The sequence below is a fragment of the Pan troglodytes genome, chromosome 15 (genome assembly GCF_028858775.2).
Source record: "Pan troglodytes isolate AG18354 chromosome 15, NHGRI_mPanTro3-v2.0_pri, whole genome shotgun sequence".
NCBI lineage: Eukaryota > Metazoa > Chordata > Mammalia > Primates > Hominidae > Pan > Pan troglodytes.
The window spans coordinates 83,502,762-83,646,940 of NC_072413.2; the positions used below are offsets into that span (position 1 = coordinate 83,502,762).

The window sequence follows — 144,179 nt, forward strand, 5'->3', positions numbered from 1 at the left end:
GCTAAGAAAAAGAAGGGTGAAAGAAAATTGGCTAAGCCATTATATGAATTTTAAAATAATACATGTAGTGAAAAGGCAAGCTTAGAATTCCCTGGTTTGAGGAAGTTTATTTCTAGGGTAGGTCAAGTTTATTTCTAGGGTAGCAAATGGTGACACCTGAAAGCACTGCAGAGTTAACTGTGCAGGAATTAAGCAGCTCTACACCTTTGAAGCTCTCAGAGGTTATATGGAACAAAGGTACCAGCAAAGCAGGAAGTAGCAATGCAATTAAAACTCCATGAAGTGGCTGAAGGTTAGATGGACTAAAATATATCTCACACTAAATTGTGTTCACGTTAATTATATAAATTATGTTTATATAATTTATATTATTTAATTATATAAATTATATACATATATACATTATATATATTTATATATTATATAAACACTTTAATTATATAAATAATGACAGCTTATTTTTATTTTGAGTTTTGAAACATCTCACTTTACTTGATCTTTTCATACCTACCCTGAAAGATGATCTTTATTATACTTTTTTTATTTGATAGAAGGGATGCTGAGGCTCAGAGCAGTTACGTGATTTCCCTGGTAAGATGGAGACATGAAGTAAGATCTTCCAAGACCAAGCTCAGACCTTTTTCTAACTGCATAAAGTTTGAGTGCAAATATTCATTTATTTCTTTGAATAAGCAATCTTGAAAATTGCCCCTGTCCTTCCAAAGAAGGCAATTTTATTTTTCTAGCACGTTGATAGTGAGAGAAAATACATATGAATTTTAATTCAGAATCTCATTTACATGTTTGATTAAGTGTGTTTTCCCAAATTAAAACATCACTTCCCTCTTTATCAGAACTATAGTTAGATATAGGTAGACTTGGTAACATTTTGTACAATGGTAGCATCTAGGTTTGAATAAGTCGCTAGGTAGATCTTTTATCTCTTTGTATGCCCTTCTTAAAAAGGTGTTACCTTCACTTATTCCTCCCAGTGCAGTTGGAGAATGTTTGTATCAAGTTTTTGCCAGCTTCCCTGTGGAACAGAGAGCAACTGCTTAACAAATGGCAGGTTTATGTAAGAGGAAATCTCCATGGTTTAACGTGCTTTTGTTTCCTGCCAATATGTACCTTCTGTTTTTGTTCACGCATAATCATCTTGTAACCTGCACAGAAAGGCAAAGAAACCACGGCCTGAGGAAATGGATATTCAAGCAATTACTTCCACGCTGATTTTCCAATTCTTGGCCCAAAGGACTTTCCTCGAGACTGGGGACTCCAGTAGCTGGGGCTGCTGTATGCAGAATGCTGGATATAAAATAATGCTACGAAGTCCCTGGTAAAATCAGTACGTTGTCAAAAAAGCCTCATCATCATTTGAACGAGGTCTTTTCTCTAGAGAGAACCTGTTTCAGGGCACAAAAGTACTTTGTATATATCTAAATTGTTATATTTCCCTAAAGAGAGGATAATTATTTTTCTATGGGTCTCCTCTAGACTTTGAGGTTTGACAGATAGGGACTGAATCTATTCATCAAGGGCCTGCTACATGTTTTGTGTTTTCTACAGATGTGTGTTGAAAACACATCTGTTTTTCAACAGTAAATGGATGAGCCATTTACTGTAGAGTAGTGTTTCAAAATCAGAAGGTATGCATTTCAATGTCACAGATTCACATGAATCAAGTCACACTCACTAAAGGATGTCATAGATTGAGTACTTTATATTCATGAGAGAAAAGAAAACCCACTTCTCCATAGTGTGGTAGGCATGGGTTTCCTTACACTGGTCCACATCTTGGAGAAAAAGATGCTCTCTACCTGACAGGGGAGCTTATTTGTGAATTCAGCAACCATGTTTTGAGCATCAATCAGGTGAAAGTTCTATACTGGACACTAAGAGAATGGAAAAGTGAAACCAACTTAACTCTTGGAGTCAATAAGATCTAGACATGAGATTAAACATGTAGATTGCTAATATTACTTTAAGGGAGAATGAAATGAGTACCATAATGGTGGAAAAATGTAAGAGAGAAGTGTAGGACATAATGGATATTATCTTTTCATAGAGAAGTTGGAATTTTGAACCATCCGGAAATGTGGCAATGGGACTGGAAGAAAGGGAGAATTAAAAAACAAACAAACAAACAAAAAACTTTACCAAGATTTGGAGAATGACAGGGTTTGGGAATTGTAAAACACAGACTAACTGAAAATTGCTTCAAAATACATAGCCAGAGGAGATTGTTGAGCACTTTCCTTTTTCCTTTTTCTTTTTCTTTCTTTTCTTTCTTTTTTTTTTTTTTTTTGAGACAGAGTCTCACCCTGTTGCCCAGGAGGGAGTGCAATGGCACGATCTCAGCTCACTGCAACCTCCGCCTCCCGGGTTCAAGCAATTCTCCTGCCTCAGCCTCCAGAGTAGCTGGGACTACAGATGTGCATAATCATGCCTGGCTAATTTTTTGTATCTTTAGTAGAGACAGGGTTTCACCATCTTGGCCAGGCTGGTCTCGAACTCCTGACTTCGTTATCCACCTGCCCCGGCCTCCCAAAGTGCTGGGATTACAGGCATGAGCCACTGCACCCGGCCTGTTCAGCACTTTCCTAAGGAAATACAGGAGGACTTCTCTAAACTGCATACAGGAAAAATTTCGTGAGAGATTATTCCTGAGTAAATTTGATATTTGAGATGTTTACAAGTCATAAATGCTTATTTTGCTCATTTAAAATTTCTAAATTCCTAAGGGTAGGCCAGATTTAGTGACTCACTTTCAAAGAACAGAGTATTGAAAGGGTAAATAACTTTACAGTAGAGAACGCTGGTATGAAATATCTTGGAGAATGTTAATGTCATCAGTGGCATCATGCTGATATCATGTGCCAGCTGACATGATGTGATCAGTAAGGCATTCCACCTCTGATGCTTTTTACCAAGAACTATAGCTAGAATCTAATCATGAGAAAACTTCAGATGAACCAAAAGTGGTAGATAGTCTACAAAATACCTGACTATCACTTCTCAAAACTTACAGGATCATACGAAACAAGAAAAGACTGAAGAACTATACAGAATACAGGAGACAGGATATTTAAAGTCATTGTGGTATCCTAGATGAGATCCTGAAACAGGAAAAAGACTTAGTGGAAAAACTGATGAAATATGAGTAAAGTTTAAGGTTTAGTTAATAGCAATGTAGCTGGTTTCTTAGTTTTTATAAATGTTCTAAGGTAATATAAGATGATAACATCAGGGCAGACTGACAATGTTTACACTAATATAATTTGTCAATATTTTGAAGGCTGATACGGTGTGATGTAATGATAATATCATTAGTAGTAACAACAAGTCAAATTTCTAAAGCACTTTCACATATGCTGACTCATGGTGGGACAATGTTATAAGGCTGGCAGAACAGGGATTTTTTTAATGTCCATTTTAAAAAATGAAGAGGCACCTCAGAGTTGAATTTACCCAAGATCAAAACTGAGCTCAAATCATGATCTTATTATACTGTGTTATTTTTACTTTCACAAAGTATTAGAAAAGAAAGACCAAGGTACCTATGTGTGTATAGACGGGGAATGATGTAAGAAACACGCGGGTGGGGGGGTTAAAGAATTTGAGATGACAATCAATTTCAATTGAAAGGAAAACTATTGAGGACTGAAGTCTTAAGAATAGTGGGCTGACCCTCTGTTTTTTGAAGCTTGCAGATTTGCTTTTTGTTTTTCTTTCACCCACTTCTCTTATGGATCAGTGAGTTTCCTAATAAAAATAAAGTAACCTAATTGTTATAGTTTTCTAAGTCTGCAAAATTATTGCTCTTTGGAGCCCCTGAGCCACATTTCCTATTCGTTTGCTTCCTCTGGCCCCATCATCACACATTTCTAAAGCTGACTCATAGGTCATGTGCATAAGAAATTTGTTACAACGATTCTGCTTGTACTTTGGCGTGATGTTTTTTCTTACTTAATTTTCCTTGTCGTGATTACAATAGATGCAACCAATAGCTTTTAATAGGTGGCACATACTCATAACGTGGTTTGCTCTTGGTTTAGAAACACCAATAATTTAAAATATGAATTCTGTAAATCTGCAACAACCCCCTCCCCCATTTTCAATCTCATTCATTTTCTAGCAGCATAAATCAGAAAGCAAAACCTTTGTTGCTTTAAAGATCCTGCTTTGCCTTTTTAAAATGTGTTCTTAAAGATGAAATAATTATGCTGCTTTCCTGGATCAAGATTTCAAAGGAAGAACCTCCTGCGGATACTTATGTACACTTACATACGAAAATGGATGTTTAAATGCAGGTAGATGAGTATTTGTCCTAAAATGTGGTCTTCCTTGTTGATGCTGGAGCTTGAGGAGCTATCCCTATGCTCTGCTGCCACCTTGGAAACTCAAAAGGATTTACAACGGAGTTCTGCACAGGGGAAGCTGGAAGCAGCATTCCCACAGCCTCTTCTGGGGCTGGCAAGGCTCAGAGAGGCATTCGAAATGGCTATTATTGACACCCATAGACTTGGGTATGTTTCAGAGAGAAATTATAACATCTATCTCATGGGAAAACACACTTTCTCTGTTTTTAAATAACTCCGTTTCAGCAAAATCCATGTGTGTAGCCTCTGAATACTCTATAAAGGCTCCGTATTTCTCTCTTTCTTTTCTTAGTCCGGAATGGAGACAGAAGAAGGATTCGGTTGAAGATGTCCCTGTGTGGATCTCAGTTTGCGCTCTGAGCGACGTCCTGGCTCATTTGGGTGTGACGGTGAGAGCAGAGGCGCTCGGCTGACAGTTTTTTCTTGTCTAAGCTTCCATTCCGCATCCACAATATGACTCGCCTTCCACTCCAGTTAACTTCTTGGAAGTCCAGAGCACTTAGTCAAAGCTGTTTACAAAATGCAAAGCATCTGGGCGGCCAAGGCAGAGGCTCCTGTATTCTCTATGTAACCGCCTCCAAAAAAGCTGGGAAATTTCGCGGATCAAAATGTAGGCGCTTAAAGCTGACCCGCTGCTGTCAATGTTGGGACTTAGATACATTTTTTGCATCGTCATTCTTGTGTGTGTTTCCCGTTTATTCCATTCTAAGGCTCAGGCTCGCGCTGTCTCTCGCGCGCGCGCTCTCCCCTCTCTCCATTTCCCATTCACACATCAAACTCCGTCCTCCGCACCCCTATCTTCCCGTGTCTTCTTAGTTATGTGAATGTGTGTCATTAGGCTTACTCGGACACTGGATGGGTGAGTGGGAGGCAGCTTTTCTTGCGGTTTCATTTACACTTGTCATGGGTGGGTGGGTGCCCTCCACAATTCGTCTCGCACACGGAACACAGTTAAAATCTGTAGCTAGAACGAGTGAAAAGTTCCGAATCTTTAAAGCGCAGCTAGGACAGGAAATAATACAGGGTTGGGGGATGTGGACGGGGGCGGAGAGCAGAGAAGTAAAGGAATAAAACCAACTTCGCTGGCAACTTCAATAAATCCGGTAACTGGAGGCAAAAAATAGACTCCGAGGGCTGGGTCTGGTCCGGATGAAACGCTAGGGCTCCTTCCCATCCTTGAATCTGGGCGCTGGAAGCCAGCCACAGGCGTCTTGCCACGCGAGTGCCCCTAGACAGCAACACACCCACTGGAAACGCACGTGAACAAAGCTCTCGCCCTCGGGAGCCGCTGCCTGCGGTTTCGTAGTCGATCCCAGCTTCTCTAGGGAGTGTCAGGCGCACACAGGGTTAAGTTAGTTCCCTCCCTGGTAGGAGGGAGAGGAGGAGGAGGGGAAAAGCAGCATACTGTCTCAGGCTGGGTACCTTGTAGTTAGTTGTACGTTCGAAACCTGTCGCCGTCACTTGCGCGTTTGGCATTATCCATTGTCACCGCGGAGGAACGAGCGCTCGAGATATCATCAGTGCCCGCAAATCTCCGCGCCAAGGCGCTGCGCTACTCCTTTCCGAGGTGCGCCTCTGGTCCTCCGTCCCGGGTGCCCAGCAGCGGCGAGGCGGCATCTCCGCTCCCGCCGCCGTGTCCACCGAGCCCTGGGATCAGGGTGGCAGTTCTCAACGATGGGCAGGAGGGACCTCGGCGGCGACCCCTAAAACAATACCATGCCCCGGGATCCCCGCTGCTGCCGCGCCAGCGTCTTCCCTTTCCACCTCCCTGACCCTGTCGGATTCGGATGAGCCCATTGCAAGGAGAAGACGCAGCCGTCAGGTAAAAGGGGCTGCGTTGCCAGGTGAAGTTTCCAGTAACCGGCCGAGCTGCTGCTACGCTGGCACCACGCTGTCTCTTCGGGGGATTTTTTTTTTTTTTTGAAAGAGCTGGGGGTGGTCATCTTAAGTGGGGTGCTCTAGGCTTTGTCTTTCACCTGGAGAGAAAATAGGCAGCTTAGCTCTCTCTCGACTTTGGGGACATCTGTCTGCTGGTCGAATCCACCTCCTCTACGGAGCATCATGACTGAGTTCTGGGTCAAAACGCAAATTTTCTTGCCTGGTAGATGCATCGATGCTAAATTGGGGTTCTCAGTGCCCCTAACCTTGTCAGAGTTCAGTCTCCTACTTCCCTAGATTGAATCTCTTAACTTTCACCAGTAACAACCCTCTCCCCTCCACAAGCTGTTGTTAATGTCACCAGCGTTATTATCAGGCTGTTGTATCTAAAGACACCAACCTACTACCCGCCCGTAATCTGGGATCTATTAGCAGTTAAACAGATGCGGTGGATACTAATTCCTTTTCCTTCCAGTTGGTGGGGGCGGGTGGGGCTTTTTCCAAAACCAAGTCCCTTCCAGCCCTGCTTGTCCTCTTCGGGCTGGCGAGCACTGAGCTGGGGCCATCACGCCTTTCTAGAGCGCCTGCGGAGGTGGCAAAGGCTTGGAGAGCATACGAGGCGGAATCGGGATCGAGTTCCTTGAGCCGCTTGCGTGGGACGCAGGGAGAGGGCGAATAACGCCCTCAGGCGCTGAATGCAGGGGCAAGGAGCCAGCGAGGGTGGCTGGAGCAGGCCTTGCCAGCTGTTACCAAGTCTCTCCACAGGCTTGGGGGCTTGGGGCCTCCTGGAAAGATCCCTCCGCCGCGCTGACCAGTACGGGGCTCGCTCCCGCACTTTGAGGGCTGCCGCGGTCTTTCCTCATTTATAATCAAGCCCAAGATCAAGGTTGCAAGCTGAGGTCGGGGTACTGACAACGGGAATGAAGCCATAGGGGAAGAGGATGACTGGGACGGGCTGGACCCATACTTGATACCCGGGAAACTCCTAGAGCGTGTGGTGCTTCTGCCAGCGGCAGTTACTGGTGGAGCTGAGGCCACCGCTACTGTCGTCGTTGGCGCTTTGCTTCTGGAACCTCCCAGCAAGATGGCACTCACTGTCTGTTCCCTTCCGATTAGCACCCCCAGCCGCGCCCCCTCCTCCCCGGGATACGTATTAGTCACATACTGTGGGGAGAAGATGGGCTATGTAAATGTAAGTCAACGCGCTTTCCTAGCCACCTTTGCATAATGCAACAGGAACAGCGACCCGCGCGCACGAACCGGGTAGTGTGCGCGTGTGTGTGCGCGCGTGTGTGAGCGCGTGTGCCAGCGTGCGTCTCCGCGCGGGCGTGCGTCTGGGTGGATCCTTGCGTGGCTTGGGAGGCAAATCGGGCGTTTCTCCAAGTCGTCTTAACATGATTTAGGCTCTCAAATACGTGAAGGCGGTAGACACAACAGGGATGCGAAGGAAATAAAAAACAATTGGGGAAGTGGTGCCAAGTCACTCAGGCTTTGAACTGAGGACGAGTAGTGCGGTCGCGCCTGGGGCGCGTCCGGAAATCATCCTCAGCCTGTGGCGGCCACTGCCCCACTTAAACTCTTCTGCGGGGAGAGTTGAGCGGATCCCTGGGGGGTTGGTCCTGGGCTAGATTTAAACTCTCCGGTTGCATCTCGCGTGGCCCCACCGACGGCGCGTCTCGGCGTAGCTCTTGGCGCGGGCTCGTTCTCCCTCTTCTGTTCAGATTCAGCCTCACCGGACTTGTTACAACATGACAGCAACTTACTGGAGGCAGGAAGAGCAGCACGAAATAAGATGAGAAAACCAAAAACATCTCCTCCTTCCTAAATAGAGACGTGCACCTAGTTTTTTTTTACTTGTTTGTTTTGTACATTACCCTTTAACCTTTGGAAAGAGACTGCGAAGTGGAAACGTTGCCTGTACAGAAATCAGGCTTCTTAGCTGTCAAGACTGTTTCCTAATCTTTAGGCTGAATCTTTCTTTGTCCGCTGCAATCTATGGGGAAATTTAACAACGCTCTTGCCAGAAGCAGCCAGGTTGAAGGAAGAAAGTGGGGGTGTTTAAATTAATCCTATTAAATTTTGGATTACTCCCCCAGTTAAAATCATTTAAGGTGGTCCAGGATGAGGGAACTAGTGATGGGGTGAGGAGTGGGGGGCACATCACCAAGGTTGCCTGCATTTGAAATAACGCCATTTTGGTTGAGAGGTTTGCTGTATTTTACCCTCTAATCTCACATTTCGATCATTTCTCAGTGTCTAAGTAATAGATCCTCCCTCTTGGCAGTACACCATTAAGCAGGTATGGGGAAAATCTCCTTTCAGGGTTCAGATGGTGACATTATCCCTAAGGGCTGGTGGTAGGAACGGCATGTGCCGGGTACATAGAGAGAAGGTCAGGGTGGCATCTGCCGGGTTAGCCAGGCGCTCTGCAACTCTTTTCAGAGAGGACAGGGTTAAAAGCCAAGTCTGACTTTGCCTCTTGGAAATCACTGGGTAGCAGCCGTTCCTCCCAAGCATTCTTTAAACCAGGAAAGTAGGAGGGACTCCGGGAGAGAGGGAGGGAATGAGGGAGGGAGAGAAAGAGGGCTCCAGGAGCGGAGCGCGCCAGAGCGCGAGGGACGGAGGGAGAGGAGGAGCGCGGGAGCTGCGGAGGCGATCCCGCGAATTCATTACTGTAAACATATCCGGGGGTGTCAGGAGGGGTGGGGGTGGGGGCCGCGGCGCCTACATTAGCCCGGCCGCGTCGGATTGAGGCAGTAGTGTGGTCTGAGCAGCCTCCAGACCCACGCCGGGCGGGCGCAGCACTTGGAGCGAGCCCTGCGCCCGCCCCCGCGCAGCGCCGCACGCCCGGCTCCGAGCTGTCCGCACACACGCGTCGGAGGAGAGCCCGCCTAGCTCTCCCGCCGAGTCCCGGGATCCTCCAAATCCGAGGAGCTCCGGCGCCGCGGGGCAGCTTTCCGCCGCCTTCCCCGCTCGCTGTACTTCTTTTGGGGTTCGTTGGCTTGGCGAAGCGGAGAGGGGGAGGCGGAGGAGGAGAGAAGGCGGGGGCCGCGGCGGCCGAAGCCAAGAGAAAGTGGCATGCCCGAACCCTGGAGACGGTGGTGGCGGAGGACGGGGGAAGACGATGCCGCAGCTCCGTAGGGGACGTAGGCGAGAGCAAGCGAGGCGAGCTGGGCGCCCGGGCCCCGGCCCGCTGCGGGGAGGCGCGCGCCGCTCTGAGGCTCCGGCCTCCGCACCCCCGCGCCCCGACGCTGCGGACGACAGGGCTTGGCTCCAGCAGCCGCCGCCGTCGCCGCCGCCGCCACCCGGAGGACCCAGCAAAAGTTTGGATCTGGGGGAGGGCGCGGCGCTGAGCGGGATTACCACCAGGGCTGGAAGGAGACCTCGAGAACCTTTGCAGGTAACGCGCGCCCCCAACCCTCTTCTTCCATGCCCCGCCGCTGCGCTCCCGCTTCCTCCCATAGCCTTTCCTGGCCCTCGCGGGTCTGGCAGAAAGTAAGAGGGAGGCGAAGTTCAAGATCCCGGGGATGAGCACCGAGCGCTGGCAGATCACTAGTCACGTTAGAGGGGCAGCTGTGCTGAGAGGCAAATCCCCCCAGGAATGGGTGAGAACCCTCAGCCCCAGCTGGTGCCTCATCTTGTAGCTCTTTGGAAATTTGGAACGTGAATCCAGGGGCTTTTAGTATTCTTCAGTCCAGAGAAATGGTTCATGGATTTCACTTACCGCACGCTCCCCCCTTCACACTCTCACCCGTTTAGCATTTTTAAAAAATGATTTGAGCCCACTCCCTACTCTCCTGCTTCGTTTAGCTGGACAGCAAATTTCAGGGGTGAACTATTGCAAGCAAAGAGGAAAAAATATCCTTTCGCCTTTTGACATCCCTGGAATTCTCCTTCCCTCCCCTTCACCTTCTGGCATCATAAAATAGGAACTTTAGAAATTACATTTTCAGGGGTGAGGTGAAACGTGTTAGCTATTGGTGATGTGAATTTGCCACGACTGTCCGTATGTGTGTTTGTGTGTGTGCGTGTGTTTGGGGGAGGGGGTTAGTGGTGTTGCAGAGAGGCGGAATTTTTCTCGGTGGCCTGACGCGCAGTGGTCCTAAGGTAGTGAGTGGCCGCGTGTGCGCATTGAGGCGGCGGCAGCGGAGAGAAGACGGTCACGTTTCCCGAACGGCAGCCTTACTTAGGCTAAGAAAATAGCTGCAGCTCACTCCAAAAGCAAAAAGATTCCAGCCCCAACTCCCCGACGCCCCCTTTCCCCCAACTGAGTTTTTAGTTTCAAAGCAGCTCAGCGTTTGCTGCTGCTATCTTTATTACGATCATTATTTATTCGCCTGGAAACTCATCCTGTCTTCTCCTGTGAATGGGAATCAGTCTTCAAGAGCTTTTGATTAATTTTAGTAAGAGAATCTCTTGTAAAGCTTACAGTTAGCTAACCAAGTGCAAGGCACAAATCCGTGTAAACGCTCGCTCAAGAGTGCAAGGTGCTGATTAGATTTCTTTACATGCTGCATTTGCTATGCAAAGCCTCTTCTAAATGGGAGCTATTGCTCCCCACTCAGCTGGGAGGCTCTTTAATCACACAGGGTTTCAGGGCGCTTTGGAGCATGTCCACTCGCTCACAGACTTATTGCTAAATTTATTATGTCTAACTTCTCACAACCAAAAGCTAATCTGAAGGCTAGCTTCCATATCGGACCGATATTATCTGTAGACTTAACCGGTATGACCTTAATAAATATCCAATGAAAAGCCCCCTCCCCCCCCAAAAAAAAACATTTTGAGGTAAATAGAATGCAGATTGGCATTTGTCCAGGGATATATTAGGTTGTTCAGTGTGAATGTAAAATTTTAGGTCCGTATTTCAAGTGTTAGAACTAGATTCTCACTTGTTTTCATTACTGAACAACATGGGCCAGCTACTTATGACGGGCAAGCCACCAGCCACCATATTAGCAGAGAATCAGTCTGTAGGTAATACGCATACCATGAAAAGTTGCTTCTTTCTCCACAGCGTTATTGCGTCTGAGGATACTACTTCTCTTCCTCCCCTCCTTGAAAGCCCGAAACAGGATAGGGTTAAACCATTTAGGGATTTTTAATAATCACTGAAGACAGTGCAACACCATACTGTCAAGTTGAGTTGCAAATATCTTTGACTGGAGGAGGTTGGAAGATGAAATTTCAAACATTATTCCATGTCTCTGCCAGTAGATACAAGAAATTGTAAAAAGAATTGGGCTAGCTGTACTGTAGCAGAACCTATTACAAACCTAGCATGGAAGGAATGCTGTTTTTTTGTTTTGTTTTGTTTTGTTTTTTAAAGCCCATGTCTTAACACTTCAGTAGTTTCATTGCAATTTTAGAAATTCCAGGGGATGCTTTTAGCAGAAGAAAGTAGATTCCCAAATGACACCATGCTGGGCTACCCTGGAGTACCCAAAGCAGTCCTGGCTTTTCCTGTATGTTAGGTTTCAGATGATGTGATCATATACGAGTTTGACTTTGACCGGCTGGATCTAATTTGAACCTTCTCTGATGCCCGTTACATTTATATTCTGGCCTGCTGGAGAGTTTGATTTAGGATTTAGACAACTTTATATTTTCCCAGTTTGAAGCTGTGGTTTTAAGAAAGGCTCAAGTATGTACAAGTCCAGAAGCTTTATTCTGTAGAGACCCAGTGTGAACATCTGATCTAGTTTGACTCTTGAGCTTTGTACTTTACAAGGAAGAATTCCTGCTTCTGGGATCTGAAGCGTCTGAAGTTAAAAAACAGCAAGGGTGCCGAGCGGCTTTTGGTTTTGCTCTCAGTTTAGAAGATTCAAAAAAGGTCAAGGTGATGTAATATTTGTATTCAGGTCAGACTTTTCTGGATAATCATCTTTTGATATCTTTAATTTCAATTCGAGTTCCTTTTTCACTAGATTACTTTAATAACTTTGTGATTTCTGCTACAGTGATTCAAATTCAGTCCATTAGTGACCTCTATCTGTGAGAAGTGAATACTCATGTTTTTTTTTTTCCTTCTCATCAAAGTCTGAAGATGATGTCGGGGTGCTGGGGGTGAATCCCAACAGTTCTGTAGTTCTTTCTGGATATTTCAGTTTACCTAATTTGATTTTTCTAATACAGAGTTCAATATGGATAATGACATTTAATTACAGTAATAAAAATGTTATGGACTAATAGAGAGGCAACTAAATGGTTATTCCATATAGCATTGACAGTGTGATCAACATAAATAAAACACCAGAGCTATCCACTGCCAATGAAGGGATTGTACAGTCAGGCTGACTATTGTTTTGGGACTCACAATGCTGCTGAATGTAAGTGAAATTTTATTGCTCCTAAGTGCTTACATAACAAGGGAAACTTGAGACGAGCTCAGAATATGTATGTGGTAACTAGACTTCATGGTAGCTGTGTGTATATGTCTTTAAATTCTGCTGTGCTTCTACTGTGAACTTATGGTACAGATCAAAGAGTGTGAGAAGAGTATTTATAAACAGATGGTCCTTTTAAGGAGACTTTAAAAATCTGATTCCTAATCCAGGTTTGTCTTGTGAGGGTTTTCAGATAGAAATTTCAATTTTAGCCGATTATTTCAAATGCTAATTGAAGACAAAGTTTACTGAATTTCTTAGGTGGGTGGATACCATTATCTGACATTTTCCAGATGGTTTTTGATCTAGTGGTATTTGGGGATATGGAATTTTTAGGAGGTTTTCTTTCTTTGCCCTTGGGCAATTTTTACACAAAAGACTTTTTTAAGACTAGCTATTATTATTATTATTAAAGTTAAACAACCATTATCTTACTTCAGACAACTTTCTTACTTTTTCTACCCTCCAAATTGCTTTTGTGCAATTATATCTTTCTTCTAAAACTACATGTCGCGCATTGACGTATCAGTATACTTTTACTCCTTTCAGTAATAAAGGACCTCCAATTACGTATCTGTTTATAGTAAAACACACACACACACACACACACATACATCAAGAACCATTTTAAGACAGAGATTCTTTTCAAGGTTTAAGTATGTTCTTTTTTAAAGGCTATGACACAAATATTGTAATAAAAATATCCTGTGTTCTGATGAATACAGAGACTTATTTCATTCTCATGGAACAGTAAAACACTGTACTAGTAAAATAATCAGTGGTATTTTGAGTACATGGTCAAAATCTGTTAGAACCTTCATGTTTTTTTTTTTTTTTTCTTCCTTAGCGAATTTCACATCTACTGGTGTTTTTGGTTCTCTTTGATTCCTTCTACTGTGGCTCTTTGAAGTGATTCAGAATTAAACAGTAGCTACTTTTTCAGGGAAATTCATCATGTTGTGTTCAGGATTCCAGAAGAGTTAATGATGCAGAAAAAGTTCTGTAAAACATCTTTCTAAAAGAAGTCCTTCTCTTGCAAGCCTCCCACTTACTGGCCTCCTGTACCATTTGCAGTGAATTGGAACTCCGTTATTTATTTATTTTTCAAATACCACCTCTAACTTAATTTAATGTAGGATGTGTTCCTGCAAAAGTGTGCAGTGCCATGTGCCTTGAGTCACCCAAACAAAGCAGTGTCATTGTTACATCCGGATCTGTTAATCAGGGAAGGTCAAAGAAAATATTCTTATATAATTTGGAAAGTCGAAAGGACACGTTGATGATTCTCAAACACTGGTCAGTTATTCTGCTGATACTTACTAAGGACATACTTTTTCTGGCAGTTTAATGGTTAAAGACTTCAGCCATTTTTGAAGCATTCACAAAGTAACTCTCTGGAGCTACTAAGCATTAGATAGATGCTCATTAGAACTGAGCAGTTTTTCCCCCCGCTTTGTTCCCAGGTTACTTTTAAGGGAATGTGCAAGAAACTTGGAAAAAGGTCTTCTGCTCCCTTCGGTTCACATGTCATAGTGTTATATTTCAGTTCGCTTTATTAGAGCTTTCAAGACACAGATAAAAGAATCTTCCATCTGAACCCCTTAAGAACCTGAGGTCTTTTGGATTTCAACCCACTGAAAAAATATCAGGTCCCAAAGTTTATAGATGATATTAGGCCTCAGAACAATTGAAACCACCTTCAGCAGGGAGCAAAAGAACAGTGGCTCCTAAAATTGGTTCACAAATATACTGTCCATTGAAGTCAACAGAGGTCATGTGGCTGAATGGAAAACATTAGACGCATATCAGTCCTGAAATAGGTTCACATGCTGGTGTCACTCTTAGCCCCAGCTGCCTCTACATGTCACGTTCATCAGAATCTAGCATCTAAACAGCCTCTGTAATGATTTCCTCTCCCACTTTGCTCCCAAAATTGGACTCAAGTACTTAGACAAAGCAAATAATGCAAGGAATTGTAATATTCATCATATCTAATAGACAAAGTGGAGGTAAGAGGTTTGTTTGCATGCATATGGGCCATAGAGGTTCCAGGAATCTCTTTTTAAGATTGATTTTGAGAGCACATTCGTATCCACCCTCATCACTCCGGGACCTTACATTTTCCAGTTCTCACATCCAGGATTTCATTTATTTCTCACAACGGCCTCTGAATTTATACAGGAAAGTCCTACCTGCCTCACTTCTGATTGGGTAACTGGAGCCAGAAAGAAGTTAAGGGCTACTAAGGCTGGGCATTTTACATTTTATCATATAGATGTAGAATTCTGCAGATAGAATTGAGAAGTTCCATTCTTTATGAAACCACCCAAAATGATGAGAGTTGTTTGTTTTAGTCGGAACAGTAAAAAAAATCAGAAGCCTAGAGATATTTCGATTTAAAATAATAGCATTTCACTCTTCAGCATTAGATTAGATGACAAGTTTGCCTGTTCTGAATGAGTATAATCCTATGATGTACGTATTTGGCTCTTTGCGGTGGGGAGTGAGAAATAAATGAGATTGCTTTGGGGGAAGGAAAAGAAAACCTACATTCTCATGTCAGCATACTTCTTTCTATATTCAGCCTTGTATGAATTACTTAATCTCCTGGAGACTTAATTTCCTCTCTACAGAGTTCAACAGAGTTGTTGAGAGGTCACATAAGATTAATGTGTGTGAAAATACCTTGATAACAATACAGTGTTATATTCCTATAAAGAGGCATTATTCAAATTGATAACATTTATCACTGCATGCCTGTCTTGTGCTATGATAGACTAGGTTTTATATAAATAAAATGGTAACCAAGACAGAGTCCTGCCTTTCAGGAGCTTTCGCTCTTATGGGCTCAAGGGATATCATCTAACCAATACACTGGCTGGTAGCCCCTGCATCATTTCTTCCATTCAGTTAATAATGGATTATCTCCTTTTCTGAGTTTGCGCTATTTTGATGAAAGTATCCATTTTAAGGATAAACGATAATTAGGGTGAGTTGGGTTCGAGGGTCAAACTTTTCTTTTGATTTTGGAAAGAGAATTTTGAGGATTTTTTTTTGGAAAAATAAATCATCAATGTTTTCTGAAATGAGGTTGTTTCTCTTTTTGACTGGATTTACAGTTTAACTATCCAGGTTACCTTTTGCAAACACAGACCAATAGAAATACAATGATTTTTTAAAATTTTGTTTTGCAAAATAAGGCAGGCTAGTGCACAAGAGAAATTTTGTAGTTTGGCAAACCTCCTCAACCCATTAACAGTGAATAGAAAGACAATTTATTATGAAGCCAACGTGTATTCCAAAGCTTGGCTTTATTTTGATGTTAGTGTCATTAAACCCTGTGGAACAGTTCTTTACAGTGTATTTCTGCATGTTTTGTTCAGTTCTGTTTTTACTATTGTCAAATCTGAGACTCTTAATTTTAAAGGTTCCAAGAGTGAGCATGTTTATTTCTCTTTGCTAAATTGTTTACATTTAGACCTTTGTAAAGGTTAATTCTTAATTGTTTTTCTGTTGCATAGTTGAAGGCTTCAGAAAACAAATGCCTTGGTGAAATCTATATTTATAAAATACATGGTTGGATCCTGATTCTTGGCCAAAATGAGTATTTCTTTCGGTGATTTGAGGTATGAAGTCTGTATCCAACAACATTCTTTTCAATCTATGATTTGCTATTGTCGGAGTTCTGACACTTGCTTTTTTAATGTTTTTTTTTTTTAAGTTGTACTTTAGCAGTACATTGTAAAGTATGTGGCCACAGAACTGTATTTTAACATGGAAAATTACTTGCATAGTTCGGCAAACTTAATCTGAATACCTTTTGTACTGGCAGTGTTGAATGATATAATATTTGAAGAGAGAAAATATTTGCTACTACTTTAAAGAGGTCTACTAATAAAATGAGAATCATCTGTAGGTATATATGTGGGGAGTTAGTACGTGTTTATATCTCTGAAATGCATCAACAAATATAAGTCTTATGTACTATGGGGAGGAAGTATGGTTATACCCTGAAGCTAGGTAGTGCCAGTTTAGCACATATGTCCTTAACATGATAAAAATAATGATATAACCCAAATAGTTTTTAATTGGTGATTTTCTTTTTCCAAATAGGTCTTAGGGAAACTGTAAATGAAGAAAAGTACAAAATGCAATCAGAAAATATATTTAAGTCTGACTGGCCTGATCTTCATGAAGGAGATATTCTTATGGAGGTTTCACCAAATGAAGAAAGCTTGCTCATTCAGGAGATGATTTTTAGCACTATCCATGAACTGGGCATAGAGTAAGATGGGACAGGCCAAAAGTAGGTAAGGCATGATCCCTCCACTTGAGGCCAGCTAGTCTAGTGAGCAGAGAGGTAGACACAAAACCTAATTGCATTGCAGTTTTATACAAGATTGAAGGGAGTGCAGTCAACACTAAGTATGCCAGAAACTCATAGTGTTAGTGAAAAGAGCTCTTCATTTGGAGATGGACAGTCTTACTCTTTGTCTCCTTAAGTAGAAAATGGAGGAAAATGGAGGAGTAGCTCTTTCTACTCCTAGAGCTATTAATTTTAGGATTGAGATAATTCTTTAAAATGTCTACCTGTTCTGGCACATAGGAGAGGCCTAATGAATGCCGACTGTAGGTCCTTCTGTCTCCAAAATGATAATGATTTCATTGTGTTACCCTTACCTTCTACTGACTTGTCTCAGTTTGGGGAATGAACTGGGTCCTAACTTGGACTTTATTTGTTCATTGAAAGCATAGCCTTTGTGGCAATTAATGGGTTTATACCCACCCCTATGCCTTCTACCTCACAGCCATGTGTCCTTCTACCGATGACACCAGTGCCTGCAGCTTCCAAGGAGTTCCATGTCTAGACTATGACACTGAGCTCAGTGAGCCATGGTTATGTCCTTGCCAAAGTACAAAGATTTTTATCAAAATGAATTTTAACAACTTTCCTCACACAATTCACTTTATACATGACTCTTGGCAGAGTCATGAAAATATTTTATTGTAGAAGATTAGCATGTAAATTATCGTTATGCTTGCTTAAGGCTTATTCTATCCTTATAGAATGATTATACCTTGCTGTGTACATTGGAATCAGAATGATACTCTTGGGCTATGAGTTCAGTGTGGAACTATTTCTTTCAGAAGATAATTTTCAATTAAGTAAAGGAACTTCTTACTGTTTCTACTGCAGATACTTCTGAACAAATAGCAGTGTTCAGATGTCCTGGTAAAAATACATGGTACTGGGGTTATTTTTCATTTATCATTATAATTGCATGTATGTATAGTATAATTTCTGTGTTCCATTCAACATTTGAGATTTGCCCCTGTTTTTTTCAACACTGTGAATCCGTAAATTTATTGATGTAGGAAAGCTATATTTAACAAGATGTTAGGCATGCCCCAGACCTCCAAGCTAGGAAACACATAGGCTTTTTCTGTTAAGATCACATAATATATAATGTAATATATACATATAATTAATCAAATTGGACCTGAGAGAAGCAGGCACTAGAGTGTATTTTGTAAGCTGTTAACATCTTAGTAAGTAGCTTCTGAACCAACATTCAACCCAGCATAAAACAAAAAGACCTTGTTTTGCTACTTTAGGAAATGTAAGAGAGATTAAAATTCTTTGGGAAATGGTTTTAAAAAGTAGTTTTGTACTCAGATAGGTAAAGAACAAGTCCAGTGGTGATGACAGCAGTGGAATTTAAAACTTGATTCTAATAATCTCTGAGTCCCAAAGGAATGCCACGCAGACATCCGTTTGAGTCACGAGCTTGTAACTGAGGATTTGACAAAGATTGAGTCCTCACTGTGTGCCAGGCACCATGCTAAATTTTGTGCTAGGCACTTGGGATACTCTTTCAGACAAGACTTTGTCCCTGCTCACAGAGAAATCTGATAGGTTGGCCTATAGTCACTCTTTTCTAAACTTGACCTATCTACCTGAATTAACTGAAGGAGCTGGTTAGAAATACAGATTCCTGGGCCAAGAAGAAGAACCTAAAGTCCAACTTCCTGTAACCATCAACACATTTAACCCTGTAAGTTTAGAGTTTATTGTAACCTTCTCATGCCCTTTGCTGTACTCAGTGTGCAAATCATGAAGACTAAGGTGGATCCTGTTTTGGTGGAGATTCTGATGTGTTAAGTCTGTGATGAAACCTGGGAATGTGAGTTCTTGAAAGCTCCCATTATTGGAAATCACTGAGCTAGATAGTTTTTAGAATTTTTTTTCTGACCGGAGAATCAGTGCTTTTTATAGTTGTCTGACTTGTAGTCACTTGTGACTTTCTGAAAGTTTTTCTGTGTATTTTGCCACATAGAAAATATTGCTCAATTTAACTCCATCTGCTAGAAAAGTACCTTCAGAGAGGCTAGATATCAGGGCTGGCTTCTCTCTTGGTAGCGGCAGTCTTCTGTCTGTTCTCCCCACCATCAGTATCCCCTAAACCACTGTACTGTTTTTGGTGTCCCCAGAATTAATTTTCTAAAAAAAAAATAAAGAAATCACATCATATTCCTTTAGAAACCTATACCTTTGGATAAAGCCCATCAAAACTTGTTATCATGCCATGCAAGATCCGTGACAATCTAGATCTCAAACCACTCCTCAGACCTCATTGTTCAGCACCCATTCCCTGTACCCTCAGGCCAAACATGGTGAGGCATGGCCCTCTTGATACTTTGCCTTTCCCATGCTGTTTACCATTTACCTAGAACATTATCGCATACTCTCCATTTGGCAAACTCTTCCTTTAAGAGGCACGTGGATGACATTTTCCCTCCTGGTTACTCCTTTCTCTGGGCTTCTACAGAGTTTTGTTTGAACCTTGATTGGTTCTCTGTTTATATTGTATTATAAAATGTGTCTGCTTACATGTCTATCTCTCTCATTAGACTTTAGGAACTTTGGCCCATTCATTTCATCTCTGTGATGCTAACAGAGTTGCCCAGTGTACCACATTCTGCAAAAATGTAATTGAGTTAGTAAATGGAATAGCACTGACCAGACCTGGAACACAAGAAGATCTTCATAATCCAGTGAGAAGGACTGCTTCCTCAGAAGTATTTTTTTATTCCCATAGATTGATTACCCAGTGGAGGGGGAAATACAACCACCACCTTTCTGCCTTACTCTGAGCAGGTTTGTCAGACAAATATTGGCTGGTAAACCCAACCTTGATCAGCAGCAAGCTTTCCAAACCACACATGAGGCAATTCATATGCCACACTGGATAGGTCTGTTTAAAGAATAATAATTTCGCTTGATGATACACCTTTCTTGGCACTGAGTAAAACTATCGGTTACATAGATGTTCACACAGATGTGGTTTTCCACAGAATGAGAAATTTAACTCATAGCATTAACTTTGTGTATCTGTCTTGGCATAATTAACAAGAGCAAAGCAAAGGTCTTGTGAAATTTTGTGCATTTGCTCTCTTCTTTATTTTTTGCTTGTTATTATTTTGTTTATTTCATCCTAGGCCCATTATTTCCTGATAGAGGCCTCTGAGGACCCAGGGCTCTCCAGAGAAGGGAAAAGAAGACTAGAAATCACAACGCCTTAATTTGGCTCCACAAAATAAGATCCATCTTTAGTCTTCATGATTTGCACATTGAGTACAGCACAAAGCTTGGGAAGGTTACAATAAATTCTAAATTTATATGGTTTAATGTGTTGATGGTTACAGGAAGTTGGACTTTAGGTTCTTCTTGTTGGCCAAAAGAAAATTCAAACAATACTTTGTTAAGTTTCGCGGTAGATTGCCATTTGATGGACAAAGTTGACTTGCATGCAAGTGGTGTATTTGCAAACACACATTAAACACACTTCAATCCCTTCCTCCCCTTTTTTCAGCAAAACTTTTCAGTGGCTGAAAAGAGTAGAAGAGGATAGAGCATAGTTTGATATGCCCCTTCCTAGCCTTTGGTTTCATCTGGGCTGTCTGCATGTTGGGAATACTTCCCAAGCCAGTGGGAAACACGTGAAAAAACACATGAGATGATTTTTGATCAGACACTACCCCTTAATACTGGAGGCTTATAACACCACCCCAGATCTTTTCATGTTAATTTATGAGACTGTTTAGAAACAATGTGCTCTCCTGATTTCTTGAATTACAAAGAGTATTGGCAGGGCCAACTTCTTATCCAGAAGTCCAGTAATAACAACAGTAACAACAATATTAATAATGATATTGATCGTAAGGTTTATTTAGAGTGCTGTTTATGCAGTTCATGTATATTATCTCATCTAAACCTTATACAGTAGGTTCTGTTGATTAAAGTTGTGAATAGCCCTATTTTACACAAAGGGAAACTGAAGTAGAGAGAGTTGCCTCAGATTGCTTATTTTACTTTAGAGTTATTATTAATTGTCTTAAAAGGGTAGATGGACACTGGATAATTTCCAAAATCAACTCAAAATTTATTTGTCCATGGCTTAAAAATCAAATTCAGAGGTGATTACTCACTGTCCAGTAGGTATAAATGATGAGCTGCTAACCAGTGGTCCAACTTTCTATATTTGTCTTTTCGAGTAGATAACTGCCTAAGAAATCATTAGTTAGTCTGCCACTTTTGGGTGAAAGAGATTCATGAGTCTCTCAATGTATTTCTGTAACATGGAAATAGTGAAGAATCATTAATTTGAAAACAAAGCATGACAACTTCTAGCACATTTTCAGTACTAAGGAAAGCTTGTGGATACATGCCTAATGATTAGGGGCTATATTTATTGTAGAGAACACTCTCCATTTTTTCCCCTTACCCTTTTACCAGCACTGCTAAATGGATTGATTTGAGATTCACCTCTTTTTCCCTGTGGAGGTGATAATGGACAACGGAATGACCAGAGGGAAGATAATAGCATAAAGTGTGTGGCCTCTGAGAGGGCCTGGGAAAAATGGAGAATTGACTGTGTTATTAATAGGTCAGCTTCACTGGTTTTCGAAATCTATGTAATTGCTCAGGCGGTAAACTTTTATTGGGTGAAAAAATGACGAGAGATGGGCTCGGAAAGGCTTGTTCCACATTGATGAATGGAAAATAAGCACAGTATGTGCTTGCAAATCTTTACACTATTGAATTAGATTTTTGACCATCCCTCGCTTTTTGCACTTTCTGTGGTTGCACTCATCTCTACATGTATGAAAGTTGTGTTTTTTGAATTCTAGGGTTGTAATTAAGACCCTTCAGTTATTTGTCCATGGTATTTCTATGTAAATATTATTAATACTGTCGAAATTATGTGATCCATTCCTTAATTCCTTCACTTCCCTTTAAGTAGCTAGACTGTGGCTTCTGTCACTTCTGTGTTCTTTTGTCACCATCTGCTCATTATCTGTCAAGAGGGGACTGTGAATTATTTCTGCCCTGGGCCAGTCTAATGGAATCCTTGGTGGGGCTGTTTAGGGAAGTAGGTACTGCTTAGGTGTGGTAGCAGTTAGGTGAATGGCTCCACAGCCAGCCAGCTCCATTACCACATGAAAGCACCAGCAGCATTTGGCTTCCTGGTGAATTCTGTGGTGTTTCTTCTGTCTATGGAAGTGCAAATTTAGCTGAATTGGGTAGAACGGAAACCCTTGCCCTCTGCAATTTGCTCCTGAAAAATGATCAGGCCCTATAAAGGAAACCTTAACATACCAATGTCTCTGCTGCTAGAAATGGCTTCCTTGTTTGTCTGGACTACATGCATCCGTCAAGAATCAGCCTATGGCATGGTGTCCCTCTTCCTTCCCTCCAAGTGCTGACCTCACTTGGGTTTTCCACTGGACTTCAGTGTCAGTGTGTTTTAGAATGAACTAAACATTCCCAATAAAGTCCTACTTGTGCTGAATTAACATTTCTTTATTAAACAAAATATGCTGCCTAGAATCAGTAGTTTGAGTCTTTTTGATTACTGTCTTTTATTCATCGTCACGTGTTCTGTCACTAGTCTTAGGCACTTAAAACAAATTTCTGTTTTGATTATCCTGGGGTCATTGTAATTAAGCCCATATTTCTCCTTCCCTTTCATCTTTCCTTTCCTGACCTGCACACCAATTACATTACTCTTCCTCATTCTTGTGCTGACAATATTACTCTCCATTGTTTAGAGGATCAAGTCTAAACTCCCCAGTTTGACTTTCAAGGTCCCTCTTTCTCAAACTTTCCCTAATCTTTCCAAAGAAAGTTATTCTTCCCTTCTGACCTAAATTTAGGATGTGTCCCCATTTTTATCTGCATAGTAGCCCCAATGTGATGTAAAATTTCACCAAATACTTTGTCTTTCTTTTCTTTCTTTCTTTTCTTTTTTTTTTTTTGAGATGGACTTTCGCTCTTTCGCCCAGGCTGGAGTGCAGTGGCGTGATCTTGGGCTCACTACATCCTCTGCCTTCCAGTTTCAAGCGATTCCCCTGCCTCAGCTTCCCGAGTAGCTGGGATTACAGGTGCCTGCCACCACACCCGGCTAACTTTTGTATTTTTAGTAGAGATGGGGTTTCACCACGTTGGCCAGGCTGGTCTCGAACTCCTGACATTGTGATCTGCCCGCCTTGACCTCCCAAAGTGCTGGGATTATAGGCTTGAGCCACCTTGCTCGGCCGCTTTGTCTTTATTTTCTGAGGGTAAGCTCATCTAGGGTATGAACCCCACAAGTCTGAGACAGGTCTCAAGTAATTTAGAAAGTTTATTTTGCCAGGGTTGAGGATGTGCACCCATGACACAGCCTCAGGAGGTCCTGAGGACATGTGCCAGGGTAATAGGGGCACAGCTTGGTTTGTGTACATTTTAGGGAGACATAAGACATCAGTCAATATGTGTAAGATGTACATTGGTTCAGTCCAGAAAGGTGGGGCAACTTGAAGCAGGGAGGGGGCTTTCAGATCATAGGTAGATGAGAGGAAAATAGTTGCATTCTTTTGAGTTTCTGATTAGCTTCTCCAAATGAAGCAATCAGATTTGCATTTATCTCAGTGAGCAGAGTGGTGACTGAATAGAATGAGAGCCAAGTTTGCCCAAGCAGTTCCTAGCTGGACTTTTCCCTTTAGCTTAGGGATTTTGGGGCCCCAGGATTTATTTTCCTTTCACAAGGGTGAAGATAATGCTGAATAAATGTTTGAGGCATTGAATTGAACTCAGGTGTGTGGCCTCAACCTACTTCTGTGAAACTTCCATAGGGTACCACTCTGTCTACCTCATGTATGCTACTTCCCATTAGATTTAAATATTGGATAAATTAATATTTACCAAGTTTGCACAAATAACTCTGATATATATGAATTTTAAAATTATCTCATAGAAGAAGCTTCCTTTGTTCTCTCCATGGAATCTTTTCCAAAGCAGTGCAGCCTCTTGCTTTGAAAACAGGAAGGTAGAATATTCCAAATGCATCATAAGTCCTCTGTTTATATTTTTAAAACCTGTACTCTTTCCAAGCCTCTAGGCAAGAACAAATAGAAATAATCAGAGGCCTTAGAACTTGATTATGTTGAATTGAATTATTAAGCTCAGGCTTGATAGCCAAATTAATTGTGCTATAGTTTATATTGAAGAGATGCTTGTGATATTGCAAAACCATAGACTAGCTTGCTGGAATCTTCGAAGACATCTGGATATTTTGGAAAATACAACAATCACATGCTTTTTATTATCTCCATAATTGTATTCTTTTTAAAAAGGAGCTGTGTAAATGATACAAACAGGAAGCAGGGAAATACTGGGTAGAAGAAGGTGGTCCCTGGCGAGAGCCACACCCTCAAGCCTGGACCCATGGCCCAAAGTGAGAACATGCATTTCTGTTTTCCCCACCCGAATGTTGCCTTTTCCAAAACCATACTGGCCTGCCCTGTCCCCCATCCTGTGCCCATAAAAACCACAGGCCCCACCAGCAGAGCAGCAGAGCAGCTGAGAAAGACAGAAGAGAAGAAGTAGCTGGACGTTGGAGAAAAGCAGCTTGACTTCAGAGGGACAGCTTGACAGTGGGACCTTGGAGAAGAGTTTGACCAGGGATGGCCAAACTCCAGGGGAAGCCCACCTTCCCACTCCATCTCCTTTCCAGCTCCTCATTTCACTGAGATCCACTTCCATCAGCAATAAAATCCTCTGGGTTTACCATCTTCAATTCATTTGTGTGACCTGATTCCTCCTGGATGCCAGACAATGACCCAGGTACGGGTGCAAGAGACTGTCACACTGACCCTCCACTGAGCTGTCTAACACTTAAGCCATCCATGGATGGCAAAACTAAAAGAGTACACTGTAACACAGGGCCTCTGGGACTCTGGGGGCTTGTGGGCAACCCCTAGATGCTGCCATGGGCCTGCACGGAGTTTTACTTCTGCCCAGTTGCCCAGAAGCTCTTGTCCTGGCCTCTGCACCTGCTCACCTGTGTGCTACCCTGCCCATGAGGGGTTGAGAGCTGTGGGCTGAGTAAATGAGCCAACCCCTTCACGAGTCTTGCAAAGAGTCTTAGGGGAATATCCCATTTCATAAAGATATAGAGTGAACATAGAGAGAAGGTCATGGAGTTTGGAATCAGACAGACTAGATTTGAATCCTGGTTCTGTCTCAAGCAGCTAGGATGACTTCAGCATGTTTCTTGGTGCTTGTGTTTGTGTCTACTTCCTCAATTTTTCAGTAGAGAAAAAATAATACTCATAGGACCACTCTGGTGAATTGTTGAATAGATTGTGTGTTATCTGCCACACTTCAAGTACTAGCACGCATTAAAATCCCTATCCCTTTGCCCTCCAATGTAAAATGATATGAATTCTGTGGCTTACACATAGCTATTTTTTTTTTTTTTTTTGGCCTGCATAGATAAGGCAATTCCGTAAGGCTGTGTTACCATTCTCCTAAAGGGCCTCCCTGTGGGGCCACAGTACATCTTGCCTAATTTCTTTTTAACAATATTTATTTCTGTGGTCAAGAAGAAGATAAGGTACCTTAGAAGTAGTCACTGTTCTATCTCAATTTGGATATGCTTGTTGAAGAACTCTTACAACCACTTATTTCTGGGAAAAAAAAAAAAGAAATATTTTCAGCCATCTCTTCACCTCAAAAACAGCAGGCATCGTGGATTATTGGAAGGGAATTACCCAGAGAAGGTGCTCTTAAAAACAACTGCATGTGGAGGAGGCTGGCTTATCAACAGGCAAAAAGGGAGATTTTTTTCTACTAAATTTCAGCTTGTCACTATAAACGAGAAAATAGCCACATTCGTAATCTATTCTATGGGGACAGTGCTGTGAGTGTTTCTACTGGTGGAATTCTCAAGTACGAGGTTCTAAGAATGAGCATTTACTCTTAGAAAACCCTAGGGAATGGCTATTAGGAATCAGGTAAACAATGAAATGAGAGCCCTTTCAAACAGGGAAGCAAAAAAAGGCAGATCAGGTAAATGAATTCACTGTAGACCACATTGTGGAAAATGTGACGTGATATGAGACACATTTCATTTAGCATGAATAACTAATGTAATTACAATCAGCTAATGAGTTTTTTTTTCTTTTTCTGCATAATATTAACATCATCCAAAGTTAAGAAGGTATTTTTTTCCGATGAAAACCCTAAAGTCATGGAAAATTATGTGGACTTCCTTTCTGATTCTTGGAGAGAAGTTAGGGTTGTTTTAGCCTTTATGTACATTTCAGTTTAAGGCTTATCCACAATCTAGAAACGCAATGTTAAAAGATAAAGAAGGATCTATAGAACACATTTTTTTAACTTAAAACATGGATATTAGAACTTATATTTGATTATATTTTTCTTTGTGCTGAAGGATTGATCTCCTTGTCTAACACACATTGAAAATCTGGAGGGGGTTTCATTGGAAAATTGTAGCATTTCCTTTATTAGCTACCCTTAAAAATAACAAGAATAATTAATCTGCTGGTTTAGCTTAAATTTGGTCTTATGACAGGCATGCACACAAGCTGGCTTGTCATTATCCTATCCTCCTCCATGATTCTGTCTTGTGAAATCATGAATGGAATTTCTATGAAAATATATAGCAAATAGGCTCCTGACAAAATTACTATTCACATAATTCATCATCCTTAAGTGACAGAGATTTACAAATAATGAAATCTAGTGAGAAATCTTTAATTTCATTTAGCTAGTAGCTTAGAAGTGATTCTGATTCCACCTGTTTACCAGAACTCCTAAAGAGAAAATGAAGAAATTTAAACTTCAAATCCCATTTCCTTTTCTTTTTGAAATTAAAAGCACCTTGTTGATGGAGGAGCAGTGGTTGGTATCTGTGCAAGGTGGTATATGGGACCATTTGATCATAACTGATATGATGTAAGGAATGGGGTTGTCTGGAAAAATTAGGAAATGGGAGGGGTGGGAGAGAAATTTAAGAAAGGCACAGGCATGCCACTGGTGGAAATTACCTTCTAGTATCTCCTTTTCTGTTTACAGTAGCTCTTACCTTTCTCCAAGGGATATGTATTGAGTAGTCACAAAGAAAGTAAAATGGCTCCAGTGTTACCTCCATTTGTCCTGTTTATTGTTGTGGCTATGATGTTTTTGGCTAATTATCATTGTATCCTAAGTTCTTTACTAAATGGATGGATGAATGCATACATACATGGATGGATGGACACATGGAATGGATGAATATATATAGGGGTTTCACCCTGAAATACCTTAAGATTTATTGTATTTTAGATTTTAATGGACCCGACTGAGATTACTGATGACTTAATTCACTTCTTGCCAGTGAGAAAATGTAGCCATGTGGTGAGAAACTTGAAGGTGAGAACCATTTTCCATAATCTTTTCCATGTTTGTAACTCACATATTTTTTATTTCTTAAAGTTTCCATTTTGATTATCATTTCACTTCTATATCTCCTGTGGTAGGTAAGGCATATGTATTTATCCCTGTTTCTAGATTTCCAGAGAGGAAAATGAACTACCAAAGGTCATGTCCCTTTCTGTTTTGTGCATCCATGTAGCAGATGGACACCTTATCAACAACTCTTGCCATGAATTGGACTGTCAAGCAATGGGGGATACTCAAAATATCAATAGGATAGTGAGCAGGAGCATTAAATTCTAGGTTTTATGTTGCCCCTAAAAAAATCTGTGACTTCTGTCAATTTACTGAACCTTGGAGGCACAGTTTCTTCATCTGTACAAGGCCGGGCAGTTCTAGTAATTCTCTGATTCTCAGAATCTAGGGAGCTTGTCTTAGTGGTTAGAATTTGGCTCTGGATTTAGTCTAGTTGGGTTTGTAGGTACCTTCGCTGCTTCATAGCTTTGTTACCTTGGCAAAGTACTTAACCTATATAATCCTCACTTTTCTCATCTGCATAGTGGGGATAGCAGTAATAAAACCCCTTGAAGAGTTGCTATGAGGATTAAATAAGATAATCCACAGGAGGCATTTTGCATAGTGCCTGATGCAATTAAGTGCTCAATAGATTAGCAGATCTTCTACTGTGGCTTATTCAGAAAAAGTTAAGGTGAGTATCACTGATGTTTTTAGAAAGCAGTTGATATTAACAGGTTCCTATATGACTGATCCAACTGCCTGAATCATGCCCAAATCATTAAAGCTTTCTAAAGGGCAGAGCCATCATAACTAATCCCACAATGTCCCACAGGCCTCTTCAAAGAGAAAAATGGCCCCTCTAGGAGCTCAGCAATTGTTTCAGGATGATAATGTTGATAATTCCGTCGCATCATTGGGTTTTCTGGTGCAGACAGGTAAGACACGGAGACCTTTGGGTTGATGGCAAGATTTGGAGGGCTGATTATGGTGCCTTTGATGTGAGGAGGTATTCCTGCAATCCTTCCAAGACACCTAAGCTGCTGTAAGTAATGACTTTTGTTGCTCATGTATCTGATGCTTCTGCCACTGTGTTGTCTCTGAAAAATTTGCCAGCCTGACACCCAGGATCTAGTTGTAGAACACTGCAGGAGTAATGGTATTTTTTCATGTGGTGCTCAACATACAACTCCTACATTGAATTTTAACTGTGGGATTTTTGTGAATTAAAGACTTTCAGGTAAAATAGATACAGTGAATAAGGCGGGGAATACCTAAGAGAGCAGCCCCCTTTCACCCATTGGCCCTTTTCTTTTGATTTGGTTAAGATTCTGTGAATATCTGCATTAGTTATTGTTATGAAATGCATACCCAGCTCTTCTTTGTAGCCTTCAGAAAGAGCAAATAATTTAGTGTTGTGCAGCATTAAGGTTTATTGGCCACGAAACACAGATAAAGACTGTGATGATAAAATTTTAGAATGCAGACAGGGAGTTTAGTAGTGGCCAACTTTTAAATTCCTGTGCCCAGTAATCCACGTGCTCTCTCAGTGAGGCTATGCTGCTGGGACCATCTAAGGTAAGGGTGTCCAATCTTTTGGCTTCCTGGGGCCATATTGGAAGAAGAAGAATTGTCTGGGGCCACACATGAAACACAATGATAGCTGATGAGCTAGAAAAAAAAATCACAAAAATTCTAATGTTTTAAGAAAATTTATGAATTTTGTTGGCCCATGGGCTGTGGGTTGGACAAGCTTGATCTAAGGGTTATTTCTTTTGTTGAATCCTTTGGGGACTACGGACATTAGATTCACACTTTTATCCCCAGATCCAAGCACTGCTTAGTCATCAGGTCAGGAGTTAACAAATATTTGTGGAAGGAAAGGGTGAGGACGGAAAGGAAAAATTGAGGGAGACAGAGAAAGGGAAAAAGATTAGAGCCTACCTCCAATAGGTGACTATAAATATTTTGTTGTTGTTTTTAGTTTTCATTCTGCATTGTCACTTTAGGTAAGGATAGAGTGTTTTTGTGCTGTTGAAGAAATAGCATTAACAGATGAGTTTTCAGGTGTCTTAAAACTGAACTCTGCCTATAAGATGGACACAGTTGTCCAAACTACTTTAAAAAACAATAGATTCAGTTTTATATTCATTCACTTAAAGGGTAGGGTAGATACTTGTCAAATGTGGTTTTGAGGGTTTACACTGGAAAGAAAAATCTCATCAAAAATATGAAGCAAGGCCTCCCTTCTCTTTTCATTCTCATTTGGAAGAAAGGGGAGAACATCTTATTTTAGTCTTTTTTAAAGAGCATAACTTATTCAAAGGCTTTGTTACACTCTGCAGGACACTACCCATATTTAAGTAAAAAAAAAGGATTCATGAGTGAGCCAGCAATCAACAAGTATTTACTGAAGCCTCATATACCAGAAAGTTCAAAGTGCTAGTTTAAATGGTCTTCCTAAGGTATTTAACAAAGTCATGTCACAAAATACATTGTAGAAGATAAACATTTATCAGTGAGTCATCACAGACCACAAGTGCCCTTACAACAGAGTGGACGTATGTGCTTCATTTTCTGATATATTAGTAAATCTGAGAACTATTGTCCAGGTTGTATAGGATGTACAGTATTTTCATTGTCTTTAAGTGCCAGCGGACTACAGATGGCTCTCAGATCCCCTTGGATCACTTCTGTGTGGTTTGTGTACCTATTTTGAATCCTCTAGTCTTTTCCTGAATCGAAACCTCACATTCCAATTAAAATTGCTTAGAAATTCAGCTCACCTGATAGGGTTGAGAATATTTTCTTCTCAAGTTGTGGTTTCTACTTGATCCCTTATTTGTAAAATTGAATTCACTGACTTTGATCTAAATAATTAGGGTTGTGAATATTAGTCTAGGTTTTAATCTAATCCAAGGAATGGTTACTTCTCTTTAGTTTTTCCTTTCTGATTATAAAAATAGAGGGTTGTGCTATGAATTTCAATAAACAGCCTGGTTGGGAGAACAATTCTGTCTGTATCATTACAGGATGCCCATTAAGAGTTGACTCAAAGGTCCCTTTTCCCTGTGGCTGAAGGTGGTAGTTTGCCGTCCTGCAGAGTCAGTGGTGGCATCTGTCACATGCCACTTCCGCGGAATGCACTGATGTGGATTAAAGATCTATAACATCATCTAATAATGCCTATCTATTGGAGATAGGCATCACTTTGATAGTATAACTTTGGGCCTTAGAGACGTGGTATGCAAGTTAGAAATTTGATTGTACTATTTGTATAAAAGCTGTCTTTAAAGAAAGAGCTAAACTCTAAGGTGGTAGCATACTAAAGCTTAGTTTCTTACTTTAAATATCACAGTAGATTCAGATCCTGACTTATGAGGCCAAAAAGGTTAGCAGTCCTGATAACCTTGCTGTACATTTAGAAATGAACTAATCAGTATGTGAGAATATGCGTAGATTCCTAGAAGATGTTACACATCAGCAGATCAGCAGTGTATTAGTCCGTTTTCATGCTGCTGATAAAGACTACCTGAGACTGGGTAATTTATAAAGAAAGAGAGGCTTAATGGACTCTCAGTTCCATGTGGCTGGGGAAGCCTCACAATCATAGTGGAAGGCGAAAAGCACATCCTACATGGCAGCAGACAAGAGAGAATGAGAACTAAGCAAAAGGGGTTTCCCCTTATAAAACCATCAGATCTCATGAGACTTACTTATTCACTACCATGAGAACAGTATGGGGGAAACCACCCCATGATTCAATTATCTCCCACCAGGTCCCTCCCATAACCGGTGGTAATTATAGGAGCTACAATTCAAGATGAGGTTTGGGTGGGCACACAGCCTAACCGTATCAAGCAGTTTAACTATTTCTCTCTTATCTGAAATCTTTTTTATTTTATTTTATTTTATTTTATTTTTTTAGAGATGAGGTCTCACCCTGTGGCCCAGGCTGATCTCAAACTCCTGGCCTCAAGTGATCCTCTTGCCTCAGCCTCCCAAGTAGTTGGGATTACAGGTGTGAGGCCCTGTGCCTGGCCTCTCTCTGAGATCTTAAAATGAATCTGGTGAGGAAAGAAGAAAATTGGAAGAAAGCCAACTATTAAAAACTAGAAAACACTTTTAAGGACTTGAGGAAGAAATAAGCATTAAGACGTATACATGTTTCTAATTTCTAGCAATGAGATGTTAGTATAATACAGATGGAAGGCATGTAATTAAGAAATTTACCATTAAGTTGGGAAATCCTATCCCATGAATACAGATGTTTTAGGCTTGCATGAAACTACATGGAATATCATCAATGCAATAATAATAAGCAGTGCTGTCTGGACATTTAAAACTTTTTTTAAAAGTTTGGTATCCTAGAGACAACTATATAGATTTTGCGAGAAAATGCCCACTGGGTCATTGAAAAATAAGCTTATAGGGGTATATGCATGGCACAGTAATTTCATTGGTAGGAGATTTCTTTTAGATTTTTAGCTTGCCTTTAATGGGCTCTATCCTACATCCCAAATACCTTCTTTTCTTTTCCTCCATTTCCCATACAAGTGGTGATGTGTTAATTTCAAAATGTTAGTGATTAAATACTGTTGCTAAAAATATTTCAGCTTGCCTGAGCTTGATCTGGGGAGGACACATGTTTCTGGGAGAGAAGCCACATTCAACCCTGTAATGTTGTGTATATGCTACTCTGCAGGGCGCACCTATGCCAAGAGGCAGTTGGAGAAAATGGCTAAGCTGGTTGTGGAGGCAGACTCCCTGGGTTCAAAGCCTCATTTTTCTACACACTGGCTAACTGTAGACAAGTTACTTATTTCTCTGTACTGTAGTTTTCTCATGTAGATCCTGGAGATAAGACCAACTTTATAAAGTTGTTGAGAAATTAAATGAGTTAATACATAGAATAGTGCTTGGCACATGGTATATACACAATAAGTATTAGCTATTGCCACTAGTTGTAAGTAATGCCTTGCTAGCACAATTTCTGTACCTTTTGCGATTGATCTGGTAAACCACGTTGTATTAGTCTGTTTTCACGCCGTTAATAAAGACATACCCAAGACTGGGAAGAAAAAGAGGTTTAATTGGACTTACAGTTCCACATGGCTGGGGAGGCCTCAGAATCATGGCAAGAGGCAAAAGGCACTTCTTACATGGCAGCGGCAAGAGAAAATGAGGAAGACCCAAAAGCAGAAACCCCTGATAAAACCATCAGAGCTCATGAGACTTATTCACTACCACAAGAACAGTATGGGGGAAACTGCCCCCATGATTCAAATTATCTTCCACTGGGTCCCTCCCACAACACATGGGAATTATGGGAATTATGGGAATATGATTCAAGATGAGATTTGGGTGGGGACACAGAGTCAAACCATATCAGATGTTATGAATAAACCTGCAAAACACAGAGACCCTCTTACTAAGGTAGAAGCTTAAAAACCGTGACTAATTTCCAGTGGTTTTTTTTTTTTTGAAGCTTTTTTTAATTAGCCAGCTACCTTACTAGTTTGCAAATGCCTTAAGAGCAAGGTTCATATCATATTCATCTTGTAATACCTCTGCCGCACCTAACCGAGTATTGAAGTGTTGAATTAATAAATCTTCTGGAATTTCTTTTTTCTTCAGGTTACATTAGGAATATGAAGTATTATGAATAGGGCACCTCGATTTTCAAAAAGGAGATAGAATAGATGGCATCTCCACTAGGCCCAGATAGAGTATAAAAACAAAAGCACGGCAGGGCGTGGTGGCTCATGCCTGTAATCCCAGCACTTTGGGAGGCTGAGGCAGGTGGATCACCAGAGGTCAGGAGTTCGAGACCAGCCTGACCAATATGATGAAACTAAAATTTAGTCTCTACTGAAAATACAAAAATTAGCCGGGTGTGGTGGCATGTGCCTGTAATCCCAGCTACTTGGGAGGCTGAGACAGGAGAATTGCTTGAAGCCAGGAGGCAGAGGTTGCAGTGAGCCGAGGTTGCACCACTGCACTCTGCCTGGGCAACAAGAGTAAAACTCCATTTCAATAAATAAATAAATAAATAAATAACAAAATCAAACTAAAAAGACACTTCTCAGAGCTACTTTGCTTATGTCACTAGTTCATGGTAGAAGGAAAATGGTGACTGTAGAAATGGTCAAACTGGGATCTTTTTCAGGAAATGAAACACGTAATGTAGACTTCTGTGGAAAGCATCCATAGACTTCCGTAGAAAGCATCCGTAGACTTCCGCAGAAAGCATCCGTAGACTTCCGTAGAAAGCACTGATGACGTTGTATGAACAGACCATAAGGAGATTGAAGCCCTCCATGTATTCTGTTTGCCATTGGAATATATGTGCATGTGCATGTGCTTGTGTGTTTATTTTCATTTGGGTTTATGCCCTATTTTTAATTTGTAAGCAGAACAAGAGGCAAAGGGCTCTCATATGCCCCTAGAATTATATAGTCAGGCTTTTCAGGAATTTTTTTTTTAATCCTTCAACATTTATCTTTGCATCAAAAATAAATTTTTTTAAAAAGTAAATAAGGATAAAAGAAAAACCGAGTAGGTGGGAGGGAAGGAGGAATTTGGAGTCATGGGAATGGGCAGGTGTTCAGGTGATTTAAAATGAGAAGTAAAGGCATATTCCTGGATACATGTCGATATGCATTATTAAATGAAACAGTGGTAAAATATAGACTGTCAGAAGCATTTTTCTTCTAGAGACATGAGGAGAATTGAAATGCAGTTTCAAAGGAGAAGTCTCTTTCGGTGTTTCTTCAATCATTTTTTTTGTTTGAAGCTTTAATTACAGTGCTCCTTGCTACCTAATGCTTTCAGTTTAAAATGACATCACAAAAGAGAGGGGAAGATGTAATTGCTCAGATGAAGGGCAGCCATCACAGCAGCATTGAGGTATTTACTCACCAGGGAGTTCCTGCTACATGATTCTTTTCTAGATCAACATTTTGTTTTTGGAATGCTTTTTTATCATGCATATTTGACATGGTTTGTCTTTAGAGTGATTGCTGTGATACTGCTATTGCCAGAGCAGATAATAACCTTTGGGAAATAATGTATTCTGAAATAAAGGAACTAGTTATTTGCATAGTTTTCTCTGGATTGGATAATGTGTACAGGTGGCTATTGGCTTCCTAAAGGTTTAGTATTCTAATCAAATAAACTTGTATTTAAATACATTAACACAGACCAATACACGCACATAGAAGCACATGTGTACACATAGATAGGTGCACATGCATGTGTACACATACATCACTGTCATAGCTCTTCATGCAGAATACTTCGCTATTCAGCCCCATCAACACATACTTTTTGAAAATATGCTCAGCAGAGGGGTACAAGCATACAGAGGACTCAGACCCCAGTCTCAACTTCTTCACAGTCTGATGGGGACAGACTTGGGAGCAGAGATGCTATGATGGGGAAGGCTGTGTACATTGCAGCCTGAAAACAGAGTAGAAGAGGGGCCCTTTCTCCTGCGGGCCCCTGGAAGACTCCAGGAGGTGATGGATGACCTTTGAGCTGGTCCTTGGTGAAAGAACATGGATTAGCTGAGCAGAAAAGAAGAAGGAGTACTGGATGCAGTAAGTAACCACTTTGGGACTACATTCACACCAAAATGAGTATTAGTTCCTTTGGTTCCAAATGGTTCAGATGTTCTTTAAAGGCACTGTTCTTACTGCCCAGAGGAAAGAGAGTGAGCTGAACCATACATGCTTGTAGTAAAGATTGTATCTATGTCATATATGTATATCTATATGTAATATATCTACCCATGATTATACGTTGTCTATAAAGCCCCTTCACACTTTTTTTTAACCTCATAGCAGCTCAGCAGGTCAGTTTAATATGATCATTATTTTTCAGCTAAGGAAAGGGAGGCTCACAGAGATACATGGCCCAGTTTCCCTCCAATGATGTTCTGGGACTCACTGCTCTTACTCAGGTCTGTGCTGCCCATTAACTCTGTAAGGTTAGATCACAGGTTACAAGTTAGATCTCTGATATCTGGATCTCCTGATGGCATTAGCAGCGTTTAGTCAGTGACTTTCCTGGGCCTGCCTGGATCACTCTCACTTCATGTTGATGATCTCTCTCAGGAAGCCATAGAATTTGAGCAGAAATGCAGACTTCCCAGAGGCTTTGCCGGGTCCTCCATCTCACTCCCCTCAGGAATTTCAACAAATCTCTTAATGCTATTTTGTCATTTCTGTACTTCAAAGTGTTTCTGCCAGGCATACCTTGTCTGTCCCAGCTCTGACTCTTTGGGGCTGAGTAGGTTTACTTGTTTATTTTTTGGTTCTTACATGTCTCCAACTCCATGTGGATTTACATCCTATTGGGTGAGGTTTTGTTTTTCCTTGTGTCTATAGGTGAGAAGATGTGAACATACAGTTAATTGAAACTAAGTCTAGAATCATGAAGCCAGAAGGAGAAATGTATCAGAATTAGAAATGACATCACAGGCCGGGTGCGGTGGCTCATGACTGTAATCCCAGCACTTTGGGAGGCTGAGGAGGGTGGATCACGAGGTCAGGAGTTCAAGACCAGCCTGGCCAACATGGTGAAACCCCGTCTCTACTAAAAATACAAAAATTATCAGGGCATGGTGGCACATGGCTGTAATCTCAGCTATTTGGGAAGCTGAAGGAGGAGAATTGCTTGCACTGGGACTCGGGAGGCGGAGGTTGCAGTGAGCCAAGATCGCACCACTGCACTCCAGCCTGGGCTGCAGAGCGAGACTCCATCTCAAAAAAAAAATAATAATAAATAAATAAAAGAAATAAATAAAAGATAAAGAAAAAAAAGAAATGACATCACAAAAAAGGGCTGGCTCCTCATAAAGCAGTCTTCACACACAGAATGTATGCTGTGTGACCAGGAATTTGTAGCAGCTGAGAAACCATAGTTGTTCATAAGAAAAAAAAAAAATTAGAAGGCACAATATGCCAGTATGGCTAGCCTGCCTGCGTTAGGGTCTCAGTGATGCTGGTGGGAAACTTAAAAAAAAATATGAAGAATTTTCTTTTCTTCTTTTTGTACAATTAGATCTTCTTGACTAAGAAAAAATGCAGACAAGCAATTACTCCGTTACTTTAATTACTCTCCTAATTATAACGATAACCTTGTCACATTATCATAATTCCCCAAACAGAAAAACGCATGCTCCAAATTGCACCAATATTTGGTAATTTTACCTTGTTAACGGCTCACTGTCAGTATGTAGAGCACTACATTTTTTCCCCATTACCTTTCTATTGCACAATCTATATTTCTTTGCCTCAGAAAATGATAATACATTCTGTACAACATGTTTGTGTCGCACAAACCCGTGATTCGAATATGGCTTTTTAACATCTCGCAGTTTCAGAAGCTATCTCCTGAGCAGTTTGTAATTCTCCCCTGGCTGTTTGATGGTAATGGGAGCTGTACATGTATCTGGAGAGAGGAGAACCAGCCTGGGGTAAGAAAGTAGCTATTTATCAAGGTATCTTACAATCTCAGTTTATGTTGTTGTAAAACGTTACTGTGCATGTTCCCTGAGATTATATCCGCTAGAAATTTGTCAGCCATTGTCAACATACTGAAAGGAATAAGCATGTGTATTATTCTAGTCAACTTAATTTTATTCTGCATTTCTTTGCCCTCATTTTCAAAGAGACTGACTACTGGGGACACTTGCTTAATGGTGCCATCTGCTAGGTTATGAATTGTACAGAACGAATGTTGGAAATGTTCTAGAACACTCACAGTACCCTGGCAGGTAGATGGCAAGGCATCCTGATGCACGGCTCCTGCCATCATGGAAATTCTCCCTCCGTTATTACAGCAGATGATACTGTTGACAACCAATAAAGTTACAGAATGACTGCCTAGAATACAATGATAAAGTAGGAATGAGATAAAATAGAATCATACCAGAAGCTTTTCCAACTAGAATGTCAAATTGCTGTTTTTTAAAAATGTATAATAAAGTAACCTTGAAAATCATTAGTTCTTTAGACAGCCCCAGCCTTTGGTAAAATTATGAAATTCTATTGCTGTCATTGTCTTTGTATTTTGTTGTTGTTGTGGCTGTTGTTTGGTTTTAGTGCCCCTAAAATTCCAGAGCTTCTCATCCTCACATCTATGTGACACTTCTGTCACTTCCATGGACACATTCCCTCATTTCTTTTCTGTCCTTAAGCTTTCTTACCAATGAAACTGGTCTCAAGATAAGTTGAAGACTCTTTCCCGCTACAGGGAATATGACTAATACCAATGCTTAGTGTTAGTTTTCTGACAGTTTTTACACTTTAAAGCTATGAGTAAAACCTTGGACTAAATGCAGGTATCTGAGAAAGTAAGTAACAATGCCGTGGAAGGAAAGGCATCACTTGTTTACACACCTGGTCACCTTCTTTAGTCCATGGGACTCACTCACGTTTCCAAGAGAATATTTCATTTCCACACAGACATAGACATTTCTGACAGTTAAATCCAAAGTAACTCAAATGCTACATAACATTTTTACATTGTTTTGTGTGTTTCTTGGGTGTGTGGCATTTGGCATCAAGAAGACCCGTGTTTCAATGCAATCTCTGCCACATTTTGGCTGTGAAGACCAAATGCAGGTTATTTGACTTTTGGGAAACTCAGTCTCCTCCTCTGAGAATTGAGGTTTGTAATACCAACTCATGAACTCATTCTAAGGATCAGATGAGATAATAGATCAGAAAGAGTAGGTGGGTCTATAATGTTAGTTACTTGAAGCTAGTTCCCAAATCTCCTCCTAACCCACCTTTCTTTCTTTTCTTTTTTTTTTTTTTTTGAATCTAGACTCAAGATATATTAAAGACTATGCTCATGGGCATCAATTCTTTCCTGTCCTTTAGGGCAGTATTCAGGCCACACGGTTCAATAACAGGAAAGAATGTCGTCACATGATTGCATCATGTTCTTCAAAATGAAATCTATTGAACAGTATAAACAACAAAGAACATCATTTGTCAGAATGACCTGGGGGAAATAGTCCAGTGAAACTAAGCAAAGGGAACTTTATACCGTGAGGGAAAAAAAATGGATTGTAACAGAACCCTGCAAGAAGAGACATAGCTTTCAAGTTCCAGAGACCTAGAGGTGACTGAGAAGCAGGATGTACCAGAAACTGGGCTTCTTGTTCTACTTATCTAGCGCCCTTTTCACAGTGTTGTATATGTAAATAAATAATAAAGCAGTGTGATTTTTAATTTTTTTTTTTTACTTATGTAAAGTTAGACATCAAAAAGCATCTGTTGGACCTCCACTCCTTAAAAGGAACACATACTAAGTTTGAGAATTATGGTTCTCTGGGCATTGCTGCCTGGCAATTACAGAAGCCTGGGGAAGTAGGGGTTATCACAGTTGTTCCCAGGTAATATCACAGTAGTTACCCGTGTCACCAGGGCCTTACAACCACTTCCTAATGGTGAGATTGGAATGAGACTGGATGTGTCTGACTCCATGGTCTATGTTGTTTAACAAATGTCAGATACATTGAGTCCCACACACCTTGTGTTAGTTTGTTCTCACACTGCTGTAATGAGCTACCTGAAACTGGGTAATTTATGAATAAAAGAGGTTTAATTGACTCACAGTTCCTCAGGCTGCACAGAAAGCATGGCTGGGGAGGCCTCAGGAAACTTACAGTTGTGGAAGAAGGGCGAAGGGGAAGCAGGCACCTTCTTCACATGGTGGAGCAGGAGGAAGAGAGAGAAGAGGGAAGTGCCACATACTTTTAAAAAACCAGATCTCCCAAGAACTCATTCACTATCATGAGAACAGCAAGGGGGAAGTCCACCTACATGATTCAGTCACCTCCTTCCAGGCCCCTTCTCCAATGTGGGGGTTACAATTCAACATGAGATTTGGGTGCGGACACAGCAAAACCATGACTTGGCTCAGATCTCTTATCTCCAAACCCTAGTACTTTATGTAATCTTAAAATAGAAAAACAGACCAAAAAATAGATAAAGTTGACTTTTCTCTCAAGAAAAGTGAAATGTTCTATTTCCTCTTAGGTGGAGACCATGAGTATGTCTGCTATTTGTACGTAACTCAATGGATGATAATTGATCTAAATTCCAGGGAAGACATGAGAGTTTAAAGGAAGACACTCACGTAGAAGCCCTAGTGTGAAAGGGCCCCTACATTTGACACTTACATGGACAGCCAGAAGTCAGGGCCCTTGTCCTCTTCCTACATAGGTGACCTTATTAAGGGAAGGAGAGGGTGGACAGAGCATTTTGCTTTTCTATGGCCCTGTTTTGAATGTTGACATGGCAGAACACCAAAGTGGCACTTGGCTACCTGCTCTTCTCTGCCTGTACATAGGGAATATTTCAGCCAAATGGCATTGTTTTCTCATAACCCACGAATTGATTTGGCCAGTGACTGTGTATTACTCGAATATGTATTGCTTGCATTGGCTTCAATTGCCTATATCAATTTAGAAGCTTTAACAATGTTTAACCCATATGTCGAGTAGCAATTTGGGAGTATTAAAAGAAACACTGGTTTACCTCATTTTAGTACAAATGAATCGTCTTAGAGAAATAGAAAGTAATCAAAAATTAAACAAGTAAATACAATCACCAGTAACCCGGGTTAAAAATATATTTAGGTAATTAAAAGCCTAAGTCATTACATTTCCATTGGACCAACCAAGATTGTTCCAGATGTATTCGTGGAAGATTTATTCGATATTTTGACATTGGCAAAAGGGCTAGTTTTCTGGTGGGTTATGAGGCTCTCAAATAACATCGAAAGGCAGTATTTGAAAGTAAGATTCTGTCATGCACACCGTATTCTGTGTCTTTTGAAGACGTGGGTAACACTATTACAGAAAAATACTATTATACCTAGCATGATTGAAACAAACTGTATGTAATTTAATGTAATAGTTCTTAAACTGTGCAGCTTTGCATCCTCTGCAAATCAGGTCCTACATCTGGACGATGAGAATTCTAATAGCACTGATCTCAAAGGGGATTTTGGTTGTGATGTGAGATAGATAAGATTTATCATGTGATCACTGGTTTTATCAAGTGAAGGAGATAAGAGACTCATCCTATGATCACTAGTTATCTTGGCTCTCTGCCTTACCATTTCTATGATAGCAAGAAAAGAGCAGCAAAGTTATGAACTCTGCCAGTCTTGGTATGCAATTTGTAAGATAGTATGTATAACAGTCAGTGGTACAAAGCCACAGAAATCCTAAAGTGTTATTTTAAACCAGATTTCCGTTTTCGTCACCTCCATTCCTTTCAGGGATCTTGGGAAAGGGAACGAACTACTTTACTTTGGAAAACAGTTTTGTTTTGTTTATTTTCTGAACGAAGATAATGAAAGCCTTCCTGACCCAAATAGCATATGCAGCCTGGAGTGTCATATATTGTTTTTGTGTAGGAGTGATATTAATAACCTGAGTATGTATGCAGTCATCAAAATAGCTTTTGTCATAACATCACTTGTGTGCTGCTATTTGTCTCATAAGTAATCTGTCACATTCATTTTAAGTTAAAGTGTGGATATGTGACAGGTGGAATCTACAATTGTTTTATTGGGCTGGATGTAAAAATAATGACCTTGATGTTGCTATTCAGAATATTATGTGGCATCCGGAACCCCGATAGTTTCCCAATATTATTAATAGTGATATTACTACCTCTCCATTACATGCCTTGTTAGTGATCAAATTTTTTTTTATTTATTTAAATGTTTGAATGATTTTAGAAACCATATGCATGGAGATGTATTAAGATATATGAGCTTCTTGTGGTGAGGTTATTGGTTTTAAAATACACATCATTAGCTTTTAAAATAAAAGTTGGCATTTCGAGTTGTCATGCTTGAAAGACTCTTGGAAGTAGCATTAAAAGGATCCTAGATTGAAAGCTATTTTAGGTCAAGAAGGAAAATGTGCTTGATGTGACACTGATAACTTCATACCAATTGAATCCATGGGGCCTTGGAACCTGAAATGGAATTTATGATAAAATACCCACCATGAGGTCTTATCTTAATGGAGAAAACACATTGCTTTGTTAGTCCTCCAGACAGAAACTTCATTGTTTGGGGAATGATTTCAGTAGAGGATGAAAGGATGAATAAGCAAAATACACCGATTTTTTTGTCAACTGCCACCCCTCCCACCCCAATGTTCCCACCAATCATTAGAATAAGAAACATGAGTCTTTGTCCTCTGCCAAATCTAAGCCATGCCAACAAGTAAACCTGTATAGGAAAATGACACAATTAGGGAAATTTGCAAGTGCTATTATGCCAGCAGTAGTTTTTTCCATGAAGTAATCTGATGATTCATACACTGGAGATCAGGAGACAAAATAGATTCTACCTGGATAGAGACCCACTATCACAATGATACTTGGCCTAATTCATTTTGGTTGAGGGCCTGATGAGCCACACATGCGTGGGTCAGGGAAGATGGTTTTCACCGGATGCCTGTTGAGTCTGATTGTAGAGACTTTCGAGAGAGGATTTTATTGAGGAAAAAAAGAAGCAAACATAACAAAGTATTATTCTGCTTTAGACTGAAATCAGGGACTGTTTTCTGAAAATAAAATGACTTCATAAAGGAATCAAGAAAATTATCTTGATGCTCAGCCTGTAAGATAATCAAAGGTAAATTCTCAAGTTGAATCCTAAAGGAACACTCAGTCCTCTTAACTTCCATGGTTGTGTGTGTGTGTGTGTGTGTGTGTGTGCAAGATAGAAATTTCTGCAGCTATTTAGGTGAAAGCACTTTGGAAAATGCAATATTTAGTATTGTTCAGTAGTTGATCCAAATACATATGGTAGAATATACAAGGTTTATATTCCTGGCCTGGTTGCAGGGGAAGAAAGTGTCATCTCGTGGCTGAAAAATAGTCTCAGTGTTGGATACTATGAAATCTTCAGCATGAAAAAAAAAAAAGGAACATATCCCTTCATGTATCAGCTTCCCAGGAATGAAGCAAACATAAATATTTTTCAGTTTGGTCATTTGTGAATTAGTCATGATGAAAAAGCCGTCCGTTTCTGCCAGATGAAGAGTAATACAGCACAGAACTTTGAGGCAGTATTAATATTTCTGTTGTGCCTAAAAAGTAATCAACATAGTTTCCATGGGTCACACAAAATTTCTCATGATTGAAACAGTGTCATTGAAAGTTGGGGGAAGGACACATCGGTTAGAACATATTTAAATGAAAAATGTATTTATGCTTTCACTTCGTGGTAATTTTATCAGAGGGCCTGGGTTTGGGGGAAGGTATCTGCAAACACGTGCACAAAGTTTGGGCTTCATGAAAGTGGGTGAAAGCATCATATTTGAGCTGCCACGTTTGACATGTCCCCTCAGAATCCCATGGACACTGGACAGTTTCCTGAACGCTGTGGTTTCTCCATCCCTGGTGGGTGTCTGCTTGTAATAGAAGCTCCAAAGATACCTGGAATCTCGAAGCTTCCTTCAGCATCTTCCTTTATTAGACCAACTTGAGGCTTTCTAGAAAAGCATACACTCTGTGTTTGCAATGTGTGTGTGTGCCCAGTTGCCACATTATGCTGGTTAAGAGCATGGATTCTGGAGCCAGACTGCATTGGCTCATATCTTAGCTCTGCCACTTCTTCAGGAGCGTAAGTTTCTGCATCACCCTGCCTCAGTATCTTTCTGTACAATGCACATAGTTAGAGTACCTGCTGTTAGGGTGTTTGTGAGGATTGAAAGAGTTAGTATCTGTGAAAGGCTTAGAAGAGGGCCTAGCACACAGGAAGTGACTTACATGATTTTTTTTTTTTTTTTTTTTTTTTTTTTTTTGAGACGGAGTCTCACTCTGTCACCCAGGCTGGAGTGCAGTGGCACGATCTCTGTTCACTGCAACCTCCGCCTTCTGGGTTCAAGTGATTCTTCCGCCTCAGCCCTCCGAGTAGCTGGGATTACAGGTACGCGCCACCATGGCCGGCTACTTTTTGTATTTTTAGTAGAGACGGGGTTCCACCATATTGGCCAGGCTGGTCTCGAACTCCTGACCTCGTGATCCTCCCACCTCGGCCTCCCAAAGTGCGGGATTATAAGCGTGAGCCACCGTGCAAAGCCTGATTTTTATTTTTTCTATAGAGATCAGGGGAATGTTAACTTCCCCTAGAAACAGCATGACTTACCGTCCTCTCAGCAGGTGAGTTACAGAAGGCCTGTAGAGTACCACAAGAAAGAGGCCTGACTACTTATTTGGAAATTAGCTGTTTTTGTTCTCCTTGTGGAGGGTTCCTTGAGAATTTGGCCCTTTCCCTGTTTTATAAGGGGACAAATAAAGATGAGACAGGGAAGTGGGGGTAGGCATTGCCTTTGTTCATGGGACCTTGCTGATCTGCGGGGGGGTGATTGCTGGGGAAGATCATGGGGCTTGGAGGCGGAGCACATAGTTTTGGCTCTAGTTCTGCCCTAGGTAAGTCATTCAGTTTCTCGCTGAATGGGCTGAGTTTTGCTTTCCTACTTGTGCACTTGAAATGCTTATTGTAAGGAGAGTGAACATGGAAATCGTAAAATGATTGGACAGGCTCAAGGACCATGTGTAAGGCATTAATACCAAGTCAGTGGTCATTGCTAGGTATGTTTCTGAATGAATTTAATTTTTTTTCTGGTATATCCTGCAGTTGGGGATTTTAGTTAAAAAATGTGCTCACATTCAAGAAGCCTGGACCAGCTCTGGACCAAATTGCACAAGAGGTGGTGTTTGGGCTTCAAATCCAGTTCCTGCTTTTTTGTTGTTGTTGTTCTTTTCTCTTTGTTTCCATGAACTTCTTCAGGGACTCAATGGCCTGATCCTGCACTCTTCGCCCCACAATTAATGAGGCCACTTCACTATGGAGCCCAACCTTGGCTGCCCTCTCTCCCTATTTCTGGGATCTTTACCTTTCTTCTCTCACCGACTTAACTTTTGGAAACCCAGTTTTACTACCTGTAACCTGGAGATGCCATTACGGACTTCAGAAGTTAACATATGTGGTATGTAAATCATCTAGCACAGTGCCTGGTGTATATCAGCCGCCTCTCTCTGCCTCTCACTCATTCCATCCGTCTCCTCTTTTCCCTCGTCTCCCTTCTCTTAAGGATTTGCCTGCCAATCTATCTTTTATTTTAGAAATCCCAACGGTGGTACTGATGGATCAGTAAACCCTTTCATGATACATAGTAGCAGTTTCCTAGTGACTGCAACTCTTCACTGAAACAAAGACTTCACAGGTGGTGGATTTTTAGACTTTGTGACAAACTCGTGAGGGCTCTTTGGGGACAAAGGAGGACATTTTAGCCACTCCAGATTACCATTTTTGCCTTTGAGCATTGTTCTTTAATTTCTCCTAGAAAGAAAAGAGGAATCTGCCTGAAGCAGCTCTGCCATCCCCCCACACCCTTGGCAGTTGAACACTGATTGTCAAGCCCACCGTGGGCAATGCAGGTTTCCTTTTGTCAGCCTGGCATGGAGTGAAGGGGAAGTTTGTGCTCCTCTGGTTCCCTCAGCTGACCAGGAAACCGTACCAGGAGCAGCAGGGAGGGCAGAGTCTAGTGGAGTCCACTGTGCTGGGACTGTAGGACCAGGACAGGGCAAGGACAGCAGGAAGGAAAGATCAACTCATGCAGCAAACACCACCCACACTGGATGCATTCAACTCAGTCCTTAGAGATAAATGTTGGAGACAAAGGCACCATTAGGAACCAGGACACTGGACGTGTACTTTAGAGTTCTCATAAAGTCTGCAGACAGTCACAGTGAGGAATGCGCTGTAAGAATTTCAGATGAGGTTTATTTTGTCCCCTAGCCCTTTGGTTATCGAGGTTTGTTTTGGTTTTGGCACAGCTAATAAAAAATACATTTATCTTGCTACATAGTGGTGAGACAATAGCAGAATACCAATCCTGAAATCACGTTATTAAAGCATTTTCTTTTTCTGTGCTTTTGGAGGGATTTTGCATTAGCCAAAAAAATGATGACAAGTGTTGTCATGACCAAACTTTCTTTTAAAAGTTTTGGCCAGATTGAATTGTAGGATCACGTTAACATGACAGTGGGTCTTAGTGGTATTTGTAAGATGTTGGTATGGCCATTTTGTCTACCATAGTGTTCTTTAAACAGCCTTTCTCCAAATGGGCATATCGTCTTTCAGCCTTACAGAAATCAAAAACAGAAAGTGACAAGCTTTCACACCAAGTAAGACTGTGTATCTCCACCACCCTGTTCTCTAGCTTCTGATGTTAACAGCCATCACCCAAGAGGGTAGAGCTGTTATTTTGACACATAAATTGTACCCTGGTCTCCTTTGAAAATGTTCTCTGGTTCCTTGTCAAGTTTGCATTGAATATTAAAGATGGAAGACCTTGGTTTTTATAGGCATCACATTCCAACTCCAAATTAGATTCTATGTGAGGATATTGTAAATAACTCAGTAAACACATATGAAAATTGAACATGTAACAATTCAACTTCCTTTTCATTTTAGGAATTAGAATTCATAGTCTTACTTTCTTACCTTAATCTGATTACAGTATTAGAAGTATCCAAATGACTTTACATTTAGCTATCAATTATTATTTTTTAAAACATTGCATAGGTGTGCTTCAGTTTGTACAGTTAATGAAAGAGCAGAGAGTGAAGTGCATAGTTTTACAGACTTTTTTAGGTTTGTGTTTCCCTTTAAATTCTCCTTATTTTTATTTTATTTATTTATTTATTTATTTATTTATTTATTTAGACAGAATCTCACTCTGTCGCCCAGGCTGGAGTGCAGTGGAACGATCTCGGCTCACTGCAAGCTCCGCCTCCTGGGTTCATGCCATTCTCCTGCCTCAGCCTCCCGAGTAGCTGGGACTACAGGCACCTGCCACCATGCCTGGCTAATTTTTTCTATTTTTTTTTTTAGTAGAGACGGGGTTTCACCTTGTTAGCCAGGATGTTCTCGAACTCCTGACCTCATGATCCTCCTGCCTCGGCCTCCCAAAGTGCTGGGATTACAGGCGTGAGCCACCACGCCCGGCCAAATTCTCCTTATTTTTTAAAAAAACAACTCTGGTGGCTTAATGTATTCCATTATACTTGCCTTTTCTTTGCACTTTACTGAGTCAAGAGTTTAGATTTTAAAGCTTCTGTTACTTAAAGTTTATGGTTTTCAGTAGTGTTGCATTTGGATGATGGTAGGTGGTGACAGTAGATCTAGGGTCCTGGTAACATCCTGAAGATTTGGGACTCAGGGCTTTTCTTCATCTGCTTTGCTCAAGACTGAGATGGTTTCAATGGATATACTTTACTTCAGCCCTGGATGATATCTGTGAATGTGTTTCTGTAGAAAATGATGTCATCTTAAGAATCCCATCATGTTAACTTAGGGTCTGCTATCATGTTTTTATATTCTGGAATTTCTTTCAGAATAGAAATTATCACCTTATATAATAGTTTCAGAAATTTTAACAAACTATAAAAAAAGTTGTGGGGTGGGGAGAATATTGAATTATTAGGTGGTCAAATAATGTATAATATGACATTTTCACTTAACTGCTGACAATTGGCAGCATGAAGAGTGTAACCAGTGGATGGGGTGATTGATGTAGACATAAGGAAGAAGAGATGGTTTGTATAATCTCTGCTGTTCCCTTCGATTGACATGCTCAAAGGCTGCCTATACCAAAGATTGATTCCAAGAATTAGAATTAAATGTAATCATTGTTAGTCCAGTACTGAATATTTCCTCAACGTGCTTACCATGGTGGAGTGGGAGGAGTCTTATTTAGGTGGGCTGTGGTGGGTCAGCATGGGGACAGAGCCAAAGGGAGGCACAGCTTCTCTGATTTCTTGTGTATTTGATATCCGAAGAACACAGTTAGGACCTTTTTCGCTTATCAAGTGTCTCATGATGTGGTGGGTCAAAGCTCTCAGTGGCTCTTGTTTCTCACTACAGTGACCTAAACCATTTGTCAAGAGACACCATTGTTTTGCATTCAGTGAAATAGAAAGGTGAATATGTGTGTATGTGTTTTGGAGGGATGGGATAGTGCCAGTTTACTAGCAATTTCCTGTAATCTGCAACCAGTCTTACCTATGCAACCCCAAATATTTTGGGGTCCAGAGCCTTGAGAATGATCACTATTATTATCTGACAGCTGCATAGGGGTGAGACAAACCATAAAATGTTGAGAACCCCCAGCCTAGACAGCTATGGCCTCACTGTTGTGTCTGGCATTCACTGCTACAAACAACACAAATCATGTACTTTATATCTTGAAGTTGTCACTCAGCCCTGTGTTTTCTCATTTCTGTGTCTTTACTTAGATCATAAACCTAGGATTTCCTCTTCTCTGCTTATCTAAATCCTACTCCTCTTTCAAGGCCAATCTTAAGTGGCTTATCTTCCATGAAGAATTCCCAGACTGTTTTAACTCACGATGGTTCCCTTTTTCTGGGAGCTCATAGTCATTATCAGTTATACCACTTTGGGCTATTCATCAGGAGCTGCCGTGTGTACTTTTATGTTCTTTTGTAGTTGTTATTTAACTGTCATTTTCATTAACTTCTCAAGCAGGTATGCGTTATCTCCTCAACCCAGACATGGGGAGCAGGACAGTATATCCAGTAATTTTTTGTATTGTCTGCATAATTATTCACGTCCCGTATTCATGGCAGGGGTTGTTATTAAGCATGTGTTGGCTAACTGATTATAAGACAGTTATGTGCAGACAGTAGGCCTCGCTATTCTTTTATAGCTCATTTGTCCTGCATGTTGCTAGGCACAGAGTAAGTTTTGTGCTTTAGTCCCTGTAAGTATATGGTGACTGGCTGACCCACTGGGTCCACAGAAACACACATTCATGCTTCTCATTCAATACATTTAGTGTGCCTTGTGCCCTGCTTGTGGAAGATAGTTCAAACATATTAATTGACTTACTCTTCATAGTAGCCCCTTGAGTTAGCTGCTGTTATTTATATTTTACAGATGGCTAAGGGACTTTAGAGGGTTTGAGTAGCCTGTCCAGATCTTATGGCCTGTGGAACCTGGATTTGAACACAAGTCTGAGTAACTCTCTCAAGAGAGAATTTTTGTCACTCACTACTTTCCACTCTACTGAATTCTTACTACATACATGCCACACTTCAGTTTTTTAGTCACTCCTATCTCTGATTAGTCACAGTTTTGTGTGCACACATTTCTTTGTGAGTCATCATTTTGGGCATAGAACTGGGTTGAAACTCATAGTCAGCAACCCAGATTTGTCTATCATATCCTCCATCAGAGGAAAGTTCCTATCAATGTAAATAGAGGGATGGGTGGCAAGTTATTTTAAAAAGGTGATATATCACAGAGAAAAAAATCCTGCTAAGAGAGGGAGACCCTTCCTCTCCCACCGCTTCACTCCTACCCCACACATCACACTTACACATCACACATATCACATACATCACACTCACACATCTCTCTCTCTCTCTCTCTCACATACACACACATCTTTGGGAGCAAAAAGTAATTGAGTTTTATTTTTAGGTCAGTGCAATTAGATTTTTCTTTACTTGCTTTTAATGTTATATTAGCTTTCTCTGATAAAATGAAGAAGCAGTTTACGCCTGTTGAGGTAATTTCTGAATCAGATGTGGGTTTCTTTATGCTCCACTGTGATTGGCCAGTTGCTTTGTAATGAAGGAGTTTGCACTTCAGCTAAGCCTGGAAAAATGTCTCAGCTCCTTCTGCTGGGTGTGCCAACCCTTTCAGCTGTTCAAGACACAGGGTGTGAGGAGGAATTGTTTAACAGTGACAGCATGGAGTAAATTCTGACATCGGGTGTCAGGGGTTCTATTCTTGGTTTTGTTTCTGGACTGCTAATTTAGGGTGAGAATGATTTTCCCCTCAGCGTCCTCATCTGGGTAATGAAGTAGTCCAGGACAGTATTTTTGCAGCCATTATTTGGCTTCACATGATCTCCTTTTGACATTCTCAAGTAAACACTGCTTTAAGATTTAAGACTTTTATACCACATCTAAAGGCTCAGTGGAGTGAGTTGAGCCATCAGAGAAATCTGGCTTGTTGTGTCTTCCTCATTTCTTTTGATTAGTCTGAGTTGCCAGATCATTTTCAAATGGCTGTGCATCAAGGCTCACCTGGGAGCTTGTAAACATAGTGGTGCTTGGCCCGTAAGAGGCCGGATCCACAGGGGAAGGTCCCAGTAGTTCAGATTTTCAGAGTTCTTCCCAGGAAACCGTGAAGCATAGTAGTGATAAGGGCATCTGGGCTGCACCATTAACCAGCTCAAAAATAGTTCACTCAAAATTTCCCCATGACTATTTCATTATTTTGTTATTAGGGTCGATAGTTTTAATACATAAAAATAGAGGATAAATGATAATATTTTATATATAAATAAAATACATATATGTATAATAGTATATTTAATACATAAGAATAGAAGATAAATAATAAATAAAAATAGGTATATTTGAATTTCTGATAATGCATATTCTTGCATGCGTATGTCCCACGCAATATTCGAATCTTGTTTTATCTTGTTTGGCAATGCTTCATGCCATAGAGCCAGGAAAATCTCAATTCTTTCACAAAAACGAATGCAGAGAGGTCACAAAGGACCTTGAGACAGAGGGTTTGTAGAGGCTTTGGTACTGCCCGTTAAAATGTATTGAGTCCTTTTGAGAACCATTATACTGGAAATTTGGAGATGCCTTTTTAATTTTTGGTTCCTTTTCTTCTCTTTCTGTTGCATTTTGCCAGTGCAGCATTCACTTTTATTTCTTAAATAAATTGAAGATTTTTTTTTAGAGTGTTAAGGAATTTAACCACATGGCTCCTATTAAGCCATCATTGCATACAGAAATTTGTTACAATCTTTCTCATGTGGATACTGCCACCTTCTCCTAAATTGCAGAGTATCTTGATGTGAGGTGTGTAAGAAATCTAAGACCTCCTCACTGGCCAATTTGTTGTCTTCACAAATAGTTATTCTTCCAAATAGAATATTTCTTACTGTAGTTAAATTGTACTTCTTTAGGCTCCTTTGGAAAAAATTTACCCAGGGCATACCAAACAAGGTAGGAAACCAAGGCATTGGCCATTGTTCAAGAGCAAACCAGGTCAGCACCAACAAAGCCGGGATTCATTTCTATTGAAATTGATCTCTGGGTACCACCCACAGTTATTACAAACTGACTCAGCAAAAAAGGCCTGTGGCCATTCGAAAAGCAAATATTTTTGCTTTGGCTTTTATTTAATAAGTTTTCAAATGTGATTTTCTAGGCCCCTAATAGGCACACTTATCTTGTGAATATGGCAGATACTAGCACAGAGCCTGCAATGGGAGTTGTGATTGTCAAGGATCTGCTGCTTCTGGGTGCTTTGGGGTGGAATGTGGGTGGACGGAATAACGGCTTCTGTGACTGAAAACCACATTCCTCTCTGTCTGCAGGTGAGGACAGTTTGATTAGTTCTTAAAACATTTTTTTTGCAAACTCAAAAATATCTACTAATACTTCTGATTTTCCACCTTAAAATATTGTTGTCGAAGGAATTAAGGAGTTCTGCAGCTCAAAAACAAAGTGTTCCCAAATTTACTTACCTTTTTGGTAAGCACATGTTAGGTTGGACCTGGGGAAATAAAACAGTTGTCTGTGTTGGGTCAGACACAGTGGTGATCCCAGGCAAAGGGTAGTCAGTGGGGAAATGAGATGAACAGTTTACCTTCCCTGAGGCCCCAAACCACTGTTTTGTAAAAGGAGCATTGGACATCCTTCCCTCAACTGCACTTTTTTTCCATGGGGCAAATGGACTAATGAATAAAGAACAATGGGCAGCAATTTAAAGCTCTAGAAGAGCTGCAGAGAGTGAAAGTGTTTAGGAGGGAAGACAGAATGAGCCTGGCTTTGTTGCCCTTCACCCAGCTCCTGAAGCCCTAGTCTACAGCTAAATGCCTTCATGTCTGTGTGTCAAATATTCATCTGTAAAGAAGTGATAATGCCACTTACTTGGCTGGGCTATGGAGAAGATTAAAGCAAGTAATATATGTTAAGTGCCTAGCACAATGCCTGGGAGGGGTATAGCTTTTAAGGAGTTCAGAAAACCTTAATTCCCTCTTGCCTTTAAAACTCCATTTGTGAGGGTATATTCTAGAATTAGAAAGGGTACTTATTGCACTAACTCGTTAAGAGATTGTTCATGGACTTGTTTATTTATATGCTGTGTTTTCTCTGATTAATAACCTACTTTGGAGCTCACCACGACCAAGCATGAGGTAAAATGATCTTCCTTTACTCAAAATGTGTGCTATATTTGAAACTCTGGCTGACCGTGGCCGCCTCAAAAACTCATGACCTCAGTTATCCGGGTTTCATTCAGCTCTAGTGCTGTTTTAATTATAAGTATTTACTTTTTTTTTTCTTTCTTTCGTGGCAAGAGCTGTGTATTTCCATTACCATGGTTATCTTCTGATGCCTCAAAGTATTTGGCTGTTTTCCTTTATTTAGGCATAAAGGCAGAGACATTGTAATTTGTCCAAAAGTATTTGCTGTCTCCAAACAGTAGACAGAATCACATACATTTATGAAGTGCTAAACCATTACCATTGTTTTGTGTTTGGTGCTTGCAAACTGGGAGCTTTACATGTTATTAAAAGCTTTCAACACCTTCTTCTCCTCCTTTGAAAAATAATCAGCATATTGCTCGCCTCCAGCATTCTTTTAAGGAAAGCCAAAGACAGTGTTTTTCAATTTCCGAAAATCTAATTCCAAATGCAATGGCAGTACACACTGGTTGGACCTTTTAGGGGTAGGTTAACAAGCTGTTTGTCCTATTTGTTTTCAAACCCATTTCAGATTTGCAGCTCTCCATATTAAAACTAGTTGCTTGTTTGGTGGTGGAAATATTCTATTGCATTGGAGAAAAGGTATTGTAGACACACCTTGAAAGTATTCCAAATGTACCTGAAAGAGCATTGACATTCAGCCATCAGAGGGGAGCAGAAATTCTGCTGGCAGACCCCAAATCTTTGACATGAAATTCACAAAATGTGCACACGTTTTGTATTTCTATTTAGAAAAAGTGGAAAGCCAGCTCTGCCCATGTATGCTCCTGATCTTAAATACTGTTATTCTTCTAAATATAGTTCAGGACATTTGTCAGTGAACTGTGAAGCTATTGTTAAAAATAAAATGGAAATTCAAACCTCAAAATAAACGATGAGCGATTTGTAATGCATTACCACTTGCGGTTTTCGCTTGGGGTTGGTAAATCTGAGGCCCATGGAATCCCATTTTGGGGGAACCCTATTTAAATACTGTAGTAAAAGGCTTTTGAATCTTATAATTCTGGTGGCTACTTTTGCATTTGAGTAGAAAACTACAAAGCTGGATTGATTTTTCAAAAATGTATTTTTATATTTTGTCAATATATATAAAAATGGAGGAGAGGAAGTGAAATGATTCATTTTAGATGACAAATGAATCCATTTTCCCCTGCAGTGCTCTTACAAAATTCCTGTTGACATTCAAGTTAAGCACATGCATGAAGAGGAGAATTCTGGTCACAAGCTCACTGCTGCTGTCTCTAAAAGGAGATGCATGGATTTTTGTTAATTCCCTGCAGCCATGCTCCCTTTCAAGACTGTTTTCTAGGCAGTCTCCTCTCTTTTAGTCTGGCTATTAGCCTCTGAAGACTATGCCCTACCTTCCGTGTGTGTTTTCCTGATTATTATTTTTTTTTTCTTTTGAGACAGGGTCTCACCGTGTTGCCCAGGTCAGAGTACAGTGGTGCAGTCATAGCTTGCTGTAATCTGGAACTCCTGGGCACAAGTGGTCCTCCTGCCTCAGTCTCTCGAGTAGCTAAGACTACAGGAGTGCAACACTGCACCTGGCTAAGGTTTTTTGTAGACATGGAGTCTCACAGTGTTGCCCAGGCTGGCCTCAAACTCCTGTCCTCAAGCGATCCTCTGGCCTTGGTCTCCCAAGGCACTGGGATTACAGGTGTGAGCTACCACACTAGGGCCTGATTTACTTTTTTATTTTTTTCACTGTCAGTAGGACTTGCGCGAGAAGGTCGTGAGCAGACTTTGGCCTTTATTCAGGAAATGGCTATCACTGTCTCTGGAGATTGTGTCAAACTGAGTTGAGCAGGAAAGGGCCCAATGTTTCTAATGTTGCGTCCACTGCCACCTTTTTGTTGTCACCTATGCACAAAAGGATACCCAGTTTGTTGTTTAAAGTATATATATATTTATATATATAAATATCTTTATATATAAATATATATTTATATATCTTTATATATAAATATATATTTACATATATAAATATATGTATATATAAATCTACGTATATATATTTATATATAAATCTATGTATATATATGTATATATAAATCTACGTATATATTTATATATAAATCTACGTATATATATTTATATATAAATCTACGTATATATATTTATATATAAATCTACGTATATATATTTATATATAAATATACGTATATATATTTATATATAAATATACGTATATATATTTATATATAAATCTACGTATATATATTTATATATAAATCTACGTATATATATTTATATATATTTTATGTATATATATATATAGGCACCTGTGTTTTAGCCCCTAGTTCTCCATGTAGCCATTTAGAAATCTGCTAAATATTCTCCTGCAACAGTTTTTGTGTGACTTGTGCCAGAGCAAAAAAATCACAGGCTCACTATATTAACTAGGCAGTGTAAAAGCATATTGCAAACATTATTATCAGAAGAGAACAACTTTGTAAGTCTATAATCATTTTGAATACTAATGGCAGCAATAACAATGGTAACCGATGGGTGATAAACCGAGGACGGATGGCTAAGTGCTGTCTCGGAGAAGTCAGCTTATAAATCAGAGGCAGAGCACAGGGAAGGAGGACAGGCCTGACTTCAGGACAAAGCTTTCAACCCTGACACAGGCAAAGAAAATAGTCATCGTAGCATCGTGGGGAGATACGGGTTGAGTGATATAATAAACCTCTTTTAAGGAACTTTCTGATTTTTTCACATATTTACTTTACGTACCTCAACCCAGGGGGCATTCTTTCACCAAAGGAGTATTGCTTCAAATTGAATAAATGCACACACAAAAAAATCACGGGCAGCTCTACTGGATGGTGAAATATGGCTGCCTTGTCATGAGAGGAGTTAATTGAGTCTCATTGAGACCTGGATGGCCATCCCTGCTCCTCAAACCAGAAGGCACTCCAAAGGCTGGAGATGTCTTGCAAACTTGGGAAATATTTGAGCAGCAGAAACACATCTCTCCCAGTTGGAGTCTCAACCTTCTGATCCACCCCAGCACCCCTGATAGAAATGAGCTTTGGGAAAACACTTTGAATTCTTGTTTTGAGACGACTGGTGTCTGCAGTGAATCTCTGTTCCTCTCCCACCCTCCCCTCTGGATAAGGTCCTCCTTTCTGCCAGCCCTGTTGGACTTTTGTTTCTCCTTCCCCCGGGAGCTGCCTTTGAAGTCAGTGGGAGCTGTGCAGTGGGCTGGTGAGAGTGGGAGGCTGGAGTGGGGGAACCAGGACCAGATGCAATCTATGCTGCTTACTGGGATTATGGGTTTCTCCTTCTCCTTCCTTTTTATGTATTTATTTTTATTTTGAAATGTGTGTCTTCTCTTGGCTAAAATAAAGACTGGGGGAATTGGTCTGGCTTTAAAGAACCCTCTGGAGCCAGCTTATTCATACAGAGTTGACTGTGACAAGTAGCCGCCACCAAAGCCACAAGTACCAGGATTTGGAAATTGGACATAAACCCATTTCATTTATGCTTAGGTTATTTGGGAGGGGTGGGGAAGGGCTGGAAAGTGTCGGAAAATTTATAAATGAATCCTGCTGTCCTCTCTTTTCTAGTATCTCGTTTTCCAGCCACTTGGAGCAAATTAATTTGCCTCTCGGAACCCCAATTTTCCTTATCTATAAAATGGAAATAAAATTCTTAGCCCATGGGGTTGTTTTGAAGATGCAAACACTGATATTCTTAAGCACTTTACATAGTTTCTGGTTCATTTTAACTGATTAATAATTTGAATTCTTTGTCATTATCAAGACTGTATTTATGAGATGGCAAGTTTCTACTGAATATGTAATAAGGGCTTACAGGGCAAAAATGACAGGGCTGTCTTTAAAAGCAATGCCACTGGGATACTAGTGAATACTTCTTTGTGAATCTATCCACCAATACTCTAGATTGGGTCAGGGGTGGTCATTCCATGCACAGGGTATTAGAATTTTTTTTTTTTTTAAAATAAGTGGTTATCCAAAGGGGTTGATGCCTGGGTCATTTGGAGATTTGTCCTTGAACATTCTCCAGTCTGGCTTGAGTTGTCTCAGTTTTGTCACTCAGATTTGCATCTTGTCTTTCTTTCTGTTTTTAGTTGCTTGGATTTCTCCCAAAGTATTTGTGGCTGAAATTCCTTTTGGACTCTGAGCTGCCTTTTTTACATAAGCTTTGGATTGGAATCAATAGAATGTCAAGATGCCAGGCACATTCAGCCTAATAGCAGGTGGGTGTCTGCTGGACAGTGTGCCTGGTTTGCCTGACAGTAGCAAATTTAGGCCAGAATTAATGAGCCAGGGAAGGTACTGTTGGTGTTGCAAGATTTTTGCAGTTTTCAGAAGTAATTTTGTTTTTCCTTTTTAATGGGATTTTCAGAAGTTTTCAGAACTAATTTTGTTTTTCCTTTTTAATGGGATTACATTTGCAAAAGAAGTTTGTGTTAATATATGTGCGAGTGCATGCATGCCCCTTTATTATAATACCTTTATGATGGCATCGAGCCAATTTATTTTTAGAAAATAGTATTCACACATACCTAAAAATCTGGTTCATAAACCTTAATAGAGTTTGGTTAAAGTTAACGGTTTGTCTTAGTCTGTTTAATGTTCAAAGAGAAGAAAACACCCAAAAGTGGAGTGAATTGCTGAAGTTTCTTGTGTACACTTATTAGGACATATTCCTGCTATATGATGAGCTATCATCAGAAAACAATCAGTCAGCAGAAGCCAGGTCATGTGGGCTGGTGAGTAAAGGAAATGGGTGTAGAGCCAGACATTCCTGTGTTTCAATCTTGCTTCTGCTATTTAGCCGATTGAGAAAAATGCCTGCCTTTTGATTTTCTTTTTCCTCTGGGATTTTACTTATATATTAAGGAGTAAAAAAAGAAAGCCCTCATTTATCTAGGTGCTTTTAAAGAATAAATGTGGAAATGCAAGTAAAGTACCTGGTGTACATCCTAGGCATTAGTGATGATTCAGGTTTCTTTCATGTTTTATATATTAGCTGGCCTTTTTGTTTTTCTTATTCTTTATCTTGCAACAGGCATTCTCTTATTTCGGCTTTTAATTTCTAACATAAACTCAACTCTGAAACCCATGCCTTCTAATTGTTGACCACGGATACCCTTGAAATTTGCGCGACTGCCCACAGTGGGATGGTATTAAAACATTCTGATCTAGATTTGGGCAGAGGATGAATAAAATGGAAATGAGGCTTATGCAAATTAGCTTCCCATTTGTTTGAAGATGGTCGAGGGCAGCAGCAGTCCTTGAGTCTTCCAGATTTTAGAACAGAGCAAGCAGTGCTCTGAATGACAAGCCCTTGGCTTCACGTGGCTCATAACAGGATACCACTTACCCCCAGAGAAGACTGACCTCTATATTTAGTGGTCAAAGAAAGGAAAAGAATTGTTGGATGGTACCATTGAGTCCTAGTTCAAACAGTTTAGAAAACTACCACATCTCCACTTCTTGGAGCAATATGGCGGTTGTTCCCTTCCCCTAGGTTCACAGCCTGAGTCTTCATGGGCCTTCATAGCACAAGTAAAAGAATATTAATGTTAGAAGTTGACTCCAGAATGGAGACTTCCATTTTCTTCTGGAATAAAAGATTAAATTATCTCTATAAAGTAGTAACATTATATACATTCTTACAAAGTTTGTTTTACAGTAGTATTTTAAATTTATAGAAATGGATTGTATATAATGAAATTATTTATTTTTATTCAGGGAAAATGTGTATTTATTTATGGGGCTTATGAGATTGGTGCCCCAAAGTTCTTGACCCACGTTTCATTTGAGTAAAGCTTGGTGTAAGGTTTGGAATCATTTTGTAGTGTTATTTCTTAAGATCTTTCCACCCACAGTTAGGACATGTGACACATGGGATTCTATGTCATTTCATTTCAACTTGGGTCTTACTTAGCCTTTGAAAGGATGAAATCCTGACTATGGTTGACAGCTGTGTCTGTAAACATGAATGCAGTTTGGTATTAACTTTTATCTTTCCATACAGTGAGGGGCATGGAACAGTACCACTAACAATGGGAGGTGCTTACATAACGTTAACTACCACTCTACAATCTGTGTGATATAGGAGGTTGAATCCATATGTAGATCCTGCTCTTAGATCCTGTAGATTGTTGGTAAGGCAAAAACAAATGGAGCGTTGATAGAATTCTGTTGAGTAGCCATATGAGCATTATTCTGATACGTATGAAATACAACCTTGTGATTATATGATATATGTGTTTGTATATGCATGCAGGGTGTAGTTGTGGTTTGTTTCAATTTAGGAGCCTCTGTGAAAGTGACAGAAAGCTTGAATGGAGACCCTAAGGAAGAGGTAGAAATTACTTGTTCAATAACTGTTAGAGGTCTTTTTCAATAGTACTAATTGATTGTGATTTGTACTTAGTGTTTGTTTGAGGCATTGTAGCAAAGTGGTCAAGAAGTCTAGAATTAGGCCAGTCAGAGTTTAAATCCTAGCATTTATTAGCATAGATTTTGGGTGCATTATTTATCCTCTCTGGGATCAGTTTCTTCATCTGTGTAATGGGAGTAACTGGAGCATCGACCTTATAATCCTACTGTGTGAATTAAACGAAGACATCTCAAATAAGGTGCCTGGTACGTAGTTAGGCACTCAGTAAACCATAGCTATTGCCATTATAATCATTACTATAGTATGTATAATGGGAATAATAATTAGTCTATCTTATGGACTAATATAGTCCTTGTATGGATTACATGTCTAGCTGTTTTTATTATTAATTTAGGATGACAGCACCTAATTTTGAGTGTTGTTAAGTAGCGGCTAGCAGGAAGGACCTCATTTTATAAGATTCTGTGTAGGTTGGATATATCTATATCTATATCTATATCTATAGATATAGATATATATCCAACTATATATATAGTTTTTACTATATACTTCTATAATTTTCTGCCTCATTGTTTGATTTCACAGCTCTGGAGGTTAAAGCTAAGCTACCTCTCTACTCTCCTGTCCCTGCCCTTATCTAAAATAGAAAGCCATCTGAAAGAAAAGAACCTAGGGAAAATTCCCATGTGAGAAATGAAATTGTCATTCTGAAGGGTTAGGGCTCTAGGAACTGTGTGCAGAAAATCGTTGAAAGATAATCTTTATAGGATGCTGAAAATTACTGGCAGGGATCAACTCTGAAGGTTAAATTGTCTCTGCCAGTGCTTCTAATAGGAAATACGAGGGAGATTTATTTATTTATAATGTCCATCTTCATTTTGTATACTGTGTTGTAATAGTTAGAGAAATAAAGGTAATGGAAAAGAATAGGTAAAGTACATTCATTTTGTTAAATCAGAAATTCAACAAACACTCTTAACCCATTCAGAAGCCTTGCAGCTGGTGTGCTGAAGTGGCCAGATTTCCCCTAGTTGTAGTTGTCAAGGAGTTAATCCATTGAGCAACTGATGAGCACTCTGTCCCATGAACAGAATTCAAATGTGGATTAAAGCAATGAATTTTAGGAACAGAACGCTCCTATTTTGGCAACAGTTACTTAAGCCCCAAGTACTTCCAGAATTAAGCAGTAGATGCTGTAGAGAGACGCTCCTAGCACAGCTCTGGACTCCTACAGGATAAAGTCAGGATCAGAGCTCCTGGTCCGCTTAAAGAATATTCCCTCAAGGCATTGTGCACGGAAGGAGATATAACTTACTTTACATAACGTGGAGTGCTGCATGTTGATTGCCATGCCCTAGAAAGAGCAGAGGCAGAAGCCTCCTGAAAATCAGGCAGAAGGAAGAGAAAATGGGCTTTTCTTAAACTAATCAGAATCTGAAAGTGGATATATGGATGTTTTAAGAATAGGTGGTGGCTGAATGCAAAGGTGCGCCTGTAATCCCAGCTACTTGGGAGCCTGAGCTGGGAGGATCCCTTGAGCCCAGGAGTTTGAAGCCAGCCTGGGCAATGTAGCAAGACACTGTTTCTTTAAAAAAAAAAAAAAAAGACTAGGTAGTGATTGGCATTCGTGTTTGGATCTGCCTCTGTGGTTGCAGTAGACCGTCTTTATTCTTGCAATAGGATTTATTTATCCCTCAGAGAATATGGGCTGCCTCACTTCCTCACCAGTGAGTTTGCAGGTTCAGGAAAGCTCTACAATTAAATTGCTCTATTGTTTTAACCTCTCTGTTTAAGCACTGGTGAACTAGGGCTCCTTAGCTACTTGCCTAGCAAAATGAACAAGTTGATTAATATTTGCACAGGACTAGAAAATGCCTTTTTTGAATGAGATGGGCACATATGGCTGCATAGTATTAACTCAGGACATTGCACTTATTTCCTTGTTTAAATAATTAGCAAAAGAAATCATATTAAAAAATGCTGAAAGGTATAAAGAGAAAAATGTGATGGCCAATCAAAGCTGTGAACGGCCTTTCTTATGCTGTGTCTTAATTCTGTATTTCTGTAAAGCAGTAGGTATTGAATGCCTAGATGGAGTGGCTCAATACAGTCAGATTTTGAGGTTTTTCCTTAGACATTCTGCAGTTCTTTCTCCTCTTGGTGTCTTTCAGGACATGACAGTATGCCCCCCAGAGCCACAGAGGACAGACATCCTTCTCTGGGCCTCCATGCCTGCTCCTCTGCAAACAGGGCAGGTCCTGCCCGGGCTGAGCAGAGAATCGCTTCCTGTGCAGTTGCTGGCCGCCCCTGCAGATGCTGGCTGACACAGGGTTCTAAGTGGTGCTGAAAGCTGCTTTATGAGCCTTGCAGAGGCGGTGTGCATGTGTGCAGCTGCACATCTGCGAGAATACTGGTGGGTTCAGGCAATGCTGGCCCTACCTTAGCCAAGCCTTCTGTGTGGGAGCTATATGAGGCTTTTGTACTCTTGCTTACTTTTCATTGCAAATGGGGCTGTATCCAAAAGGCATAGAGTGGGGGTGGGAGGTGGGTGGCAGGGCGGGGGGAAGGTAGAAATGATGGATAAAGATGTAAGAAGGATAAGGAGAGACCAGATGCAGTCGAGGGCTTTTGTGGCATGAGGAAAGGATATTTAATTTGGCACCAAGAAATGGGGTGGCATTCTAATGCTGCTCCTGACCTCCTGTGTGACCTTGAGCTCCAGTTTCCCTCTTTGTAAAATGGTGGCCCTGATGACTACCTACAAGGTTGGAGGTGGGAATAAGGGACCTAATGCATGTCCAATCATCTGTCATCAACACTCAATAAGCCTTTTCCTTTCGTGGTCATCCATCTTCAGTTTTGACAGAAGTGAGGATCTGCCCTCTGGGTTGAAAGGTCAAGATGGTTTGCTCAAATATTTTATTTCTCTTATAAATCTCTTGCAGGTTTGGTTCATCCCAGACTATTATTTTTCAGGGCAGTATTTATATTGTCCCTGTGTTCAGGCTGTCTTCCCCATTTGACGGGGCCCAGCAGTGTTCAGTTATACTGATAATACCAAAATTATCTTCATTTTAAAAAATGTAAACCTTTTTATTTCTGATCATTAATGTAAGGTAAGTATATTGTTGATAATTTGGAAAATCCAAAGTTAAAGGATAAAATTACTACTAATTGTAATCTCAGCACACAGAAAGAATCGTGTGTGTGTGTATTATATGCATGTGCGTGTGTATAGAGGGCATTCTATTTGTATTGTATTTCTTTATTATTTAGGGTTGTTGATACTGTAAAATAAATGAATTTTTTTGAGAATGAAGATGGGTGAACCTTGTTTTTCTCATATTTAACTAAATCTAAATGACAGGATATTTGGTAAAAGGAGATATAAAGCTACAAGGGCCCTTGCGGCACCTGCCATGAGGTCTGTCTAGGCGAAGAGCTGGGGAACCAAAGATGAGCAGCTGAATTTTCTGTTCTTGATGTTCTGTGGGAGTAATGATGCACCAGATGATAATGATAGAAGATATTTTGATAATTTACTTCTTTGATATTGGTTCTACATGCTTTTAATTAAGTATATATATTTTTAGTTAAATATGTAAATATATTTCATTAAAAGCATATATTTTAATGAAATATATATTTAATTAAAATATATATTATACTTAAGTGATATAAGCTATATACAGTTTTTATATAGTCAGTGTATATTTATTATATTTTTATATAATCAGTGTTTATATAATACATATATAATACACATATGTATATATATTACATATTAATATAAATATGATTAATTCTAACAACTCCATGATTTTATCTTTATCATTTTATCTTCATTTTACAGAAGAGGAAAAGAAGCCACAGAGAGGTTAGTGAAGTAACTTGTCCATAAGTCACACACACAGCAGTAAACACTGGAGTCAGGCTTCAATCCCAGAGCACTCTGGAGCCTGAGTTTTCTTATGTACTCTGCTTACTGCACTGACAATGCTGATATAAGAAACAATGCTCAGTCAATAACATACAGTTTCAGTTATGGAAAATGAATAAGTTCCAGAGATTTGCTATACAACATTGTGCCTATAGTTGAGAGTACTGTATTAAACACTTAATTTGTTAAGATGGTAGACAGCATATTAAATGTTCTTACTATAATAAAATGAACACTTAAAAAAAGAATACTTACAATTGATGCTTTATAATCGTGATAAAACTCACTCATATTTATGTGCCAATTCTTACACAGTTTAGGAATTGAAAATACGGTATTTTGATATATATAGGTAAATATATGAAGTAAATATATATGTACACACACACACACACATATCTCAAAGTAAAAAGGAAAAAATAAAAAAGGTCTTTGTTTAGGTTTTTGTTTTAGCAACTGAAATTTTAACGCCAATCAGGCAAATTCTCATGGGCATGGTAGATATAGAATCAGTTTGGTCGTGATCCTGTCATTTGTACAGTGGGGTCATGCTATTTCTCAAAGTCAGAAGAAAGAAGTTCACATACAAAAGGTTGACGTGGAAAGATAAGCTGGTTTTCATTGAGCTTAGGTGGAGCTGGTTTTCCTTTATAGACCAGTATATATTCTCCTGCTTGGCCATAGGGAAATTACATGCTATTTTATACACAATTATATATTACTTTCTACAACCAGTATCTAACTTGATATTTAGCCCTTGGCTCTATCTAAGACAAAGGTATTGCAATTGCCCATTTTACCATCAAACGAGGAAGCTTTGTTGTACTTCGCTTTCAAAATGATACTTGAAAACATACACACATACACACACCAGCACTTACATTCTTTTAGTATTTCAGGAAGTGGGCATGAGTAGGTTTTAGCCTTGAAACTGCTTTGTCATCCAGTTTGTAGCTGGCTAAGGAATGGAAAAAAAAAAAAACAAAAAAGAAAGCAGAGCTCATCTTGATCATTGTAAGTGGCACTGACAGCAAACACCAGTGTGCCAATAGCTCCAAAGAATTCCTACGCAAAAGCTACTTCAGCTGTCCGAGATTTTCCTGATTTGTTTTGTTTGTGCATTTGATGTATAATCTTGTGGTTTGGCCCTCCTCACCACCTAAAACAGAAAAAGCATATTCAGTTCCTAGGTCATTTTAACTGGAACTTGATCTTCAAGTTCCAACTATGTCAACAAATTAAAGGACTTGACCATGAATTTTTTTTTTTTTCTAAGTGAACACTTTGCCATTCCTCAAACCCTACCGCAGGTTCAGCAGACACATGCAAGCGGCCTCTTCAGATGTGGTCACCGTTGACAGCTCAAAAGAACAAAATCGAAACCCTGAAGACTTTACATAAAAATTCATCCTTGGAAGAAGAGCTCGTATTTCAAAGATAATATTAATATGAGAATATTTTTTAACATCCTCTTTTAGCATAAATTTCTCATGATTAAAATATTACCCACAATGCTGTATTGTCTAATCACCTGGTTAGTAAGATGTCTGGAACTTTGGCATGGTGAATGATGAGGAAATGTTCTGGGGGACTGCTTTTATTTCAGCTTCTTTTTTGTTTGTTTTTTTTTGAGATGGAGTCTTGCTCTGTCTCCCAGGCTGGAGTGCAGTGGCGCAATCTCAGCTCACTGCAATCTCCGCCTCCCGGGTTCATGCCATTCTCCTGCCTCAGCCTCCCGAGTGGTATTTCAGCTTATTTCTTATTGATGATGATGATGGGATTAGACAAAAATATTGCAGAACGAAACAAGTGTCACTATTTGAGTCCCGAATTTTATTTTCTTCATACTATTATACACTTAAAATTAGTGCCTATTTTTGTCTCCTCTTATAGCTTCTTCTCCTCATATCTTGTTAAGTGAAAGACAGACAGGCCTTAATATTACTAAGAATAATAAAAATACTTCCAATCCAATAAACATTTCAGTAACTGGATGAAGGTCTTTGCTTGAATTGTCTCTCATGGTACCCTCATCTACCCTTCAAGGCAGGTATGCCGTGTTAATGATAGTATTACTCAAATAAGACTTGGCCTTCTAGAAATTAAATGACTTGATCCAGGTCCTATCACTAGCTCAGTTTTTTTTTTAATTTTTACTTTTTTTGGGTACATAGTAGGTGTATATATTTATGAGGTACAAAAGATGTTTTGATACAGGCATGCAATGTGAAATAACCACATCATGAGAATGGGGTATCCATCCTCTTAAGGATTTATCTTTTGTGTTACAAACAATCCAGTTATACTCTTTGAGTTACTTTAAAATGTACGGTTAAGTTATTATTCATCATAGTCACCCCGTTGTGCTGTCAAATAGGTCTTATTTGTTCTTTTTATTTTTTTTCTACCCATTAACCATACTTACTTTTCCCCCACCCCAGCCCCTCAGTACCCTTCCAGCCTCTGGTAACCATCTTTCTATTCTATATGTCTATGAATTCAATTGTTTTGATTTTTAGATTTCACAAACAAATGAGAACATGTGATGTTTGTCTTTCTGTGCCTGCTTTATTTCACTTAACATAGTGATCTCCAGTTCCATTCATGTTGGATGGGTGATAGGATCTCATTCTTTTTTGTGGCTGAATAGTGCTCCATTTTCTTTACTCATTCATCTGTTGATGGACACTTAAGTTCTTTCCAAATCTTGGCTATTGTGAACAGTGCTGCAACAAACATGGGGATGCAGATATCTCTTTGATATACAGATGGCCAACATTTTCTTTCTTTGGGGTATATATCCAGTAATGCAATTGCTGGATTATATGGTAGCTTAATTTTTAGTATTTTGAGGAGCCTCCAAACTGTTCTCCACAGTGGTTATACTAATCTGCATTCCCACCAGCAGGGTACAAAAGTTCCCTTTTCTCTGCATACTTGCCAGCATTTTTTATTGCCTCTCTTCTGCATATAAGGTATTTTAACTGGGGTGTGATGATATCTCAATGTAGTTTTAATTTGCATTTCTCTATTGGTCAGTGGTGTTGAGCACCTTTTCATATGCCTGATTGCCATTTGTGTTTCTTCTTTTGAGAAATGTCTGTCCAAATCTTTTGCCCGTGTTTTGATTGGATTATTAGCTTTTTTCCTATAGTCGTTTGATCTCTTTATATCTTCTTGTTATTAAGCCCTGGTCAAATAGATAGTTTGTAAATATTTTCTCCCATTCTGTGGGTATGTCTCTTCACCTTGTGGATTGTTTCCTTTGCTGTGCAGAAGCTTTTTAACTTGTGATCCCATTTGTCCATTTTTGCTTTGGCTGCCTGTGCTTGTGGGGTATTGATCAAGAAATTTTTGCCCATACCAATGTCCTGGAGATTTTCCCCTAGGTTTTCTTGTAGTAGTTTAATTCTTTGAGGTCTTAGATTTAAGTCTTTGATAGATTTTGATTTGATTTTTGTATATGGCAAGGGATACAGGTCTATTTTCACTCTTCTGCCTATGGATATCAAGTTTTCCTGGTACCATTTATTGAAGAGACTGTCTTTTCCCCAGCTTATGTTCTTGGCACTTTTGTCAAAAGTGGATGCGCTGTAGGTGAGTGGATTCTCTATTCTGTTCCATTGGTCTCTGTGTCAGTTTTTATGCCAGTACCACGCTGTTTTGGTTACTATAGCTCTGTAGTATAATTTGAGGGTAATGTGATTCCTCCAGTTTTGTTGTTTTTGCTCAGATTTTTTTTTTTTAAACATAACATTATAGACCTTTTGAGCTCTTTGTTGTAGGATGCTGAGCTGTGCATCATATGGGATTTTGCAGCATTCATGGTCTCTCCCCACCAAATGTCAGTAGCATCCCCAGTCAAGACTATCAAAAATGTCTCCAACGTTGCCAAATTTCCTTGGGGTGGGGGCAGTGAGGCAAAACTGCCCCCATTAGAATGACTTTGCTAGCCGTGTGACAGAGCCTGGGAATGCCCTAGACGAATTTCCTTCCTCTTAACCCATGTGCTGTACAATACCTGTCTTCTTGTCCCTTCTGTTTTTTCATCTGAGCATAAGAGTTTAGAACTTGAAAAGCAAATCACTAATGTCTGCTTTTTCATCTCAATGATAGGTGAAGTGCATTGATGAATACTTCCTTTTCTCTTTGTGGGTATAGTAAATTAAATCTTGTATAGAGATCCATGTATTGTGAAGGCAGTAGTATTTGCACAGTATCATGCATATGGAGAAGGGATAGAGTAAGGATATTTATTTTATTTTATTTTTATTTTTATTTCATTTTTTTGAGACAGAGTCTTGCTCTTTCGCCCAGGCTGGAGTGCAGTGGTGTGGTCTCGGCTCACTGCAACCTCTGCCTCCCCGGTTCAAGCAATTCTCTGCCTCAGCCTCCCGATAGCTGGTACTACAGGTGCCCACCACCATGCCTGGCTAATTTTTGTATTTTTAGTAGAGATGGGGTTTCACCATATTGGTCAGGCTGGCCTCAAACTCCTGACCTCAGGTGATCCACCTACCTTGGCCTCCTGAAGTGCTGGGATTACAGGCTTGAGCCATAGCGTTTTTTAAATTGCTCACCTCTCTTTCCTAATTGTGTGCTTGGGATACATGTTCACTGAGTCAGACTTCTAATCACTCTTTCCTCTGAATTTCTGTGTGGCCTTGAGTGAGTCACTAAATCATTTGTATTTCTTCTTTATCTTTTTTGGGAAAGCAAACACCATCTTCTACTGTAATACTTTTACTTTTGACTTTGGAGGGTAGCATGATAGTAACTGCAAAACTCTTTGAAAGGAATTCCAAGACATCCAATTCATTGAAAAGCAAATATAATTTTTGGAAAAAGAAAGCATTGTTCATTGGAATTAATTTTGCAGATGAATTAGTTCATTCATCAGCCATCAATATTTAAAATACGGTAAGAAGAAAGCCAGGAGGTAGTAACACAACCCCTTCCCAAGCCGTTTTCTCAGGGATAGGCCCTTTCTCAAGCCTTGGAGTCACTGAGGATTGGGTAAATACAAAACCACTGTAGAAAAACTGAATGAAAGCACGCATCAGTAGTGACTGGATGTTGGTATCATACACTCATTTCATAGAAGCTGAGGACACATCTTGCCCTTTTCCAGTATAGATACGTTTGAAGTACATTGTCTTGTGGGAATGCCTTTTCCCAATTAGAAATTTGGCAATGGAAAAAAAGATTTGGCCTCTGAAGTTCTGAAGATGCATAGGCAGGGGACACACCACAGCCCTGCCTCTTGCTTGAGGAAGTTACAGAGCAGGTTGTAATTAAGCACTTGAAATGTAACAGGTGAATCCTTAGGTGACTGGGAATCCCATCACCTCAACCCTGCAAAATAGCCATCAAATTGCTTTTGCCAATTAGTACATGAAACAGCTGAAAATATAACAAATCTCCACTTATCTAGGGCAGTAGGCAACTAAATGTTTCTTCTTAACTGCTCTTGATTTATTGAGTGAAATGAGGTGGTGTTTTGTCTGGTGAATACATAGCATTTTTACTGCTTAATAAATATTTCATGAGCTAAGCCCTGACTCTTATGGATGTGGAGAATAAAGAGGCATTATGCTTATATAGAATGCTATATAATTTTAATATGCATTTATGTCATTGTTTTAAACACATAAACAGTCAAGAAATGAATAACTCCATGAAGTTGAAATTAACAAAGTAAATTACAAATTGACTTTAAAAGTGTCACATTAAATACTTTTTTCCATAGTTGCTGATTTTACCCTGCCTGCAGTGGGTCGTTAAAACAGATATGACAGGAAGAAAACAAAAAAATATTTTATAAGTTTTTTTTAAGTGATAGGATAAAGTTGGTTTTCTTGTGATGGTAGAAAAGAAAATAGAAAAATAAGAAAATGTCCCCAGAGAAAGAAGGTGGTAGCTCCCCTTTCTTCTGCTCATTACATCCCAAAAACCACATCCTGGTTCCTCTCCTTATCTGGCAGCAATTGGGCTGCAAACTGTGGGACACATGGTAAATGGGAACCTCCACTCTCCTTTCTTTTTTTTATCAGGTAGATAGAACTGATAGACCATCCTGTTTGGTGGTAAATATACGTCAACTCTAAGAACAAATGGGGTCTGGAATGTGCAAAGAAGTATCACCATTACTTGCCAGGTGAAAATCTGGAATCAGCCGGGTGCAGTGGCGCAACGGCTGTAATCCCAGCACTTTGGGAGGCCAAGGTGAGCAGATCACCTGAGGTCAGGAGTTTGAGACCACCCTGGCCAACATGGTGAAACCCTATCTCTACTAAAAATACAAAAATTAGTCGAGCATCAGGTTGGGCACCTGTAATCCCAGCTACTCAGGAGGCTGAGGCAGGAGAATCGCCTGAACCCAGGAGGCGAAGGTTGCAGCGAGCCGAGATCGTCCCATTGCACTCCAGCCTGGGTGACAGGAGCGAAACTCCGTCTCAAAAAAAAAAAAAAGAAAAAAGAAAAAAAAGAAAACCTGGAACCACATGAATTCTGTACCTGTTCATACAGGATACCATGCAGAGTATAATGGAATATTTGGAGCTGGAGAACATTCTACATTGTTGGCTCCATGTGCACAGGGCTTCCTTTGTAGTCATTCTATAATATTTTCGAATTACATACATGTTTAACACAATATTTTCAAGTAATAGTTTCAAAACAGTGGATTGAAAATGTAGAAAAGATATCTTCATCTACTGTACACTAATCGCAATTCACATTTGGATATGGGTAACATTTCCTTTTCTTCTTAGGCTAAGTAATTGCCACCAGGTTATACTGTTTTTAAAGAACATTTAGGTTAACTACAAAAGAGAAAAGGAAACAGACATTTTGCTAGATGTTTATATAATTTTCCTAGATTAACTTTTAATTTTTTTTGAAGCATGGGTTGCTTTCAAATGGTTAATTTTAGGCTTTTCCTAAAATTTTCAGATTTTCCTACAATGTCTGTGTGTCCAGTTCTGTGTGACTTTTGAAAGTCCATGAAATTAACCACTATCTCTTGCACATAATGTTCAAACTCTTTTTCTCAGACCTCACCTTCTGGCTGCAGGGCCAGTAAGGTTAATTTAGAGCATGTCATACCTTTCACAGGACTCTTCCTTACATATGATTGAAACTCTGTTGATTCGATAAGATTGAAAATGTGTTGAGCCCAAATCTGTGAGTGCCAGTAGGGTTTTCAATGTCATGTACTTTCTGAGGATAAGAAGCAAGGTATTGTTGGGTATTTAAAGTCTATCTCAGAGCCAATGAATAATGTTTTACAAATTCTTCACTCTTTACATCATTGCCAACCTTCTACTGTTTCTTTTGGCTATTTAGCATTGTTCGTGTGACAGTTACCTGGGCATTTTTTTCCCCTTTAATTGAAACAATGTTATAACTAGCTCTGAGCATTAAAGATACTTAGCATCTGATATTTAAAAATTACGTTTTTGTGTAATTCCAGAACTCTGGGAGTTCAATGCAGGCGGATCACTTGAGGTCAGGAGGTTGAGACTAGCCTGGCCAACATGGTGAAACCCCATCTTTACTAAAAATATAAAAATTAGCCAGGTGTGGTGGTACATGCCTGTAATCCCAGCTACTCCAGAGGCTGAGGCAGGAGAATTGCTTGAATCCAGGAGGCAGAGGTTGCAGTGAGCCGAGATCATGCCACTGCACTGCAGTCTAGGTGACAGAGCAAGACTCTGTCTCAAAAACAAAACAAAACAAAACAAAACAAAACATATATATATGTATTTAAAATTCCTAGTCACCTTATATATTGTGGATCCCATCATATGTCTACTTATTTAGAATATTCAGGTCCAACTATTTGTTAATAATTTGTTTTTAAATTCATTAAAATAAGTTTTGTTTAGTAATGTTAAACATACACTAAGCATATAATATTTAACTGTTATTGCTTAAATATTAAACACTCTCAGTTAAGGGACAGGAGGAAAAAATTGTGTAGGCCTTGATCAGTATGGCTGGGAAGGCCTGGGGATTTGTGTTGTGTGTGGAATGTGTGTACACGTCTTTGAGTTTGGTTTTGTGTGAGTGAGTAAAACTTCATCAAATAGCCACTCCCAGAGATGTGTGTGTGCCGCTCCCTCATACCTGTAAGTCTCAACTCACATACCCTAGGTGTGGCTTAGCTTGACCATGACTGTTTAAACCTTGGCCCTCCACCACAAACTCTAAATCTCTCTTACCCCAGTAGGTGCTCAATAAACAGTTGAGAACTTTCTCCCTGAGCTCTGAAAGAATGAGGGTCTTTGGAGTTGTTTTAATCTCACTCATTTGCAGTTGAGAAACACATGTTTTGGTACTTTTGAATCTAAACCCATCTCCTATTCAATTTTCCTATAATCCTCATAAAAACTAAAGTTTACTTAATGGAGTTGACTCTTGAAAAATGCTGGAGTTAGGAACACGGACCCTCTGCACAGTTGAAAAATCTGCCGTTACCTTTTGACTCCCCCAAAATTTAACTACTAATAGCCTATTGTTGAGTGGAAGCCTCACCAATAACATAGTCGATTAACACATACTTTGTATTTTATATGTATTATTGACAGTATTCTTACAATAAACTAGAGAAAAGAAAATGTTATTAAGGAAATTGTAAGGAAAATACATTTACTTAAGTAAATGTATTAAGTGGAAATGGATCATGATAAAGTTCTTTATCCTCATCTTCTTCACATTAATAGGCTGAGGGGGAGGAGGAAGAGGAGGGGTTGGTCTTGCTGTCTCAGGGTGGCAGAGGTGGAAGAGATGAAGGGTGAAGGGGAAGCAGGAGAGGCAGGTACACTTGGTGCTACTTTTATTCAAAGAAATCCACATGTAAGTGGACCTGCATGGTTCAAACCCATGTTGTTCTAGTGCCAAGTATACTTCCATAATGCCCAAAGTCATTAATTAATAAGAGATGTGTTTTATAAGTTAGAAAGACCCTGGCTTTGGGAGCCATATAATCCTAGGATCAAGTGCTGATGTTTACGGTCTGTGTAAATTTAAGCAAATGAATTTACTTAACTTTAGTTTTAAGATAAATCTCACAAATGGGCTAGTAATAATGACCTACAAGAATTTTGTGACAATTAGCAGTAAGATGTAAAAAAAAAAAAAAAAAAAATGCCCGACAAGGTGCTTGGCATTGAGAAGGTGCTCAGTAACTGATTTGCATACATTTCAAGTGTATATGTGTGCTTGTTTGTTACATATGTGTATATGCACACAGCTATGAGAAATCATGGATTCCTTTCAAAAATGTGGAAGAAAGAACCCTTTGAAGTCTATATGAAAAGAGCTTAGGAATTAATGTCCTGCTTTTATCCAAGGTATAACTGCCTACCATGTTCAAAGGGCATCGATAGAATTAATATTCAAAATGTTCTTTGAAGCCCTGATACAGAAGGACCCGGAAGTAAAACCCATAGCTATTTCTATAGGGGAATAAGTTCTCAATATCAAGTAACAGACCCAGTGGGAAAACTAGGCCATTTCTGGTTTGCTATGTTTTCTTGACTTCACATATATATTTTCTTGGTTCTGTGAAGAAGATTTGGAAGGGTTCAGTTGGCAGGCAGGAAGTGATCGTGTTTCTTTGTCTGTTGGTTGGAGTTGAGCTGTACAAGTCCCCTGGGGCAGGTTTGGAGGTCTTTGAGATTTCTGCAATTGGGATTGGACTGGTTTTCATTCTGATTCAGATGGGCTGTGGCTGCATCTCTCAGGAAATTACGGTTCATTTTTTGACCGTCCAGGAAGAGCCTTTTAAAATAGTGATGCCCAAAAAACAAACAATGACTCCCTGCATAGGGCAAGGAGGCTGCATCTCACCCAGGGGCCAGGAAACAGGTGCCCCTGAACCTTTGCCGTTGTTTGTTTTCACACGTTATCTTCTCTTCCAGATCTGGAGACTGACATAGAAACTGTCCTCGCGGATTTAGGTGCGGTCCATTGAATTACCACCAATACTCATCTTCACAAGAATCTTAAATAGAATCAGGTGTTTCTGTAAATATTGAAACAACTGGACATACACTTTTCATGTCGCTCTGTTTTCCTTTCTGAGGAGCTCCAGCACATTTGTTAGCTATTTGTCATGTTACGCCTTTTACAATCATGGACCAAAACAGAGATTAGACACTAATGTAAGACAGTCTTTGTTGTTGTTGTTGTTGTTGTTGTTGTTGTTGTTGTTGTTTAAATGTGGAAAAAGGATTTTAATGTGGGAATTTATTTTCTGGAATTGTCCAATGTACAAATAGATAAAATAATTTCAGAGGTAGAGATTCTAAAGTAATTGAACCCATCGTCTTGCTAAAGACTTTTTTTAAAAAAACATTTTCATTATTTAAACTCTCTTAGCCTATCATGATGGTACCTGGGAGAATTCAGATTTTCACAGGTGAGCAGTTACTGTGCATCTGGCACAGATGAGAACATGCTAGTTGTGCCTTGTTATGGGGTGTGTTGACTTTCAATTGATTTTAAGCACACTTGAAATGGTAATGAGAATACTGAGCTGGTAGAGAGCATATGGCCTTAACGATTTGATTCTCAGAAAACAAGCAAACATTTAAAAATGATAGAGTTTTCTGAGCGTCAAAGTCAAGGTGAAAGCTAGGTGTTTGAATGACAGAAACGATTTATTCTTTATTATCTTTAGCTATGCCTTTATTATATTTTATTGCGTTGAGATGAAGAGAATAAAGAGGAACACCAGCATTTGCTATCCAAGTTTGGATCAAATTAAATATGACATAAGGCTTTGCTCAAAAGGTATGACAACTTTGGCGCTTTTGAACTCAAATCATCCTTTCAAACAAAATTTAATATGAAAAAGTCAATTAAAATATAATAAGGAAAAATGTAGCTCAAGGAGCTGGAAAATGAGAGAATATATATCAGGCCATGAGAGAAAGATGAAGAGAAATATAAGCTGTTAGGGCGTGAACTACATTTATATATACAATACTCCATACATATTCTCTTATTAACTAAGACAGGTATGTGAGAAAAGGAGATGGGCGATTTAGAGAATGTTGATTTCTTTATGAGAAAATACATCATATTACAAACATACGTGGTAAGTTTGTCTTTTTATTTGTTCTACCTGATTTTGCTGGCTGCCATTACCAGCTAAATGGCAAAGTCTGTGAGCTTATTTTTTTCTTAAGTTGCTCTATTTTCTTGATTAGAAGCTTGATACTGGAAGTAACAAGATGTGGTCAACTTTATATATATAATATATATTTATTTATTTACTTGAGATGGAGTTTTGCTCTTGTTGCCCAATCCGGAGTGCAATGGCACAATCTCGACTCACTGCAACGTCTGCCTCCCAGGTTCAAGGGATTCTCCTGCCTCAGCTTCCTGAGTAGCTGGGATTACAGGCATGTGCCACCTTGCCCCGCTAAGGATGCGGCCAACTTTAAGACATTTATTTGGTTTAAACAACTTGTGAGGAGTCCAGTCTGTTCAGAGACTGGACTTCTAGACAATTATTTCTACTTCTGTGGAAATCTAAAAACATGAGTGAATTATGTGGAAACGTGTGGCTTCAAATTGTATACTATCAGTATACAATTTGATGTTCCAGCTGAGTGGGACTGCTGAGATGATATATTCTGTTGGCATGCCTTTATACCCACAAAGTGGTTTATTTACAGTCAGAAACATAATTGTCTGCAGTTGGGAACTCATCTGAGCTGATCTCAGTTTTCAAACTCTTTTTCTTATGGCTTGCCTACACTTGTCACTATTTCCTTCAGTTGTTTCACTCAAAACTGTCAATCTAGTCACTTCATATAGACACATCCCACATCTAATGATGAAAATAATCATTGCCATTTATTGAACACTTACTCTATTCAGGCCATTTACTAAGTAAAAACTTTGCATAAGTAGCCTCATTTAATCTTTATAACCTTGTTGCAAGGAGATTTTGGATCGGAGTAGTTACACGATTTGCTGCATGTTTGTCCAGCGCTCATTAATGACAGAGGAAGTGTTGGGACATACAAGTCTGTCTGACTGCATTTCAGAGAAAAGGGAATGATGGAGTGGGATTGGGTGAACCGTGTTTCATTCATCCTGGAATTAAACAGATTTCACAACTGAATAAAGCCATTATACGGGAATTCTAAACTTAGATTTTCAAGTGATTTTGGGGTGCAGTGCACAAGTGACACCAGATACTGGGAGCAGATTCAGAAAACCAAGTCTTCTCTATCATCCTTATCAGCCCTTTATGTGCACTGAATTCATCGTAGGGCTTGGCTTCTGATGGTGATGTTCTGATGCTCTGAGAAGTTCTTTAGAAGTTTGTGTGATCATAGAGCTGCTTCTAAGTTGGACCTCATAGGATTTTCGAGCTGAAGGAAACCTTAGATGTTATAAAATTCCTCTTCTTCCTGTTACGGTTTTAATATGCAATCCTAGATAAATGAAGTGACAACACTTCCCGTTAGTGACAGAACTAAGACGAAGATGTAGGTCTTCGGAATTCAATTTACCTCCTTCTCCTATTCAGACAGCCTCTCTTTAAAAAGCTGTGTTGTGTGATAGGTTTGATGATGTGCAACTTATTTTATGTAGCTATACATTAAGATGAAATAAGAGAAATGGGATGGGTTTTTTTTTTTTTTTTTTTTTTTTTTTTTGAGACGGAGTCTCGCTCTGTCGCCCAGGCTGGAGTGCAGTGGCACAGTCTTGGCTCACTGCAAGCTCCGCCTCCTGGATTCAACCCATTGTCCTGCCTCAGCCTCCCGAGTAGCTGGGACTACAGGCACCCGTCATCATGCCCGGCTAATTTCTTTTTGTATTTTTAGTAGAGACAGGGTTTCACTGTGTTAGCCAGGATGATCTTGATCTCCTGACCTCGTGATCTGCCCGCCTCGGCCTCCCAAAGTGCTGGGATTACAGGCGTGAGCCGCTGCGCCTGGCCTTTTTTTTTTTTTTTTTTTTTTTCAAGGTGACAAGTATTGCAAACAGCTTTTGATCCTATGAATCACTATTAACTCAATAGGCTAAAAGTATTTGCAAGGTCAGAAATGGCCATATTTTGGCTGCTGCCTCTGTAAACCACTGTGAAGAACAATCTTATAAGTAGGGCGCTACCAAAGATACAACATATTTCTCTTCCTAATTCTTAAAGCAACCATGTAAAGTAGGCATTGTTATTCATATGTACCAGGAGAAAACTGTGACCTAGTGAAGTTAAATTACTTTCCAGTAATTTCAGAATATTCAGGCATTGAACACTGGTTTCTCTAATGTGTTTTCCTCTATACCACATTGGATTGAAGAAAGAAGTTTTAAGTTAGTCAGACAGCGCCATGTACAACTAAACAAACTTAAGTTGTACCTTAGCCATTAATTAATCTTTAATCAGTTCAATTACTCTTTCTCCTTCTCTCTCTTTTCTTTCCTCCCTCCGTCTTTCCTTCTTTCCTCCTTTTCTTTCTTTCTTCCCTTTATCAGTTGATTAACAAATTATACGTGTATTTTACAGGTGAAGAAACCAGGCCACAGGAAGATTAAATAACTTCCCCAAGGTCACATAGCTAGGAAGTGTTAGATCTGGGATTTAAATCCAAGATCCGAATAAAAAGGCTGCATACAGCCATGGAAATGTTAAATATTATTGTCACAGGCAGTAGAAATAAAAGTTGTTAATAGGACAGTATATGATGGGCACAATGATACCTTCAGAATATCATCCGTAAGTAATTGATGGTGTTTAGAGACTGGAGACAAAGAGATGTGACGCAAGTGCAATTCAGCTCATTTATGGGGGTAGCTATAAATAAAGGAGGAGAGGCATGTGAGCGATGTTGTAAAAGAAGAATTGACCTCACTAATGATTCATTTGGGCAATAAGAGGAAGTAGTAGGAGGCAGCATAGGCCTCTTTACTGTAACAAAAGATGTTGATGCCATTGGTCAAAATGGAGAAGTCAGAAAAAGAGCTTGAAAGATTTGGTTTGAAGTTCCAGATGGACGTGTGTGGCTGTCGGTATCCATGGGTTTGGAAATGCAGGGCTAAATTTCTGATCAGAATGTTCTAATTGGGTTAAAGATTTGGTATCCAGACTTCTAAGATTAAAGTGGTAGCATTTAATCATGTACATTTAATCTGTGTACTGAGGAAGAGGTGCTTGGAAATAGAACTATGAGGACTGCCCACGTTTATGTGCAGGGAAGAAAACAGCCATGGTCAGAAAAAGGAAGACTCTGACAGGACATCAGAGAAACTGATGGAGGTTAGAGCTTGGGGAAAAGAAACGTGGTCAAGAGAATCTAATCCTTGCAGAGAAGTCAAGGCAAAGGAAAATTGAAAGAGACCATTAGATTTTCTATTATGAAATTATATTGTGGACTTTTTTTGCAATTTCAAAAGTATTTCAGGAGAGTATAAGCTGGATTATAAGGAACCAGGGAGTAAGAAATAGAGACAATATAATTTACATGGAAGCAAAAATAAAGGTGGAGTGGGAGCTTGGGGAACTTCCAGTGCTGGGAAAGAGTTTTTGGAATAGTGAAGACCTGATCCTCTTTCTCATCAGAGAAGACCTGGTTGGGGGTCGAGTCTGTGACTTATGTGTTATGCTGCACAGAGTGTTATCCATTCTAACTGCTTAATAGATGTTCGTTGAATGACAAGTTTAGTCTTTATCAAGCCAGGAGATAGATATGACTTTCATTTCATATTGTGTAAAAGATAGAAATAAATAAGCCATTGGAAGTCGTGTCCTACAGTAACAGGAGGGTGAGAGGGAGATTGGATGAGGGGCACAAGCTGAACCTCAGAAAGGAGAATGTTCAGCTGACCAGGTAGGGACTAAGGTACAGGAAGCAGTGAAGATGTAGGGATGGAAGCTGAAGTGCTGTAGGTAGTGTAGGATGAGATAGAAGGGAGATGCAGCGTGGAAGAAACCAAGTGAAATAATGTTGCCCTGGGCAGGCGGTAAACTATGAGTCCAAGCCATCAGGGCCGGGTTGAACTCACCATGGACTCGTGGACCATTGTTGAGCCATTTTTTAAGCATTGCTTACAAGCCTCTTTGAACTTTAAATGACACAGCATGAACCTAATAAAGAGGTTCTGGAACACAGCCAGACTTCCAGGACTAAAATTATGCCCAACATCATCAATTCCCTGGGGAGGCCACAGGCCTCTGGATAATGGAAGACAGCAGGCTGTCCTAGCAGCTGGTGAATGGCAAGCTGCAATGGATTAATGGCTTAGGGAGCAAAGCCCTGAAGACCTTCCCAGCCCATAGGAAAAAGCACAACTCTGGAGTCAGAATACTTGGGTTTGAACCCCATCTTTGCTACTTGCTAACTGGACAAGCTTGAGCAAAGTCCTGCTACTCCCTGAGCCTCAGTTTGGTCGCTTATAAAATGAGACTTATGATAATACTTGCCTTAGAGAGATGTGAGGATCAAACAAGATGCATCAGAGAAAACTTTGTAAATTCTATGCAAATATTGGATTTTAAATAATTATAATTATTACTGGTAAAGTCACAGAGATGTGGATAGCTAAGAAAGAGTACTAGCAGAAGGATTTCCCTGTGTCTGACATAGTCAGCTCAAAAATGGGAAACTTTCCCTTGAGGTCACCGTGGAATGTTTTGAATATCAAGTTCTAGAAATAGTTGCTTCTGGAAGTCAGGTGGAAGTGTTCATTGTCTACCATCAACAATGATTATTGATCTGTATGAAGGAGCAGCCATTTTCACAATAGAGAGTTGCTTTTTAACCATATCTAAGCCTGTGAATACAATTTGTTATTATTTATTTATAATGAAGGGTAGTAAAGTGTCTGCTTAGATATATAGTGACTTATAAATGCATTTGCACATATGTATTTACATATGCACTCTTATACATACGTACACCCTGTAAATGCATGCATAAATATGCACGTATATTACACAAAAATACACATGTACCTACTTGATTTTCTTTACTGTCTCCTGACAAAGCAATCTATTCAAATTCAGTTTCTCAAAGTAACCATTTTGCTAACACAACCTTAGAATAGTCCCTTTGCTCCGACTTGGAGTTGTCACTGCAGAATTATTCCTGGTACACTACTGGCTTTGCTCCCTGCCCAGCTTCTCAATTGGAAGGCGAGATGGCACTTCCGATTTTATTAAAGCACCCTGGAGCTCAAAGAACAAATTGGAGAAATCAGGATTGATTACGTTATGTGCTCTCTTTGTCTTCCTCCGGGTTTGTTCAAAGCCAAGTTTGAGCTTTCAAAGCCAGAGTAGCTGAATGGAGTTCTATGCTCTGCACAGGGAACTATGATTTGGCAAAAGTTCCAATTATGAAGAGTGAAATGGAAAGAGTGGGCGTAATTTTGCTTTAGGAACTGCACCTTCACATCAGTGATTTTTGCCCTGTTAACTGAATAGATCTGGCAACTTATTAGGAAACAAGTTGCTGGAGTGTCACAAACGGATGGTGTCTTCTTTGATGCATGTGAATTCTTTGTGTAGGGGACCCTTCATTTCTGTTTAAAATGGAACAAATAAACCATTTGGAAGAGGTATTACATAGAAATCTACTATAACCCCAGAATAATGATTACCTCTGTTTTAGGGTTTCGGGTTTTTTTTGTTTTGTTTTGTTTTGCTTTTGGAGAATGGGGGCATTTGAGCATAACTTCCTTCTTTACATCTGATGGGGAATGTGAAAAGTATAAATGAAGTTTATCTTAAATGCCCTGTTCTCTTCAGGTCTTTCAAATATTCCATTTAAATAGGATCTTTCTCTTTTGTGTCTGGGTATAATTTTGTTGATACCTCTATGGCATTTATGACCATCTGCCTTAAATTATTAATTGGGCTATCATCCTTGTCGTCCTCTCTCCTAAATAATGTGCAAGCAAGGACTTTAACTGATTTATTTCTGAATTCCCTGAAGGTACTTGGTACAAGCTGCGACAGAGAACAACGCCTGTAGAGCTATCTACAGAGAACAGTAGATAGAAGCCCCTTTGTGTCTATGGGAAAGAGGAAAGTTGAGGTTCTGGGCATCGATTATGAAGGAGAAAAAAAAAGATGTGTCATGATGCTTTCTAGAATAATGGGATTGACTGAATAACTGATAGCTTCAAAACCGGCATATAAAGAATAGCTGTGTCTCACTGCTCATTGCTGAGTGAGGCTTTCTGATAAGGATGAGATAAGGTCAGGTAAATAACTTCTGATAATAGATGACGGGATTTCCTTTTCATTCTTGCCTTTCTTTTTTTTCTGTCACATCTTATTAGGTAATTAAGACCTGGATTGAGACCAGGCACGGTGGCTCACCCCTGTAATCCCAGCATTTTGGGAGGCTGGGCGGGCAGATCACCTGAGGTCAGGGGTTTGAGACCAGCCTGGCCAACATGGCAAAACCCCACTCTACCAAAAATACAAAAATCTGCCAGGCATAGTAGTATGCACCTGTAGTCCCTGCTACTTGGGAGGCTGAGGCACAAGAATCGATTGAACCCAGGAGGTGGAGATTGCAGCGAGCCGAGGTCTCTTGCCACTGCACTCCAGCCTGGGCGACAGAGCGAGACTCAATCTTGAAACCTGGATTGAGAATGGAGAACAGATCCGAAATTAAATGTATGCATGTTTCTGGATAACATAAGGTAACTTTTCCTTGTGTCTTGAGAGTGCCATTTTTACTGTGTTAAAACATGGCTGCTTTAACAGAAATGGAAGCCCATTTCTGTTGCTTTCTTCAATATCATTTTGATGCGCTGAAGAACTTCAGGAAGCCATCCTACCTAAATCTATCCCAACCTGTCTTACTAGTTAGTGAAAACATTTTTGTGGAGTATCTTGAGGGTGGGATGGGTTGGAAATTGTCACATATTTTAAGATTGAAAAGGAGCTTAACTATAATCTGCTTTGTCTCCTTTCATGCTGGTGGGTGGCATGACGCCTAGGAAAGGTAAGTGATGTGTCTGCCTTAGCGGAACATTCAGGAGTAAAATCATGACTTCCTGACTCTTATCCAGATCTTCCTTTACTTATGCCTATTTCCTCTGTTTTCAACATTTATATATTGCCTGGTAATCTCCAATGTGCTCATTTTATTTACGTGACTAGATTACCAATTTACTAAGCACTCGAATCATATCTTTGACTTCTTTTGAGCTCCCACCATCTAGCCCAAGTCTTTGAACATCATAATTCACGGTAGTATTGTTCACTTTAAGGATTAATGATTGCTGTGGGCTGCATTTGTTTTCATAAATTGCTCTGGGTGAAGAAATTGAGAGAGAGTTGGAAAACTCCACCAAGAAAGAAAAAAAAAATCAGAAGCATTTAAAATAAATAAGCCTAGGACTGTTTTTAAAACTGAGAAGATTTTTTTTGTTGTTGTTCTTATTGTTTTTGAAATTGGACTAATGGTAGAGGGAATAAAAGGATCCAGATAAACTAAATTGCTCTAAATAGCTGTAGTTCAGAGCAGTGCTAAAGAAATACCTTCAAAGAGTGCTTAGAAAATGGGGAAGAAATTAGTCTTTCCTGCTGTGTGTGTTGGCAGAGGGGTGAAGTGGGTGGGGGTTAGGAAGGAAAATGGGAAGACATTTGATCCTCCCAGCCTAGTCTGGCTGTCACTCCTGTTAGTGCCGACATGATTCTTTGACACAGAGAGTTCAGAATCATCACAGGTCACAGAGAAGATGCCAGTAAGAATTCATAGCCCTTTTGGGGCCTAACTGCAGTGAACCTGATAAATAATTCAGGCAGTCAGAAGTGCCTGGGTATGGAAGACTTTAACTGAGTGTTTTTATCTTTTCTTTTAATATCATCTCAGGCCTTTCCAGCTAATTTGATTAAAACCTACATTTCCCCACACCCCCTCTTTCTATTGTCAAGAAAGACCATTTAGGGAGCCCAGAGTTTTGTTTTCTCTCAGCTACATTGTGCTTTTGATAACTTGGAAATATAATTGGAGTTTGGGAACATCATTAAGCCAGTACTGGCAGCTCTCTCCTGTGAATGGTGCTCAACACTTTTGCTTGAGTTTTGCCTCAAAAAGTCATAGATTTTCCAGATTTTAAGGCTGATAGAACTATGATATACATTTGAAAACTTATATAGTGTACATGTTACCTAATATCAGACATAATTGGGACAGTTACTTCAGTTAAATTAAGAAATCATAAAGATATTTAATAATAACTTGTCGCTGGGCATGGTGGCTCACGCCTGTAATCCCAGCACTTTGGGAGGCCAAGGCGGACAGATCACAAGGTCAGGAGATCGAGACCATCCTGGCTAACACGGTGAAACCCCGTCTCTACTAAAAATACAAAAAATTAGCTGGGCATGGTGGCGGGCGCCTGTAGTCCCAGCTACTCGGGAGGCTGAAGCAGGAGAATGGCATGAACTGGAGCTCGCAGTGAGCCAAGATCACACCACTGCACTCCATCCAGCCTGGGCAACAGAGCAAGACTCCATCTCAAAAATAAAAATAAATAAATAAAATAAAATAACTTGTACACAGAAACATCAAATTGGACATTAATTGGCCAATCTTTTGACGTACAGCTCAGTTTTCATCTATATATTTCCATAGCACCGATTGAATTCATATTATTTTTTCCCCCAAATATGTCAACTCTGACTTCCAGTTTGCTTTATTATATTGAGATGAAAGATTTGTAAGATTCTCTTTTCCCTACTTCCCCCTCCCCCCCATATACCAGCAACTTTAGCTAGCATTCATGATTTTTTCTGAACCATTCAAGTAAGTTTTCATACCATGAGTAACTCCTTTTTGTACTCCTAATATTGCCCAACCAAATATTTCTTTATATTATATAATTACAGTTAAAAGGTATAAGTGGCATCATATACTTAGGGACTCTTTGTGAGCGCACAGCTCAATGGTTAAGAGTACTGTGTGGAGGTATTAGAAGAATATTGTAGCAACTGCTAACACTCAGTATGTCATGGGCTGGTGTATTTTGTTGAGGGTGTGAGAACACAGTGTTTTCTATTATTAAATGGAATATTGGTAGGAAATTTTCTGCTACATATATCCCACCTACCTGTAATCTTGGGAAAGTTACTTAAACACTTGATGTCCCAGTTTCTGCATCCCTAAAATGGCAGTGTAATATTTACTACACAGTGTGGCCATCAGAATTAGGTAGCAAATCTCAAGCACGTGGCTTGGTGCATTACACGTTACATGTTACATGTTAGCTGTTACTCTTTTTTTTTTTTTTTTTTTTGAGAGGGAGTCCTGCTCTGTTGCCAGACTGGAGTGCAGTGGTGCGATCTCAGCTCACAGCAGCCTCCAACTCCCTAGTTCAAGCGATTCTCCTGCCTCAGCCTGCCGAGTAGCTTAGATTACAGGCACGCACCAGCTCGCCCAGCTAGTTTTCGTATTTTTAGTAGAGACAGGGTTTCACCATGTTGGTCAGGATGGTCTCCATCTCCTGACCTCGTCATCTGCTTGCCTCAGCCTCCCAAAGTGCTGGGATTACAGCGTGAGCCACCGCACCCGGCCATTAGCTGTTATTCTTATTTCCATGCTTGGTAGTCTATGATAGTGTCTCTCAAACTTCTTGCATTATTACACCCCCTTCCCCCAAACCCCCTGCCACCATCCGAAGGAGATTGCCTAGATTTTTTTTTCCTAAAGATTGCCTTCCCTTATGACATTTTAATACTACAGATCTACTGTATATCTGTGGATGTACTGTAGCCACCTGGAGGGACACAAATTCTCATAATAGCTAAGGTTTTTTTAAATCTCTTTTCCACAAGAACCAGTTTTTATCCCGCTGGGGAAGACGCCGTATGCTCATTGGGAATGCATGATCTATTGGGTTATAGATGATTGCGTTTTTGCTCAACCCAAGGCATCAGAGCACCATGTTAAAAGAGGGTTGACTTTCTAATGTGGGATTGAGCAAGTTTTGACCCAAGAGTCATGCTCCCTCCTCTCCTGGAAGTTTTCCTGCTGAGATGGAAGCTTAGATTTGGGAGCCAGTGGTGCAGAGGGTACAGTAAGGGATTGATGCACATCAGTGATTTTTAGAGTCTGGTAAAGCAATTAGAGTTAGGCGATATGACTTTTCTTAATAACCACTTAGCAGCAGTTTTCATTTTTGTTAATGGATTGTCATTGAAGATTCAAAGTCATTATTCATTGAACAGAAAAGTAGGGAGTCAGTGGATTCTTGCAACAGCTAGGGGTGGGATCACAGCACCAGGGAAAAGAAAGTTTTCAGCTCCAGGAAGAAATGTTTTTGGGGAGGTCTGGAAGCTGAGATTGAATTCAGTGTGAATGTCCAGAAGAAGGACTTGCCTTCAGTTTACAAACAAGTTTTTGCTTTGCAGTCCTTCTATGAGAGTTGGTTGTAAGTGAGCTGTTTCTTAATCACCTTGTGTTGTAATTAGTTGTGGCATGCTTGTCTTATGTATTATGCATTTTATGTGCTTTCTACTGTATTAAGAAATCAAGCGTCTCTTTATGAGTCAGCTCATACTGACCGAACAAAGTACCACAGACTGCACAGACTGGATGACTTGAACAACAGAAATGTATTTTCTCGCAATTCTGGTGGCTAGGAGTTCAAGCTGTCGGCAGGGCTGGTTTCTTCCTAGGCTTTTCTCCTCAGATTGTATTAATAGATAGCCATCTTCTCTTCTCTTGGGTCCTCACATGGTCTTCCCTCTGTGTATGTCTGTGTCCTAATCTCCTCTTCCTGTACAGACACCAGTCATATTGGATTAGGCCCCACCCTAATTACTTTATTTTAACTCGATGCTCCCCTTAAAGACTCTATCTCCAAATATAGTCACATTCTGAGATACTGGGGGTTAGGACTTCAACATATGAGTTTTGGGTGGGAACAGTTTAGTCCGTTAACAGTCCACTGCCTGTCATGTGTTTGCTTGATAAATGATTTTTTTTTTTTTTTTTTGAGACAGAGTCTCACTCTATTGCCCAGGCTGGAGTGCAGTGGTGTGATCTCGGCTCACTGCAGCCTCCACCTCCCGGGTTCAAGCAATTCTTCTGCCTCAGCCTTCCAAGCAGCTGGGATTGCAAGAGCGAGCCTGCCACCATGCCTGGCTAAATTTTGTATTTTTAGTAGACACTGGGTTTCGCCATTTTGACCAGGCTGGTCTTGAACTCCTGACCTCTAGTGATCCACCCGCCTCGGCTTCCCAAAGTGCTAGGATTACAGGCATGAGCCACCTTGCCCAGCTGATAAATGATTATTGAATGAGTGAATGAACAGATGAATGGATGGATGGATTTTTATTTAATTGTGGTAAATCTGTTGAATTAGTAACTCTAGCAATACTCGTGAGTTAAGTCATAATGTTTCTTAAAGTTTTTGTGTTTCTTCCACCCTGAAGATATGCTTAACAGATGACATTCTTCAGCAATGTTTCTATTTATTCAGGAAGTATGCACGACCCTTCTCTTCTTGGAGGCAGGTCTGCTCGTCATGTGAAGAGCCACTGCCCTCAACAGGCCCACGCAAACATTTGCCGGCGTCCTGAGCAAGAACATGGGGAGAGGCCTGCTTTAGATCTAATTGTTCAAAAGTTGCAAATCTCATTAGCAAGTTGTTTAAAAAGTGTAGGCACTTTGCCTATTGTGACCCATCTGGCTTTCAGAATATCCTGGAAGGCCAGGCAGATTTGACCTTAGAATTCTCAAACTCTACCAAATACAGAACAGAAAGTGGCAGTGCAGGGATAACTGGTCCAAAGTCTCTTCCTTTCCCACTGAGGTTCCGTCCTGAAACCCAAGAGGCTTTGCACACAGACACCCCAGCTCTGCACTCCTCCTTCCCAATCCGAACAAGCTTAGAAGTGTCATAACCTCAGGAGGACAGACCCAATGGAGAGGTCCTCCAGAGCCCTGTGAGAAAGTTGGAGCCAGGAAATTCTGGAATCTGGGCGCCCAAGATGGAGCCTAGAAGGAGCAATACAGGCTTTGGATGGTCATATCCCTTTGACCCTGTGCGTTCCTTACCCTGATAGGAGGGGTGTTGGTTGTAGGTCTAAGGTTGGTACTGTGGTCAATTTCAGCTTTTTCAGGAACTCTCACTGGTTTTGAGATTATTCCCATATTCTGAATTCCCTGCAGAATGGTCAAGAGAGGTGGGGAGATAGAACATTTGGAGAAAACACTAGAGTCAGAGCTTAGCCACCTGCAAAGGTAGTTAATGGAGGTGGCTGTTTCACCGGGAATTTGTTTCATTTAGTCTTGACCCTAAATACCTAGTTTCTGCACCTGTGAGTCCCCCCAAAAGACAAAGTAACTCCTTTAGGAGACTTGGTTCTAGAAACATATGAGCAGATTTCAGGAAGAACCAGAGCATGAGTGGGCACCTGCACGCCTTAAATGGGGCCTGCCCTCTGCAGTGAGCCATGAGCTAGGGGAGCAGCCCCGCACCTCTATTCTCAGGTGAGACAGGGTCACCTCTCGTGAATGACACAGCCCAGGCAGACTTCTAGAAACGTGTCAAACTCTATTGCACTAGTAACTTTTTTATTGCTAGGGTCACTAAAAGCCACTTTTTCAAATTATCGGAGGTTGTTTGCCAGGCTGTGCACAGAACTTCAGAAGAAGGAAAAAAGCCAATGGTTTTCTCCACCACACATAGAATAATTTATAGGTAGGGACCAATTTACTTGCTAGGGAACAGTGGGTGGCATGTGCCTTCCCCAGTGGAAGGGACATTATGCTAAGCAGGGTGGCAGGCTTCAGTGCTCATGATAGAAGTCAAGAGACCCTTCTAATTAATTACATGGCTGTCTTTACCCAGCATGGGTTCCTCACTTTCTCATCAAAGCCCTTGTTTAGTCAAAGCTGTATTTCTTTTATTTATTTATTATTTATACTTCCTCTCTTTCTAAAGAGAATTTGAGACAGGTGGAAAAAAAAAAGTGTGGGGATGTTTGCGAGAAGAGACTCTCTGAAATGGGACATTTGAAGAGAGAATTCTGACAGAAGTTCAGAGCATACTTTTCTTCTCCAGGCTCTTGTTCTTGATAAAATTTCCTGTTCTACTTCATCATTACTTCTCAAGAACTTCTTTCAGCTCTTTATTGGGTAGATCCAGGTAGCGTCTTTGATCTTTACCTTCTCACCATACCTTCCCTGCAGGCTTTTCATTGCCATGGGAATAGAATCTAAATGGCTTACCAAAGCCATAAAGATTTGCCTGTTTAAGTCCATTAAAACTCTTGGCCCTGTTTCTGCACTTTGCCTTCTCATTTCTCATAAAATTTCTGAGACACACCAGTCTTTCAGTTCCTGCCAGAGCTAAGGCTCTCCCTTCCTTGTATCCTTGTGCCTGCTCTTGCCTAGACCTGGACTTACTTATTGGCCTCTCTTCTCCTGAGCACCATCATTCTGCACGCTGAATCCACCATCCTTAGCAACTCCTCATTCTTTAGGAATCCCATTTTCTAAGTTGCCATCTGTGACTGCCATATTTAAATCTACCTGACACACACCATTATCATCGTCTATGACACTTCTTTATTTCCTTCATGACGTTGCTTACAATTTTATCTTTTCTAATCTCAAGTTTTGTAGTTTTAATTAATGAATTTTTTTTGAGACAGAGTGTCACTTTGTTGCCCAGGCTGGAGTGCAGTGGTGCAATCTCGGCTCACTGCATCTTCTGCCTACTGGGTTCAAGTGAATCTCCTGCCTCAGCTTCCAAAGTAGCTGGGATTACAGGCACCTGGCACCACACCCAGCTAGTTTTTGTATTTTTAGTAGAGACAGGGTTCCACCATGTTGGCCAGGCTGGTCTCGAATTCCTGACCTCAGATGATCCACCTGCCTTGGCCTCCCAAATTGCTAGGATTACAGGCCATCTTGCTTTCTAAACATAGCACCTTCCTGACTGTAGGGACTTTATCTGTCTTGCTCACCTGTGCATCACACGGGCCTCCTGCTTCATCAGACACACAGTGGCCACTCAACAATTGCCTGATGAATAAATGCATGAGAAATACTAGTTTTAAAGAAAGGTCTGATACACTTCACTTGGTTTGGAATGTTTACCAAAAACCTTTGCTTTTCTAGAGAGGGTTGCGGGCTAATCCAAAAGAATTGGTTCATAATTATGAAATTTTAAAAAGCGTCAGAGAACCAACAAGGAAAGATTTTTGAGGAAATGGAGACTCATCAGGAAAGCACAACATGTGAAGTTGTTGCCCACTCACATGTCTTTTTCCTTGACCTGTTTCTAGAATGTGTTGTCTCAGACAGCTGACCTGTCTTGGAGATGTAGTACTTTATAAGAGGAACCAAGTATGATCCTCCCAAGGACCAGGGCCTGCAGTCCAGTCAAGCTTGGGAGTGTAGCTAAGGGAGGAATGAATAACCCACCCTCATTTCAAGCATAGGATTCTCTCATCACTCTCACTGTTTTAAATCTTCTTTATCATCACAGATTTTACATTATTCCCTTATGTATGAATGTTATTTTTATTGACCATTGAAGATTGGAACCTTTTTCTGGAAAAACATCACATGGTTGACTCAAGGATGAAAAGTCAAAACTACCTTTTCATGTGAGGGGAGAAAGAGAGCGCGCGAAAGCGTGTGTGTGTGTGTGTGTGTGTGTGTGTGTGTGTGTGTGTGTGTATTGGGACCACCTTTCAGCTGTGTTGCCTCCCTCTGGTGGCCATTATATGCACAAGGCCTGGGTGACATGGACTGAGTCAGAATGTAACTTACTTTTCAAAAAAAAAACAAAAACAAAAACAAAAAACTAAGTCATTGTGTGCACCTGAGTTTTTAAAATTATTATTGGTGGGAACTCTTTAAAAAAAGAAAAAAAAAAAACACAGTTAAGTGGTTGAAATTGATTAGCACTACAAAAATATGAGCTTTTTGCCTTTGGGGTAGAGTTTGAAAGCTGCCGTGGCCTTCAATGAAAGCAGCATTCTGGTTGTGTATAAACCTGTAAAAGGATCTGCCTGTATGTTTAACTTCTTCTGTGTTTGGAGAACACATCTCAGAATTCATTCACATAATCAAGGCCACCACTATAGATTATTTTAAAGGTAGCTTTTAAAACCTGTTGTGTATTTTCAATATTCTCCTTCGAATTATTCCTTAAGAGTATTGTGCAACCACACTGGATATGATATTGAGGCAGCTTATCTGGGTTTTATTTAAAGCTTTAGAATGACTCGATTTGATCTTAACCCATTTCTAGTCATGTTCTTGGGGTGGGTGGGGGGGAAATGTCCTTGAAAGAAGGAGAGGGTCAAGGATAATAAGCAATACTAATTTTTCTTCTCTTTCTTATCCCCTCTTGTTCCTCAAATCTAGAAATAGTCTCCTGAACATAGCCTGACACCTCAGCATGACAGGTGTTCTGAAGATGAGAAGGCACATTGTAAAAACCTATTTATTCAGTGAGGAAATTTTATACCATTTACATTCAGAGCCATCTCTATGATACCAAAATAGGCTTAAGCAATGAATTTTTCATTTTTTAGACTCAAAACCAGATAACTCACCTGGAAATACACACTATGTAATTTCATTTCATGGGCCTAATCAATATCTTCGACTGAAATGTGTATTCCTCTTGTGAAGGAGACGTAAGATTTTCTGTTTTGTTATGTATATTACATATGTGCAATATTAGGGTAGGGAAGTAGGCCGTGTTTATATTTTTGGATTCAGTTTATTTTTTTCATAAGCTTTTTTATAGCTCTCAAAGATATTGGCCTATTTTACGTTGATTCTAACTGTGTGGAATGGTAAAGTAGTATGCAATTAAAGTTCGGTTGAACTGTCACATTGAATTTATATAAATATTTAAAATATATTGTTATTATATAAGTAAAAATTCATATTTTTTTGTGATAGATCACAAATACTTGATTTCAGGTCACAGCCATCATAGAACTGAACTGTTAGGTACATACATGCCTCTGAACAAACCAAGTATGTTATGTTTCTGAGTGACCCTATTTCTGCAGTACTATAAGTCAATAAGAGCATGGAATTTGATGTTATTTGGTTAAAACAAATATAGTGCTGTAGTAATTGCAACTATTTCCTAGTTGCATGTTCTATGCCTTTTACAAAGGTCATCTAGTTTCTTTATGCCCAGGGACTATTCATCCATCGCTCTATCTATCCCTCAATCTTTCCAGATAGCTTTAGGTAGCTTAAAACTCTTGAAAGCTATTCTGAAATATTATCTCACTGATTCCTTATGGGACCTCAGATTGAAGATGTCAAAGAGTTTTTGCAGACTGCCTTTTCAAACAAAGTAATCATCTGAAGGTCGTTCTTTGACTCGTTCATTTGTGTTACAAACAGATCTTGAATGCCTGCCACGTACGGCTGTAGGCTCTGGGGAAATAACGGTGAGCGAAAGCAGACCAGCCTGTCTGCCTAGAGCTTACAGAGAAGCAGGACAGAGGTTAGGAGCAGGCCCTGCAGCCCATTCCTGAGTTCAAGTCCTAGCCCTGTCACTTACTCACTGATCAACTTCATAAATGTCTGCACTTATTTTCAGGATTGATGGAAGGAAGATGTATATGTATATTACCAAAGGAAAGAACTGTGATCAGTGAATGAACAAGGAAAGTAAAAGTTGATGGATTCAATACAACCAGCTCTCTACCGAATTAGGGACAAATGCTCCCCGGCACAGGAGCTTTTGTTGTTGTTTAAAGCGAATCTTAGGAATGACCAACATAAAGAGTGTTTGTTTTCCACATGTTAGGCAATGTTCTAAGTGATTTACAGCCCTCTAACAACCGTGAAATATTAATACTATTATTTTCTCCATTTTATATGAATTAACTGGGACATAGAGAAGTGACGTAGTGTGCCCAAGTTAACACAACTGGGAAGTGGAAAAGCTGTTCAGGTCCTCTGTCTCCAGAGCCCAGCTCTTGCTCATAACACCTTTTCTACCTCTCTTAAACCAGTTTATTGAGTGCCTAATTGGTACTCTTAGTTACTTTATATGATTTATATCTAATCCTCCCAACAATTTCCTAAGCACAGCTGATTATCCCCTTTGAGATAAAAAAAAAAAAAGTAAAATTCAGAGAGGTTAAGTCAGGTGCCTTTTGTCATGCTGTTAGGGAATGGAAGTGCTGAGATAAGAAACTAAATTCTGACTGACTCCAAACCCTCAACTCTTTCCACAACATCAGATCAGACCCAGAAGAGAGAAGGACCAGTTGTTTCAATTCCCTGAAAGCAATTCCTGATAGGAAGCGGCTGGGTGGTCAAACGTTAGTGACTAATCATCAGCCCCACTTGGGAAAGTTGACAAATTGCACCTGACCCACCTCCTTTGCAGACCTATTAAACCACAATCTGCAGGGGTGGGGCCCAGAAACCTTCATTTCTCATCACTTTCCCCTAGTGTTTTTAATGACCCTCAGGTTTGGGGAACCACTGTACCAAGTGATGAGGGGGAAATATTTTTCCCAAAGGTTAGAGTCTAAAAAATCAGTTATTTTCTCTGAAACTTAAGATGGTTGGTATCTGTTTGAGCAAATGAATGAATGTTATGAATGAACTGAATTATATTCCTTTGAAATGGATTGAAAGTATATAGACATTCACTATAGAAGATACATCTGTTATGGACCATATACTTTTATATCTTATTAGTACTCTCTCAATTTATTTGCCTCCTGAAATTCTGCTCTACCAGCTTCCTTTTACTACTGGGGACCAACTACCCAACCAGTTGCTATCAGGAATAGCTTTCAGAGCATCAAGACAGTTGGCTATTCTTCTAGATCCAAACACCATGCAGGCAGTAGTTGACGTGGAAAGAGGCCACCCAGTCCTGCAGTTCCAGATTTTAAAGGGAGCCAGGGATGATCACTGGGATCTCCCTCCCAGTGGGCTGAGAGAGGCAGGTAGCAGTAGTGAAAGTGTCTTCAATTTCATCCATTTGAATTTATAACACTGGTTATTTGTTCTCAAGTTACCCCCATTACTCCAACCAATTGGAAACCATGTGAGAACAACGCTTCAAATGTATTAGAGTATTTTGTGTTTGCCAAGAGCATAGCTTTTCCTTTTTGGTCTGATTTTAATGTTTTCAATTTTAGACTGACTGGAGCCTGGAAATGGCCAACTGTTTAAACAAAGTGTTTCTTTTCTTTTCTTCCCTCCTCCCCTCCCTCTCTCCTTCTTTCTCCTTTCCCTTGTTTCTTTCTCTTTATCTCAGTAAAGAGAAATATCTGCCTAATGATCAACTTCCGGGGGCTTGGTTGAAGTTTAGTGAATGAGATAGAAAAATGGTTTCAGGCTACGGGGTGGCTATTGATATATGTTTCCCTAAATTCCTTTGCTAATCCCCACACCTTGGTCAGCTGACTATAGGACTCTCCTGATTATTGTGCAAACAGTATTTATAACCTATAGTTAAGACTGTGGAAATGTGCATAAAATCTATAAATTGCTTTAGTGTTTCCAGATTTGTAGTGTAGTTAGGCCTGTGGATTATGTACCTACCTGTGTCTGATTTTTGGCATGAACTGCTTAACTCCAGAAGCTATAAGTCAGATATGACCCTGGGAAAATTTTCTAAGAGAATTCCTCTTCAGTATAGCTTTCTCATTGTATCACTTCATGCACTGTGCTGCCTTGTCACAATTCAGCCAGTGCTGAAACCATTAAGATTTTATTAGGTTTGTCCTTGTCATTCTATTACGCGATTGGCAATGCTTATTGACAATTCTTATTTTCTGTACTATGATTTTTATAGTTTTAGTTTATTAAGTGCTCCTGGAATACAGGCTCCTGGAATTAATTAGAAAAAGAAAAAACCTTCTTAGGCAGCTCTAGGAGAGAAACACTGAGCAGAAAGCTATAGTATGGCTTTCGTGCTTTGAGTCTCAGTTCCTATGAAAAGAGTTAAATTACAATAAAGTAGCCTGGAATAGCTGCTGCTTTTACTGTCATCTTTAAGAGACTGGCAAGGACGGGTTCTTGCTGCCCCCAAAGAGCATTTTTTTTGCATGTTGATTTATACTCAGGCTTTTGAAGCTATGGTCTCCTTTAAATGAGAATTTCTGTTTTTACCTGGCACCTGCCATTAAGCCATTCTTTATAATTTCTAGTTTCCTGGAGAGGAAGCAACATATTCAATACAGTATTCACACAAACAGGGAAATATTTAAAAGACAAAAAAAAACCCCTTTTCCTTTTGATATTTGAAATTCATCTTGTAAAGCAACTATTTTTATCACCAACATTTAGGCTTATAGGTGACATGCCCAATGATTTTGAAACATGAGTTTGTTTAATATCTTCTAGAAGCATGACTACCTCAGTGAGAAGCGGACAGAGAGTTGGGAGAAAGTATTGTGCAGTTAACGTTTCTTTCCTTCTCTCAGCTGAGCTGGGATTCATCTCTGGCTTCACATTTACAAGCAGCTTGGATCTGTGTGCAGAACTTACATTTCTTCCCTGGCTTGGGCCTCTCTATCCTTCCGATTTTCACAGAGCCATCCTTTCCCTGCAGTGTTTTTCCTGATACCTCGTGGGCTAGGGTAGAACTCTTTCCACAGGACCACGATTACCTGATGCTCTAGGGTTAAGAACTCTTTACATAGAACCCTAATTCCCTGCCTACTCATTTTTCTCCCCTCACTTAACTTTTAAGCCTCATGAGCCAAAAACTACATCAGCTCTGTATACAGCTGTATCCTTGTTCTAGTGCTCAATAAGTATTGGTTCAATAAATGAATGGAAAGTATATTACATTTTCATGCTTTTTGATGTCCATGGGAGAAGCATTTTTAGGTTATGTTTATTAGAAATTTATCTTAATTTTCCCTAGAAAATTATGGCAATAATGCCAACTTTCTAAAGCACTTGTAAGAAGGTGTGTGTAGATCATTGGTTCTCAACAGGTGGCGATTTTCCCACTCCAGGGGACATATATGTGGCAACATCTGGAGACATTTTTGGATGTACACCACAGCCCCAAAGCACAGAATTATCTGGCACAAAATGTCAGTAGTGCTTAGGCTGAGAAACTGGGGTAGTTGGAAGTGCATAAAGCTTGGCAGGTCAAAGCTGATTTTATTTTGTTCTACACAGTGGAATTCAGCTCTTTGGATATCATTAATAATAACAGTTACATAGAGAACAATCAGCATTATTATGTTCTTGCCATGTACAGACATAAGCTTTTCACAAGTATTATTTTATTTAACCCTGTCAACTGTGCTGTGAGTTAGGAACTATTATTATCATTTTTCAGATAAGGAGACTAAGACTTGAAAAGAGAAATGTGTACTCAAGATCCTGCTGCTACTTGGTGATAGAAGTAGGATGAGAACTCAGGATCTATGCTTGGTGACCATTATACATTCTTTCTCTGTAAATATGGTCCCCAACTTAAAGTCTAAAAGGATCGCTGCCTTCATTATTCAGTAGGAACCACAGCTGGAAATGCAAAGAAAATTTAAATTTAAAAATTTAAATTTAGAAAATCATTATGGCTTAGGTGGTTGTAATTTTACCAATATGTATACTGATTGAAACAAAAATAGAGTGCATTCACTGATAGGTGTAAGCTGCTGTTGATACACGGAACAAAACAAATCTGCTACATGCTGTTATTTTGTGGGATTCCCAAGAAGGTCAAAGAAAGCTCTGAGAGTTTGTTTTCATTCAAAATTGAACTTGTCATAGCCGATCAACACATTGTGGTCTAGATGGGACTTTTCTCCTATTAAGGTATATGAACAGTGACAGTTTGCCCCATGTAATCTTATTAGGAGCTTTCTTCAGAACCACATCATCTTCTTATATAATTACAAAAGAGCCACTCATGAGTAAAATAGGCCTGCAAGAGAGCAAGGCCTGGGGGCAAAGGGTTGGCTGATGGGGGCCTATTCTCTCCTTGCAGAGGACACAGTTCAGGAAATGGAAAATTTACGATTTGGATGCATAATAATAGTTTCTAGGCCCATCCCTGAGTACTTGGTTTGCTCCCAGTGTTAATGTCCTTGAGGCTGTTAATTGATGAACTCTAAGCAAACACCATCATCCTCAAGTATTGATTTGTTTCTTAGCCCCTAATACTTGGCCTATAAGACAATGTAGAAGTATCTATTCTTTTTACATATGAACTTAGAGACCCTGGTGCTGCTGTTTTTCTCTCTTAGGACATTCTCTTCAGTGGTTGCTTCTATCACACTTTGAAGATTCCAGTAGAATACTCAAAAACATTACATTTTATTCTTTAGTCTCACTTTCCTAGTTCTTGTGGAAGTAATTATTAATAGCACCAAACTGTTTTTTATTCTTAAATGTTTTACAAAAGTGGGCTCCGGTGATGACAAGTAACTCTTTAATATCCTACTAGGCATTAGTACTTGTCATCTAGATAAACATTTTCTGTTAAGGCCAAGTGTCATACATAGTCATTGCACTGCTCCACCCAGAAGATGTAATTTACATATAAGATGTTATTTGAGACTGTCTCCCGGGGACAAAAGTGATTAGTATGCCTTATGCCTTAACTCTTCTCAAAAGAGTCATGTAACATGCTCTTGCATCTATTTTACATTTAATAAATTAAAACATGAATGATTAAATAAGATGTTCATAGTGCTTCACAAATTTGAATGCGCCCATCCCAGGCTCTCGCTAACATTCTGGGCCTAAGGTTTAGCTTTTCTACCATCTTGCCAGGTTAGGCTCATGCTGCTGGACCAAGGACCACACTTGAGTACCAAGATGTTAGGGAACATTAAGATGGTTTGAAACCTGAGCTAAGGATGCCATCAGGCTGATAGCATTAAACTCATTTTTCCTATGCCACCTCAGTTATATAAATTATTCTTTTAAGTTTATAGAGAGGTTTCTTTTGGAAGGAATGGCATCCTTTTCAGCAGCAAAATGTATATTAGGTTTTGTAAAAAATTAAATAATGCTTGACTTTTTTTTTTTTTTTTTTTTCTTTTTGAGACAGGGTCTTGCTCTGTCACCCAGGCTGGACTGCAACAGCATGATCTTGGCTCACCTCCGCCTCCCAGGCTCTGGCAATCCTCCCACCTCAGCCTTCAGAGTGGCAGAGACTACAGGCTCATACCACCGCACCTGGCTAATTTTTCTAATTTTTAATAGAAATGGGGTTTCACTATGTTGCCCAAGCTGGTCTCGAACTCCTGGGCTCAAGCTATATGCCTGCCTCAGCCTCCCAAAGTGCTGGGATTACAGGTGTAAGCCACCACATGAAATCGAGCCCGGCCATGCTTGATTTTTAATAAAGCATCGTATCTCTCTATTTTACCTGAAAAAAGATCCCCTCCCACCCACCTTATATTTCCTAAACAATAAAAAATGAATTTTACCATTTCTGGTCATCAAAGGCATTTTTTGAGATGGCTTACAATCTTTTAAATTATAGAACACATTTACAACATCCTTGACACTTAAATAACATTTCCAGTGTTCTTTTTTTCTTTTTTAATTATATTTCTAAAGATAGCTAAGGGAACAATTTCAAATAGTTCCTCTGTGCTTTTAGATGTAAGTTGTTTCAATCTCCATGTATTGGTGAGAATTAAGAGACTTGCAGTTCGCCATGTCCTGTCATGTTAGCTTATTTTGTAGGGAAATCAAATCTGGCACCTTTCAATTAACTTCTTTACCTCCCTAATCTAAAAACAGATAGAATACATTCTGGAGCAAGAAGGCATGATTACTATCTGTGGATTGCCTTGACTTCCTCAACTGTGTCTTCTGTCATTTCAAAATTTGCTAAAAGACCTCTTATAAAAGCAGGAAAGCACAGACGGAAGGAAGGTGGTGCTGTTGAAAAATAATTTACCCTTAGTCGTGAGCTTGGCAACTCTTCAAGGGATCACAGTGGTGTATCTCATCTGGACCTAGAGGTCTCGAAGGAGGAGATAAGTGGAAATGTTTTGTGGCCTGGAGCTTAGTCATTCTCCTCGGTGACTTGAGGTGCAAGCTATTTTGGAGGAAGATAAAGAGGAAGGGAGACAAGAAGTGGGAAAGCAAAAAGTCTCTCTGCCTTCATACATGCTTCTGTTCACTACGTTTATACTACTTTTTTTCTTTGTAAAATTTTTTCTTTGAATTTATTTTTTTTTCTTTGAATGATTGTTTTAAATCATGTGGTAATGTGGTCATGATGTATGTTAGGTAACAAAAAGAAAAATAATGATTCCAATTTTGTTAAGTATATGTATAGAAAAAAGGAAAGTAAGCAAATCGATCAGTTATCTTTGAGTGATAATATAATAAATAATCTTTATCACCTTCATACTGTGTTCTTTATATTTTATTCTCTAAAATTTTCCATTAAGCATGAATAAGGTTTTGTATCAGAGTTTTAAAATACATTTTAAAAGGAAATGGCAACTTATTCAGCTACAGCTTTTTTATAACATAGTATATGAAAGTTCATATCCAGTAAATGTATTTGGAAATATAATACATTTGGAATAACTTTTCTGAAAGGATGCATCTTTTTAAGTGACTTTATTAGTCTCCATGTTGCATTTTTAAATATATAACTCTGCAGGGCTTCACATTTTCCCCTTCACTTTTGCTAGCTGTCAGTCATCACCTCTACCTTGAAACTAGTCTATGACCAGTAGGATTTGTAGATAATTATCATTAACTGATTGAGTGGATTCAGCAGTGTGCCTGTTGTAATTAAGTGTTTGGATATGCAAATAGATAAAGAATAGATAAAAGAGAAGGTACTGATTAGGATGTTAAATTCACAATATGATGGTTGATAGTGACAGGTAATAGCATGATGTCCTTTTGAAGATACTATATTAATTATTTCTTGAATACCTTTTAGACTAAGTTACTGTTATTTGAAATTCCACTTAATGCCAACCCTGACCTCTCAACATTTCATCCCAATCTCATTGTTTTTGAAAGGCTCAGAGTCATATTGGGCACTTCTTTCATTACTGCCTTTAACTGACCGTTTCCTCTTTTCTTTCCTGCAACAGATTGCAGATTGAGCTTAACCAAGAAGTTCGTAGGTTAATCAAGGCTGGCTTGACCTACAAAAGAAGAAGAGAGTTCTGCCTGCCCACTTGGGCTTGTGTTGACACAGCTGATAACTTGACATCACCTGTTGCCAGTGTGGAAAAATTCTCCCTGTTGAATTTTTTGCACATGGAGGACAGCAGCAAAGAGGGCAACACAGGCTGATAAGACCAGAGACAGCAGGGAGATTATTTTACCATACGCCCTCAGGACGTTCCCTCTAGCTGGAGTTCTGGACTTCAACAGAACCCCATCCAGTGATTTTGATTTTGCTGTTCATTTTTTTTTTTCTTTTTCTTTTTCCCACCACATTGTATTTTATTTCCGTACTTCAGAAATGGGCCTACAGACCACAAAGTGGCCCAGCCATGGGGCTTTTTTCCTGAAGTCTTGGCTTATCATTTCCCTGGGGCTCTACTCACAGGTGTCCAAACTCCTGGCCTGCCCTAGTGTGTGCCGCTGCGACAGGAACTTTGTCTACTGTAATGAGCGAAGCTTGACCTCAGTGCCTCTTGGGATCCCGGAGGGTGTAACCGTACTCTACCTCCACAACAACCAAATTAATAATGCTGGATTTCCTGCAGAACTGCACAATGTACAGTCGGTGCACACGGTCTACCTGTATGGCAACCAACTGGACGAATTCCCCATGAACCTTCCCAAGAATGTCAGAGTTCTCCATTTGCAGGAAAACAATATTCAGACCATTTCACGGGCTGCTCTTGCCCAGCTCTTGAAGCTTGAAGAGCTGCACCTGGATGACAACTCCATATCCACAGTCGGGGTGGAAGACGGGGCCTTCCGGGAGGCTATTAGCCTCAAATTGTTGTTTTTGTCTAAGAATCACCTGAGCAGTGTGCCTGTTGGGCTTCCTGTGGACTTGCAAGAGCTGAGAGTGGATGAAAATCGAATTGCTGTCATATCCGACATGGCCTTCCAGAATCTCACGAGCTTGGAGCGTCTTATTGTGGACGGGAACCTCCTGACCAACAAGGGTATCGCCGAGGGCACCTTCAGCCATCTCACCAAGCTCAAGGAATTTTCAATTGTACGTAATTCGCTGTCCCACCCTCCTCCCGATCTCCCAGGTACGCATCTGATCAGGCTCTATTTGCAGGACAACCAGATAAACCACATTCCTTTGACAGCCTTCTCAAATCTGCGTAAGCTGGAACGGCTGGATATATCCAACAACCAACTGCGGATGCTGACTCAAGGAGTTTTTGATAATCTCTCCAACCTGAAGCAGCTCACTGCTCGGAATAACCCTTGGTTTTGTGACTGCAGTATTAAATGGGTCACAGAATGGCTCAAATATATCCCTTCATCTCTCAACGTGCGGGGTTTCATGTGCCAAGGTCCTGAACAAGTCCGGGGGATGGCCGTCAGGGAATTAAATATGAATCTTTTGTCCTGTCCCACCACGACCCCCGGCCTGCCTCTCTTCACCCCAGCCCCAAGTACAGCTTCTGCGACCACTCAGCCTCCCACCCTCTCTATTCCAAACCCTAGCAGAAGCTACACGCCTCCAAATCCTACCACATCGAAACTTCCCACGATTCCTGACTGGGATGGCAGAGAAAGAGTGACCCCACCTATTTCTGAACGGATCCAGCTCTCTATCCATTTTGTGAATGATACTTCCATTCAAGTCAGCTGGCTCTCTCTCTTCACCGTGATGGCATACAAACTCACATGGGTGAAAATGGGCCACAGTTTAGTAGGGGGCATCGTTCAGGAGCGCATAGTCAGTGGTGAGAAGCAACACCTGAGCCTGGTTAACCTAGAACCCCGATCCACCTATCGGATTTGTTTAGTGCCACTGGATGCTTTTAACTACCGCGCGGTAGAAGACACCATTTGTTCAGAGGCCACCACCCATGCCTCCCATCTGAACAACGGCAGCAACACAGCGTCCAGCCATGAGCAGACCACGTCCCACAGCATGGGCTCCCCCTTTCTGCTGGCGGGCTTGATCGGGGGCGCGGTGATATTTGTGCTGGTGGTCTTGCTCAGCGTCTTTTGCTGGCATATGCACAAAAAGGGGCGCTACACCTCCCAGAAGTGGAAATACAACCGGGGCCGGCGGAAAGATGATTATTGCGAGGCAGGCACCAAGAAGGACAACTCCATCCTGGAGATGACAGAAACCAGTTTTCAGATCGTCTCCTTAAATAACGATCAACTCCTTAAAGGAGATTTCAGACTGCAGCCCATTTACACCCCAAATGGGGGCATTAATTACACAGACTGCCATATCCCCAACAACATGCGATACTGCAACAGCAGCGTGCCAGACCTGGAGCACTGCCATACGTGACAGCCAGAGGCCCAGCGTTATCAAGGCGGACAATTAGACTCTTGAGAACACACTCGTGTGTGCACATAAAGACACGCAGATTACATTTGATAAATGTTACACAGATGCATTTGTGCATTTGAATACTCTGTAATTTATACGGTGTACTATATAATGGGATTTAAAAAAAGTGCTATCTTTTCTATTTCAAGTTAATTACAAACAGTTTTGTAACTCTTTGCTTTTTAAATCTTAAAAAAAAAAAGTTGCTGAAGTACTGTACAGGGTTGTACAATGAGAACCCAATGCCAAGGCAAAAAGAACGAGTGATTCTTCCTTAGGATACACATCAACCACTTTGCTGTTGAAGCTGTCAGAATAAATTCCTGGTGGTCAGATGAAAGGGCAGATTAAATGGACTCATCAGGGTAAGAGGAATAATATGGGTAAAACAAGAAATGGCCCAGATAGTTTCACACTATTCCTATACCTCCAGGTCCAGAAGACAGGTAAAAAATTCTATAATGTAAGAATGGAGGTAGTTACCCTGATTTGACCCTGTGTGGGAAACGCTGAAAGCACCAGGAGGAAGCCAGTTCCCGTGAGATAAGTTAACCCGGCCTGACAGAATCAAGAAAATTGAGATGAGATTTGAAAGGACCCGAAAATGCAGGGGTTGGCTTTCTGACTGGGATCTTAAAAATCACTCTTCATGCTTCCCTGGTCCTATGCGATAACAGAGTTAGAGACGTGAGTCTGATTTCAGTCATCTTCAGGGACCAGTCTGATGTTGTAGCAAGAAGACTCCCTTTAAAAGTGTTACTGTTCAAATCATATGTCAGGTTGAATCACATTCAACAGAGATATATTCTAGAATACTTTTTTAGAAGAGGCTAATAAAGGGAACAATTATATTGAATGGAATTATTTTTGATAATGAGAATTATTTGGGTAGATTCACTGAGGCTATGTCAACATGATATTTAGACCAACAGGTGATCAATGTTTGGAAAATACAACAATGACTTATTTAAAAATTACCCTTCCTGCTATTTAGACAAAAACAACTGATCAGTGGTTCTGTTATGTCAGCTGACTTTGTTAGTATCATGTTGAAATAGCTTGAAGTAATATCTTTTATCCCCTTGCAAATTCTTGTCTTCCAATCATCTCCCATATATTTTCATAATTAGTTGTTTATGACACCTTTGTTTTTCTCCCTCTGTTCAGTATTTCAAGGAAAATTATGGATGCCAGTCTTGGCTGCACAAGATATCCATTACGTACTTATACATTTTAAAATGAGTACTAATTTTCACTGCTAATAATTCTGTAAGGACACATCAAAGCTGGCCAAAATAATGAATTTTTTTAAAAAGCAATACCTGGTTTCCACCTTGGACTGACTTTGATCCTGTTCCACTTTTGAAATTGTATTTGTTCCTTTTCCATCGTGGATGTTCCTCTACTTTGGCAATTGTGGAGGGCTAATCAATCTTATGTTAGCAGGACAACCCATGAAAAACAAGTCAGAGAGTGAAGGCTTGTTCCCCTAATCCTGGCAGAGCAGGGCATAGAAAAGAGAGGATGTCCTTGCTTAATTCTAGACACTTTTGAGACAACATCTTCAGAAAACACATAATTTAATCTTTGCCATCCTTAGATAGAGAAGGGCTATAGATCGCATACATTATCAAAAACTACTCCCTTGGAAAAAATATCTTTCGAAAATCAAATTTAAACATTTCACTCTGTGCTGCATATTTCTTTTACCATTGACCATTATTATAGGGACCCATGAAGTAAATGTCACAATCATCTTACTAGCTCTCTCTCTCTCAGCAAAATAAAACTGTGATGTGTCTTCTTTGTAAAAGTGTAGGTATAAAATGCTATGCAACTTTTTCTTTATAGTAAGAGCTTTATTTTCTTTAATAATATAGCCCAACTTATATGTTTTAATCTCCCTTGTCCCTCAGAATAAGCAGAAAATATAACTGCAGCTGTATGTCGTAGACACAAGAATTGAAACTGTGCAGTCAGTAGAGCTGAACTTAGCTATGAATTAATTTAAATTAATTCTGAAGTAACTCTGGTTTCCATTTTAGTCTATTAGCTAGAGGGTTTTGGCTGCTGCTTTTTTTAAAGTTAGGTCCACACAGTGAAGGGAAAAGAGTCTGTGAAGGTGATCAGTGTAGCAGTAAGACATCTAAAATCAAGACAATGACATGGGGGCTTTGTGTACTTAGCTGGATAATTCCCTTCTACTGTCCTCTTCCCCTTGGCTGTGTAGATAAAATTGTGCATTCAAATGATGGTACTTTGACTTTTGAGGGTTTTTATTTCTGTTATTCACAAAATACTCATTCTCATTTATGTATATTGTATGTTTAGCCCCCAGTGGGATTTCTGGCTGCTGAAACCGCTTTGGGCCAGGAAGAACAAGGATGAAGAGGTTCCTGTCATTTCTTATGGGGTTCACAGAATTATTTGGGGCTTAAATGGTACAATGGAGACAGTCATGTGCAATGCTTAAGATGGTCTGACAGGGTCCCTTTTGCTGGAGGTGTTCCTGAAGAGATTGAACCTAGTAACAGGCTTTATTTTCACCTTGTGTACAACATGGCAAAGACTGCTAAGATTAAAATCCGTCTCCCATTTGTTACAGCCTCACCTGCACCAGGATAGAAAGCACATGATGGAATCTGTGATGTCTAATGTGTCTTATGAAAATTGCCAAACAACTGTCCCTGGGGATTCTGCTTTGATTGGCATTTTTAGTCATGGGAATGTATTTTTGCTGATATATCTGCTCTGTGTTTGGGCCTCTCTTGCTGTCATTATGATGTATTTTGAGATGATTAGTCAAGAGTCAAGGTTGCGAGTACAGGCCAAGACCATGGGAAAAAAAGCCATGCTCACTGGCCAATAAAGAGCTTGATGCTGCCTGGCCAAATGAGGTGATTCAGATAGAATCTGATCCCATTCAGAGCTTGGTAAATGTCACTGTACAGAAGACATTGAAAAGGAAGAGGCATAGTCATGATCAAAAGGATATATTGACAGTTATCTATAGCCAGGGTAGTTGTTAATACCTGCTTGTTTGGGGAGATATGTTTGATTATAGAGAGACTCTGGGCCACCCTCAAACACCGTCAGATGCATTAGCAGCCCACTGCATGGGACAATCGCAGGCAGATACGAGGAATGTATCCCCTGCCTATTTTCGTTGAGTAACAAATGGAAAACATTCTCCCCTGTGAGAAATAATGCAATTTCTAATTATCTGGATGTTCGTTGAAAATATATTAGACATTCTCCCTGAGGTTAGAAACAAAAAGTACGTGACCAGTCTGGTAAAAAGTATTAATGAAGTAGCTAATATTACAGCTTCATTTTCTACTAGCACCTATCATAATGGTCTTAGTCATTTCACACAAATCAGAACTTCCTTCCCCACCAGGGAGGACAACATCTTCGTGCTGTGATTGAAGCACCCATTCAGAACACGAGGCAATATTGTAGTCCGCAGGGAATGGATGCTTCACTTGATCGCCGGACCTCGGCTGCAGAGGCCATCGCAGCTTTTGAAAAGTGAAGTGGTTAATTTCCATTGGTGTCTTTGCTTATAGCATTTTTCTCTAACCTATAACAAGGAGACATTACATTTTACTTTAGAACATGAGAATAGCAGTTTTGCTCACGACTTACCATTCCAGCTGCATGGGAAAGCAAAGCAGAAAACAGTGCCCCAAATGGAAAAAAGATACTCACACAGAACGAAACAGTTCTTGTTCTTGTTCTTGTTCTTGGTCTTGTCAAACCTTGCCTGATGCTCTTTCTAAAGTCAAAATATGAATGCTAAGAAGGCATAACCTACATCCTTCTCTGATTTCTTCAGCAGGGTCAAAAGACAGTTACTAGCAATGGGGAATGCTTGTCACTGTGGAGAAAGAGTTTTGTATATGTCTGATACCGTTGTTATAACAAAACAAATTTTTTTACTATAGTTTTTTGTTTTCTACCTGCACACCCACCAGAAGAGCACAAAGCAAGGCCATTGCAACAGGCATTTAAAAATTATTATCAAACATGCACATGCTTGTACACACACACACACATACACACAGGGGCATTTGTAAAGGTGTCCCTGGAATGTAAGATTTATAATGTTTAAGGCAAGGTGAAGGCATTGCCAAGTGTGTGTCGCTCATAGGACTAGTGTATATTCACTGAAAGTTAACCTGATGATTTGTTATTGTTTGAACCGTATGCTGATTTGCTTCTGGTTTCTGTTTAGTGTGTTCTCTCTGATAAGGGGCTGAAAGATTCTGCATCACACATCCTCTGAGACCTACCATGTCGCACACTTTGTTAATGACAAACTTCACTCTACACTATACAGTACCTTGTTGATATATTCAGTAAAGTCTTATTTTAAAAGAAAACCACATTGTGTTTATCTGAGTAAGTTCATTGGGATACAGTCAATACTTGTGCTGTTAATGTAGAAGAAATGACGCAGGAGGGCAGGAATAAAAGAGGTAATAGGACTTTCGTATTCTCCTATCATGAATATGACTTGCATTTCTAAAGGCCATTTGATCCTTTTTGTGTGAGGAGTTTATATGAAATCCTCATGTTCTTTTAAATTTCCCAACTAAATTGTGTGTTCCTACAAATACCTTTTAGGTATGCACACATACACAGAGCATCTTATTTTATACTGGTGAAATCTATGTTGTTTAGGATATAGATAATGTCATTGTATTTATCCTATCAGAATAGGCTTTTCCCCTATTTCAAAATAGATGCTATTGGCTTTATTTTTTATTTTTAAATTTTTTTTAAACACAGTCTTACCATGTTGCCCAGGCTGGTCTCAAACTCCTGGATGCAAGCAATCATCCCACCTCGATCACCCAAAGTGCTGGGATTACAGGCAGAGGACACCATGTCCAGCCACAGAATTGGTTTTAAATGTCAGATTTCTTTAAGAATTCTCATAGTACTTTTCTGCCTCAGAATTTATAGCACATCTGTCCATCCTTTCAACAGGCACTCAAGGAAATGTATCTATTCATATGCTCAACTTCAATTGATTAGTCTCATATGCTTTTTCAGAACCCCTTTTGCTAACCCCTCTTGGCCATTTCATTAATAATGTATTTGACAGAGATTGAATCAGGAAACAAATTTATGGCATTTCAGTTAACTAGTATTACCTGTTTGTGGAATCTCTGTTGGAACATTGACTATGAAAGACAGTGCTAACAAGTAATTCATATTACTTTTGGGGATTTTATGTAAAGTAACATCTATGCTATTCTTGGGTACTTTTGCCAAGAGTTACAGACCTTATTCTATACAGACTAAACCATTAGTCAAAAAATACCGTTCATTCAAAATAATTCATTAATGTCCTCCTACTCTGTTCCAAACACTAGGCTGAGTTCAGAAGCCTCACAGAATAGTGAAATGTGTTCTTAGCCAAATCAGGCAAATCTTCTCCCTCACTATGTCCCTGAAGAAATCTCTTCATCTGATATATTTACTATTCATCTACTTTCTATAGCACTATGTTAGGGTCTTCCGGGGATTCAGAGAAAAGTGTCTGTGAGCCATTAAGAAACTCACAGATCAGGTAATAAACACTTTTTCTAATGCATTCCAGTGTCTCAGAGCCTGCGTAATCACTTTATACTACTTCATTAAATTGACAGGACATCTAAGGTGACAAAAGAGATGTTTCTACCTGTTGGTAAGGTTGATGCAACTGTCATGTATTAGATGTTCTTGGTTTTTAATAGATGCAGCAATGAGAGAGTACATTGCTAAAGTCAGAACTTAATTTGAATTAAATTTTCAAGTTTCCACCAAGTACTTGAAAACTTAGATATTGTATTTGGTAATTACACATGCAGCTGTTTAAATTTTTATTAAGCACCACAATGGAACTCAATCTAAAGGAATAATGGCACCTGATAATTACTAACAACCTTTGTTTATATAAGACCTTGTGCAAACTGTGTGATAACGTATGTTTGCATTCTGTCTTTAAAATAACCCTGTAAGGTGCATTATTTTAATTTTTAGATTTTAAAACTTAGCTTCAAGAGAAATTAAGTGATTAGTCTATAGCTACAAATCCTGTAAATGGCAGAGTCAGGAATTACCACTGAGCATGACTCCATAGACTCTAAATTGTTTTCCTGCCTCTTAATAAATTGACCATCCTTGAGACTGACTAGCCTTCAGATTTTTCATGATGGAGCTATCATAACTTCTCAGTGGATACATATATTATCATTTATGGCAAATAAAGGGAACATTTTAGCAGCCTCAAAATTCTTGTCTTTTAAAGCCCTTGGTCATCCATTCCTATTTTTTATAAAAATTCTGTTTGTGATTATTTGATGGCTGCACATTTATCTGATTTGAAGGTTTCAGATGGAATCAAGATATGTCTGTACCCATAGGGTGAGCTGAAAGAGCTACTAAAAGGTCTTCAGTTGGGTTATTTTTAGGAATGAATTTGTTTCATACTTGAGATGTTGCTCTAAGTATTTTGTAGATTCTGCTGAAAAAGCACGTATGTCACAATCTATTAGGGCATTAGTAAACTGGCTTCTGAATTTATGCTCTTTTTTTTCCCATAACATAGATAAAAATGTGTGCTTTGGGGGATATTATATAAGCTTTATTTTCATTGGCTCTACTGAAAGTTAAGGATACAAAAGTTTTTAATGGTAATAACCCAAACTATATGTCATTTTAGCACACACATACCAACGGGTGATCATATCTGTCTTTTTTTTTTTTTTTTTTTTTTGGTATGAAGTCTAAACTAGACGAAAACCTCAATATATCCTTAGGGGAATTCTTATTACTTCAATGACATAATAAACCTCAGTATTGGGTCACTCTTTTCCTAATATAAAACTATGCTGGCTCAGAAAGTCTTCTAAACTCCCTAGTTGGAATAGGATGGGCCTTTGTTGGTTTAGTTTTGATTTCATTCAGCAAATATTTACCAAGGCCTGGTAAGTTCTGGTGCAGAATAAGAATGTTTTCCAGGAGAGTTAAATTTTGCTCATCAAAAATCTTTCTTGGAAGCTGCTGGTTTTTAACCGTCAGCCTGGGCTCTTTCTGCCTCTTTGCTTTTTTTGAGCAGAATATGGCCAGGCTGGTCTCAAACTCCTGATCTCAGGTGATCCACCCACCTAGGTGTCCCAAAGTGCTGGGATTACAGGCATGAGCCACACCACTGCATTTAAATAATCAGCCTAGGATTCTGCTAGTTCCAGCACTAGAGTGGCCTCTCAAATGTGTTTTCTCCTCTTGGTTCCCTGACTCTGACTTGGTTAAGACCCTTCCTTTAGTCTTTTTCTAATTTAGCCTTTCCAACACATTGAAGGACAAAGGGTAGTCATAATCTATAAGGAATGCCTGAGTATGATACTGTAGTGCTTGCAAAACACGCATTTTTATTGCTTGCAAGATAGAATTCAAACTCTTTGTGTGACTTATGTATCCTACTACATGTTGCTCCCTGACGTTCCTTACCAATATTGCCTCCTCCTTCATTACATGCTCTAGATTATATATATATAATTACATATATAATCTAGATTTTATATATATATATATATAAAATTATATATATATGAAATGAGCAAACAAAATGCTTTCAGTTTATCTTCCTGGGATCTCAAGTTCCTTCAAACCACTATATATGTGCTCAAGGTCTTTCATCCTATGACATTCCCCTTTGCCTGATGACATATTTGTCCTTTAAGATGCAAGTCGAAGGCCTCTCTTCCAAAGCTGCTGGAATCACACCTGCCAATTATCTGACCCCTTTGTGTAGTTAATATAACTTTAAAATACTTTTATTTATATCACCTATATATTGTAATTTTTTGTGAGTCTGCTTCATGCCTATACAATGGGGCCCCTGGAAACAGAAAACATATTCTGTAAATTGTTGTACCTCATCCAGTGTTAAGAGCCATGCCCATGGTAGGTGCCCAGCTACAGGGGAAGAGCCACTCTGTCAGTTGCTTATGGCCAGTTGGCTCTTTTTTTAACAGCCCGAGAAAGGGCTGTGGAGTTCTGACTTGTGCAAAATTAGCCTTGCTCAAACACCACAGTATGCATTTTACAAGAACAAACATATATATTTTCCTTAAAATCTCTTGATTACTCATCAACATTTTTAAAAGAAATTTTGTTTTTATGATTATTTGGTGGCCATGCATCTGATTTGAAAGCTTTAGATGGAATCAGTATGTCTACATTCATAGGGTGTGCTGAGATAACAATTAAAAAGACCTGAAGAACATCTTTTTATTTTATTTATTTATTTATTTTTGAGTTGGAGTCTCACTCTGTCACCAGATTGGAGTGCAGTGGCACAAGCTCGGCTCACTGCAACCTCCGCCTCCCGGGTTCAAGCAATTCTCCTGCCTCAGCCTCCTGCATAGCTGGGACTACAGGCATGCACCACCATGCCTGGCTAATTTTTTGTATTTTTAGTAGAGATGGGTTTTGCCACATTGGCCAGGCTAGTCTTGAACTCCTGACCTCAGGTGATCCACCCACCTAGGCCTCCCAAAGTGCTGGGATTACAGGTGTGAGCCACTGCGCCCAGCCAAGAACATCCTTTTTATATATTACAGACAAACTCAAAACTGAACCAGCTTGCAGAAAAGCATGCAAAGAGGTATCTTTAAAAATCACCTTAAGGCCAGGCGCGGTGGCTCACACCTGTAATCCCAGCACTTTGGGAGGCCGAGGTGGGCAGATCATGAGGTCAAGAAATCAAGACCATCCTGGCCAACATGGTGAAACCCTGTCTCTACTAAAAATACAAAAAATTTAGCCGGGCTTGGTGGTGCGTGCATGTAGTCCCAGCTACTCAGGAGGCTGAGGCAGGAGAATTGCTTGAACCTAGGAGGTGGAGGTTGCAGTGAGCCAAGATCATGCCATTGCACTCCAGCCTGGTGACAGAGTGAGACTCAAAAAAAAAAAAATCACCTTGCAACAAAATATCGCCATGATGAAAAGTCCACAAAGCACAAGTAGACACAAAGTTCAACATTTCGACAGTCGGCTAGTCAAAATGAATTCTTCGCATGTGAAAAGCAGAGATTTTTTTTTAATTTTCATCAGCAAAATTAAAAAAGACAGTTTATATTCACTATGTCATATCCCATATAAAAATACAGCATATGTCATTTAAAAGTTCACGTTGTGTTATCTTGGTTATTGCCATGAGAATAGTCTTTCCTAGAAATGATATGCTTGTAAAGAAGGGAGTGGAGAGTGGTAGTTATTAAGAAATCAGTTCGAAATCAAGCTGACTTACTTTGGAATCCTGCTTCAGCCACTGACCTGCCAATTGGCCTTGGCAATAACTTGCACTTTATGGTTATCAGTGTACTTTTCCTAAAATGGGGACAATGATGTCTAACACATATGGTGGTTGTCAGAATTAAAGGCATGTATAGTAGTTGACAGAGAATCTGGTACTGAGTATACATTGAATAAATGACATGAAGCACCATGTATTTTTCATGCAGATGTAATTCACAAGCACATGGTGACAAATTGCCACCTTTTTATGATGAAAATCAAATTTCTTGTGTATTGGGGTAAGAATTACATGTAGAAATGATCTATTTAAAGGTAATTAGCATTCAAAATTCCTCAAAACACTCAATAATTTGCACAGCCATTATCAAGATGAGTCTGTCAGAAAGGTTGTCATTATTCTGTATTCTTTCTGGAGGAAAAAAATTGGGAAGATGAGTTGCCATGGGATAATGCACAACCATGGCAGGCCTTTTTTCTCATGGTGAGTGGGATCATTGAACAACATGATTGAACAGAAAGAGAACAGACTACTTTATAATGTAGCATATATTCTATCTGGTTGCTGGAGTACACATAGATGTGGTTATTGCTGAAAATTCATTCAGAATATGTGGATGTTAAAAGAGCCCCGGGAATGAGCATTCAGAAGGCATTGGAAATCAAAATACTAAAAACAAAATCAAGGTAAGCTGAGCACAGTGGCTCATGCCTATAATCGCAGTACTTTGGGAGGCCAAGGTGGGAGGATTGCTTGAGGTCAGGATTTCCAGACCAGCCTGGGTAATGCAGTGAGACCCTATCTCTAAAAAAAAAAAAAAAAAAAAAATTAGCCAGGAGTGTTGGCATGTGCCTATAGTCCCAGCTACTTGGGAGGCTGAAGCAGGAGGGTCACTTGAGCCCAGGAGATCAAGATTACATTGAGCTCTGATTGTGCCACTGCACTCCAGCTTAGGCAACTGAGCAAGACCCTGTCTCAAAAAAAAAAAAAAAAAAAGTAATAAATTTCTGACATTCTGTTTCAAAAATCTATAATTTCTAGTAAGACATAGTTTTATTTGATGCTAGTACACCACCAATTACGGCATTTAAATCCACACTGGGTTTGCTGATAGTGGGGATGGTAGCAGTCAAATGGAAGAACATTTTAATGTCTCTACAATGCAGGTGCAATAGTCTACCACCTGTCATGCGGTTACTTTTTGCAATCGATATCATTATTAAGTTTGGAACCTGGTTGTTATTAACAGGCATGCATCCTCTTCAGCTGGATCATGTTGTTTTCTTTCTGTACACTTTGTGGTAGTTAATAGTCTCAAAGCAATTCACTCACTACGGTCTGTATTAGCATTATTTTCCTTTCTATTTATGTCTTCCCTTGCTTAATAAATGCAGAAGTTCAGATATTTGATGAGGGGGGAAATATACTTTTTCAGTCCTTGACTGCATGATTTAATTGGTTTCAGGACAGTCATTTGGCAAGTAGTATCAATGGGTACTGGCATTCCTGTGGTCTGCTGCCAATCTCTATTCTGTTTGGACTAGTGTCTGTTTTGATTGGTAGGCCTCAGCTATCCTATTGCTAAGTATTTTACATAACTGCCCTCATTAGTTGGAATACAGCATGCTTTACTAGTGTATCTGAAATAAGGAGGAAGCAGGAAGTGAGCTGTTTTGTAATGGTGGCCAATTATATCTAACAGCAACTGTGTCTATAAGACTGTAGCCTATTGGATGGGAAGCTATATTATGAAAACATGATGAATCTTTTAAATTCTGAGTCCAATGCTGTCTACATCTAAATTTAAATCCTGGCTCATACTAACCTTGGTCCTTGGGCATGTATATGCTTCAATTTTCTCATCTGTACACGGGTTAATAACAATACTCACCTCAACAGTAACCATACTGCACAGCGCCTGACACATATAAAACGCTCAATAAATGCCAGCTACTTTCTGAAAATATATGGAATTAGTGTGCAAAAAGTTGGGCTACATAACTCAAATCTCCTTTATATCTTGGATAAGAACACTTCTCTCTCGGGCTTGTTTCTTATTGTCAAAAGCGCAGGAATTTAGTTGATCTCCCAAGTTACTTTGGACCTTAAATTCTGTTTTATGGTTGTTCATTTTCTATGTAGTTTAGATTTGGTTCATTGGACTGATTTGTGTTCTGTGTGCTTTTAAAATTCAGGAAGATGTGGCTAGGATAGATAAAGCAAACATATAAACACTCAGTTTCATTGACTTAAGTATAAAGACTAACATGTTTCTCATTAGTTATAATAACCTTAAACTTGATATGTTTGGGAAGCAACCTGCATAACCATTAAAATCAGGAGCTGCAGAATCACAAAGAACTGTGACTTTGTATCTGTGTGATATTATTTAATGTCCCTAAGCCTCAGTTTCCTCATATACGAAATGAGGTACTAATAGTTTTAAGGATTTGATGAGATAATTTATATCATCTTCACTTCAGTGGTTGGCATATATTCAAACCCATTATGGCTGAAAAATTACAAATGAATAGAAAGAGAAGCAAGTGAAAACAAAACTCATTAGTTCAATCACTTCTCCCTCAAAACAAGGAAATGCAAACTATATTACTAAGTAGACTATTAATAAAACCCTTTATTTAAGTCAAAATTATCAAAGATAGAGTGTCCTACAATAAAAATTGTATAAAAAATTGTTTATTAAAATATTAAATATTTTATGTTTTCAAGCCATTATATAACAGCTATTAAACCCTAATATTTGACAGAGAAAGAATTATGAGAATAGCTAGAAAATATTAAATAATAAATGTGGTTTATTTTTGATGGAATAGAACAGATTTTAACCCTGATCCCTGCCACTTTTATCTGAACCTTGAACAAACATACAATTATGGTTTAAAAAAAAGAAAGATGAAAACTTTTTAGAATAATTAGGAAATTCTTCTTTCCCAGACCTTCAATACTTTTATAAAACCACTACTTAGCAGCTAACAATGAAATGTTCATTTCAAAATGTTTAGTCTTTAAAGCGGTTACCTAAGAATATCTGCCAGTGAACACTAGCTTTATTTCATCACATCATACACCTGAATGTAATCAACATTGCTTTATTAAAGATGTTTATATAATTTTTATATAATACACACTTCCAATAATTGATAATAGTCTAATGATTGATATTTTAAATTAATGGCTTGTAATTGTGTAATTGGAAAGTGGTCCTTGGGACTCAGATTAAGGTATCATTATCTATTCTTTCATAAGCTGTTATTTATGCTTCTCATTAATTAGTTCTTTGTTATGAAATCTTTAAAAGTTCATTAATTCTGTAAAGGGAATTTAATAAAATGCAACCAGATTAGTAAAATAATTTGTTTTAAAGTTAGTTTTAAATATTATGCTACCTCTATAAAGGACCAAAATAGTATTTTTAAAAGAATTTATCAAAGTAACTATAATAAAAGTATTTAATGGTATTTGTATTGCAAACATTGAAATTCTACCTGGCCGTTTAAAGAACATCACTAACATTGCCTAAATGTAGGAAAATCAAAGGTGAAGTCACCTGCGGGGAAAAAACAAAAAAACAAAAAACATTCTTATTAATCTCAACTAATTTTCTTTAGTGACAGAAATTCAAACTTCGAGACATGTTTGAAACATTTTATTTCAGTAAATATAGCTGTCGCTATTGAAAGAATTACTCTAAAGGAAATCTGTTTTAAAAAGCCAGTATAAACTGAAAAGTAAGCAACAAAACATCCTCAGGAAAAGAAAAAGAAAGGCAAATAAAATGTTTATACGAAATTACGAACATTCTGGGCCGGGTGCGGTGGCTCACGCCTGTAATCCCAGCACTTTTGGAGGCTGAGGTGGGTGAATTATTTATTTGAGGTCAGGAGTTTGAGACTAGCTTGGCCAACATGGTGAAAGCCCGCCTTTACTAAAAATACAAAAATTAGCAGGGTATGGTTGCAGGCGCCTGTAATCCCAGCTACTCGGGAGGCTGAGGCAGCAGAATTGCTTGAACCTGGGAGGCGGAGGTTGCAGTGAGCTGAGATAGTGCCACTGCATTCTAGCCTGGGTGACAGAGCGAGACTTTGTCTCCAAAAAACAAAACAAAAAAAAAAACAAAAAAAAAAAAGAGACTAACATTCTAACAGGCAAAACAAAACAAAAACAAAAAACAAAAAAACACATTTTACAAAACAATAATCTAAGTGGGCAAGTAAATACTGGTGTGACATACATTTTTAGGGAAAAACAAGCAACATGTTTTGTGGAGATAAATGTGAACACGTTTTACACATACAAATCTTTTCTGGCATAGGTACAAATGTAACTAATCAAGTGTAATTTATAAACTATAAAAAATTTTCATCTAGACCAAGAAGTTATTAAAAGCATTAACAAGTAGTTGAAAATATTATCCCTCTAAGTATTAGAAAGTTAAACTGCAGTAATTAAAAGTCATATAAGAATCACCATGGCATAGACATGGTAGGAAAAGCATTAGCTTTGGCGTTCAAATATTGACTCATTCACTTACCAGCTGTGTTCTCTAGTCAAAAAACTTCACCTCTTTAATCTTTGGTTTCATATGTTTTAAAAGGTATAATAGAAACACCTACCACAGTGTTGGTGTGAGGACTCATTTAAAGTTACTAGCACAGTGTCTAGTATATACAGTTGCTTTGTTACGTTAACTCCATTCAATATTCTTTCTTTCCACAATCGTCTGTCACTCCTGGTAGAACTAAGTGATTTTCCATGCTCCTGCAATGACAGCAAATATCCCCCAGTCTGCTCTTCCATGAATATCTCAGACAGAGAAGGGTGCCTTCCCATGTGGTCAGGAGTGATGTAGCTTTGAGGGTGGATCCACCATTCCTGCCATATTCCTTGGGTAGGCTCATCTATCACTTGTCTTAAAGGAAGATTTGAAACATTATAGTTTCCTTTGAGCTTCTGTGGATGTCTCTGGAAAAGCTGGCAGGGCACACACTCTTGCAAATTTTTCATGTTGTAATCACCCACCAGTGGTAATAATAGGGTTAATTATATGAACCCATATAGTAGTGTCATTTAAAGGGAATTTAAATTCTCTCTTGTCCTTACTCTGCTCCACCATCCTCCATTGTGCTTGAAATGCCTACCATTATCCTTATTCTTTTGATACCAGGCATCACTACAAAATGTATACACATTACCTAGATTTTCAAGAAGTGAAATGTTTAGTAACCATTATGATGGAAGCTGGGACTAGGTGGCTTATCCTAAATGTAACAATTACCGGTAGAGAATGGGATAAAGGACAACTGAGTGTGGATAGAGAAAGGAGAAATGGAAGAGTTTGGAGCACGGGCCATTGCGATGGACAGACGCCACCGCAGAGAGCAAGGTTTACCTGTGTGGTTGGCGTTCTTGGAAGTGCTCTGGTTCTATTGGCAGAGATCCTTGCTGTTAGCCTCTTGCCTTTCGCCCAGGCTGAAGACAGAGTGCTTTCCCATGGTTCTGTCTTTTTCTCCAGGCAACACTTCCTGATGACTGATCGATATTGGGGTAGGAAGTCTTAGACATCTTACTCCAGCTCAGATCAGCTCTGATGGGCTGCAGGCTCAGTTTAGGCTTCCCTTGAGATTTCATCATGGCTTTACTTCTCCCTCTACCAGTCCTGGTTCTTCATAGCCTTCCACAGGTGTCAGCTGCAAAAACCCTCCCAAGTAAGCCTCTTGTACGCTACTCTGTCTCAGAGTCCGTTTCCTTGGGAACCCAACCTGCTACAGCCTACTTCACACTTCTTCTCAAGGCTGTCTTGAATTCCTCCAACAACAGAACTGTAATTATGTGAAAGTGTGAGGCTGGGCCCAAGGGATTTCTTTACTTATTGAGCAGAGCGAAGTAACATTAATTTGTGTTATAACCACTGAATGTTCTAATTCCATGAATTTAAATGACGCACCTGAACATATATGAGGCCTAGATTTTGCTGCATGTCCGCAAACCTATTTTGATCAACCAGTACTGAATTTTTCGCCTTCTCTTATGATTGTCAAATAACCTTGGTATATGCTAAAAATAAAAGATTAAAAAACATACAGTGCAAAAAAGCAAACAAAAGTTAGCTAATAATCAATTCTTTGAACGAAGCCCAGTGAAACCAAGTTTATCAACTCTATCTGAAAATAAAAATGTCCAAGAAAATGACAATCAAAACGATTGGTGCATTAGGATAAGTGTCGTCGCTTGTAGATATATAAAAACTAAACTGAAACCAAAAGAATTTCCAGAGCAGGCAGTCTCTATTCTGTAACAAGGTTTTCTCATGATCCAGTTATTTTAAGGATACCTGCAGGATCCCACAGGTTTTCTCAGGGATTTGCTGGAAGCTGGGAAAGTGATGACTCTCATTCACTGTTGCCCTGTTTCCTTCTCCTTGACAAATTCAGTTAACCGGATGGCAAGTTGTTTATGAGCATGCCTTCTCGTTAAGTTGACAAAATCTTGACCGGAGTAAAAGATAATCGAATTCTCTTTGTGAAGTGATTTATGGTTTTAAAATAAGCAGCTCCTCTTGAAAGTAGTTTACCGGGATGGGCAAAAAGAGGATGAGTATTAAAGGTCATTGGGCATTCAAGATACCACATCTACTTTCTACAATGCAAGTAGAAGAAGGGGCCCCACCAGTCATTCTGAGACGTGTTTCCATTTTCTGCTACTTTTTAGTGAGCCCAAATGTTGGTAGCAATGATTGATTTATCTCAATCTTCTTGTATAGCTGCTGAATTTTCTCTCATGAGTTTGGCCAAAATTAGAGTGTGTGTTAGTAGAATTTACATTTATAGACTATTGATATTATTATGTGCATTACCCATTTTAAAGATGGAAACACTGAAGCCCCCAGAAAGGACTGGCTAAGCTCTTACAATAAGTGATGGAGTGAGCTTTGAAAACACAGGGCTTAGGATTTCAAATCAGGCTGTTTTCCCTCACCGCACCATGGTGCTTCACTAGCAGAAATTCTTTTTTTTTTTTTCTTTTCTTTTCTTTTCTTTTTTTTTTTTTTTTGAGACGGTGTCTCGCTCTGTCCCCCAGGCCAGAGTGCAGCGGCGTGATCTCGGCTCACTGCAAGCTCCGCCTTCCGAGTTCACGCCATTCTCCTGCCTCAGCCTCCCGAGTAGCTGGGACTACAGGCTCCTGCCACCACGCCTGGCTAATTTTTTGTATTTTTAGTAGAGACGAGGTTTCACCGTGTTAGCCTGGATGGTCTCCATCTCCTGACCTCGTGATCCGCCCGCCTCGGCCTCCCAAAGTGCTGGGATTACAGGCGTGAGCCACTGCCCCCCACCCACTAGCAGAAATTCTTAACAGTTGTTGTTATCTAACTACTTGACTAGTGTGGATTCTGCTGTGAGCTTGCGGTGGTTCCTTCTGCAGTTAAAGCAAAGGAAATCTGGAAATGGCCAACCTGAATACTTTATTTCCAAAACTGTATATTTTATCAGGACAGTAAGGCAATCAGTGGAGTAATGATCCTTCCAAACTGCTGACTACATCTAGAATCATGCAATTATTAGTTTTTAATAAAGATCGTGGCCAAGCTTTCCTCGGGAAGTAAACTTTGGTCACCACAATATACATAGCAAGTATTAAATATCTTGAGAGGTTTTCCTTAATTGTTTAATTCATAGGAAAGCCACTGGGAGCCTTCTGGGAGCCAGAAACAAATTAGGAGACACAGAATTATTTAATAATAATGGTAATAATGACTAAGTTCTCTCATCAAGGTCTGTACCATGATTGAACTACTTGCTGCCATAAATTTTTTACTATTGAATAAATATGCTTTGTGAATATTCCATACATTTGCTAAATTCTCACTGGTCAGGTTCAGTCTTTGCTATTAGAGTCGAACATCTCTGCAAAGAGATTTGAGCCCCTTGAGTAGAACATAGGCCACATAGTGTGGCAAACACATCATTAGAAACTGCCTCCTATTCACTCTCTTAAATAGCTTGAGAGAATTGTACACAAACGTTTCTAAAATACAGATCCTACCTTAGGCTTTTCGGCTGCACAGCTGAATCGCCTATATGAAAATCCTGACCTCGCTTTCTTCTGACCTTTCTTCCCCGTGACCTTGGGCAAGTTGCTTAAACTGTAGCCATAATTTCCTCGTAGATTTGGTATGAGTTAAAATGCATAGAAAGCATGTACTACATCTAGTGCATTTCTCCATAATGTGGGTGGCAATTATTCTAATCCCTTCCACAAAGTATTTAGTCTATGACTTATTTCTGCGAAAACCCACGAAAGTGAAAACTAACAATAGAGAAGGCTTTTAAAAACCTAACAGCCTCCAAAGACTAAAGAAGAGAGCATGGTGTTTAATGCCAGGGTGGAAAGCTGTGAGAGTCAGCTTTTTCCCTGGATATGGCTTATTGGTATTCATTATTCCCAATTCCTTCTATATACCTTCCTTTCTGGATAGAATCGATCACATTTGCTGGACTCCTTTATGTTTGGATTCTATGTATAAATTAGGTTCTACCAATTACAGGCACGTGTGCAGGATTTTCAAGGTAGAAGTGAAGTGGAAACTCTCTTCTTACTAATGTCAGTCTTGGGCCCAAGAGGCCATCAGGCACAGTGCCCATAATCAGTGTTTTAGTGTCTGGTCACTATCTTCAGTGGAGTCAGGTGATGTGAATAGTAGCAGGAGAGACCTGATTTCTGGATAAGGACTACAGTAGTACGTCCTTGGACGCAACAGTTTAAGAGGTAGTTCCTGATTTATTCCCCTCCCCTTTCCAATTCATTCCCTGATTTTGTGCACACCTAATACTTATATTAAATACCTCTCCTGCTTTGAATAACTGGAATAATTTCTGTTTCCTGCATTTTATCTTGTTGGATTAAGTATTTGATAATAAAACTGATTGTGGGTCTACTTACCTAAGGGTATAAATTTGATATTGGTTACCTAAACTGTCTGAATTTGAAAGTAGAGACAATCTTATTCATGCATAATGGATCACTGATAATTTTTGGCTTGCAATGAGAAAAAAAAATCAGCAGCTGAAATTATTACCTGAGATCACCTGGAATGAAGAGCCTATTAAAGCCAAGGCTTTGGTGACCAATGTGATTGCTTCAGAATTTTATGATGAGAATGTAAATATAATAATTGTGAGGTAGGCTGAAGCATGTATAGAAAGAAAACAACAAATTCAGAGTTTTAAATAACTGGCTCAAGGCAAGTCAGAGGTCCAAGGAGCATCTATGATTATCTCCGACACTATTTTATTTCTTACAGTTTCAAGGTTGCTGTTGACAAAAAAAAAAAAAAAGAAAGAAAGAAAAAAATGGCACACAGTGTCTGATCTTGTTTATTGCTGAAATATAATTTCAGTTGAATCACACCCTCATCAGGTCTTCTCTGTGAAAATTAGGGCATTGAGTGAGAAATATCAGAAACCCAGAGCATTATAATGGGAATGTTAGGTAGGTTTAAATTATTCTGACTATACTGAACCCCCAAGTCCGATGAGCCTTCTTTGCCAGTAGAACTCCTTCATCTCTGTTATATAAGGTTGATTCTGCCTTTGTGGGGAGAACTAACTCACCTGAGGTAACTAATGTAAAATAGCTTGTTCTGATCACCTCACTGCCTCCAAGTCTAGAGTTAGAGTTCGTTCCCAGTGTCTCAGTAGGGCTTAAATATGAAGTATAAACTGGGAAGAAAAGGCTAAAATAACAACAAAAAACAGCAATCGTTTGTTATTTTTTATCAGGAGAAATCTGCGGACTATGTATGGCAACAGACTCAAAGGGAGGTACACCAGGTAGGAAAAATCATAACCAGATTGGGCCATATTAGCCAATATGGGTACATATACTAGAGCCTGCATGCAATGAGCTTAACCAACCAGCTCAGAGTGATTATAATTGTTTCACTTTCTGGATTGGTTGACTGAAATCTGGACTCAATGGTGAGACACACTAATTGAAGTTGAGATGGAAGAAATTCCTTGGCATATTGTAGAATCTGAAATATAGGGTGTATATTAGTCAGTTTGGACTGCTGTAACAAAAATACCATAGACTGAGTGGCTTAAACAATAAAGATTTATTACTTCCAATTCTTGAGGCTGTGAAGTCCAAGAACAAGGTGCCTGCAGAGCTGGTGTCTGGTGATGCTCCTCTTTTTGAGTTGTAAACAACTGCCCTCAGAAGGCTCTCTCCTGTCTCTTTTTATTAGGTCATTATTCTCAACATGAGGGCTCCACCCTTATGGATTAATTGCCTCCCAAAGGCCTCATCTTCAAACACTATTCCAGTCGGGGCTAGGATGTCAACATATGAAATTTAGGGGCACATAAATATACAGTCCATAACAGGGAGATAGGAACATTGGAGTAACCCATCATATGATTCACTTTAATGTCTAAAAACATCTCATGAGAGAGTTCAGAGGGTATTTCTTTTTTTCTTTTCCTTTCTTTTCTTTTCTTTTCTTTTCTTTCTTTCTTTCTTTCTTTCTTTCTTTCTTTCTTTCTTTCTTTCTTTCTTCCTTCCTTCCTTCCTTCCTTCCTTTCTTTCCTTTCTCCTTTTTCTTTTTTTTTGTTTTGAGACAGGGTCTCTCTCTGTCACCCAGGCAGGAGTGCAGTGGCGTGATCTCAGCTCACTGCAACCTCCGCCTCCTGTGTTCAAGCGATTCTCCTGCCTCAGCCTCCTGAGTAGCTGGGACTACAGGTGTGCACCATCACACCTGGCTAATTTTTGTGTTTTTAGTAGAGACGGGGTTTCACCTTATTGGCCAGGCTGCTCTCGAACTCCTGACCTCAGGTGATCCACCCGCCTCAGCTTCCCAAATCGCTGGGTTTACAGGCGTGAGCCATCGCACCTGGCCAGAGGGTGTTTCTTTAACTAAGGCATTTATTAATGCATTGATGAGGACTCTCCTCTCTTAGATAGAGATGAAAGTGTAGATGCTGCCCACAAAATGTGCTCCCTGTTTAAGTGGGGTTGGTGGAATCCTGGAGTGACAGAGAACAAACGACAACATTTACTCCAGTTGCAGCAGAGTGGATGTGGTTTTTATTAGAAGCATTAAAAGTATAGTAGTAGGAAACTGTGTTTAACCTGTTTTCAAGAATGGATAATTGCTCATTATAGCTTCATGAATAATATAGATGTTCAGCCAACTTAAGTTGTACCTGAATTGTGCAAATGAAGGAAAGATGCAGGTTTGGCAAATTGAAGCCAGACTAATTATCACAATGTAGTATCATTAACACTCACACAATTCCCAGATTCAAGGTGCAGCAGTGGATATTTCTAAGACGTCCTCATTTAACTTGATTTTTTTTTAACCTATGAAGTAGTTGGCTATGTTTTGGAGAATATACAATTAATGTAAGTTTACTCGGGTGGTAATTCCAGTTGCTACGGTTGTGGAAGATATGGTCTTTACTTAAACAAATTCAACTGAGCTATGGCATCTCCAATGCAACTGTCAATTTAGAAATTTCTTTCTTTTTATCTCAATAGGCAAAGAACACTAAAGTAGTCTGCTTTCACTTTCATTAACACGCCCCATGGAGATATCATGAATTACTCTCAGGCCCTTGATTATCTTATCATACCAGAGGATGTCCCACAGGTCTACAGCTTAATAACATCATGTGACTGAAGTGGAAGAACTGGAAGGAAAAGATAACCTAGAAACTCAGTAATTCACGTGCATTCAAGAAGGTAGAAGAAAATTCTCACTAACACTCAGGGACGTGCCACCTTTTGCAAATTTCTGGGAGTTTAGTCCGGCATGTCTGGAAATCCTTTCCAAAGAAACTGGGCCTGTTCTTGATGGGCTCCCTGGATGTTTGAAGGCAACATATACTAGTTTTAGATGCGCTGCTTCGATACTTTGGATTCAATACTTAGTAATCCCTAAAGCTGTGAATTTGGAGTTTGTTGCTGAGGAAGAGTAGACTCTCTAGCTTTTCCAGGCTGTGGTCCAGGCTGCTGTCTTTGCTACTTGGTTACAATGATCCAGCAAATTCAACGGTGCATAAAATGTTTCAGGCAGATGGTCATGCAGTTTGCAAAACTTTGCCAATCTCGTAGGAGATTAATATCGTAGAGCTCTGTGGTTCTGAAGCAAAATCATGCTTTCTTTCTTAGATTATTAATCTCCTTGTGAGGGACAGTTCTTGTCTTGCTAATAGAAATAGATGCCGAAAGAGGCTCAACTGTTGGCTATTGGATCCCGAGTAGTAATGCAACTGAACTGTAATCATGAGTTTTGATCAACCAACCATAAAGTTGAGCTTGGGCAGCAGAACTCCTACATCAAGTAAAAAGTATATATATACACACATATGTATGTATGTATATGTATACCTATATATGTATACATATGTATAAATGTACACATGTGTATATGTGTATATATGTATATACATATATGTGTATATATGTATACATGTGTATATGTGTATACATGTGTATATATGTATATACATATATGTATATAGAAGTATATATACACATATATATGTGTGCATGTATATATATATGGTTGGCTGAGTGCTCTATTTGTTGCTTGAGCAGGTGTTCACCCTCCCACATAAATTCATCCTACTTAATTGCCACTTTTTCTTCAACCCATACCTGCTTCTCAGAGAAACTATAGAGAAGAGGAAACTTCCAAGTGAGCAGGTCTCTGAATGGTACATCTATTTGTTCACTCTGCTTGGAAACAAAGTTTTCACTAAGCATGGATACAATTTGGATGATTGGTAATAAGGAGACTTAGGGAAGAAATACGTGTTAAGGATTGTTCATAAGTGGCAGAAGCTATGAGAATATTCATGCCACATGTTATTTCTTTTCAGAAGATCTTCCTAGTTGAGGAATCTTTCAGAGATTCAGTAGATAAGGTGATCTATTATATGGATGTCAAGCTGTCCTTTTCCCCAGCCATCCTCCTCACGTCTTGCTCAATGACTTCATGAATGAAAAGTTTATGATAGCAAAGATATTGGTAACATATACATTCAACAACATAGTTCATTTGGTAGAGTCAATACTGAGTACCTAAGAGCCCAATTCTGATACTCTCATATTGCACTATTCACTAGGAGGTTCAGCAATCTATTTAGTGGCAGGTGATGACAGTGGACTTCTTCTCTTATGGAAAGGACAACTATCCATATTGAAATAGACAATTACTCTGTATATAGATTTGCCTGCCTTGTAACCATGCCTTTGCATCTGTTTACTTACTTAATGGGACATTATTATGGTGACCCATACAACATCACTTTTAAACAGTGGATTTGTTTATGGCACAGAGGTTAAGAAAATGAACTCAGGCCGGTAAGAGTCACTGTTATCATTCACCACAAGTTGCCTGAAGCAACCAGCCTTTAAAATACTATAATGGACTGTGGAAAAATCAGTTAGAGTGTCACTTGGATGAAGCTGTAATTGGAAGTTGAGGACACTGTCATTCAGAATAAGATGTATGATCTGAATTAGTGGCCAATACCTGGCCCTTTTTGTCTGTAATTAAATGTGATGTGAGGAAATACCAAAGCTCATGGTAATCTCAGATGTCATTGGACAGAGAAGCTCACAGACCAAATTAAGATGCTGAAGTCAGATGGCTTATGAATCAATTTAAAACAAATCATGAGAAGGAAGGGAGGAAAGGGTGAAGTAGGTTTGCAGTCCTCTTAGAAGAAGGTAAAAGTGGGTAGAATGGACCATAGTACTTGAATCTTGAGTTCAGAATCAGATATTCTTCCTCCTTGGCCTCTTCTGTTTCAGGGCTTCTCGAATTTTTTTTCTTTTATTTATTTTTTGAGATGGAGTCTTGCTCTACCGCCCAGGCTGGAGTGCAGTGGCACAATCTTGGCTCACTGCAACCTCCTTCTCCCAGGTTCAAGGAATTCTCCTGCCTTAGCCTCTCGAGTAGCTGAGATTGCAGGTGCCCACCACCACACCCAGCTAATTTTTGTATTTTTAGTAGAGATGGGGTTTCACCATGTTGGCCAGGCTGGTTCTGCCTCTTGACTTTATCATCCTTCCTCTCTGATGGTATGGTTATGTGGACCAGAACTGAAGTTTAAGGAAGGGGCTTAAGATATGGAAGTTGCCTGGGACCAACATACTCTGTCCAAGAGACACAGTGACACATACATGCACAGCTGACCAAAGCTATAGCTTCCCAATTACTTGATGAACAGCTATGAATGTTGTTTCTTTTTCTTAGACAAAGTGCATATCTGCTCAAGATGGATGTCACTAATGTGCAACTGATCCACAACCTCATACAATTTTAGTATCTCATATGCTTCGTGTACATGTCATGTATGAAGGTGCTGAGGTAACCCATGTATATACAGTATGTTATGAATGTTAGGCATATTTTGGTCTTTCCTTTCTATCTATGTTTAGTATGCACAAGACATACTTATTTTACCTTTGCTTAATATGCCTTATAGTTTACTAACTTACTTAACAGAGGAGTTTTGTTTTCTTGTTTTCTGTAGCAGAATTGAATGTTGCCCAGCAATATAATATATGTAAATCATACCAAATTATATGTGTTTAAAACTCAAGGGATGGAACTGGGAGAGATAACACTCATTTTTCACCTTTGCATCACTCACAATATTTAGCTCTCCATCCACATGATGTTGGGATATGATGGCTTAGAAGTCTTATTAGTCAAAGGAAGAATGTTTCTCTTCCAAGAGGACACAACAATGATTCATTTGAACTCTATGATTGCCACTGAATAATTTGGTCTTTCCATTCCTATAAGCAAAGAAGTTACATGTATTAACTGGAACAATTGGTCCTGATTATTAAGGAGAGTAAGTTTTTCCTACAGACAAAGAGATGTAAGTATGGGACCCAGGGAATTTTACAGAAGCATCTCTAAGAACTTCCATGCTTTTTTGTCAAGTTAAATGGACAACTATCGCAACCACATACAGGCAGAACCACTAAGAGTAAAAACCCCTCAGGAATTAGGATTCGGGTCACCCTGCTTGGCAGAGCCCTAATTAGTCACAGTGCTAGGTGAGGTCAAAAGTAATATGAAATAGGAAGAGGATAAACAGTGTCATAAACAACTGTGATCTTATGGCCAGTTGCAGAGTAAGAAATTAATAACTACTCCTGTTCTCTTCTTTGCCTTGTTATGCATGTACTGACTTTTTACCTCTTTCTTTTTCCCTACAATTTTATAAAAATGGTGATACATTTTTAATTTGTCCCTCAAATTACAGACTATCAGCTTGAAACTATGATTGGAATTGAAGGTTAAAGAAAACCCAGCTATAGATTCAGTGACTAACAAAATTTGGGGACAGTGTAAGCCTCATTCTAATTGCATAAGGAATAGTTACTGTATGTTAGGCAGGTGCATGTTGTTATTGCTACTTTTTTCAAGTCTAAGTTCTAGGTACAAAGTGTACACTGTACTGGATTTAGTATTTGACATCTATTTTCACATCCTTCTAGGAGTCATCTTGTACTAAAGAAGCTGTAAGCCCACATGTGCATTTCCCAGAGTCCCTTGTTGCTAGGGGGCTGAATGCGAACGAGGTTTCACCATTAAATATACTTATACATTTGGCAAGGCAAAAATGAGGCAGAGGCCATCTTTGTGTTGCTGGTTTGATTAGCAAGTTTGCTAAGACATGAGTGTCAAGGGAAGTTGAGGTGGAGATGGTGGCTATATGGTGCAGCTGTTTTCCTGATTCCCAGAGAGCAATCACTCAGATGTGCTCTTGTACTTAATACTTCCACTGGCAGTCCCTTTTCTTTGCTCTTTTAGTTCTTCCTATAATTTTCTAAGTGTATAATTGCCCATTTTCCCTAAATACCTAGGTAGGTTTTATTTCCTAAACTGGACCTCTTACCAAACACAGATGAGATGTACTGTCTGCCACCCTAACTGCCCATAGGACTCCACCAAGGATGCCAACTCTAAGTGGTCATTTACCTCTGTGATTGTGTTTTTAATGCCTGCCTCCCATTAAGTTATAAGATCCAGGAATTTAATAATTTATTTTGATAAGGACTTAACACAATGCTTGGCACATAAGAGGAATTAAATAACATTTTTCTGAATGAATAGATTTTAAACCATGTGTGAGCAGTCACAGAATTCACTGATCTATTATAATTTACCAATTCCTTTGCATCTTAGCACCCATGCAAAATATTTTGGCTACAGGGAGTGCTCCAATTTTGATACTCTCCCTGTCAATATGCCTATTACCTCAATATAATTTAAGATTGACAGGGAGAGCATCAGTATTCTGTAGTCTGATTGCAGAAGCATATATGTAAAAATATACCTTTTAGAAATGATTTTAGAATCTGGAAATTTACAAACTATTAATTTTCTTTTCTACAGTTTCCTCCAGAAAGCCCCTATGTATTTATTCCGGGTAACAATTTACTTGAGTAGAAATCACTTAACTCAAATTTTGATGATTTAATAGCTCATTGAAAGAACTAGCCTGAAGCAGATAAAATATGTTGCAGATGCTGTAACTCTTATTTGCATCCATTGGTCTTTTGGTTTATGTGCTTTAATAATTTGAAAAACAAGAAGATAATCAGGAACCAAGATGGATATGTGTGTCTTGAGGCAGAACTTAATTCAAAATTGTTCAGTGTTTTGTCAGATGAACTCCTTAACCACATTTGTTATCAGTAGCACACAATATATTGGATTAAGTTTTTGAATGATGTGCAAAGATGATGCCAGATGGATCCTAACAAACATAAAGCTCAGAATCTAAACCAGAATGTTGTTTTGATCATACTGGTTTTAGGCAAAGGATTTTAAGATAAATTCTTTCGTATTGGAATTTGTGATACTATCCACACTTTTCCTCACTATAAAATTTAATGAACCTTATATCATTAATATTTTTGTGTCAATGGTGAGTTCTTCTTTTTTCTTTACCTGAGTTGTATCAACAGTTTCAAAGGAGAGAGAGTGTTTTTGGTAAAGGCAATGAATTACTTTTATTTTTTAATGTACATCTTATACACATAAAATACTTTCTCATATTCTGAAGAATGAAGCATTTCTGTCCTAGGTGATTATAAAGTTTGTTGCTATAGTATTTCATTATTTTTTATTAGAAAATATCTTAATAACACAAGAAAGTAAAGAAAGTAATAAAAGGAACACTCATGTACACATCAACCAGCTTTGTCTGAAATTAATATCATCCTAAATTTGCTTCATTGCTTTTATTCATTAAAAATTACAAATACAACTGAAGCCCTTGAGCCCCTCACCTGTCACACTATCCTCTTTGCTTTGTCAAATACTTACTACTTTCATATGTATTGATGTACAGTATAGCCTTATTTTACGTGTTTTAAATTTATACATAAACAATTTCAAACTCTATGAATCATTCTACATTTTGCTATTTTGTGTTCAATATCCTGTTGTCGAAACATTTCCATGTTCCTTTAATTCATTCATTGGCAATACAGTATAATATGTTATTATATAGATACATATATATTTAAAATATATAGGTATTTTAATTTTACTGTATTATATTGATGAACATTTCCACTGTTTGACATTTTTTAGTATCATAAACTATCCTTCAATGAACACTCTTTTAATGTCATCTGGTGTCAGGTATGAGAGTTCCTAAACACACACAGTGTATCTAGAATTTGAATTGCTAAAATTGAACATTCAATTTTCATTTTTAATTTTACTAAATACTGTAAAATTGTTCTCTGTGTGCCAATTTTCTTTACCACTGGTAAAATGTGAGTTTCCACTTTCACATGCTTGCCATTTCCTATTGCAAAACATTTAAGTACTTATGTTTGTGATAAAAATGGAGTCTTATTTTGATTTTAATTTGTACTTCCCCAGTTCCTGTTGTGTTCAAGTTTGTTTTTTATTTATTTATTATCTGTTCATGATTTTCTTCATTTTATCTCTTACTGGTTCATATTCTCTATACATGCTGAATAGTGTTAGCTAGCTATATTCTTTGCAATAATTATTAAAATTTTCTTTTTCTTTTCTTTTTTTAAAAGACAAGGTCTCACCCTGTCATCCAGGCTAGGATGCAGTAGCACGATCATAGCTCACTGTAGACTCCAACTCCTGGGCTCAAGAGATACTCTCCTGCCTTGGTTTCCTAAAGTGCTGGGATTATAGTCCTGAGCCACTGGCCTGTTTTGTTTTTCTTAATATAAGGCTATACATTTCCCTCTAAGAACTAATTTAGCTGCCTCCCTCAATCTTTTATATGTAATTTTAAGTTAATATTCAGCTTTAAACTTTTCTAATTCAATTATCTTTTTTGATTAATCAATTGTTTAGGATAATGTCTCAAAACTTTTTTGGTATATAGATATCTTTAATTACATATTTCTAAATTATTTTCATTTAAGTCAAAGGACATAGCCTGGAAAGTATTCGTTTGTGTGTGTGTGTGTGTGTGTGTGTGTGTGTGTGTGTGCATTTGTTGTGATTTGTTTTTATGTTTCAGCAATTTGGTCAGTTGCTTTAAATTAGAGATTTTGCCTGATTGTTATCTACAGAATTCTATGCAACTCCATTACATTAAGCTAATATCGCTTCATTTTATCTCTCATCGCATTTTGTTTTTGTTTGGTTGTGCTGTGAATTATTGAGAGAATGTGTTAAATGTATGTGCCTGTGTCCATTTATTTCAATAATATCTTATACTATGACTCTATATTATTAATTGGGAAGATTTTAGAATACTTAACGTATGTTTTCTAATTAAGCAGTGACCCACTTAATTTCTCAGAAGTACATTTTGTTTTATTGCTTTAAACTCTATTTTGATTGTTTTTAATCTGATCATACAGACTTTTATTTTGGCTGATTTTTTTGTTACTTTTTTCTTATTTTTATCCTTTCTGTGTCTTTATGATTAAATTGTGTGCCTTACAAGGAGGTTTTACTTTTTCCCTCAATGGATTTGGAAGATATATGTTCTATTTTTATTTCTGTTATTGGTTTCCTGAAAATCTCAGCATGCATATTTGACTTAAATTCTAAAATTAATAAACACTTTCTTAATTTCCTGAACAATAAAAGGAATTTCAAACATATTATTGGTAATCATCACCTGCCTATTAAATATGCTTTCCCACTAGGGCTGGGGCTAATGGAAAATACATCTTAAAAAGTCTTCTGTGTAAAACATGGGACTCAAAACAACACTAGGAAAATAGCGTAGATCAGATAATTCTCATTAAATCAGCTGTTTATTTAAAAAAGCAATGAGCAAGGAACAACAAAGTCTCCTTAGGAGGCAAAACAAAGTATTATTAAAAGTATGTTTGATGTTGCTGAAGATTCTTTCATAAACATATTAAAGTCAATTATAATTCTGTTTTTAATGACCTTATTAGCTCAGATGATGTTTTAATGATTTGAGTTTATGTATTATTTGAAGAATCTCTAAATAGCACTATTAAGTGCTCTGATATGCCGTAACATTTATATTGAGAAGCAACTTTTTTAATAGTTTGGGGAAAGACTTCTATTTCTTATGACATGCTTCCTTTTCATTGAGGAATACCCAAGATACCAAGTTTTCTTTCAGAAGTAATTTGCATTTTCCACCTTGAAGTTGCATTTGCCATTTTGTTTGTTGCCATAGGAAAATTCTTTTTTGAGAATTTTTTTCTTATAACGTTCTTCATCTGATTAAACAAACAAAAAACCCATCTTTACTTTTAGACTAAAAGCCTCTGAATAAAATATTATACAACTTTAAGTAAATTTAAGATGACCTTATGACTTATTAGGCCACAGTTAAATATGAGCTTCATCTATTAGTGAGTCAATCATAGGATTTTCACACATGGCTTTTGTTCACAGTAAGTTATATCAATTAAGTTGCTTAGAATGAACATATAGCTGAACTAATAAGCATGAAATATTTTCACTGATTTATGAGAATCCAGAAATTATCAATGAGTTTTCTTTTTCTATTATTTAAAAAAGTTTTTGCTTGGCAAATCTTCCCCTCTAGGAGATTAAAGTATTTTTTGCTCATTAATCAATGTAAGAACACCTTACTTTACATTCATTGAACTCTGAGGTGATAGAACTCTGAACCTTTCGATTTGTTCGGCTTGGGGAATGTCATAGTTCATTCTGTGAGTGGAAGTTGCCTTTAACCACATGAGAACAAATAAGGGAATATTAAGGTTTTAACTCAAGTCAGCTGATATGCAATGGCTGGGATAATGGCCATTACCTAAAAGAAAGAAGGCAGCAAATGGTTCCAGACATACATAATTATGCATCTGAAGTCAGAACACCTTTTCTTTTTAAACATTTTCAATTTGTGATCTGCTTGAGGACTTGTACATAGATAGGCTCAAGATATTTTGAGTCACATATGTAAATGAAATGTTTTGAGCAAAGTTGTAACCCTACCCACAAAATAGCTTTGCTAGGGAACAGATGTAACTTGGAGAAGTACCAATTTTGTCATTCTAGATGAGAAATCTTCTGGTGCCGTCAATAGGATGCAATTTGGCTAGTCACACCTGGGTGACCAATATCCGGAGGCTCTATGTCAAGTCATTGAACATGGATGGATGCTCCATTAAGTCATTTAAAATAAACTTCCTAGCAAGTGATCTCTAGCATCTCAATTTAACTGTATCCTTTGGAGATTTAAGGAAAACCGACCAAGCTAAAAATACCTCTGCTAGGGGATCTATTAGTATTCTCCACATTGCTACTGAAACTTGCTGCCTTTTCCTAGAAGCACATGAAAGAAACCCTGGTCCAAGCGAACTGTCTCCTTCACCAAAGCCACCATGGAGAGAGCCCAGGAGACTGGAGATGTAGACTATTAAGAGCGCTCAGCCACAGAGTCACTTTGATTGTGTCACTTAACCTCTGTGCTCTTCTAAGCTCCATTCCTGGCTTGTGTTGCAGGGATGTTTTGAGGATATGTTGATGTGTGTGACTCCTTCTCTGTGTGTTGCTATTAGAGACATTAAGAACTGAGCTGAGTAACAAACTTTCTAGAAATGAATGAAGAAAACATAGCAAAATTATACCTATTTTTTTTAAATTGAAGTACAAAGAAAGTGTAGCTATAATTATCTTTCTTGACACTAACAGTACATGATTCCTAAATGCTATTGCTTATCTCAAGTCAACGTCACTTTGTATTAATGGATTTAGTGTCATGTATAGTCTTGTTTTTTGAGGTCGTCTGATGAAATCAGAATGATTTCACTTAAGGCAAGGCATATTAAAATACAAATTCGTAAAGATAATACCTTGATGTTTATGTCTATGCCAAACTTGCTCTGCTGAGTTCCTGGTGGAATGAAAAGACTGTCTTTTTAAAATTGTGATTTGTTTATGACTAATAGCATGGATTTGAGACAGTTATGAAAATGCCATGGTATCATTCTGTAAATAACTTTGTCTATGTAATTGTAGTGTATACTTATCATTGACAACTTGAAGAAAGTACATAAAGTACAAAATAAAAGTTACCCGTATTCTTATCAGCCAGATCTAACTAATTTTACCACTTTCATATCTCTGTGCATACTCTTAATAAAAAATGGTATAATACATTTAAGCAGATTTGCATCCTACTTGAGCAATTTATTTTTATAAAACATACTTTTCAAACATAATATTTTATCTTATTAATGTAACAACATTTATTTAATTGGTGGTCCAATGAAGGGTATTAGATGTCTTTTTTCAGTATCATATATAAGGCAATATGTACATTGCTTTGCTTGTGCATTTCAATTAGGTGGAAAAATTGAGCAAAGGAATTTGTAAGCTTTTATTTTACACTGTCATATTCTTTCAATGAAATTTGTACTACTAACTTACAGATTTACCTGCAGTGTATGGAAACCCCAATTTTACTGTATCCTCAACACAGCAATGTTAATTTAACAAGGTAGGAGATGTTGCTGATGTCTTCTTGGTAAAATCATAAAACAGACTTCAACCAGATGTTGAAATAACACCTGGCTATTAACAACCGTTAAACAAATTGAAGAAGCATCTTTAAACTCAATCCTGAAAGCTCTTCCTCAAGATTTGAAAAGCTGTAGGCAAGAGAAAAAGAAAGATCGCATTAATTGGAACCTAGGGGTCCATATGCTGTCTACAAATCAAACCCATTAGCTTTGCTTACCTTATGGTTTGGCTATCACGTGGAAACAATCTTGACTGTCAAGAAAAGATAAAAGTGTACATTAAAAATACATTGCACCTTATCTCACGGAAGCAGGTGAAGAGGCTTTCATTCCTTAAGCAGACTGACTCTACCTTTTGTTGCTCGTGTTTAATGGGGACTCAACACAAATGCTAGCAACATGCGATCTGAGCATGCTGTTCTAGGAGCAGTGTCTGCCATCTGCTTGGGCTAAATGGAACTGGCCCAGCCCTTGCTTCCCTGCCCCTGAAACTTGACTATTGGAATTTAATTACATGGTTATATGATTAAATCCAGTAGATGGAAAGGTTAGAGCTAATGTCCCCAGAGGTGAAGCAGGCCCCAGGCCTCTGAAACAGCTGGCATCGGGGAAGCAAGCTCCCTCCTAGCACACAAAGGAAGGAGAAATAATAAACTCTTCTGAAGGTGATGCTGGTTTTATTTTATTACCTGTAGTGTTATTGAGAAAGAATTTCAAGCTCACAAGTCCGGAAAGTGATTTGAAAGCCTTTATAGTTTTAAAGTCAAAATACCCAAACAACATTGTTTCTCCTGATTTTGCTCTTCGATCCTTTTTGCTCTATTTGAATAATTTTGAGAGCCTGGAAAATCTGGACATATTTTCTGAAAGTTAAGGAATTAGGAAAGCAAAAGAGAATCTGGGATTCATTTCCAGTAGATGAGTTGTCTCTTTCTAATGTCCAACAATTTAATGTAGTGGTGGTGTCAGCATCAAGATAGATATTTCCTGATGGATTTTGACCTGGATAGTGAAATTCAGCATACTTTTAAGAAGCCCCATCAGAAGTCAGCAAATGAAAAGAGATATTAGTTTTGCAAACAATCTCCTGGATTTTAGAAGGCAGTGCTGTCCTGGATTTTACAATGCCGTGCTACACAGAGCATAGCAAGAGGTAATACAGTCCAGACTCAGAAGGCTAGGATTTGCATTAGAGAGCAAAGCCTAACTCTACCACTTCCTGGTGTTAGCAAATTACTTGACCTCTCCTCAACTCAATTTTCTTATCTGTAAAATGGACTAATAATAATATCTGCCTCACAGAATTGTTGATCAGGATTAAACTAGATAGTTACAGCCAGATGTGTATAATAGAGCATTTTTAAGTCTAAGTTCTTACTGCTGTTAAATCAGATGATGGGTTGGGCGTGGTGGCTTACGCCTGTAATCCCAGCACCTTGGGAGGCCGAGGCTGGCGGATCACCTGAGGTTCAGAGTTCGAGACCAGCCTGACCAACATGGAGAAACCCTATCTCTACTAAAAATACAAAATTAGCCAGGCGTGGGTGGCGCATGCCTGTAATCCCAGCTACTTGGGAGGCTGAGGCGGGAGAATCGCTTGAACTCGGGAGGCATGAGGTTGCGGTGAGCTGAGATCATGCCATTGTACTCCAGCCTGGGCAATAAGAGCAAAACTCTGTCTCAAAAAAAAAAAAAAAAAAAAAATTCGGATGATGGGAACTTTGATTTTTTTCTCCTGATTCTTCATATAGTTGCAAAATATTCCTTTCTTAGAGGTCTATGAAGTACTTCTATGGCTCTTTGACAAATTCTCCTCTACATGAACAGAGTATGTTGTGAGAATTCAAATTATCACGTGGATTTATGGCAGTGTCATATGAACTTCTAGCCACAACTGTGGAATTTGCAGCATCATTTTGGTGATAAAAAAAATATTTTGGCCAGGAGAGATTAATAGAGAAGGAGGCTGTGTTACTCAGAATCCTTCCAAATCCTCATTTCTCTTTATATCTTCGTTGGTTTGGCTTTCTTGCTTTCTTTCTTTCTTTCTTTCTTTCTTTTTTTTGTTTTTTGATGGAGTTTCGCTCTTGTTACCCAGGCTGGAGTGCAGTGGTGCGATCTCGGCTCACCTCAACCTCCGCCTCCCAGGTTCAAGTGATTCTCCTGCCTCAGCCTCCTGAGTAGCTAGGATTACAGGCACATGCCACCATGCCCAGCTAATTTTTGTATTTTTAGTAGAGACGAGGTTTCACCATGTTGGCCAGGCTGGTCTCAAACTCCTGACCTCGTGATCCATCCGCCTCGGCCTCCCAAAGTGCTGGGATTAAAGTCTTGAGCCACCGCGCCTGGCCAGTTTGGCTTTCTTGAATTCCAAGGCATTGGACACTTGTTACTTTTGTTTACAAAAAGCTTATTCACAAAGGATGGGGCAATTTACTGCTTGCACCTGGGAAGCTGTGTCTTTGCCAAAGCAACAGTAACTTGCTGAGATTTAGGCCAAGGGGGAGGTGTGACATGCATATTAACTCCTTCTGTGACTACTGAGATAAAAGGGAAAATAACCTTTAAATGCAGAATGACACAGTCATGGCCAGGCACCCTGGCTCACGCCTGTAATCCCAGCGCTTTGGGAGGCCTAGGCCGGCGGATCACCTGAGGTCAGAAGTTCGAGACAAGGCTGGCCAACATGGTGAAACCCTGTCTCTACTGAAAATACAAAATTAGCCAGGCCTGGTGGTGCATGCCTGTAATCCCATCTACTTGGGAGGCTGAGGTGGGAGAATCGCTTGAACCGGGGAGGTGGAGGTTTCAGTGAGCCGAGATAGTGCCACTGCACTCCAGCCTGGGCAATGCAGTGAGATTCTGTCTCAAAAAAAAAAAAAAGAATGACACAGTCATTGCAGGCATGGATGAATATTTTCTAAGAGTGAGCATGGTGAATCACAAATATCAATTCATTTACTCATCTGTTCTATGGGTCTTGTTCCTGCAATGATAATAAAATTTGCCTGCATTTCCACAGCTAGGAAAGAGTGATGCCTGACTTGAACTCAGCCCTTTGCAATCTCAAAGCCTTCATTTTTCACCATGATGTTATATTGTACCGTGCAAAGCAATACAAGTATCATAATCATAATTACACCAGTATTTATGGACCTCTTTTTGTGGGCTGTGCTCTTCCAAAGCACTGTAAAATGCTTTCTATGCATCCTCATATCAAAAGCACAGTGAGGTGAATGTGATATTAGCTCTACTTTACAGAGGAAGAAACTGGGTTGAACTTAGGTCCTGTGAGTCAAAGCCCAAATGCTTGTTAGCCACATCATGTTAGAGGATATAAGATTATGCTTCTGACTTGCTAAGTGCATATGTAAAGCATTAAGAAGTGATATAAAATGGTGGCAAGGATTTGGGTGAAAGGATCTGGAAACCCATATTGTAGGCTGATCTATGACAACTCAGTGTGTCAACTTAGATAAACCCATTAAGACATTATAGAAAATAAAGGAAATCAATTGATGATCATTACACATCCTGGCAGATGAGCGTTCTGAATGTTACTAACGAATTATTGCCACATATCTGATTAAGGCGATCACAAAAAGAGAGATCTCCCTCTGAAAATTATTGACTACATCTGGTGTTGCCACTTCATCAGTTTACTTTTATCTTTTAATGCCTTTTTACAGTACATTGTTTTTATCTGAAGCACTTCACGGAGCTACCTTAATAATGGTCTCCAATGACTTTCTATTTTATTTATTTATTTTTGCTATTGTATCAGTTAAAGGATTTATTTCTTGTGCCATGAAATGTGATGAAGATTCTGATGAAATCAATGGGATCTTTCGTTAGAACATTACACTAATGCATAAAAACACATCTCTACATATGTCTTGGGTGGCATCCAGTGCCAAATACCTCGTGGGGCTCAAGAAGAATGGGCCTGAGTAAAATCTTTTGAATTTGCGAATTTGAAAGATTTCATAAATTTCAACTGCTAAAAGTTTGAGAAAAGTCAGTTAAAAAGTGATTATAGAAGGAGGAATATGAAACAATGTCTTAGATATTTGTGGGATTCAAAAATAGAATTATATAAACAACATTAATCCTGGGGAATTAACAATCCTGGGGAATGTTAGAGACAATCTTATTCAAAGTCCTTATTTTATAAATTAGACACATTATCTACAAAAACAGAAAATTGACTTTGATATTGTGAAATTACTTAATGGATTTCTCTCTACTTTTCACTTGGCCCTCCAACTCCCAACATAAAATCATGAGTAGAGGCAATTATAACAGCATATGAACCCCATATATGTTATAAATTTCTTTTTAAAAAAATATGTAGAGAGAGTTTTCATTCCCTTCAAATTTCAGTTGGGGCACAGCACCATTATGGCCCAAAGAAGAGAGTCTTGCAACCTGTTTTGGCTTGAATTTCTCTCTATAAGTTTGTAGGGATAATAGAAGAACAGAGGGCTAAGTGAAATCTTGCTCTGTAAGTAGGAGAAAGATGAGGAGATGAACAGAGTGATAACTATAGCTTGGGTGACAAATACAAGCTTACTACTGCTCATTTCTTCCCAGTGGAATCAAATACTTCCTGTTACTATTTTTCCTGATACTTCCTGTTACTATTTTTCTACCCATACCAGGGGTTGGCAGTATCAAGTAGACCCATGTGTTTGTTGTTCTAACCACTGAATGACTGACTACGGGCAAGTTGTTTAATGATTCTGAATGCCATTTTCTCATCATTTGCAACTTTATTGGTAGGTTAAAAAAAATCTGCAGAGATCTCAGTATACCTAGCACATAGCAGGTATTTCACAATGATAATTTTTACTATAATTATGTAGCCAAACATTCAAATTAGAAAAATCTCTGCTAGTGATATAGTACTTGTTCAAAGCACACACATGCAAGGTTACTATGTAAGTTCATAGTAAGCATCGCATTTTCAAACTTGAAAAACTAATGAAACACATTTTCATTAGTTTTTCTAGGTGTCTTCTGCTAATGCCATCAGAAGCTCAAGATAATGGTTGGCCCCATCAGAGCCAAAGTGAACATACTCTAGTATTTAAGTTCCAACTATTATTTAAAAATCACATGTGTATGTATAGTATTGGTGCTGTTTCTATGGAGAATCTGTTTCTGTTTTCATATGTGTATTATATGATAATATTTAGATATCTATTTATCATATATTATTAATATAGGATCTGTTATATATTATTAATATAGAATCTGTTTCTGTTTTCATATATATTATATAGTATAATACATAACATATAATGTATTATTTTATATATTATATAGTATAATACATAACATATAATGTATTATTTTATATATTATATAGTATAATACATAACATATAATGTATTATTTTATATATTATATAGTATAATACATAACATATAATGTATTATTTTATATATTATATAGTATAATACATTATATATTATGTATTATTTCATATATTATATAGTATAACAATATATAATGTATTATTTCATATATAATATATTATTATATGTATTTTATACTATTTGTTTCAATATTATATATTTATATTATGACATATTTGTATTTATAATATTTATTTATATTACATGGGCTAAATAATATTATAGAGATTTATTATAAGGGATTTGCTCATATGATTATGGAGGCTGAGATGCCCCAAGACATTCAGTCAGCAAGCTGGAGACCCAGATGAACCAATGGTCTGCTTCTAGTCTGAGCTGGATGCCTGAGAACCAGGATAGCTGATGGTGTAAGTCCTCATCTGAAAGCCTCATTGAAAGTCTTGAGATTCAAAAAGAATTGACATTTTAGTTTGACCCTGAAGGTCAGTAAAGACCAATGGCTCAGCTCAAGCAGTCAGGCAGGAACAATTTTCTCTTACTCAGCTTTTTTTGTTCTATGTAGGCATTCAACTGATTGGATGACTCCCACCGACATTAGGGGGGCAATTTGCTTTACTCAGTTTACCAGTTCAAATGTTATTCTTTTATCCAGAAACACCTCACAGACACATCCAAGAAAATATGAGTAATATTTAGCTAAATGTCCTGGCATCTGGTAGCCCAGTAAAGTTGACACATAAACCATCATACCATGAAATTGTAGCTGCTCAGGATTTGAGAAAGACAGAATTTGCCTGACTGTGCATGAATTAAGCATTCTGTGTGACTTATTTTTCACGATAAGAAACCTCTGAGGAGAGACAGAGCAAAGTGGCAGAGGCTATTTATACAATTCAGAGCCAACCAAACAGGGAAGAAAGACTCACTTGTGACTGTGAATTTAGATATAGCCTACTGAGCTTTGCTTGTGTTGTAAACCTGATGACTGCAGTCAAAAAGGTCAAATTCCCTTGTCCAACTCATCAGAGTTATGACAGTAAACATTCATCTTAAAATTTTGCTTTACCTTTCTTGAATAAGGATATGGGATCAAGTCTCATAGACATAGAGTAGAACTTGGGCATGGGGGATGTGAAACCCTATCGACTTCAGGCTGGAAGTCGATCTGATTCTTCCAGGATTCCCATATGTCATTCCCCACCTGTGCCTTCAACTGACCTTAAAAGGGCTGTGTCAGTCATTTTGAAACTGGACTATTCTCATGAAGAAGTACACGGTACTGTTGTTTCCGTGATCCAGCCAATTCTTAGCATGTTTTCTGAGCATGACAGGGAACACATGTCAACACCTAACAGAGATGTTTCTCTTTGTTTAATCTGAAAAACTGACTACTGGATCAGTCCCACCAAATCTACTTTAAATGGTTACCAAATCATAATAAATTTAATTTAGAAAGAGCTTGGAATGCAATTTAATGAGCACCCTTGATGTAAGGGTTTGTAGCTTATATCCTGTCACCATTAATATCCAATAAACCTGCTTTCCTCCGTTATTTCCTTACAGAACCTTTACTTAGACAACTAGAGATTTTTTGTTTTCTTTTTATTTTCTTGGTAGTATGAAGAGTTATATATCCAAGATACCAAGACTGCAGCTCTGGTTTGTCATCTGGTGATGGTATCATGTCTCATTTTTAAAAGACAAAATTGTACCAGAGCCCATAGGCCATAGAAATGTAAAAACTACCAAAGAGTAAGACCCTTCTGATAGTTTGGAAAAGCTCTCTGAAAATCCCGTGGACCTAACAAAAGAGCGGGAGAGGGAGAAGAGAGAGAGAAAGAGAAAAAGTAATTGCAGTATTCATTTCCCCTAAACCGATGTAGCAATCAACTTTGCAATTACCAAGATCCATTTCACTGGACTTTATAACTGGAAATGAAATGAGTGAGAAATGAGGATCTCTAATGAAGGCTCAGATCCCCACCCATTGCATTATTATCACATTCCACCAGTTTCAACATTCACTCGCCAGCTTTGTAATTTGCAGCTTATTTTCTCACACCTCGCCAAGCGATTCACATTCATTTACATTACTGCCATTTAACTTGCAGACAAGAAGAAATACGGTTTCAGATCTGATGGGCTCGGCATTTTTTGTGTGTGTGTGTCTAGTTGAGTTTGTTTTCCTGCGTAAAACAAATGTCTCTGGAGCTTCGTTTAATTTAGCATGTCAAACTGCTTCCTTCAAAGGCGATTTGGAAATGCTTTGTATACACAATAGACGCAAAAAGCCCGAACAGAGTAGAAAACAATGCTTAGAGGAGGAACAATGAAAACACAAGCAGGGCTGCCTATCTATCAGCTCCAATGAGATTTCCCCTGTTGTTAAATGAACTACTGTATTCCTGAATTAAAATAAACTGAAGAGAGGGCACAAGGTATTTCAGAATAATGAGCTATAAAAGACATTTCTCATTTAGCACTTCTTGTTCTTTTATATTGTTTTTAACCATAACTTCATAGTGGCAACTATTTGACTGGAAGCTGAAAGATACATATTTTCCAGAAGTCTCTGGCTATAGAAGCTCCCATTGTTTATAAATTCTTGATACTACACCCTTATCAGATATATTATGATTTCTTCCATTCTGCAGGTTGCCTTTTCACTCCCTTGATAATGCCCTTTGATGCACAAATATTTTTAAAATTTTGATGCTGTCCTGTCTTTTTTTTCTTTCCTTCTTCTTCTTTTTTTTTTTTTTTTTTGTTGTTGTTGCTCTTCCAATGTTTATACAACATGATGAGCAGGTCTCCCATAGACACCAAGATATTTAATAAATATTCTCTAAAAATGGAGTCTGCATGGACTTCCCAAAAAGGAATGGCATTTAATATTGAAGTCCTATGAATACAGATTGCCTATTTCTCATATCCAATTGAAACATTTGAAAAGCTATTAAAATGAAACACTTTTGTAATTGATTTGAAAGGAAATCCTGTCTTAAATGTTCTTAAAGCTACACATTGTCTTTATTTATCACACTTAATAGAAATATTTGTCTATTTTACTCCAGAAATATTAATGTGTTTCATTATGGGTTGCTATCCCAGACCCAACTGAATCTAATAATTGCCATATGTACTAAATCACTTTCTGAAATCCAAACATTCTGAATTTTGAAGACAGGGACTCTGAAAATACTGTGAAACTGCAATGACAATAGCAGCTAACAATGATGTAATGCCATTTTCGTTTCCAAAAGGCTTTCCTGTACATGATCTCACTTGAGCCTCACCAAAAATTCTGTAGTGGGTATTATCCTTATTTCACCAGTAAGAACACTGAGTTTTAAAGAGGTTAAGTGACTTTTCCAAAAGGAATGAAGTGTTAGAACTGAGAGGTTAGATCTCATGTCTTCTAGCTCCAAATCCTAGTGGATAGCACAGTGTTTATTTGCTAAACACACAGAACAAATTTTATGAAATAACACCCATGCAAAGTTTAACCAAAACAGTATCTCTGTGATACCAGAAAAATTAGGCAATTCATTGAAAGAGAGAAAGAGAAAGAGAGAGAAATAGATTTAGTCAGCTGTTCCCATAGCTACAGAACCAATCTTTCATATAAATCCACTTTCTCTGGCATTTGATGAGGATACAGGATCCTGGGAGTTCTCGTGCATAAGGAATGTACTATGCATACGTCGCGCCAGATTAAGTCAGCTAATTCCCACCCACACCCTGGCCCCTTTTATAAAAATAAAACACAAACTTCTTTACCACCAAGGTTAAGAGTATCAATTACCAGCTAAATTTTTTTTTTTCAGGAAATAATTCTGTAAAACCAGACTGCTGAAACCAATCTTGTCATATTAAGGTAGGTAGGCAAAGTCATGTTTAAAAAATTTCCCAACTTACATTAGTTATAGGGTGTCAAGATAGTAATTCTTACAAAGAAAACCAAGCTTTTTTCCTTCTGTGGGTCTTATAATTTTATTATTTGTAGAGGCCCCACCACCCCGACATAGGCTCATTTCTTCTCTCCCTTCGGGCTGTTATGCCAGGACAGGAAGCATTTTGTGACGCGCAGGATAGATTTCCGGAACTCCCTGATGCTTCTAAATCTCCTATTTTGGCTGGGGGAAATTACCCAGCACAATTTGTAATATCAGACAGCAGTGTAAGGAGAGGCTAAATGTCAGGGCCGGGGAAGCAGAATGATGAGGGACAAATGTGATTGCCGAAAGCAGGGCTGAAGATGATCCCATTAATCTTTCATTATTCGGGCACTGGTTTCCAAGACAGACAACAGGGACACAAATAGAAGAGGTATGCTCTGGACGACTTACGGGACCAAACATTCCCACACTGACCTAACTGGAGTGCCACATAGCTCTGCTAATACCAGTATTTAAAGGATTCTGATGTGCTTGATGTTGCCTCAAAGATCTCATTATGTGAGTAAAGGTGAGCATTTCTTAAATCTCCATGGAAAATACTCTTAGTTCATGGGTCATCAGTGAGTTTGGGGATTTTTATTTTTAAAACAAATCAACACTGTTTCAGATCATGACAAATAAGAGTAACTTGTGGGAGCATGGTATTTTCTATTTTTTTTTCTGCCGGTTGCTAAATCTATACCCCAAGGGTTCAATGCCAGAATTCCTTTTCACAGCCCATCTGCATCAGAATAAACAATTTCCCATGAAATCAGCTTAGGTCACAATCGAATTTTTATCGTTTTACTTATCTTTTGTGACTGTTTCTGAAAATAACCCATTCTAATCCTGGATTTACAGAAGAAATTATTTCTTTACATATTTATTAAGATGGTGCAATGGAATAGGCATTGAGGTAGAGTAGTTAACGTCTAGCGGGGAAATATAATCAATAGAAAAGTACAGTACAATGTGATTATGCCTATGGTTGACAAATGAAGACAGATGAAACTATGGCGTCATAGGAGAATGCATGCTAGGGGAGTGATGGAAGGCTTCTTGGAGGAGGTGTTGCTGAGATTGATTCCTGACAGAGTAGGAGTTTTCCATATGCATAATTCAGGGAAAGCTTTTTCTAGGAGAAGAAATATCATACAAATGGCACATATACATGGAGTATTCTCATAGATAGAATATTTCATCCTGAATCCACTAAAACATGTATGGTAGTTTTCATGTTCTGACATAGTTAAAGGTATATAAAGTAGATTCCCATATTAAACTTATTTGAGTGCATAAATGACACAAGAATCAGATTTTCTGCTGTGAGAATTGTGTGATTATTCATTTAGAATATCATATGATAATATCTCATATTACATTCTAATATGTATATATTTATTTTAATTGGCTCCTCTGCATGCTACAATACACTGAAAACATCTATTCATAACAAAATGTCAATAAATTATAGAATTCTGAAGTGCCTTTTGATGTACAGGGAATAATTTAAATTACACCGTTGTGGCTTTACTGTCGTAAATTTTCCAATACTTTTCCATCTTTTTTTCTTTAAAAAGATTCTAGGTTTTGACAGAATTTATGTGTTTCAAAAAGACAAAGACCATGTCTTCTCAAACTTGACTCTGTATTTATGCATTATGTTGAGTAATTTCTCCAAGTATGCTTGTTGAATTGTATTTAGTGCTGTAATCTTCTGTTTATCCAGATTAAACCACAAAAATTATTTTCCAACTCTGCTGGGGAATCTAGTTTTATATAATCAGTTGTGGCCATTAACTTCATTAAACTTAACACAAATTTTAACTCCCATTTTGAAATAATTTTAGTTTGCAAAAACAGTACAAAGAATTCCCGTATACCTTCTCCACAGCTTTCCAAAATGGTGAAATCTTTACATAACTACAGTTCTGATGATCCAAACTGGGAAATTAACAATGATTCAATACTATTAAGTAATCAACAGAGCTGTGAAAATTTCACCAATTGTCCACAAATGTGTTTGTTTCTGGTCCAGAATTCAATCCATAATCCATTGCATTTAGTCATCATCCTTAGTCTCCTCTAAGATGGGATGGTCCTTTGTCTTTCATGACCTTCTCCTTTTGAAGAGGCTGGACAGTTACTTTGTAGAATGACCTTAGTGTATGTTTGTCTGATGCTTCCTCGTAAATAAATTCAGGTTTGCATTTTTGGCAAGAGGACCACAGAAGTGTTATTTCCTTCTCAATGCATCGTATCTGGAAGCACGTGGTGTTGCTATGTCTCATTACTGGCCTTGTTAACCTTGATCACCTTGAAGTCTGGCTGCAAGAGACCAAGCTTGAGATTAGTCTGCTTTATTGCAACTAGACTGAGTTCATGTCCTAATCTCGCATTCAAATTTTAATTTGGGTAGCAGTTGTTGTTGAGCTCACAGTGTTTGAATTCCTATTGAAAGAGACAGGATTGTTATTAATGTTTGCATTTCATGAAAACCAAATCAGAGGTCTGAAGTTTTTGTATAAGTTCAAGGATTCAGCACATACAAGTTCTATCTCTCTCTTTAGTTTCCTTCCTTCTCTTGCTGCTCTTGGGCAAAACCCAACAAGCAAACAGGACTCTGCTACCCTAGTCTATCCTGTACTATGAATGAAGCAGCATTGATCATATTTTCCCAAGAAAACTTCAGTGTATACTTGCAGTTCTCCCATTTTCAGTCTCCTAGCAAAATAGCCAAACAAATCCCTTTCTTTCTCTAAGGGAATGACTTATTGGCTCTAGCTTTCCTATTATTGTTAAGGAATATTATAAGGTTGGTTTATATAGAAAGGAAAGAAGACCAACAGCCTAGTTCTTAATAATAGGAAAGCAGGAGAGATTAAAAACAAAAAGAGTTTAAGAAAAAATTTCCAAGAATGTTTAATTGCGTATGTCCCTGTGTGGGGAAGATCAGTGAAACAAAACTCACCCCTATCAAAATCAGGAATTCAGTTGGAAATAGAAGGAAGCACCAACTTCATGCAATTAGGAAAGAGCTTGATGTGGAAGCACATGGAGACATTAAACTGCCCAGGTCCGTCATCACATGATACTAGGGAAGCGGCAAGTTGATATTCTACTTAGGTGATCCTAAGTTGAGTTGACGAGATTATTTTAGTAAGACCGAATGACCACTCTATCCATTTTTGTCATTAAAAGTAGAGAATGCTATTGCGATGCTGCAATCCAAGAACTGTGTATCATTAAGTCAGAATGTATTTTTAAAAAATGTGGTTCAGTGTGTTAACAGATTCAATCAAGATTTACCCCTGAGGATAAGTGGTAAGCATGTATTTGGATCATGAATGTATGATATCTATAGTTTCTCTATTTTGGAGGAGCTGCCTGGGAAATCAGAGGGGAGAAACCCCTTTTTCAGTTACTCTAGGATTCAGATGATTTAGCTGAGAATTTTCATCTCAGCATCACCATATGGAAAAGAACTGGTCACTCATTCCCAAGGTCTGGGCCAGGGTGGAGGAACAGTGGAAGTCCCTGGATCCCTCAACATTCAGATATCTGGGTGACAAAAAGAGAGAAGTTGAGTCCAAAATGGACTATCTATGAATCTCAGCTGTTTTCAGTGTTCTCTTTTAATCTGCCAGTCTCAACATTTTATCTCAATATCAACAGAGAATGTTCATTTGACAAAGTACATTCATAACTTCTCTAGATTCCATCTTTCTGGACAATGCCATTCAATTATTAACCTGTCTTTTTTAAAATGATGCCATAGCATTAAATTCATGAGCTGCTTTCCAAGCTTTGTTTCCTAAGATGTTCTTAAATAACAAAACATCCTCTGTAGTTATTTAATACTTCCAAAAAGGCATACATTTTAAAGCTACTTCATGATTAACCATTGAAATGTTTAAGCCTAGGAATTTAGCAGGTCTGCAAAAACCTAA

At 39.0% G+C, this 144,179-nt stretch overlaps 1 protein-coding gene across 2 annotated transcripts; it reads left to right on the plus strand.

Moving 5' to 3' along the window:
• The first annotated feature begins 6,111 nt into the window (after window positions 1–6,111).
• On the plus strand, window positions 6,112–107,406 carry FLRT2 (fibronectin leucine rich transmembrane protein 2). 2 transcript variants are annotated; one of them, XM_063793024.1, is made up of 2 exons: window positions 6,112–6,201; window positions 97,164–107,406. In XM_063793024.1, the coding sequence occupies exon 2, from the start codon at window positions 97,541–97,543 to the stop codon at window positions 99,521–99,523; it is 1,983 nt and encodes a 660-aa protein (XP_063649094.1). In that variant the 5' UTR covers window positions 6,112–6,201; window positions 97,164–97,540; the 3' UTR covers window positions 99,524–107,406. The 2 variants fall into 2 exon arrangements, with proteins under 2 accessions (XP_063649094.1, XP_054522180.1); XM_054666205.2 differs by lacking the exon at window positions 6,112–6,201 and adding an exon at window positions 54,073–56,023.
• Window positions 107,407–144,179: the final 36,773 nt, after the last annotated feature.

Coding starts and splice junctions, on each gene's coding strand:
- FLRT2 (XM_063793024.1), top strand. CDS start 97,541: ATGGGCCTACAGACCACAAAGTGGCCCAGCCATGGGGCTTTTTTCCTG.